The following is a 121,896-nucleotide window of genomic DNA, read 5'->3' as shown; positions in this document are numbered from 1 at the left end:
GTGTGTAAGGTTAAGTGCAAGATGCTGCACCTTTGTCAGCTGGAGGACACATAGCCTTCATCTGCCTCAGCAAAACAATAAAACAGTACATGCCTAGTTTTCCAGCCTCCCTCCATATCCCTTTCTGCTTCCTATTCATGACTCTCTCCTCAAAAAGTATTTTAAAAGCCACACTTAACATAAGTAAGGCAGAAACAATGCCAACTTGCTGCTACAAACCAGAGATCAAGACTCAGGTGAACGCAGACTGTAGTTCATATGCCGCCCGGTACATCCAGATTTAGGCTCTACCACAAAAAGAGCACAATGCCCACCTCCCACACTGCATCAAATGGGAGTAACTGCAAGAGACATGCATGAAGAGACCACATAGGAAATTTCCAAAAGTGATGGATTATGCCTTATTTCTTACTGAGGATTTGAAATGACACTTTGCAAACAGCATCAGCTAAACAACAGCTTCAAATGATCATGGCTGAAGAAAGAAAACACGTAACAGGGTAGTAACATGAAACTGTTCCCTTTCATTTCAAAGGGAAACAAACTGCAGTGATAAATAGTCCAAGTAACACGCTTAGACTGTAAAGAGCTGCCTTGAATACTTTTGTTAATTAAACAAAAGACGAAAGATCCTTTTGTACAAAGCTGTCAGGTTTCAGGGATCCAGTTGTACAGTGCAATTCATAGTCTCCTGAGAAGCTGGCGGATTGAACGCTCTGCCTGTTGTGACACACAGGTACAACGGTAAGCAAATTCCTCAAAAGCAATATTCCATGCAGTTGCTCACTTTTGGGACTAAGGGGAGCTAACCTAGAATTCCTAGATTCAGAACTATCTCTGGGGCAGTTTATGGAGGCTTATTTGTCTGTATGAGAAACCCTAGATCTCGACCTGTTTTGTTGATAACTTGGGATGTCTTGCATTTCTTCTGATTACTTGGCTACAGAAGGAATGTGCAAAACCAGGCTTTTAAGTTATCAAGATGATAGGAAAGTGTCAAGTACTGAAAACAATAACCTTCTATTTTAGAGAGGGGAAGAAGGCTCCTTCACAAGGGAGCCCTCTTCTAACATCCACAGGAGCTGACTGTCCTGCATGAAGAACCAGACAGAAAGTACTTAAAACTTTTAAAATACAAGCATAAAATAAGTAACATTTTATGAATAATTTTCCTTTCAGAAAGGCTTAACTTTTAAAAAACTGTATGAATAGTCTGTTTCCCTTTTCACATTCACTTTTCTTAGAAACGTCCTTAATGTCTCCTTCCAAAGGATGTTCCCACTTCTTCCCAGTTCCAGTGCTGATCCTCTTTCCATCAATTTCTATACTTATGGATTAAGTCAGGATATAAGAACTTTAAACCCTGAACTGAATCAGATTAGTGAGTTGCCAGATTATTTAAAGACATGAAGAATCAGACTGGCCAGATATAAACCATCACTCCCTGCTTGTGCATCTCATGCCACAGCCTGAAGAACGAAAGCGTAGACATCCATGCTCCAAGTCCAGCTTTGGCAGTACCTCCCTTGCACAGAGCTGGCAGGGTTATTTTCCTGGCAGATAACCAGGGAACAGGTAAAGGTCCTGGCAGAGCGTGCTGCAGTATTCTGACATTTCTTTGCAGCGGTGGAATTCTGTGCCTGGGGCATAACCTTCTCGTTGCTTGATGTGCCTGTTCACCTAGATGTGAGAACAAAACACCAGAAGGATTAAGACAAGGAAGAAAAACTTCATTGTTTTCTGTGCTGGTAGATTATTCTGTTTACCTTACTAAGTAGTCCCTTATGTATTGTCTTTCTAAATTATAAGGATAATGAACTTGGGTGCAGTTCCACAGCAGCTCAAGTTCCTCACACTGCTGTCTTCACTCCCTCTTATCCCCATTTTCTTATTCTTTACCTCATGTGATTGTGTGGTTATGTGGTGAGCCAGTTCAATGAATGAATCTACCAGAAAGAACAGCTATTTCTATAGAAGAAAAGTTAATCTTGGCAGATTAATTCTTCTCTTAAGTTCACATTGTGACTGCACAAGGAATGGACAGAGTCAAAGAAAAAGCATTTTTACTTTGGTTAAACTGCTGTGGAACTGCATATAAGTAAATAGGACAAAAAGCAATGATTTTGCTACAAATAAGGCAAGAACAATTGCTTTAATAGTAGATTAATCCTACCAATGTGAAGCACCGGAGGGCTCTTCAGATACAAGGTAAGTGTGGGAGAGGAAAGACACTCCTGCTCACCTTCACCAACATGTCAGCCACGTGAGTGTCTCGAGAGTCCTCTGCAAACACAGAGGTGAGAGCCTCAACATACCAGGATCCGCGCTTGGTGTTTCGCATGGCTGCAGTGCCTAAGAAGAAACTGTGTATGATGAAGTTTCTGGGGAACGCAGACACATAAAACCTCCTTCTGCCTTAACTATTAGGGTCTCTCTCCAGTACCTTTCAGACAAGCATATCCACAGATCATATCAGAGCATGTAGGCAGACGCAGCTTGAGATTTTCTTCCTTGTTTGCATCGCTCTCCTCACAGCCTGGGGAATCCGACCATTCTTTCCCATCTTGCTGATCCACTCCCCGGTCTGTCTCATCTGAGGGGGCAAATAAACAAAGAGGGAGTGGGACAGAAGGAAAAGAAAAGAAAAAGAAGGAATTATCCGTATTTACTGGAGGTAGTTTTCTTGTTTTTCCTTTGTTTGGAGCTCTGGTCATCAATGCCACAACTGCTGCCAAGCCAAAAGCTTTTACATGACTTTAAGTGGTTTTAGCTGTCCTCAAAATTCATCTGCAAGTTCTTCTGCACAAACTAATGTAGATACCATCAGCTGCTGAACCTAATGTGACTATTAGTCCACATGCTGATTATTTTTTTCTCCCCTCTCCTTTCCTATGCAGATCATGGGATAACTGGAAAGCAAAGCTCCTGACAGTTCTACTTCATGCATGGAAGAATTTGATACCTAGACTTAGAAGTTTCTATTTTCCACTTTTACCTACCTCAGAAATGTCCAAAAACATCTAGTCTAGTTTGCAATACTAATTACTTAGTGCAGAACTCAAGCAAGAGCTATGATTTTAGTTGCTAAGGTCTACCTTCAAGACATCAAGGAAACATGGACCAAACATCTCACCTAGTTCTAAATCCTGATTAAAATCAAGGCTTTCAAGATGTAACTTCTGCTTCAATCAAAAGCATAAATTGTGCAATAATAAAACGTGAAATAATTTCACCCCAAACTAGAGAGAGAACCCCAGTACATGGAGATTAGTTTAAAACCTGAAGAACATTTAATATCTTTTCCAGGATTCATTAGTATGTATTACGGCAAGTGTAGATATTCTCAATTGCTTGTTTACATGATGCAGTTCCCACTGTAATCTAGACTCACTGCTTAGTAGTAGTAGTAACTTTAATAGCCCAACTATGTTGTATGAAAAATAAAACTACATTTTACAGGTTTTTTATATAATTTTGCCTTTTGTTGTAAGATGAGAATCTATTATTCTACTTCCTAACAGTATGGGTCAGATTTTAGTTTTAGGACGCATAAGCGTTCACTTCCTCTCATGATGTCTCTAGGTTTTCGTTGCCAGATCGTGCCTAAGAAATGCATTTCGATTCCTAACCCGTTTACAGGCAGTGACATTGCTGGCATCTCATAACTATGGCACAGGAAATGGTCAGTTGGCAAGTCAGCAGTGTTGTTGTTTTCCTCCAAAATGAAAGCAGCAGTGGGAAGGGTCAATGATGGCAGACTGGGATTGTGGGACACACAGATACAGCCTATAACTAAGGCCCCACAGCTCAACATTTCATGATTGCTTCCATCAAGTTCCTTCATCTCTTTAAGGAAGTAATGCAAGTTTTTCCATTTTGAACTACACTTTTTAAATGTATTTTATCACACATCTCCAAATGCTTTTCGTTCTTCCTAAAAATCCCATATACTGTTCACAGTGCATGTTATTTCAAATAAGACTCAATTTTACAATCAAGCTGTATTATTATCACTGTCATAATCCCATAATATAGTCAAAACCTTTTTGATTAAAGCTTCTGAATTAGATGTCTTCCTCATGCATTTGTCTTCAAATACCATTCCAGTCAACTTACTAATGTAATTAAAAAGTATAAAGCATTGGGTTAGATATTCTTCTGCATACTCAACCTCCAGTACGTATCAATGGTAACTGTCACCCAGATTGAACCAGCCTGTTTAAATTTTACTCAAGGTCCCAGATAGCTGTTTTCCCAATTGATCTAAATACAGACGAACCATCTTTTTGTCACTATTTAGAATCACAGAATAGTTAGGGTTGGAAAGGACCTTAAGATCATCCAGTTCCAACCCCCCTGCCATGGGCAGGGACACCTCCCACTAAACCATGTCACCCAGAGCTCTGTCCAACCTGGCCTTGAACACTGCCAGAAAAAGTGGCCCGTACAGGGATCAAACCCGCGACCTTGGCGTTATTAGCACCACGCTCTAACCAACTGAGCTAACCGGCCTGCTGACACTTCTTGCTTTTCTGGATCAGCTCCTACATTAAACACAGATGTTAAGCATATACAGTGTCTCATTTGATGTCATAGTGAAATGTGACAATTTGTCCTTTCCCATTCCTTTCTGTCACTGCTGGGTTTTGATCCATGACTGTAGGTGAACTATTCAATTCTTTATGAGATTTCTGCCAAAGGCCTTTTGGAAATTACGTAGGCTGTAACAACTCTTCTTCATCTACAGTTTTTAATGTGTCATTAATAGAAGATAGGTAAGGCCTATTACACAAACTTAGGGGAAAAAGAATAACCTATGCATTTTGCATTCAGTTTCAACTGGTTCCAGCTAACTTGCATGGCACACAGGGACAAAGTGCTAATCTAAAGTTGCCCACACTATATATCTGAATTCTGCTATTGAAAAAAAAATTCTTTTGGTAGTCTAACCTTTGAATGCTAACATTCAAAGGATAACAAAAGGACACACATTCCTGTTTTGTTACTTTGTAATTAGCTTTCCCCTGCAGCTATTAATCAAGATTTAAGAGAGGTTTTTTAATTGAAGAAAGGTTTTCCCTTTCAGTCGCTCAAGTCTCAACCCTTTGCCTATGGCAGTATCCCAGTTCTACAGCATTTTGCATAAAGAGCTCCAACTACAACTGAAAACCTTCTGGGTATAGGAAGGCCAAGTCTGATTTGCCAACGTTGACAGACCCATTATTATAAGATTATGGTCAAATAAACCTGATCAACTTATTAGGTCAGCTACAAATTCTGGCTTAGTACACCTATCTCCACAACGTTATGAGTCTGCATATTCAAAAAATCTATATTCAATTCATACTGTAAATGTGCACATTATAATATTCCCAAATGCTCAGCTGAATTGATTATTTTTGATTGTAAAAATACTTCATGTAGACTTCAGGTTTTTCTCTGCATGGGGAGTAAACGCAAGTAAATAACAGGCAAAAGAAACATCCATCTGGCAAGAGAAGAAACTACAGAGCAACTCTGCTAAGAGTGAAAAAGAAGGGAGACAATTCCAAGGAACAAGGAAAAATAAAAGGGAAAAGCATACACGCTAGCAAGAACTTCTCTCTTACAAGATAAAAAGCAAAGCTTTCTAAGACAGAACTCCTCTTCAGAGTATCTGCAGTTTCAGAGTGACCTCAAAAAATCCAAACAGTTTAAGGACAAATTGGGTCATCAGCAAATCTGAAAACTAGTTCATTACAGACGTGTTCAGATACAAAAGGAGGGAAAACAAATAGCAGAACTGAAGAAAATGCAAACTGAAAGAGTGGAAAAAGAACAAGTCTGTGAGAATCAAGAACTATCATGCACAATAGTTTGGTAAGAATTCTACAGCAGTATGTGGAAAAGGGTCCAAAGCATCTGGAGGTTGAAAACAGGACAGGATAAAGGAAAAGAAAAAACCCACACATTTGGAGCCAACTGATAGCTCAATAGATGACAAAACAAGAGACACAACGCATCCAGGATCAAGAGACAGGACCTCAGACAACACTCCAGTGTTAGTGTACCACTCCATGCTGTGCTGCAATTTGATGTACCATATGCCCCACTCCCCCTACTGCAGGCATAGCAAGAGAAAGCCTCAATATATGAGTTGGGATATAATAGAGCTTTGTATCACTAAAGTGCTCTGGGGTCTGCAAGTCAATGCACACACCTCATGCAGAGCAAAAGACACTTACAGAGCAACAGATGCAGTGGCAGCAGCAGGGCAGAGGGAGGTGAATATGGGTCCCACTTACACCTGAGAGAAGCAAAGAGGAAAGTTGACAGCAAGTTGAATGTGAGGGTGTGTACGTGTGTAAAATGAGCCTTAATGGCATGCCAAATACATGGCTTTTAGTATTTAGGAACTCACCTCCCCGGCACGCCTGAATAAAGAACATTTTGGGCTTATTCTGGAGATTTGGACAGTTTGCATTATCAAAAAGCCGGAAGGCCTCCTGCAACTGAAAGAAGAGATGATAAATATTACTCACTGCAGCCTTTTGTGAGCCAAACCCAGTCTCATTCTGCTTCCATGTATTTATAGAATCATAGAATAGTTAGGGTTGGAAAGGACCTTAAGATCATCCACTTCCAACCCCCTGCCATGGGCAGGGACACCTCACACTAAACCATGTTACCCCAGGCTCTGTCCAACCTGGCCTTGAACACTGCCAGGGATGGAGCATTCACAACCTCCCTGGGCAACCCATTCCAGCACCTCACCACCCTCACAGTAAAGAACTTCTTCCATATATTCAATCTAAATTTCCCCTGCTTAAGTTTTAACCCCTTACCCCTTGTCCTACCACTACAGTCCCTAATGAAGAGTTCCTCCCCAGCATCCTTATAGGCCCCCTTCAGACACCGATCATTTCTGTTATTACCTCTTGATATTTTCTCCTTTATCTCCAAACTCATCACATAACAACTTTCCACCCTTCCCCCAAGCTCTACTAGTTTGAGTTCATGCACTCTATGTAATACTTGTACAAAGAGAGAATAGAGTAACTTCCCTTCTATGCCACTCTTTATCTTACAGACCTCTCATAGACAGCCCCTTGTACTTTTTCTCCTGCAAGCCCTCCTTTCTAAAACAGAGAATCCTCAGTCTCTCATCGTTTCCATTTTGGTTTTCTTATCTCTTTCCATTGTTACTTTCCAAGAGATAACCTGCAACAACATAGCAGGACACAGCAATATACCTGCAGTAGTTTGCCATCACTGCCATAAACCCCACCCTCCACACCGTGGGAAAGCAAAGCTACAATGCAGGAATCCACATCCCGATGATCTGGCATCTTAGAGAATCTCTCCAATGCATTCTGCATCTCCTGGAAGTGAAAGAAAACAAAAACGTTTGATGCTTTCCAGACTTGCACAGGGAAGTGGGACAATATACAGGGAGAAACACAAGCAGTAACAGAATCACAGACTGGTTTGTGTTGGAAGGGGCCTTAAAGCTCATCCAGTTCGACCCCCTGTCATGGGCAGGGACACCTTCCACTACACAAGGTTGCTCCAAGCCCTGTCCAACCTGGCCTTGCAGACACAGCTTCTCTGTGCCACCGCCTCACCACCCTATCTAAAATCTAAATCTACCTTCTGTCAGGTTAAAACATTCCCCTTGTCCTATTTCTACTTTATAAGTAGTCCCTCTCCAGGTTTAGGTACTGGAAGCTGCTCTAAGGTCTCCCCAGAGCCTTCTCCTTTCCAGACTGAACAACCCCAGCTCTCTCAGCCTGTCTTCATAGGAGAGATGTTCCAGCCCTCTGATCATCTTTGTGGCTCTCCTCTGGACCCACTTCAACAGATCCAGTCCTGTCCCCCTCTTAGGAAATAAACCCTATGTACATCAAATTTAAAGGGCGAAAGATGTGTTCCATAAAGCAGCAAAATGTTCTTCTGTGTAATATTCAGTCCTAAGGATAACACTGTGAAGTTGGAATCACTCAGGCCAATAGGGGGATGCAGTAAGTATCCAAGTTGGTATATATGCATTCAACATAAGAGAAACCAACTTATATTTTCATACAGGTTTTACACCGAGTCTGGCTAGGATACTGGAGCAACTTAGCAGATACATATTCCAGTATTTCAGGCATTCAAACACTAGTGATCAGAACACAACAACAACTAAAAGTGGAAAGCTTTAGGAACTCTGACAACATGGCAGGCGCAATGTAATACTGCGAAAGATGCCTTCGTGAATAAAAGCACACTTTAACAGGTTCTGTAACACTTGGTTTCATAGGGACTTAAAAGGACTAAGAATGAATGAGGTTGAAGAAGGCAGCAATTGCATTCCTAGGGAAAGAGAGTGGTTTGATTCAGTCAGTCACGGAATATTACCAATTTTCCTAACCAAAGCACAGCCACTTCTCTAACAAAATGAAGACTGAGTGGAACTTAACCGCATAGATACTGGAAGACTGGTAAATGGGATGGCAGTTGACTCCATCAGTGAAAGGACATGAAAACACCACTTACACTTTCAAACACTAGGTGAAATCTCTGCAAAGCTTAACCTTTAGGATAGCAGAACACTGGAGAAGTCTACCTAGAGTAAACTGGAGACTTTATTCATTTGTGGCTTTAATAGACATGTCAGATGCAGTAGAGAAATTTTTGCCCTTTGCATCAGACTGGAGTAGTACATCCTTTCTGGTCATACTTTCCATCCTAAGTCCTCTGCCTTCCAAACTTCTTCATATTTGTCAGCATGCAAAAGCAGACATCATCCCATTTAGTCTTATTTTGTATTCGTAAGTGACCATTCACATCTTCCTGTTCGAGCTTTATTATACCAAAGGGAACCTCTTAGGAAGTTTACATAATAGCTACAAACTCTTATCCATACTGGTTGCAAAGTACTGGGATCCACCCACTTTACCTGTGCAGTCTGATCATGGAAGACAGTCACTTGGTACCCAAGATGCTTGAAAAGCATCTCCAGTGAAGTACAGTCCACATCTCCCCCTGCACGATACTCCAAGTCCTTCTCACTGCTGAAATGGACATTGCTGAGAATAAGTGCTAAGCCTCGGGGCTCTGATATCAGTTTATACGCCTGCAAAGAAGATGTAAGATTTGTAAATTCTGACTACATAAGGAAAGTGTTAGAGCAGAACAGCAATCCCTACATACCAACTTGATCCGTAGGATTTCTGGATTGTGGAAGCACAAAAGTAGCAGAGGTCAAATTTCTGAGGTTTCTGTTTAGGCTGGGTTTTTTTCTCTGCATGTGGGGGGGTTTTTTGGTGTTTCTTTTGTTTGCCTGTGGTTTTTTGTTGTTTTATAAAAAACCAAAACCACAACAACTGTTTGTATTGCAAAGGGTCCCAAAGACAACTGTAGTTGCAAGTCTCCACAACTGCTGATCCCACAACACCACTATGAAGATGTGATACTAGCTTGCCTTATTTCTCAAAGAAGCACACAGCATTTCACACTGTGAACTGAGCCTTGCTAACTCTTTTCCCTTTTCCCACCCTCACTCCTGCACAGCCCTGTGTATTTCTGACATCCTCATGTTGCCTTAGAACAACACAATGTAAAATTTAATGAACATTTGCTAACTGCTGCTGAGAGCAGACACAGATGTAAAATAGTACATGAGTGCAATTCTAACAGCAAGGAACTGTCAATCACTGATAAGTTATATAGCAGGTTAAAAGGGAAAGAACTAACTTAAGTTAGTTAAAAGGGAAAGAACTAACTTAAGTTCTTCTTAAGTTCTAAGTCTGTTCAAATTAAGTTCCCTCTCTGCCCCCTCCCACTCTAACAAGAAGTCTGTTACTAACACTTGTGCAAATTGAAAGTGAAATTTAATACCAAAGGGGCATATCAAATTAGGTGCATCCAGGCACAGCTGTAAAAGGACCCAAGTCAATAGTAAAAAACCCAAAACCAATCTGCTTTGCTGCAGATAGAGCCTGTGAGAGAAGTGTTAAGTGTCAGCACATTGTGTAACCTAGCGAAGGGTCTGCCCCATTACACAAAATGATTGCTTTTTCCCTTAATCTTTAATTATCTTTTTTTTCCCTTAATCCCACCACAATTTATGCTTAACAAATAGAATAAATAAAAACTCATTAGGCTTCCTACATAACTTCTAAGACTGCAGATTAGAAATTCAGGCTGTTCTAGTCAGCACCTAATCCTAATCTCATTCTTGAGACTAAAGACAGACTCTTCACGGTACAGCTGGCAACTAAACTAGCCAAAACTGCGACTACTAGTTGAAGCACAGTTCTAGTATCTTATAGTCATTTGCAAGGTGTGTCATCACACAGGAGATGAGGATGCAAGCAAATATATATGAGACAATAAGACTGACAGCTTACACAGAGCAACAGAATAGAAGGCATTTCACAAAGTTCTTCAAGAACAAAAACCAGAGGCAGAGATCTGTACAGAGTTACAGAACTTCTTGACACTTGTAAATTAGAACTACACCAAGTCAAACAGAACCGATTCACACCTTTCAGTGGCACAAACAGCACAACACTGGTCTGCAACCCAATGAAGCAAGCATTTAGACTCAGTTTTAAGTCACAAACATTCAGCCGATACATCCACACACCTCACGTCTTTCATATCTCAAGATCTTCTCTCTCAACTACTTACCAAGTGCTGATGATCATGATAAAATTTGGGAGTGCAGTACTTCACCTGAGGAATCGGGGGACCATCTCCATTATCCAAGGAATGTTCCATTGGTTCTGTGCAAAACAAACATATCAATAACAATAACAAACTCCAACTACAAAGCCTCTGCAGCAACTTGCAAATTCTCATCTATGTGGTCTTAGACATATTCCTGTATTTATAATACTCATACATCTAAAAATTCTGTTTGAGCAGGGACTTCAGATACACAATGAAACACAGCAGGGAGAAAAGACCCCAAATGTCCTGGAATAGTATACTTATTTTTTATAGTTTTAACTGGCAACTCTTTTTTGTCTGGTATGTGGGTTAGCCTCATCTAAGGCCTAGCAAATTTGGTTCCAGAGTATGAAAACATAATTCTCATCTAAAAATAGAGCTTTGAGCTTTCTGTTACTTTGCACAGTATGTTATTTCTCTGACAGACAAACCACTACTAGAAAGAATCAACTAGAATAGTGATTTTCCTTTCATAAAAGACCTCCCTTACTGGATACAATGACTTCTTTTTTGATGAAAGCATGTATAAGTGATCTAACTGCCATAAAGTGCAATGCCTTTTCCTGTTTACCCGCCTCTGAACAACCCTTTCCTCTGGATAACAGCAGATAGTGGGAATGATAATCAACTACCTGCCACTTGCAGACAAAACACTCACTCCCCTGTCCAGAAGAAACAGATGACATTCACAATCTTCTCTGAAATCCTTTTACAACCTTTTACATAGCTTTCCTAGTTAGTGGACCTATGCTCTAAAAAACAAAAACAATCCAACTTTTGCACCTAAATAAAATAGAAAATAATTAGAAAAAAAATAATTAAAGCAAGGCCTTCAAAATTTGGAGACTTGTTCTTTAACATCAGAGAGAGCTCCTAGTAATGAGCATATAGTTAAAGCTGTGGCTAGGGAACATGAATACTCCAGGCATTACAAGGGGCAACATAAAAACTAGCAAAGAGATTCATTCCAACAACTAGTTCCCTAATCCAAGTCACAGATTCTTGCTAAAGAAAAGCTGATTTGCTACACTCAACAAAAGCTACAGAAATCTATATTGGGCCCATGTAACATATGCAAGGCCTTGTACTGAAACTTATTTGTCAAGAAGGAGTCTAAGTTAAGGAGTACTGCCCAAAACTGGGATCTTTTCACAGTTCTATTTCAATTAAACTTTATTATAAACGTTAAACAAAAAATCTTCCAAAATCTAAAATTTTACTCACATGTACTATTTGAGCAACAAAATTTCCTGTAAGAATAAGGGGAGCTGATTAGAAACTGCTTCGGTTCTCTCTTCCAATATGCCATTTCATTTTTTACCCTAATTCTGCCTCCTGCATCTGATCACAATATAGCCAGTTCACTGCCAAGTTTGCATTCCTGGGCTGAACAAAGTGGTGGGAAGCTTATTTCTAGAGCTAAATTAACAGAGTATTATGAAACCAAGCAGATAGCAAGTCAAGCACAACTCACCTATCCAGCGCACTCTCTTTGAATTACATGACTCATTGATAGGGATTGGAAGATTTGATCCATAATGGTGTTCAAGCTACGAAACATTCAATAAATCCATGAAAAGAGTTGCATGAAACAGCTGTATCTGCAATACAAGACTGCAGGTATCATGAACACAGACACGCATTTACGTACACATATACATCACTTAAAAAATATGATGGCTCACACCAAATGAAACATCACAAGAAGACAGCAACAGCATTTTATGTCAATTCAAAGTTTCTTCCCTTCTTTGCTCATCTCTACTCCTACCCAAGTTCCCAGTTTGAAAACCTTAACACTGTCATTATATCCTCCTCATTTCTGCCAAAAATGTATTTGTCCAGTGATTTCTATCTTTCTGTTTGCTTTCAAGGTTTCATTTTCATAGCAAACAACTGCGAGAAGTTTCACGATCACTTGCCCTTGTTCTCGTGGGGGACTTCAGCCTACCAGATGTCTGCTGGAAGTACACCAAAGCAGAGAAGAAACAGTCCAGGAGGTTCCTAGAGCTTCCTAACCTAGCTGGTGAGTGAGCCAACTAGGGGAGATGCCTGCCTAGATTTGCTGTTGGCAAACAGAGAAGGACAGTGGATGATGTGATGGTTGAGGCCCTCTTGGGCAAAGCCATCACAAAATGAGTGAATTTTCCTTGGAGAAGTCAGGAAGAAGGTCAGCAAAGTGTCCACCTTAAGCTTCTGGAGGGCTGACTTTGGCCTTTTCGGGATGCTGGCTGGCAGAATTCCTCAGGAAACATTACTGAAGGACAAAGGGGTCCAGGAAGGCTGGATGCTCTTCAAGAATGAAATCCTTAAGGTGCAGGAACAGGTGGTCCCTTTGTCCTGAAAAATCAGCCCAGCAGGAAGAGACCAGCCTGGCTGAACAGGCAGATAGTGCTGGAACTCCGGAAAAACAAGGGAATCTATCACCTGTGGAAGAAGGGACTGTCACCTCATGAGCAGTACAAGGATGTTGTTAGGTTATGGAAAGAGAAAGTCAGAAACACAGAGACAGAACTAAATCTGGCCACTGCCATCAAAGATAATAAAAAGTACTTTTACAAATATATTAGCAATAAAAGGAGGACCAAGGAGAACTGCCATCCTTTGCTGGACACAAGGGGTAACCTAGTGGTACTTAACGCTGACTTTGCCTCAGTCTTTAATGGCCACACCAGCCATTCAAGGGTACCCGGTACCCTAAGCTGGATGGCAGAGATCGGGAGTTGACTGAAGTTCCCATAATTCAGGAAGAAATGGTTAGAGACCTCCTGCTCCACTTAGACATATACAAGTCTATGGGACCTGATGGGTTCCACCAAAGAGTGCTGAAGATGATGGCAGAGGGGCTCACTAAACCACTCTCCATCATCTATCAGCGGTCCTAGTGCAGTGGGCAGGTCCCAAGGGAATGGAGGTTGGCCAACGTGACATCTCTATACAAAAAGAACAGGAAGAAAGACCCTGGAAACTACAGGCCTGTCAGCCTGAGCTCAGTGCCAGGAAAAGTCACGGAGCAGATGATCCCAAGATCATAAAGCATGTGCAGGAAAACAGAGGGATCAGTCAGGTGGGAGTGATGATCTGCCGAAGGACAAAAAAGCTCTGCAGTGGGATCTGGACAGGCTGGATCAATGGGTTGTGGAGAATGGTATGTGGTTCAACAGGCAAAGTGCTGGGTCCAGCACCTGGGCCACAACAACCCCACGGAATGCTCCAGGCTTGGAAAAGAGTGGCTGGAAACTGCTCATGGAAAAGGACCTGGGGGTGCTGCCTGACAGAGCTGAATGTGAACAGCTTGTGCTCAGGCAGCCAACAGCATCCTGGACTAGATCAGAAATAGTGTGTCCAGCAGGGGCAAGGAAGTGATCATCCCCCTGTACTCAGCTCTGGTTAGGCTTCCCCTCGAATCCTGTGTTCAGCTCTGGACCCCTCACTACAAGAGGGACACTGAGGTGCTGCAAGCAGGTCCAGAGAAGTGCAGTGGAACTAGTAAAAGGCCTGGAGCACAAGTGTGATGAGGAACAACTGAGAGACCTGTGGGGTTTAGTCTGCAGAATAGAAGGCTCAAGATGTCCTTATCAATGTGTATGAATACCTCGAAGGGGGGTATACAAAAGACAGAGCCAGATGTTTTTCAGCGGTGCCCAGGGACAGGACAAGAGACAATGGGCACAAGCTGGAACACAGGTTTCCTCTGAACATCAGGAAACAGGTTTTTTTACTATGAGGGTGATGAACACTGGAGCAGGTTGCACAGAGAGGTTGTGGAGTTTCCAACCTCGGAGATACTCAAAAGCCACGTGGGCATAGCCCTGGGGAACCTGTTCAAGGTGATGCTACCTGAGCAGGAGACTTGGACCAGGTGATTTCCAAAGATCCCTTCCAATCTCTGCCATCTTGTGACACTGCATGAAACTCTCTTCTTCCCAAATTCCCTCCCCTCTGCTTTCACTATGTACTATAAGCTTCAGTTTGCAACAAAACCCCATCCTGACCTTTGTAAACAACCTTTTTTTTTCCCCATTTGAAAAAATTATCACTTTGCACCGAAACCCAATCTGAAATGCAGTCCGCCCGTCTCATTTTTTAAGAACTGCTGTACCCTTGCAATCCCTTGGCTCAGACTGGATGTTGTCTTCAAGATTATCGCCTCCAGATGCTGCTGTTTGGTTTCTCGTAGAGCTTCACAGAATGCTGAGAATGCATTAGGACCTCTCTTGGGCAGCAAGTTGAGGAATTCCACATTTTGGCTGAAACTCCCAGGCTTGGCCTAGATCCAGAGAAAAAAAATGCACACTCTACTACGTTAATTTATGACTAGTAGCATTTGGTTTTGTATCAACTATATCCCTTAACTTCAGTATTCTCCTGTCCTTTCCGTTATTAATCAAACTTCTTTCTATAAATCAGTCTCCATTTGCTACAGTAAACAAACCACTTTCTTTCAGCCTTCTCATAAATGGCCTCTTCCCCTTGACAACACAACTACCTTTTCATATTCTAATGGGAACCTCAACTTTCAGAGCACTGTTGACTAGGAGTATGTACAGTAATAACTCACCTGTGCCTTTGCAGAAGTATGAAAATACTTGGCCCTTTCTCCTGGTAACACTTCTTCATTAGTCCACAGAAGATAACCAGCTCCATATATTGTATCTTGCTGTAAGCCCACTGAATTTTATTTTACCTAATGAAGTAAATTAACAGCTGATATTCTAAAGTACCTATTAATTACTTCTTCCTTTCTAGCAGGCCTGCAGCTCTTTATATTGCACTTAGGAACATTAATCATCTTACTTTTTATGTCTTCACAGTCTATGACTTTAAGCCATAAATCATAATTAAGAACACAAGTTGACCTCAAGAACTGGATCTTAAGTTTTACTGAAAAGTTAAGAAATTTCCATGATGTTTAGATTCTGCACTTTGTAGGTACAGTAGTCAGCTTTTGGCAGACTTATTCCTGACTCACAGGATCACAGAAATATAGAATGGCTTGGGTTAGAAGGGACCTTAAAGCTCATCCAGTTCCAACCCCCTGCCACGGGCAGGGACAGCTTCCACTCACCCAGGTTGCACTAAGCCTTGGCCTTGAACCCTGCCAGGGATGGGGCATGTTTACTTAAATATCAAAATAATGAAATACAGCACCTTTTGTATTTAAGGAAGCAGTAAGGTATCTCCTTATGAAACTTCCACATCCACTTCAGGTTATACTAAACAATAGTCAGCAAACATTCAGAAGTGAAACATATTTCTTTATTCTTTCTTCAAAGTGTATATAATTGAAAAGAAAATCAGATTTTTAGTATCTTTCTGAATAACCTAATTTAAATTCATGCCTCTAAGTTCCTACCCTCTCTCCCCATTTTGGACATCAAAGGAACCTACTCCTATTTATTAGCTCTTCTTCAGTATACACGTACGAACTCTTTACCTTTTATATTCCTTGTGAGCTCTTCATCCTGCAAAACTACCTTTGTCTTCAGTGACTCTTTCTGCACTATCCTCCCCTCTCACCTTTTTCTTACACGTGGTAAAATTTCAGTACTGGTTTAGCACCTCACACTTGAAGAAATTTCATCCTTCCTTCATCTCCCTGAGCTCCTTGGTTTATTTCACTTTCCTTAGATTACAAAAGTTTATTTAAGTGAATCTGCCTTATTTCCAGAATCATTCTGTTTATTCTTCTGCTAAGTTTAAATCAAACCAAAAGGACCAGTATAACTGTTTTTAAGACAAGATGATTTAAAACATATTTATCCAGATCTTAATGATTTCCTAAGTTCTTGGGGAAGCAGCAGGCTATACAGAACCAGTCAGCTAGAATATCCAGGAAAATCTATATCAGCCAATGTGGCATTGTCTCCTCCTATTTCCAGTAAGGTACCTGATGATTAGCATCACAATACATTTTCAAGAACAGGTTACCAAAAGGCACTCCCAAGACTTTTGCTCACATTTCAGCCAGGGTGGAGGACTACTACAGATTCACAGACCTACTACAGAAAAATGAAAAGCAACACAAAGTGGTTTTGACCCAAGTAATCTTTTTTTTCAAATGCACACTCCTTTTTATCTGTAGCACTGTTATTAGCACGTTCCCTTCATTTCTATCCTTATTTCACAGTACTACTGTTCCAGTTGTCAGTGCTTTCCTTCTTCCCCACTGCATTTCTGTTCTCATTGCAATGTCCAGATTCATACACTGCAACAGTAGTTCAAGTCACTTTGTTCTCTTGCTCAATCTGCTACTGCTATTTATATATATTTAAGCTCTTAGTTATGTGTGTAGGTTATATTAGGCATATTTTTTTCCACTAAGCTATTGCTATTTACCTGACTTATCCACGGTAATACCTTTCTCCTTATTGATAATCCATTACTAAGTATTGTTGCATCTCCTTTTATGTAATTACACCTGAAGGGGAAGATTCCTCTAGTCTGCTTCCCCTGTGTCAGCAGCATTTTGCCGAAAAGACTCTTTTCTCTGGCATTATCCCACCTGTGAGAGGGCTCTTTTTTTTCTTTTCCTTTTTCTCCTTTTCTTTTCCTCCCCTTTGTCCCCCTTCAGTAACTAACTGCAGGCCAGCGACTGAACATCCTTACTAACCACCCATACTTCAGCATAACTTGTGTTATAAGCACAAATCCAAAACATAACCCCATACTAGCTATTAGGAAGAAATTAACTCTACCCCAGCCAAAACCAGTACAAACAGTTGATTCATTCTCTGGCTTTTCACTGTCTTGCTGCACCTTTGTCCTCCTTCATTAGGGATCTGACCTATTTCAGGTGAGACTGCCTGCATCTCCCAGTTACTTGGCACAGGTGCCCCTAACAGGTCCCATGAGTAATTTCACATTATGTGACACATGTGAGTCAGAAGTCATCACAAAGTTATTTCTTCATTACTTTTAAAAACCTTATCAGCCTAAGGTTCACACAGTCTGCAGCAGTGCTCAGAAATAGCTCAGAATTCTGGTTTTCAGCATGTTTTTATGACAGGACCATCAATCCTACTAAGGGACTAAAAAGTGCCTCAATTACTTATTTGAGTCCTGAGATGCACCTGACATACACTTTCAGTCACTTCCTTTCCAGGCTGCTTTCTCTTTGAAGAATTTTACCTTCATCCTGCACACTCTTCAGTGCATTACCAAGCCTCTGGGAGCAATCCCAAGATAATTCCAGTGACTTCATAGTACCAACTACACAGGATAAGTTAATAAAAGTGTATGGACAGCATTCACTATGTGAGAGTGAGGGTGCTGGATCACGTAAAGTTCTTCATGCAGTTAAGGAAAACACAGATAAAATACAAATCCTTTAAGTGGCAGGTGACACAATAAGCTTACAATATATTAATTTACTTATTTTCACAGTATTCTTGGGGAAACAGGTGTTATTTCTACTTCTACATACAGAGGCACAAAATGACAACAAAGGACTGGAAGATAACCACGGAACTCACAAAGCACAGTCTGCTGCAACTGCAGCATGCAAGCCAACGATTTAGTAAGCCCCAGTCAAAATCAGTATCGCAAAGAGCGGCTTACAGTTCTCCCGTGCGTTGCAAGCAAAACCCACATGCTTTGCACGTTCCACACATGTAATCACATTAAAATATGCAGTTTATCACGCTGCCACTGCCAGGAAGGGCACTGAGCTTAACTAGAACTTAGGGTTAAGACTCGGGAGTAATCGAGTACAACCTGCATACCTGTATCATTTCCACCATCTCTGCGGTGATGATGTCTTTCTCTATCATATGCTCCATCAACTCACTTAAAAGCAGCTGCTTTGCCAGCATCACCCGGTTCTTCTTTAGCGCTTCCTGGTGACACCGCTGCATGCCGCACGCTTCCCTAGCAGGAGAGGTGACACCTAAGCGCAACTCAACTGTACGAGCCTCCCTTTCTTTCCGCTCAGGAGGAAGCGGACGGACCCCGCGGCCAGCCGCCGCCTGACAACGGCCGGAAGCGGCCTGCACCACCCGCGCCGTCCCCGGCTCCCAAACCCGCACGGACGGAAGCAGGAGCAGGGCTCTGCGCGCCCCCCGGGCCCGGCTCCCCCCGAGCGGTTCGCATCCATCGCCCCCCGGCACTCACCCCTCCCCGACGGCCACGGCGACTCGGACCGCGCTGCCTCCGCTCAGTCACGTGGCCGAGGCAAGGGCTCCCCGCCACAGGACGAGCGTCAGGCGTCACCGGCGGATGTGCGCATGCGCGGCGCGCCTTGCCCCGATGGGGTTCGTGTCTGTTCGTGCCTGGGCTCGGGCGTGGTGGGTGCGGTGTGTGATGGTGGAGGTCGTCTGATTCTTAAAGGGGCTACGGGAAAGCTGGAGAGGGGCTTTGGATAGGGCTGCAGGGAAAGGGCAAGGGGAATGGCTTTAACCTGCTAGAGGGGAGATTGAGCTGAGCTCTTAGGCAGAAGCTCTTCCCTGTGAGGGTGCTGAGGTGCTGGCACAGGGTGCCCAGAGAAGCTGTGGCTGCCCCATCCCTGGCAGTGTTCAAGGCCAGGTTGGACACAGGGGCTTGGAGCAACCTGCTCTAGTGGAAGGTGTCCTTGCCTGTGGCAGAGGTTGGAACTGGATGAGCTTTAAGGTCCCTTCAACCCAAACCAGTCTGGGATTCTACGACCTGGAGGCCAGAGTCATAGCAGAGGGGATTAGTCTTGCACATCAGAGTAATGGGAGGGGTTCTGTGTGTGGGTAGAATAATAGGTATGCAGCTTTCCTTGCAAACAGACCAGTTCTGTGGTTGGCTTTTTGTTGGGATTTTTTGTTGGACTTCTGTTCCAGATTTTCCGTTATGTCTCTTGTTAACACGCATTTCAGGTGAAATCAGATGAAATTGATGCAATCACAGAATAGTTAGGTTTGGAAAGGACCTTAAGATCATCAAGTTCCAACGCCCTTGCCATGGGCAGGGACACCTCACACTAAACCATGTCACCCAAGGTTCTGTCCAACCTGGCCTTGAACACTGCCAGGGATGGAGCATTCACAACTTCCCTGGGCAACCCATTCCAGTGCTTCACCACCCTAACAGGAAAGAATTTCCTCCTTATATCCAATCTAAACTTCCCTTGTTTAAGTTTTAACCCATTACCCCTTGTCCTATCACTACAGTCCCTAATGAAGAGTCCATCCCCAGCATCCCTATAGGCCCCCTTCAGATACTGGAAGGCTGCCATGAGGTCTCCACGCAGCCTTCTCTTCTCCAGGCTGAACAGCCCCAACTTTCTCAGCCTGTCTTCATATGGGAGGTGCTCCAGCCCTTGATCATCCTCGTGGCCTTTCTCTGGACTTGTTCCAACAGTTCCATGTCCTTTTTATGTTGAGGACACCAGAACTGTACACAATACTCCAAGTGAGGTCTCACGAGAGCAGAGTAGAGGAGCAGGATCACCTCCTTCGACCTGCTGGTCACGCTCCTTGATAAAGGGCTCAAGTAATGTCCCATAGTTAAGTGGGAGAAGGGAGCACATGCGTTGTGCAGAGTACACTTGAAATATTAAGGGAAAAGCAAATGAAAATCCTTTTAGCAGAAGCAAATTTACAGCTCTTGTCATGTAAAGCTTCAGATAGTTGTTCCTTGGTGCACAGGAGTTTCACATGCTAGAACTTAACACAAGTCCAAAGGCTTGAATAACTTAAAAAGGTAAAAATCCCAGTGATCAAAACCAGTGACATTTTGGCCTTTGTTTTGATCAGTTTTTTTCTGTGCTGGCTGCCTGAATTTATTCCTGATTCCTGGCAATTTGGTGCACTCAGAAAGGTCCTGGGTGGCCCAGTTTACACTCAGTTTCTGTTACTGCGTGCTATACCTGTATTGGTTTTGACTGTGGTTTGTTCTTTTGTGTTTGCAGATACAGGAGGGAAATGCACCAAGTGGCTGGCTTTAAAGAAATCCCACTGCCTCTATCAGGAGATTTAGATCTTATTCTATGATAATGGTATCATCATAGCTGCATCATTAATGATATTAAAGTGATTCAGTTGTAGATTTAGAAATTAAACTCCACTTTCTAAGCCAAGATTATCAGATAAGCTGAATGCAGGCAAAAGCATGGCTTTCTGGGGTGTTTCTTTTGGGAGGAAAAACTAATGATGCCACCAGGTATCTTTAATGTGGTTTATTTATAAACAACATAAAAAGGTTTGGGTTTTTTTTTCTTTTTTTTTTTTTTATCCTAAAAGAATCAAACGATAAGAAATAATTTATTTGCTTCTAGCCGGTGTTCTGATGGTTTCTCATATGAATTAAAGGTGATGCAGTCATATGAGACACAGCTTTGATCATTGCTGCTCTCCTTCATAAAGAGATTCGGACCACCTTATTTCATTGCTTATATTTGGACACTCACCAGACATGAATGTCTCTTTGCATGCTGCAGACCACTTTAATGCTGCATGGCCTCTCAGATTAGCTCTACCATTGTAAACGACCGCACAGCATCACTGATCAGTGAGAGCTGGAACCTGGCTCCAGCCTAGAGCCACGAGAGCACCACATGTGCCTCAGAGCTGTCATTCTCCAAGGTGCTCTGCTGCAGCTGTGGCCTTGGCAGATGGACTGGCCCTTTGCAGAGTCCAGAGAGAAGCCTCCATGCATGGCTGCATTGTGGAGAGGTGGAGGTGCAAATTCTTGCCATGATAGCAATGAAGTATCTCGAGTCATCTGTTTGGGCCTGTAGTAAAGTTGAAAAAGACACCCTCCTGTAGAGCTGCAAAGAGTAGTGGTTCAGGCAGAGGACATGTATGAGTGTACACATCCCATTGCCAGCTCCTCTTACAGGAAAAAAGCTGCTATTATCTCCCTCTTGTCCACCACTGCAGGCTGTGTGGGGTGAGAACCTTGTGAAGGACTGAAGTAATTTCATGGTGCCGTGCTTGCCATCAGCTTTTCAATCCCAAGAGACAAGTATGAGGTGGTGCCAGCTTCTAGATGAAGACAGCCATTCTTCCCTCAGTCAGACTGCAGTGGAGCACAGCAGAGGATGCCCAGCAAGTGCAGCAGAGGGGTAACAACAAACAGTGTAGGCTATAAATTTGTATTGCTGCAAAGCAGCAACTCGGGGGAACTACAGCCTCAGTCTCTCAGTAGGGGTTTTAGGATGACTGATGATTGCAAAGTCATTTGTAATGCACAGGCAGAATCTACTTAGCGCTGTTTCTATTTCTCCACTTTCCCAGGCAACTTCTTCTGGTTGCATCCTACAGTCCTTCTTCAGGGGTCCTTTGGAAACCTTTTCTCAGGATTCACATTCCTCCCCCATAAAGGTGTCTCTCCAGTTTAAGAATTGTTGCCAGGTATAATGCGGCTTTCCTCCCAGTGGTTTTACCTATCTGCCAAGACGAGCCATTGTGGTATTGCATTGGTTTGTATTTTGTGCAAAAGATTCTAGTGACATCAGAAGCTGTGTCTGTAGCTCAGCTCTGGTTCAAGAATGGTGAGGCAAATTTCTACAGTTTCTGGTGTGAAAAATCTCAGCTCTTTCACCTTCCCTCTAGGAGCATTCTATATTGGGCAGAGGATTTCATTCTGCATTCCTGGAAGGTGAAATGAATCATAATATGGAGGGCTGGAAAGCATCTTCAAAGACATCATCGTTGACAGCACTCTCATAAGCAGGTGGTGGAGTGAGTGGTTCCAGTGGTTCAAACCTGTCTTCAACACCTTTCACTTCATGGATATCCGAAACAAACCGCTGCAGTCTTGGGGGTAGCACCAGCTGCAACTGCATCCTGGGTCCTGTGTCTGTCTCAGAGGTGCGCCTTGTATCTGACGCTGCTGAAACCCTGAGAGCCTCCACCATCATCTCTTCTTGGGTGGATGATTCAATAACTACATTGTAAGGAGGAGGCTCATTCAGTGGCGAGGGTACTAAGCCTGGATTGGATGCAATTGTCCATATTGCTGGAACTGACATGGTCATCACTTCCTCATAGGTGGGTGCTTCATAGGCAGCGTTCACCCTGTGCACAAAAAGAGGAATGGCAGTTACAGTGATTAGTTTATGCAGAAGCAGGTAGTCCAGATAATGTACTATTGGGACCAATCAATAGATGGGGCTGAGACAGTATATCTCACACGGGATTACTGTATGTGATATTCTGCCACTGGATCAGCTCACTTGTACAGCTAACTTAGTATCTTGCTTCATGGTCTAGAGAATGGCTCATCCATTCTCATCCACACTCTCCAGAATAAGTGAGGAAACCCACACTGTTCATCAGTGTCCTAGGTTTGGCTTGATGTCTCTCATTTTAAATCTCCTACCAGTTAAAATTTACTATTAGGAATTACTACTAAGTATTTCTTGGAATAAAACAGGACCTTACTTTTTTATTACATTAGCTCAATGTTTGTCTATTTTTAAAAGGAAAGTATTTTCAGTTAGCTTAAAAAAGGACTAATTATTTTTGTTAAAAGAGTATCTGCAGAGAAAACTGCTATTTTAGAAACATTTTCCTTTTTAGGTTGTATTTTTAAATAAACATACTAATTTTCTTCTAGGAAGTTTCCAAGCTAGCAAAACTCAATAGAGACTCTTTTTTACTTACTCTTTCTAAAAGGAAACACACAATAATATTTTGCCCTCTTACAAACCCTGTATTTAAGAATGTCAAGTCATTTAAGGATGTGATAGTGATTATGTGGAGTATACAGACAAAGAAGCAAAGATACAAGTAAACTCTTCAACTATGGTCTGTAAATAGGGGTTAAAATTAGATGATGCTGAGAACCTGCAAATGTGCATGAAGCCAAAAAGATGTGGAAGAATTCAGAGCCTCTCAAAATCAGGGTTTATTAGTGCACAATTGGGTGTTTAAGAATAGAAACACACCCAGTTACAGGTTCCTTTTTAAAAGTTTGCCGAGGAACAGTTGCTTTACAGATAAGGTTTACAGAGCTAAACCCAGCTAAGATTCAGTATTGCCTCAGCAGTTTTTCTTTTTCCTTGTCTGACTCATTGTTTGGCAAGACTTAATTACTCAAAGAAACATAAAACTGGGCCTGGATCTGTTTAACCTTGGAAATTGTTAGTGGATCAGTTCCCGGGGGGAAGAAGATATATATCGGACAGGATACAGGACATGCGTGGCAGAGACATTTGCAACCTCCACCTGAAGAATGAAGGAAAACTACGGAAAAAGAACCTTAGACTTCTGGAATAGAGTCTGTGTTTTGTGCCCTAGGAGAAAGACAGCAAAACAATATGTAAAATGGCCATGACTCACGAGAGAGGGTTAAAGTAAGAGGAATAACCAGGTTGCTGCTTACCCTGCTTGGTTTTGCCTGTTTGGAGGTATCTCATTCGCGTCACGTCGCTGTCGATTCCTCAGGTAACACTCAACAAACACACTCAGCAAATAGCCGATCAGGCACACTCCCCCTACCCCTAGGAAGAAATAGCCTACTGGATTGATGTTGGATGAAATGGCCAGCATGGTGACCCCAATGAGAAGAGCAGCAGTGAAAAGAAGCAACAAGGCTTGGCGGATGTTCTTCCACTGTGTCTCTAACCACATGGCAGTACAGATGCTGGTAGCAGACACTTGAAAACAGATGAGCAGTTAAGGGGACAGACATCTGTGGAAGATGGAATAGTTTTTTCAACATAAAACAGAAGTTGTAAGTATCATGACCAAAATAAGAACATACATACTTGAGTACATGCCATCATGAGAACATGCAGCTATGCACATACATAATATCCTAGGGAAACATGTTCGTAAATGCATGCCAGTGTCAATGTACTAGAATTTCCTGTGTGAATGCATACTGAATATGGGAGCATTTGAACACACAGACCTAAAATGCATAAATAGACCATGAGCACTTATTGCCAGGCTTATCTAAAAAGGGCTTTTTAACAGAATTTAGAGCAGGTACAGATTTGTGGTTATTATTAAACACAGAATAACTTCAAAGGTTAATTCTAGGACATTTGTACATTGCATAGCAAACATTCAGATACTAGGTCAGATCCTGGAAGAAAAGTAGCCTTATTAATGGGGCTGTCAGCTCTAGTAAATAGAACACCTAGCTTCAGTGTAGCATTATAGCAATAACATTACTTTAGGTTCTAGATGTAGCTGGGATATGTCTGTTTTTGCAAAATCTAGGCATGTGTTTGAATGTTTGCCTATATCGTCAGTTCTTTTTCTGTTGATGTGATTTTTTTGCACCATCCTCAGGCATGAGAGCCCCTTCTGTCCCCCATTCCAAACCGCCTCTCTGGGAAGGAGACAGCAGTTACACCATGTGCAGGCAATATGGAACACATACCAGGGATCTGTATTCAACTTTTTTTGCATGTCACTTTGCATGTATTATACTAACCTGCACATATCCCACTGTTTTGGTGAAGACACTGTCAAAAAGCATGACAAAAGCATGACACAATGGGCATTTTTATGAGAATGCATCTCCTAACAAATATATACATATATGTTACATTGTGTGCTTTTGCACACGAAGTAGGTTCCCCTGTTAGAGCATAAATAGATACACACATATATATATACACAAATGCCAGAAAAAGAACTACATTGTTTTTCAGAATATACTTACCAGAGACAGGTTTCTGTAGGTAGAAATAGTCATGTTTTACCTTCTCTCTTCATCACAAGGAAAAATGTTCAAGTGCTTTTGTCCTTGCTCCTTTTCCTTCTGACCTGAGGATGGGACACTGGTAAAAACTCTCCCTCCTTTTGAGTTTTCTTCTAGGGAGGCAATGAAGATTTCTTTTGAAACTAAAAGCCAGCCACTACTGAACGACGGGAAGATGCCGTTGTACGAGTTTTGAGTGGGAAACCTTGTTTTTCCAGATTCTTAATCCAGGGCAATTTCTAGACGATCACATGCCTTCTACTCTTTTGCAGCTCTTCTTGGTCTATCCCACAAAAGCAGGAAACTCCTGAGGAAAGAGGGCGGAGTGAGCAGTGGGGGAGTGCTTACCTGTGTCGGATCTGTTTGGTCTGCTTTACTTTAGTGAGATAAACCGCCCTGAAAACTATGTTCTTCCACCACCACCGCCCCACGAACCAGAGGAATCTTGATCTCTGTCTCACAAAGCAGGAACGGCTGCTGGCCCAGCCCATGTCACATGGCCCACTCATAACTCTTATGAGTTCTGTAAAATGCAAATCTGTACATTTTTCTATCCTGATTGCGTGCTGTTTGTCACATGTTGTTTTATCCCGTTTGATTTTACAAAGGAGGCAATGGTTTATTATTTCACAGAGGGATGAGTTAAATTCCTTTTTATGCCCTGATGTTCTGGGAATTAGGGGTACTGATAAACAACAGAACAGGTACGAATTACTTTGTGAGGTCTGTTACCATCTGAACCTTTAGCGCGTGTCTGAAAAAGAATGAACAGAACAGAACAGAGTAGAACAGAGTAACAGAACAGAACAGAATGGAACATTTCGGTTGGATGGAATCTACAGCAATCATTTAGTCCAACTGCCTGACCAATTCAGGGCTGATCAAAACTTAAAGCATATTGTTCAGGGCATTGTCTAAATGCTTCTTGAACACTGACAGGCCTGGGGCATCAACACCTCTCTAAGAAGCCTGTTTCAGGGTTTCACCACCCTCTCAGTGAAGAATTGCTTTCTAACATCCAGTCTAAACTTCCCCCGGCATAGCTCTGAACCATTCCCATGCATCCAGGATGCCAGGCAGAAGAGATCAGCGCCTCCCACTCCACTCCCCCTCCTCAGGAAGCTGTAGAAAGCAGTGAAGTTCTGCTCAGCCACCTTTTTTTGAAACCAGGCAGACCCAAAGTCCTTAGCCATTCCTTATAGGATGTTCCTTCCAGCCCTTTCACCAGCTTTGTTGCCCTCCTCTGGACACATTCAGCCACAGCTGGGCAACTTGTCCAGAAGGATGCTGCCATAGTAATAGCCTTACTAAAATCCAGAAATTTCTACATCCACTGCCTTCCCTTCATCCACTGGGTGTGTGACCTTATAGTAGAAAGATATCAAATTAGCTAGGCAGGATTTTCCCTTTGTGAACCCATACTGACTGTGCCTGATTACTGCATTATTCTTTAAACGCCTTTCAGTAGTACCCAGTATAATCTTCTCCATAGTTTTTTCCAGGAACTGAGGTTAGACTCACAGGTCTGTAGTTCCCTGGTTCTTCCCTCATACCCTTTTTGAAGATTGGAATAACTAGTGAGTAGAGACCTTCCAAGACCTTTGGTAGATGATCGAGAGGGGTCTTGCCATAACATCCTCTAGCTCCTTCAGTACTCTGGGTTAATCCTGTCTGGCCCCATGGTCTTAAGTACATTTACTAGTACAGCTGGTCCCTTACGATTTCAGTGTTCACGAATGGAAAGTTACTGTTCCAACACTCATGGTCCTCCAACTTAGGGGACCAGGGAGCTCAAGGTCTATCTGAATTATTAAAGACTGTACAGAAAATGCATTGAATGCCTCCATTTTTCTTTATCCCAATCTGTTTTCTGTTGTTCAATCATGCTGTGGGGATGAGACTCCATTTAACAGCAGATTTCTTTACTTAAGAGCACAGATTTCCTTTTTTTATCCTTTCTTCCTGTTGTTGATCATCATTCTTCTTTCAGTCTCTGGGAATCATTTCACCTTTCTCCTGCTTCATCTCATTATCTACTCTACCTTCTGCCCAGACTCCTACTGATTAACTTAGTACTTACAGTAAGCTAACTTATCAGCTCAGTCTGCAGAGAAGCTTCCTTTGTTCCCCAGGGTTTGTGACGTACATGCCACGACACAATTAATCTCTCTGCAATAACTAAGTCTAGTCTTGCCTATAACCTTGTCCTGAAGCAATTTCTAAGAGCCTGAGCTAATACTGGGGACAAAGTGCTACTGAACAACCTTTCCCTGTGTTGTCTGCATCTCATTTTGTCTCCTAGGTTCTGCTTAGTCACTTTTGTGAAATATGATGTGGATTTTTCTGTTCAGGAGTACCATTACGTTGTATCACTACCCAGGTCATGGGACAGCCATGAACTATGGTTGATATGTTTCTGGTCAAGTCTAATGTCTTGAAAAGGGGAAATCAAGGGAACCCAAGGGAAGTTTTACCTATGCTCAGATGTTCAAAAAACCAGTGTGTAACTTTGACAGACGCAGCTGTACTTGACCTGCCTTAGTTGAATGTTCATACCATTGCCTGGTAGCTGTCAATCTCTTTGTCTTCCAGCTTATTCCAATTCTTACAGGACAAGAGTTGAAAGTTAGCATACATGTAGTCACTGTATGGTGCGATTTATTTGGGATGGCTGGCTTCTACCTGCAGTGGCTTTTCTCTGTACATCAAGGTTGAGATGTGGTCACAGAAGCACTGATACTGCAAAGAGAGCTTCTACTGCTGTGACTAGTTCCTCAACTAGTTGTACAGAGCCTTGAGTGGCATGGCTTAGTGGGAGGTGTCCCTGTCCATGGAAGGGGGGTTGGAATTTGATGATCTTAATGTTCTTTCCAACCCTAACTATTCTATGATTCTATGATTCTAACTGTCCCAGGGATAGCTAAAAAACGTAAATCTACAGAGACTGAGTCAGAGACACTTGTTATGTTGTGCACAACTCATAGACTTTTCTTTCCTGAAAGTGGGGAGTCATGTTTAAGGTGACAAGTGTTTCCAGAGCTGTCTGCACACCTAAAGTTCCTAAGTATTTAAAATTAATAAAGCAGAGCCTCTGTTTCTGTCATGAGAAGGATGGCTAAGTACCAAGCGTTTACCAACAATGTGATATATGAGGGTTTTTATCTCCTCTCACAGTGTTCTAAATTCATTTATATCATGTTTTGCTTTATCTTTTTATTGTGAGTTCTCCTTAGGGCCAGGACTTTAAAACCGTGAAGTTTCATTAGCATCAGTAAATCTTTCTGCAGCTGGTTTAGTTTAATGACAGAGCTCAGTCTGGTCTATATTATTTACTTTTTGTTGGAGGACCTTCTGTACTTGTGTGGAAACTCTGCACATTGCAGTACTTCTACTGAAGAAAAATCAGATGTTACTGTACATAGGATTAAAATTGGCAGCACGCACTCTTGCGAAAGAATTCACCCAGGTGATTAGAATGCTGTTAAATGGAATACTACAGTGACTTCTCTTTTTTTTTTTTGCCAATTCAGAGCTCCTAATATGGATGAGAGAGAGGAGTAGATGACTGTGGCTAAAGGTGAAGAAGGAGAGCAGTTAAGATCTTACTGCTAGATGGTGAAAGGGTCGAGCGGCATACCTATAGCAGAAAGAACAAGTGAGCGGAAAGAAACAGTCGCAAGATGAAATTAAGGAATCAATTGAGGATAGTTGAAAGAACACAGCAAGATCATTTGCTGTCATTCTAGACTGTACAAGGTGTTTCTGGAAATAAGAGAAAGTAAGACCTGTATATGCTGAGCTGCTTTACTGTGGAACAATATTTGCATTCCTTTTCTCCAGATGTAATTTCACCATTCCAAAATGGGAAAGTTTTCAGCCAAAGGACATGAGATGCAGTCAGAAAAGTTAACGTGTAATTGCCACAGAATTTCCATTCCCTATCTTCCTCCTTGGTCCTAGTGACCTATTCTTGCTGCTTATATTGCCAAACCTATTACGCACTGGACCGCTCCCTGACATGTTCTGATTGTTAACAGGGCATAAAACTAACCAGGAAAAAGGAAAATGAATTCTATCTTCTGTTGGGTTAATAAACTAACAGTCACAAAAACATGCAGGAAGCACCAGTATGGCCACAAGTATGGAAGGCCCGAGAGAGAGAACTTGGTGAGAAAAGAAACAGGAAAGAAAAAAGTTAGTAAAATCTATTTTAATAAAGACAATTTTTCCTTGAAAACTACATCTATAACAGTGATCCTTTTTTTTTCTTCATTATATATTCTCCATTCAAACACAGCACTCTTTCAGCACTAGCACTACTTAGCAGTAGTTTTCACTGTGCTTTGCTCCAGCCATGTGCCACAAAGGCAGCGTACATCAGAAAGGGGAAGCTCAATCTGGTTCCTTTTTCTACCTCAGGGAAAACGAGTGTTACATTTCAGTTACATCCATGCAAATGAGGTGTTCACAGTAGTCAGTGAAAGAGTGTTTTCTTCCTCATTTTATGAAAGCAAACAGACACATAAGCTGAAAAGTATGTAACTTCTACCCTGGCATGGTTCCACGTGCGAGCTGTCAGTATGTGTTTAGTGATCCATACAGGTTTTATCCAGTCCTGGCATGGATTTGCAGTTCTAATGAGCCTTGGCAAATTAGCAAGAGCACATCATAACCTATTTCTGGTATGTGCCATGATCATCTCTTTGCAGTATTGCAGTTTGTATGGCATCTGGAGTGTTATCCTGGGCTACTGTAGCATGGCATTGTGAAGATGGTTCGGATGGCTTTTTTGCTGTGTGGTGAATGACTGTTTCCAAGGGCAGCCATCAGCTGCAGGGACAGTGCCTGCATCAACACCATGCCACATCACTGGCAGACCAGGCTGCTATTTGTAAGTTGTGCTGTGAAAGCAGGACATCATTTTTGCTTTCTCCTGAGGCAGCAGTAGTGGTGATACTGCAGCTCCTGTTGTTCGTGAAGGGAAACTCTGTTTTATGAAGGCTTCTGTTCTGAAGAGATAGCTTTCTTGTTCAACAAATGACCAGAACACTCAATGTGTGTATATATGGTTGAACTGATGGCTTTGAGAGAATTTATTAATGGTGATAACTGCAAGCCTGCTTGTTCCATATCGTATCTGTATTCACAAGAAAAGTGATGACTGGTTGCAAAGGGTCTTTCTATGAGTATTGGAGAATTTCAGGATAGAGTGGTCATAATTCAGGACATCTGTGTTGTTCTGAATGTTCTGAATCATATTTGATGCCAAAGATGATCTGTGTGATGGCGACACTGTTTCTTGAGAAGAGTTGTCACATCTACTGGCTACTGGCAACCTCTGATTCATAAGCCTGTTCTGTGAAACCCCTTGCAGATGAAAGATGTCAGAGTGTTTCAGGAGAAAGTGTTAACTGTGAGAAGCTGTCACTGACACTGGGCTGAAGAGACTTCTTTGAATACATTGGAACTACTGATGAGGTATCTGCTCTTGCCCATTGCCTCCTCTGTTCCTCCCTGCTTCTTCCAAATTTCCTCTCACTTGTTAAAATAGAAAAGCTCTTGTTTGAATCACCATTATGTGACCCTTTACTTCTCACACTTCAAACTGTGGCACTGCGACACACCAGACCTCTCACAAGTTTCCAGTCTCCACCTTGCTGTAAATCCATCAATACCGACAAGTCTCCGTTGATACTGGTGAAGCTTCTGTCTTTGACGGTGCTCTTGTTTCCAAGCTTTTGATGGTGCTATTGTTTCCAAGTCTTTGGTGTTGCTATATATACCCTGATTCCCCTGTTCATCAAGCTACTTGGCAACAACTCTGACTGTCATCAAGACTTCCTAAATTTCTGTTTCAGCCACTGCGATGGGATGTATATTTGGCCATGTGAAGAGAAGATAAAGGGCCTTCATGATAAGAGCTGACTGGGGGATAGGGCATGTGGAAGTGAAGTTGATTTGTCCAATTTCCTATGAGCACTCTAAAGGACAAATGATGCACTGACCTTTATTTAAGCAAAATCCCTGACAAGTGTTTGCTCATACTGAGTACTGCGGCTTCCTGCATCTCTTGCTTCTGCTTTCCTGTTGAAACTCGATCCTGAAGTGTTCTTGCATGGCAGCCCAGCTACGGTGAACTTTGTTAAGCCTGTCTCACAGTTTCTACAATCCCAAACCTGAATTACATGAAAACAGCAGCATGAGTTTCTACCAGATCAACACATTTCATCATGAGGCTGGAGAAGGCAGAAATACGTTAATTTCCATGCAAACTATGTATGACTTGTTTAATATAATTAAGACCAAAATACAAACCATTAAAAGACTTGTAGAGATCTTTTCAGAGATTATTTTTTATGCTCTTATTTTACATTTTGTTGATTTGCAGGCTGGTTTTCTTAGAGGTAGTGTTGTAACTGGAAGGTCAAACAAGAGTAAAGTTTGACTGCACAGGTTTCCAAACAAAACAAAACCAAAAGCAAGGCTTCTTGTGAATTGTAGCCCTCTAAATGGAGATGTTTTGGCTAGAAATTGCCATAGTAAAAGGACTGGGGGACACCAGGACAGGGAGTGAGTGAGTGGCTGTGTGGTGCTTAATTGCTGGCTGGGGTTAAATGCCAGCACATGACAGTCTCAATGCACTCTACTAGGATGTTTTTGATGTAGCAGTTCAGCTCCCTGCACTCTAGGAATTCTACTGGATTCTTACTACAAACTGTGCTCTATGCAGGCTGATTTTCCAGTGGTGCTCAGTTGTTTGTCCTCTTAGTGCTACCAGGCCAGTGAGGTGCTGGACAAATTGGTCCACAGGATCATTTTTCATTAGTTGTTCTGCCATTGAAGTTTGATGTGGAAACACTGTTTTGTGAGACGTTGTCTGACAATACTCCAAAAAGTTTAGGGAGCACATGTCTGTAATAAGTGAACTTTAAGCCACTGAATCAGTTTTTACTGCAGGGCTGACAGACAGGGTATATTATGTATTTTATGAATATTAGTATTCAGCCCATGCCAATTGGAACTGTGTTCTATTGTGATATGTACTGTACAAACACAGTAGGATGTATATTTAGTCATTCACACAATCCCCCACATTTCCCCGTGAACAGATTTCCTACGATTCCATTTCTAGGTATTTAGTGTATGGTTCCTAAATGGTAGACATTTTCTTACTGAATACCGTGATTATTTTTAAGACATTATATATGCATTTGTCTAAGTCAGTATTGGCTGTTTCCTGCTGCTGTATGCTGCTAGACCCTCCTTACTCTTCCGTGTGCCATTTATTGGTTAGCAAAGAAATAATCCATTATTTTGCCTCTGCATAACCCATCTTTGCCCTTTTCCCGGTGGCCCATCCTCGTTGAGTTATCAGTAGGTGCTTTTTCAGGCAATTCTCTTGAGGAAATTCATTGTGAACAGCCTGCACATTGTTTGTTTATGGCCCTGATTCCAGGAAGTTACAATATCCTCCCCTTCCCGAAACTAAGGGCACTGTGCGCTTTTCTTCTATTGAGCAGTAATAGCAAGGAAAGGGGAAGCAAGGAGACTGTTCTCCCAGCTGAGAAGCTGAGCTCTGATTCAGGTAGTCTCAGTGCAGTTTCCAGTTGCTACAGACCTTTACACTGTGACTTTAAGCAAATCTGTTTGCAGGTTTCTTGGTGAAAAAATGCTTTTAGAATGGGGCCTCACTCTTACTTTCTGCCTTGCGCATAGGGCAGAGATTTTACTGAGCTGTCTCGCAGGCTCCTTCAGTGGGAAAAAAAGGAATAGAAACGTTTCACAGAAATCACATTTCAGGTGTCGATCAAGTCTAAATCATCAGCAGCTCCCCCATGTGCTCACAAGTGATCTTTCGTGCCCCGGGGTGTAAGTCCTATCGGGCTTCCCTAACGCGTTTAGAGCACGGTAGTTTGCGGACGCTCCCTACCCCGCGCCCGCACCGCAGTGGATCGTGCCGTCCACACTAATAAGCAGCTGCTCCGGCTCTTAAAGAGACCGCGGCAGCCTCCTAACTTCCCGGGATCCTGTCCAAGGAGGGATGTCCTGCCGGAGGAGGGTGGTCTGGGTGTCCTGGCGCCAGGGATTCCCCAGCTTGATGGGGTCTGACAACAGCCGTTCCCTGCTAACTCTCCTACTGGAGGCTGCTTTAACCCCTTCTGTTTCCATCAGTTTCAGGCTGACAGGAGGTGTTTGTGGGGAATAATCCCATCTGATTCAGATTATTCAGATTATGTTTGGTGTCCGCAGTATAGAAAGGACATGGAACTGTTGGAACAAGTCCAGAGCAGGGCCACGAGGATGATCAGGGGACTGGAGCACCTCCCATATGAAGATTGGCTGAGAAAGTTGGGGCTGTTCAGCCTGGAGAAGAGAAGGCTGCGTGGAGATCTCATAGCAGCTTCCAGTATCTGAAGGGGGCCTATAGGGATGCTGGGGAGGGACTCTTCATTAGGGACTGTAGTGATAGGACAAGGGGTAACAGGTTAAAACTTGAACAGGGGAAGTTTAGATTGGATATAAGGAATAAGTTCTTTACTTTAGGGGTGCTGAGGCACTATAATGGGTTGGCCAGGGAAGCTGTGAATGCTCCATCCCCAGTGGTGTTAAAGACCAAGTTGGACAGAGCCTTGGGTGACATGGTTTAGTGTGAGGTGTCCCTGCCCATGGCAAGGGGGTTGGAATTGGATGATCTTAAGGTCCTTTCCAACCCTAACTGTTCTATGATTCTAAATTGTAGTATCTGCACAGAGAGCAGCTTTATCCCTAACTCTGCAAAAGAAACTTGTCCGATTGCCTTTCCATCCTGGCATTCCCTTGTCCTCACCTGCACTGATCCTCCAGATCTGACTTCCCTTCTTCTCCATCCCGTATATCTTCCTAGCAGTAACAGTGACAGTTTGGAAACTTGTGGATACATACACAGCACAAAAACTTTGCATGTGTGCCCTATCCTTTTTGGATTAGACTGGTATTATTCCCCTAGCTTGAATAGCATTTCATTGCTGCACACTGCTAAACTTGTTGACCCAACCTAGGCAAGGCCCCTATCTTCACCTATGTGCTCTTGAGCCTTCCCTCACTCCAAGGGTTTGTCTCTCTGCTGCCAAAAACATCTGTCCATCCATTTTAACATGATCCTGGCAATCCTTTCACATCTCTGCCTTGATTTCACATGTAATTCACAGACATGAACTGGCTTCGTATGTCCGTTTATTACTCCTTTTGAGGGACTGGGCTGATGAAGAGTATGAAGAAGGTGTTTCTTTGTTAAAATTTTTGGTTAAAGACAATCATTAAATTGATTGTGCAATAAAGCCTACAAACTAAGTCTTTTCTCTTAGGCATGATTATAATACAGGTAATGCACTGGTGCTTGCAAAATATGAGCTTCTTGAGGCTGCCTTCCTCTGCGAGAGCTGGCCTCACATGTCTTGTCTCAGGTTAGCCTGAGCTATCCTCTTGTTGAGCACCTGTGATCCACTTCTAGGGCACGACCTGCTGGATGCTACAAACTTTCTCTGCCATTCAGTGCTCTTACATATGCCAAGAAGATCCTTACCCACTGAATGATTAGAAAACCTGATTACTTTAGGGTGGAAATGAGGGAAGAATTTGAACTCGGTTATGATCTGATACACTGCAGAACTTGAAGCCCTTCATTTTGTACTGAAATGATGAACTTTGAGCTTTTGAACATTCTTTGCCACAGGTGTTCTGCCCTTCATTTTGTACTGAAATGATGAACTTTGAGCTTTTGAACATTCTTTGTCACAGGTGTTCTAACACCACAGCATAATTAGGATGGAAGGGTCTCATTTAGGTCAACTGCCCTACACAAGATGGACAACTGCAAAGCTAGAACATGCTGCTCAGCACCTCATCCATACTTCTGAAGGTCTCCAAGAACGGAGATTACTCAGTCTCTCTTGGCACTTCTTCCCAATACTGAACAACCCTCACGGGAGGAACCAGTTTTTCCTTATGGCTAGCTGAAATTTTCCATGGTGCAACCTGAATGTTACCTCTTGTCCTTGTGCTGTGTACATACATACTGTCAAAATCTCTCCCAATTCATATGCTACTGACAGTCAGATAACTTAGTACATATTTCTCATATCATTAAGTTCTACTAGCAGAAAACATTGCTTAAAGCTTGAAAATCAACTGAATTGTTGCCTAAGGGCTCTGAGAGGAGGTTGGTGATGCAGTTTCAAGGGGTCAGTTCATCATTCTATTACTTGCAAAAAAAGGGAGTCCTGCCATAGCCCATTTCCACCCCTGGCCACTTATTGCAGTCCTCTTCATTGCACCAACACTAGCACTAGTTCACTGAACACCAGTTCAATGAACACTAGTTCATTGCACCTGACTATCAGGATGTCACCTGGATCAGCAGGCTGATCCGAGTGGAATTGTTTTGGTGTCAGTGTAGTCTGCAGGTGTCTCAAGCTGTTTATGCTACTGTTTTGACAGACCCTGAGCTGTTTTCTCTTTCTGGCCCTGGGTAACAGTGACGGCCTGTCTGTGCCAGTTTATCCATATGTAGAATAGTGGTAATATCAATAATGTATTGTGACATCTGCAAATGAAGGTGTTAAGGAAACATGGAAACAATTTCTTCTAGATTCTTTATAGACAAAACATGAAGCCCCAGTCAGTTTATAATCTAAGTGTGATTTAAAGGCTTGTAGAAATGGCAGGATGTTATAATTTTATTAATCAGGTTATGATAACACCGATTTAAAATTGTAAAATGCCAGAACAGTCACATGAGGAGTCAAGTATGTATCTAATATTATCCAGAATGAAATGCATACATTTATGCTTCTGTATCTGCAGGTAGATATACAGGTACTGATAATCTGTTGTTTACTGAAAAGCCAAACAAAAACTGCTTTTCTAATATTTACAATACCAATTTTCTTACATTATTGAGTTTTACCATACTTTGTTCTTAGCCTGCTTTTCTGGAGACAAAACTTATCTTAGACAGTCTGTGTACGTGCATCTGTACACCATTATTCCTCAGTAACCTTTGGAATAATTATCTTCTACTAAAATTAGGGGATCAAAGTCTTCATTTGTTCATTTGAGCAATTTCTCCAAGTTGTATTTTGATAATGATTGCTTTGATAATGACCTCAAAGATAAATTGTTCTCTTATCTCAGAGAAAAGGTTCCTGAAAACTTAATAAAAATGGTCCAGTGGGAAATAAAATACCTGTAAATGTCTCAAAAGAGGGAAAGGTTGCAAAGTGAACCTCATCAAAAAGTCAGTGCAACAGAAGGGTCTTGTGAGTGCTCCAGGAGACTCAGAGCTCTTAGAGCTCTTATACAAAGCAAATCCAGGGAAATTCACTTTTGGTTTCAATGCCAAAGTGCTTACCTTTTCTTTATTAAAATAAAGCATTTCCAGCCTGCATAACTGTGGCGAAAGGGCTGACAAATCTTGAGCCATGAAGTTTTTGAAGAGAACACAATTAAAACAATTGCAGATACAATTACAGTGCCCTCTTTTTAAGAGTTGTCTGACTCACAACTGAGGTTACAATACCAACGTTTTTTATTAGGTACTTCATTTTTTAATGTAATTTCAGGAAAATTCATGACTTCTGGTAAAATTAATGCAGATATTTTTTTCAAAGGATGGGAGAAGTTAAATAGGGCAGAAAAGCCAATGATGACCTATTGTCTGAGTACGCTGATATGGGTTCTTGTGTGTGTGTATCTCAGTGGTGCCTCTGCAATGGCTATGGTCATTGGAAGAATTAACAGAAGGAATCAGTGTTGGTTGACATGACCTACTCAGAGATCCCCCCAGCAGGCTGATGGGACCAGAATGAGTTACTCCAGTGCAAAATAGAGTGGTTTGGCCTAAGAATGAAAACTAATTTTGCTCTGAGACAGATCTGAAGCATTCACACAGTTGTAGGTAGCAGCCCTCGACAAAGGCAAAATGCTTTAAATGCCTTCAGCTACGTCTGCCAGAACTCATTTTACCATTGCCTAAGACTTGTACCGCATAGGATCTTTAATTACCTACAAAAATTGTGACTAACAGTCATTCCAATCCACAGGTCAGTCTCATGACACAGGATTACCAAAAGCGTTGCAGAAAGTAATGTAATAACCTGCCCGCTCAGATTATCCTCTTTGAGTGCCTCTGCTATGGTAGTAAGTCAGTACTAAGGAAGCATTTCTCATGTATTTTCAGTCTGCTGCTTTCCCTTCATACTCTGATCCACACACGTGAATCTCCATGACCCAGCTCACTGCCACCAAATAACTCTCATTATATACTTGAGAGGACTGAAAAATTGCTCTTTGCTATGGAGAAAAACAAAACAACAATGAAATAAAATAACCAAAACCAAACCAACCAGCCAAAGCCACCAAAACACCTCTCCTTTATAAAGGTCATCCCTGCAGTTCTGGGACTAACAGTGCAGGGAGCAGGATATAGATGCACAGGGCTGCCCATGCTCCACCTATGGAGCTGCCGGTCTGGCCCCTTCTGCCAGGGCCAATCTTCTCTGCATAGAAGCAGAGCTGCTCCACAGGCTGCTCTTCATCGACAATGATCTCTAGTTTCAAGTATGACAGCACCGACCTCCATTCATCTGCAGGTGGGGGCAGCGGAAGAGAAAGGGAGGGAGGGAGAGGGAGGACACTGCAACCTACGTGAATAATTGATAGTGCAAGGAAAGGAGAGCAGCTGGGTTCCCCGTCTCCATCTGCTCACCAGCTGGGGATGAGAGAGCCTTGCTCAGGTAGGGGATGAACAGCTTAGCTGGTTTTATTCTCATCTTGCCTGCAATGCCAATTAAATATGTTTTGCATCTAGAGGGAACGGGAGCAAAGATAGCAGGGGGGCGGGGGGGAAAGAAGGCTGATTCAGATCTCTTCTGCTCGTGTGACATTGTGTAATGGATTGACTTTGGGGCAGTTTCAGCCTGAGCAGGAAAGTGGCTGTATGGTTTTTAAAAGACATTGTGCTATACTGCGTTATGTAGACAAGCAGTTGCAGAGAGTGGAGGTGGGGAGAGCAGATGTCAGTGTAGGAAATGAGACAAACTGGAGAAAGGGGGGGGGGGAGAGGACATGAATGAAGGTCTGTTCAAAGAAATCCCACCCTGATTCTGTCAACCCTTGACATAAAATGATGGGTGCAAATGAGCAGTGGGAGGTGCTGTCTCTGCATGCTCGGTACTATATTTAGAAGCTGTGTGCGTATATCTGTGGAAGCAGCTGATGTGAAAACACGTATGTTTGTGTGTGTGCATCTATGAGTTTGTGGTGACAGAGTGTAATATTACAGTAAAGCACACAAAAATACACTTTCTGCCCTGAAGCGCTTACCCTTGAAGGATATGCTGCTGTGTTTCTGTGGTATTGCACAGTTTCTGTGGACCTTCTGATGTTCTCATAATGACTTCATGAAATTGCAGAGATCAGTTTTTGTGTTGCAGTTGATACAAACTTTTCCTATGTGAGCAAGAGAAAATGCTACTGCATTTGTGAGAATGGTAAAACTCTGTTTAAAAAACCCACAAAAACAGCAAAAGGTATAGATACCAATTACTGTAATCCATATATTAACATACCTACAAAGATAACCCGAAAGAACAGAAACTTGTGTGACAGTCCCTAAACCACACAGTAACTATAAAATGCATAATGATCTATGCAAATACAGACAAATATATGGATTACAACACAGGACTGCAAGTACGCTGAATGAGTCATATAAGAATGCAAGTATCAACAGGAACTGAATCTGCTTAGTGCAATTAAAGTCTTTTTAAGGTGATATTGTTGCATCAGCTATGTGAGTAGTGACAATCGTTAGCTTTATTATAAGTAAGCAAAAAGGGGGCCTATGATTTGCTTACAGGCGGCAGTGATTTATTCATATGTTTATTTCTAAAGGAGACTGATCAGAGCAGTAATTAGGGTATTTAATAACTGTGCTGGTTTGCTTGTGAGTCTTCAGTGCTTTGTACCCAACGGGAATCGCACAGGAGGTTAGGTAAAGCTGTGAGACGGTTAAATGAAAGCTGAGCCCAGTGTTGTTTAGTACGGAAACAAAGTTGGCTCTTGTCTATAGTGGCAAGCTGCCGAAGAATGGCAGAACAACCTCTGTATAGTTTGCTTTCTCCACGGCCAGGCTTGCTATTGCTGCTGATAATGACCCTGGGATGGGGGAGGGCAGTAGTTACTGCTGGCAGCCCTCCCTAACAGCAGAAAATAATGTCTCTTCCTCTTTGCTGGATGCAGCAGAAGTGGCAAGCTTGGCTCTTTGCCTTGGTCCACTCACATCTCCGCTCAGAGATCCAGGTGAATGAGTAGGAACTGCCTGTGCAGAAAGCAGCTGTTGTATTCAGTGCTCTGGACCCATCTGGGAGGTATCTGGGTTGGAGCAAGGCGATGGGCTGTATTAGTTAGCCCCTACTCCATCATTGGAGTTGCTGGGGCTGGGGGAATGTAGACAAGAGGAAATGGAAAGACCTGGTTCCTCTGTCAAATCCTGTCTCCCATTTCCTACTGCCCCCTTCAAGAGTTAGAACAAACCCAGTGTGAGGCGGACACTTGGCAAAAGGTTGTAGCTGCTGCCTTTAGAGGTCCTGATGTGAAGAGGAGACATTACATCATCCTGTAGAATGAAATTTGGAGTTACAGGGGGAAAAAGTGTGTCTAGAGGAGCTGTTTTCTTGTTTGAACGCAAGCGTATGTATTGTTGCAATGGAAAATCGTGATCTTACTCTCAGTTTTTGATGTGTGAACAAAAATACATGCTTCTGACCCCTCAAAATTTGAGCTGCCCTAGAGAACAGCTTACATGTTAGATCAGAGAGCTATTTGAATGGAAAGCTAAATCTCTAGTACCTGATATGCATCAGCTCCACATACCAAGGGCTAGTGGGTTTGGTATCCTGTTAGTCTTCCCTTGAAAGGAATCGGAAGTTGTGGAGGATTGCCTTGCTGCTCACTTTTCCCACTCTGGGGAAGAGATCTTACTCTACATGAGAGTTGAATGGGGGAACCCTCTGCTGTCCTTGTCCAACACTGCTTGTGTTACCATCACTGACTCCCCGGAAGACAGCTTCTTCGGCTCGGCTGTCCCAGCAGTGCGCTCCTGCAGGTTGTGACCATTCATGGGTAGCCCATAAAGGATGTAGGGGAACTGCTCTTCCGCAGCGGGGAGGGGGGGGAAGTCATCACCCCATCCTCCGCTGCCTCATCTTCTTCCCCCTCCTCTCGCCGTTCCCCCGTGCCGCTGGCGTGGCTGGGGCCCGGTCCCGGCTTTAGGTGCTTTTTGCTTCCTCTCCTTTGAAGCGCGGCTTGAGAGGAAGAGGAGGGGTGCGGAGCCGGGGCTGTGCCGGGAGCCGGGAGGGAGCCTGTGCCCTTCTCCATGGCGAGGCAGGAGGAGAGGAGGCTCCCGAGGAGGGAACCGGGGAGCTGACTCAGCGGAGCAGCCCGGCATGTCTTCCCGGGAGCACGGCTTCCCTGCCGGAGCCTGCGGAGGGTAGGTACTGGTGCGGCTGGAAGTGAGGTTCCTAACGGGAGGTCAGAGGCTGTAGGCAGAAATGGAATGGAATTGATTCTTTTGAGTTTTAGGGGTTTGTGTGCGAGCATTGAGTAATTAAAAACACGTATTAGTGTCTTATTGCAAGAATCACTTCTCAGGCTGGGACACCAGTTATTGTACTGACTGTTGTTAGCTGAAATCATCATCATAATTAGCTGAAAATCGTGCTGTATTGTTTTTCCTGCTGGAAAGCTTCCAGATTGGCAAAGGTTTTTACAATAGCTGTACACCTGTTTCCTTGTGATCTGTGAGGAAAACAGTTACCTGATGATTTGGGAACTGGTCTGTTCAGAGTGCAGCACATCCCCTTTACACCTGGGAAACTTAAGAAAGATGGATGAAGGGATGCGTGAAGTCTGTCAAGGCCGATTTGTATTTCTCACAGAATAAATAATAGCATTGACTTGGTTATTGAACTGGCTCAGCTGTAGCAGATGGGGATTATTTTGAGGGAGCTGTATAGAAAGATCCCAGGATTGAAATAGCAGAGGATGCTGCAATACAGGAATACAGGGCATGAGCAGAGTTGCGTGTGTGGAGGCAGTGGCTTCAAAGTCTGCAAAAGGGATTCTTGCACGTCAGAATTGAGAGTGGGGTCTTTAGCAGTGGATCAGCGGTGCCTGTTTTTAGTTTGGCTACCTGCTTGAAATTAATGGACCGCTACCTGCCTCTAGTAAAATCCTGGTCTTCTGCTCCCCTTTGTTGCCATTTCCTAAAAATTAAGCTTCAGCAAGTGTAGATTCACATGTACATGTTCCTGTCTCGGCCTGCAATTTGCTTTCCTTTTCCAGAAGGATGACATTCTGTTCTTTCTATAAAAAAAAGCTTAGTGCTTTTCATTCCAAAAGTTCCAAATTCACAAAATGGGCTTTGAAGCAATAGTTACAATGACAGCAAATAATTGTAGTATTTTGAAATAAGGTAACATAAAATCTAAGTAATTTTCCTGGACTTTTAAAGTCCCTCAGCACATTTCTAATCTGGGATCATTACAGAATTGAGAGCATCTCTACATGTATGGTAAGACCAGTGATTTTGGCATCTGTTGGCATCTCTTTGGTATCTGTTTGACAATAGAACTGTACCAGGATTGACTGGTCAGGAGCAGTTGCTGCATTGAGAGCTCAGGTCAGTCCAAAGTGTGGGGATGAATTTATGATGAGAGAACAAGGGCAGGACTGACCACAGTGACCTCATGTAGGAGCTGCCAAATTTCCACGATGCACATGTGCATTCCTCTCTTTACTGAATGATTCGGGATTGAAACCAATGCCATGCCAAAGAAAAGCACTATAGCATGGAACAAGGCCCAGGGGTATCCAGTTGCACTGAAGTTCTACTATTATACTTCTTTGGAGTTGGCTAGTTTCTGAAAATTAGAGCTTATCAAATTAAGCTCTTACCCTTTCCAGGGCTGACAGAACAGAAACTTCATGTTTCTAAAAGAAACAGTAAAATATTTCATGTACTGCCTTGGGCATCAATTTTATCAGTCCCAAACATACTTCAAGTAAACGACTAGGGTGATAAATAAAGTATGTGTTGGTATAATTTTAATTTAGAATAAACTTGCCATCTAACTGTTCCAATATTTATTTGAGGATATCAAGACTCACTCCTACATCTTCCTTCCTATATACATTATGGCTTTAATGTCTAAATGCATTGCTTCTGTCTAAATGACAGATCTCTGTCATTTGAATTTCAGGAGAAAATAATGGGATGGAAGCATTGTGTTATTTAGTGTCTATCAGCCTATATGCAAGTTACAGATGCCTTTGGGCTACTAGAATAAGTTGTGAATTGTCAGAAAATTAGTGGGCATAGAAAATGTAGATGGAACTTGTAATAGAGTGTAGCTTCCTGATTGCAGAAATGTGTTATATTTCCATACAACAGGGAATGTAGCCACTGGTTTCAAAGCAAGAGTCTGCATGACTTATAAATACCAATTCCTTAGTGCGGAAGAAACTGCAGTAGGATGCAGTAGGAGTCATGCATCTAACAGCTAGAGGATAGCAGTTCATCACTGCATTATATGATCACATAACAACCGTATTCATGCTTGCATTACAAAGTGGAGTCTTGTCTCTTATATTAGGAACTTGCTTTTTTATTCCAAGCTCCACCTGTGTGATCTTCATGATGACTTAAACCCCAGTTGTGACTGCTGGTAAAAACTATGAATAGTGTGGAACATTTATTAACTAACAGTAATAGAGCTGCAGCAGTGAGACTGTCCATGGTGCAATGGGCAATGCAATATATGTCTTTTAAACCACTGTTTGAGTTACATTTTTGTTTTCTCTTCTATGAAATCAAACACATGCTGCTGCTATTTGTGTATGCTGCTGCTCCCGCAGGGGCCAAAATAAGTCTTCAATAGAAGATGTGCAGACAAAAGCCTGGGCATGCTGGCGTTACCAGCACTGGAAACACAGAACTGTGTCTGCATCTCTCCTGCAGGATGTATCGGTTCTGTTCTAGCACCATCCCTGTTATGCTTCTGCCTTGGAGACTAATACCCAGGTGGTGACAACTGGGGCTGTTCTTCATCTGCTCATATTCAGATGTTTCAGAACTTTCAGCTCTTTATTAGGGTTCAGTTTTGAGATCTGATTCCAAAGCTTTATGTGAGACCTAACTTTAATTCTGCTGCAAATCTATAGTAGAGGAGGAACTTGGCGAAAAAAGATCATTCATCACTTACATGGCAGTTGTGAGGAAAATAGCACATGTGAACAGAGACAGAACTGTCAGGGTGGGAAGATTGTTGCTGTTATATCCACGGTGTTTGCAGGTGGCAAGTGGTAAATTAAGACAGCTTTGGGAATCTCTCAGGGAATGACAGCTTCCTCATAGACAAGCAATGGTCTGGGTAGAGGAAGAGTAAGCAGAAGGCAAAGGAGGCAATGCAGGCAAGCACCGGCATCTTGAGTTCTCCAAGAGTTGGAAGTTCTTTCTTGTTCCCCTCTACCCGTTCTGCCTCTCTCTTGCAGGAGGCCTGAGAAGGGGGTGCGCTGCTTCACTGATGTTATAGACTCTCTCACCCAAGGCTTTCCATGTGCTCTCACTCCTGCTGACCCCAACAAGGTAAAGGCAGCCCATGTTCCTGTGGCTCAGGGTTGGGATGTGCCTTGATCCACTGAGCAGAAGAAGTGACTAAAGCAAGCTCATGTACATACACATAGTCAGGCACTGGAACAGGCTGCCAGGGCAGTGGTGGAGTCACCATCCCTGGAAGTGTTCACACACCCTCAGTGCCATGGGTTAGTGGTGGGCTTGGTGGTTCTGGGGTAGAGGTTGGACTGGATGAGCTTAAAGGTCTTCTCCAACCTCGCTGATTCTGTGATTCTCTGTGTTATAGCTACAGTTGCCCACTTCTGTAAGAATCCTAAACTTGTTCATTTAATCACTTCTTATGCTATGCTGTATCAAGTTGGTAGGCTGACCCATTGAAAGAGAGAAATTCCTGATATGTGTCCAGTCAGGTTCCAGGTCAAACTTTTGCAATCAAGCTGAAGACTATTTGGCCACTTCTATTGTCCATGCTATCTGTTAAGGAAGAATGATTTAATCTTGTCTTCAGTGAGCAGGTACTTTCTGTGCCAAAACATGGAAAGAGCTGTTGGATCCTTCACTAACCTTCTAGTGGGTTACCACAGAAGCTGATGCTAGCTTCTACAACTGTTCAAATTGTTTTCCCTGTTGTCTTTTCCTTTTCACAGACTGTGGACTTGTTTGAGATGATTGAAAAAATGCAGGTAAGGAGAAGTTATTCCGTCAGACTTTGGGATCTCTTGATTTTGTTTTCATAGCCAACTGAATAATCAGCTCCTATTTGTCTTGCCGCTTCAGACCCAATACCCTTTAATTTGGGCTTGCAGAATATTTAGCTCTTCTAGGCCCAGGCTTCTGTACCTACTCTTGAATGGGGTTTCAGAAGCTTTTTCATGTGCTCATTTCTCCAGCCATCACGGTGGAAGCAATAGACACAAATTGTTATAGTTGTGTCCTTTGCAGAAGTGTGATTCGGAGAGAAAATCAAAGCTGCATTAAGGTATCTCTGGCATCTTTGCCTTGAAACTATATATCTGCTGGGTGTCAGCTGCTAAAGACAGGTGATTAAGGGGATGTTAACATAACTGTATTTAGTAAGGTCAACCAGTTTAATAAATAACTACTGCAGACCCTATCTTTAACTTGCAGAAGACAGGAGGACTCTGGCTTAATTCTCTCATAGAAATATATGCGTTTAGTTGCATATATTACATTACAAAATTAAAATAGAGTAAAAGGGGAAAAAACCCCAACTCTGCCTACCAAATAAAAAGATTGTGATGTAATAATGTGTTATATATGTAAATAAAGATGATTTGTTCACAGAGCATGCTTGGAGACTACCAAGATTTTCTCTGGATGGTACAACATTCTTTAAAATGCTGTGGTTAATTTTGACCTAACATAACATGCAACATGGCACATAACTCCTGCTTTTTATTATGTGCAGGAATTACACTTATAAGAAAAAATTAACTTATTTTCTGGAATTTGGGTGATCAAAATTTGGGCATGAGGACAATGCAAGACTTTGGTGGGACTGCAAAGGTGAGGAGGTGGAAGGTAGCAGCAAAATGCTGGGCATTTTATAACTCAGTATAGGGTCATGGGGCTGATGTATAGAGTTATTTGACAGACTAGAAAAGGAGGGAGGGAGGGTCTGAAGGTGTATCTTCTGTATATTCATGTGTATACAGATACAGACCTTGAATCCACTCTACTGACACTGAAACTATGGGATATGTTCTCAGTACTTTAGAATAACAAGCATGGCTAGCTCATTTAACTCTGCTAGAAAGTGACCTGCAGCATACAGAGCTTCTTGTTCAGTTCAAGAGCATGTTGAAAGGTGTGACAATCCTTTCCAGGCCTTTTGGAATCTGTATAAGGAAGAATCACTAGCAGATTTCCCTTACTGGAAGACTGCTGCTTAAGATTCTCAGTGTTTATCAGTTCCCAGCTTACCAGGGCCATGAGGATGATCAGGGGACTGGAGCACCTCCCGTATGAAGACAGGCTGAGAAAGTTGGGGCTGTTCAGCCTGGAGAAGAGAAGGCTGCGTGGAGACCTCATAGCAGCCTTCCAGTATCTGAAGGGGGCTCATAAGGATGCTGGACAATTCTTCACTAGGGACTGTAGTGGTAGGACAAGGGGTAATGGGTTAAAACTGAAAAAGGGGAAGTTTAGACTGGATATAAGGAAGAAGGTCTTTTCTGTAAGGGTGGTGAGGCACTGGAAGTTGTGAATGCTCCATCGCTGGCAGTGTTCAAGACCAGGTTGGACAGAGGCTTGGGTAACGTGGTTTAGTGTGAGGTGTCCCTGCCCATGGCAGGGGGGTTGGAATTGGATGATCTTAAGGTCCTTTCCAACCCTAACTAGTCAAGGATTCTATGATTCTATATGAAAGCTGTCTCACTGGGTTTGGACTTCTTTAGTTAGGGATGTAACTGAAGGAACTGATGTAAATTTCCAGCAAATGCAGACCACCTAATTTTGCATCTAGATTGATTTCTTAGCTGCCTATTGTTAAGAGATAAGGGGTTTTTATTTAGCTTGTTTTGTCACCTGGCTTGCACTAGAAGAATTAATAACTGCTCCTGAAGTATGACAGCACTTTCTTGAAAGAAAAGCTTTCTGCTTTTAAAGAGGTGTAAACTGAGGGGAGCTTTCCAGTTTTGATGCCAAACTAAGGGACTGGCCAAGTTCTAGCTTTACTCCTCATATTTATTCCAAACTTGTGTAAAATAGAAGTTCATGGACAGAGACAATTACTTATATTGGAGATATGGAGAAGGACACCGAGGGTAAGTGAAGCAGACATGCTAAAACATAGGGTTCACTGTCTGTGACTTTTATGTTTCCAGGGAAGTCGTCTGGATGAGCAAAGATGTTCCCTTCCAGCTCCTCTCAAGGTCAGGCCAAGTTGTTGTCGCCTCCTAAACTGCTGAGAATGACAAATAATTACTGACCTGGCTTGCAGTGTATTTTCACCTTGAGGTGAACAGGGAGCCTACAAACAGCCCAAGAATGCATATGTGCTTGCCTTCTTTTCTGCTTCTTCCGTGAAGCTGTTGCACAAGAGGGTGAAACTATATAGCTGACATAGAATCAACACTTCCTTTACAAATTTAAGTGGTTCCAAGAGGTGTTTCCTATTATTAACAATCTTAGCTTTGAATAAGTAATTTCTTAAAATTTATTCAGTTGAAAAGCTATAATAATAGTTTTAAAACCACATTGTGTTTATTTCAGTAGTCTGCTTGAGGACTCCTATAAATGCTACTAGAAAACTGTTGCATTTCCCTCAATATTAGGCCAGTAAGAACAGATTCCCAACTTCAAAGTCTGAAATCTCCATTTCCTCAGTCTCCACTCAGGCACAGTAACCTTAAAATCAACCTTGACATAGAATTTAATCTTGGAATGACTTTAAAAAGAAGCCACATAAAGAATTGATACAGCTGAATTCTGACAGAGATAGTCAGTGATCTTTGTGGTGAGGGAATGGGCATCAAACTGGCATAAAGTGGCTCAGATACTGCTCCTGTTCTTACTGTGATGCCTCAGGACCGCTCAGTTGTATACCTCAGGTCTAGCTATGGAGATGACACAACCTTGATCCTATTGTCAATAATAGTACTATTTCTACCATCCCTACTGTCATCTCTGTCTGCAGAAGAGCAGCAGCTGTCTAGCACTGTGTGGAAAGAAAGGAGAATGGCTCTCACTCCTAACCTCATCCAATTTCCCTATAGTTTGGCTACCTCCTCATTTTGTACACCTGTATTCTGTGTAGTTTCAAAGAGGAAGGTGGGTGAAATCCAATTCCTAAATTTATTGTTCTCAAAAGTTCTATATTGCTGAGACCTGGAAAATGGAGTCTAGCCTTAAATCCTAAAGTAAAACTCTGAAGATGAGCTAGGGCACAGTGGAAGCTGAGGGCACAGTTTGCACCATCATGAAGTCATAACACTTTAAAAGATGACCTGCATTTTTACTAATGGTCTCTTCTGGTTTCAGACAGAAGAGGAGTATATTCCTTACCCCAGCATCCACGAGGTGAGTTAGTACTGCTCTCCTCTGTTTTTCCTTGGACTTATTGGCCTGTCAGCATTCATGTTCTCTGTCCTTCTGAATAGGTATTACAGAAAGGGTGGCCATATCCTCTCATTATCTTACCCCAGTTTGGGGGCTACTGGATTGAAGGGACCAGCCACAACCTCTCCAGCTCGAGCCCAACTCTGTCTGATGCACCCTTTCCCTGGAGTGGTAAAGTGAAACTGGAAAGTGACCCGACAGCCAAGCTGTACCGCAAACATTTCCTGGGGAAGGTAAGGGTGTCCTTCAGAGCCTTCTCTCCCACCCAGCCTCAGGGCTGAGATGCATCTCAGGCTTTTTCTGATGGACTTAGAAATAACTGCACAGCTGCTGCATTTCACTTCCTCGTGATGCCATAAACTAATGTAAATGAAGTACAAACTACCATATGGCCCATAGTGTTTTAAGTTGGTCCTGTTGCTCTGTGATACGTGCATCATCCTGTGTGCTAACAGAAGAGAAAGATTTGTACAGGAAATGCTTATATTTGGTTAAGAGGCTCTTCTGAGGCTCCAGGACACATAAAAACTTTGGGATGATAAAAAAGGGAAAAGTGTAATAGCATTGGGAATTCAGATGGTACTGTTTTTAGAAGGGACTTCAGAACTGAGAGTGCAAGCCCCTCAGTAGTAAGCAAAATGGTTCATGTTTCTCAGTAGCAAGTATAGTCACCACAGAATGTGCATCAAGAAACTGGACAATGTGTTTTATAGTTGTTTGATTTAAGTTAGTTTGGTGCTAAGTGTTCCTTGACTTCCAGTCTGACAGAGGGAAACAGAGCTTGGCCTCACAAAATGGGTATTTACTGGCTCGCCATTAAGGTCTTTTAGCCTGTTCAGGAAATTGATTGATTCCCAGACTGGATCTCAGGATGATAATAGCCATCAAGAAAAGTGAGAACAAACTCATGATCTCGTCTGAGACTCGTTCACAGCATGAGGAGATAAGAAGCCTGACAGGTATACTTGCAAGGCATTCAGTGGTCTCTCTGCAACTGCTTAACAAGTTCAAAACTAGGGAAGAGGTGAACCTTTGAGCAATGCTGGGGACCTCTTCTGTGATAGTTGGGTTTGTCTGAATGATCTTGTGTAGTATTCAACACTAGAAACCAGTATTAATATGATGTTTGTAAAGTGTCCTTTGTGGAGGCTTCCCTTCTAGGCTGATAGATAAGAAGAAGGTTGTAAAACTTTGTCTTACACTGTGGGAATTATTCAATGTCTGTGTTGTTTTCAAGACTATAATAAAGAGAAGTAGCTTTAAGCCAGGAAGGATTTAATAAAGGTATACCTTGGGAATACCAGACAGAGAACCTTAGAATGCGGTTTCACAAGCACTTGAAGCTGACGGTGTTGATGAGAGAAACTTTCTTGCCATACATTCATATGTGGTCATGTATTTCTCCATTATGCTGTCCTTTCCTTGTGCTGGTTTAAGTGTTGTTGCTGCAGTGCTCTGAATATGGAGTATTCTCAGTAGAAGGAGCTATGTCTTAAGTTATTCGTGTGAAATTCTAGCTTAACCCAGGATAAAGAGGTGGAAACTACTTGAAGTAGTCAAAGGACATTTTTATTATTAGGTGTAACTGTGATGATCTCTTTTGTTACTTTAAAGTGTCTCTAATTTTGCTTCACTACAAGTCTGTGCTTTTAGTAAACATGTTCTCCAACTTGCTGAGACTGCAAGTCTTCTCATATTCATAATCATTTTCCTCTGGTATGCAAGTACATGTGTTTTGGAGCTTGTTACTGTTTTCCTGTCATGACAAGCCCAAGACAGAGCAGAGATGCAGAAAGGGCCTGCAAGAAGATAACCTTATCAGGTGTTATTTCAGTACCAGCTCAGCCTTAGTGACTCTGCAGTTGACAACAGTTGCAGTAGAGTCTTGGTCCTTGTTGTCATCTAACTCACAACACCTTGAACTTTTCCAACAAGAAGGCTTCAAGTATATCAACAACTGGAATAACAATGCTGCCTGCTCAGTATTGTGAGATTTTAGTTATCTATCACTGTTGATAGTTTTAGATGGTCAAGTATCATAATATTCCTGTAGGTCATCACGTAATCATTCAGCCACCAAGGCTGCTTTTCTTCCTTCTTCAGGGATGAAATTATCCCAGTATTTTACCAGGTGATGAGGAGTTGCCAAGCTTTTTCAAAGTTAATTGTTTTTCATTATTTTCAGTTTTTTGATGGAAGAGAATGGGCTAATGACTTTTGAATCCTGGAAAGATCTTTTTGTGTTCTCTGGCTTCCTATTGCTAAAAGAACTGATGAAACATACCAGGCTCAGAAGCCTGTGTCCCATTTTTTGGTCTTTGTAGTTCAGTGTTAAATTTGGCTGCAGCTAATTTCAGGCTTTGGCTCCTATTCCTTTGTTCTGACTTCTAGTCTTGGCTTTTGGTGGCATTGTGCCATCTTTTTCCTTAAAACCTCTATTGGGCATCCACCCGAGCTATGACTTCTTTGATTCATGTATCTCTTTGATTCTAAATTTCAACTGCCCATTGAAGATACTCTTTTGCTCCTGGAGTCTGCCTGTTCTTCAGCTGCTCTGTCTTTCTGCCCTTGGACACAATGACTACTGCACCTGATTCTTGCTCCCATCCCAAAAATGTGTTAGTATCCTGAAAGTCATGGTCATGGAGAAATAAAATGTCCTGTCAGCCTTGGGATTCCATGGATTTCATCTTTTCTTCCCAAGTAATGTAAGTTCAGTCACGACCAATGATTTGTGTGACAGATCAGTCTCGACTCCTGTGATTTGAACACTGCAGCTAGCAGCCACGTTATTCTGTTTGCTGCTCTTTACTTTATAACTTATCTTTTCCAGGACCCACTGTTTGGACGATGCTAGCACCAGAAGTCATGAAATTTCTTCCCCATAGGTCAGTAGCAGGGCAGTTCTGGGTGTTCTTGTGTGGTTTTGTTTGTTTTACTTTCTGTCTCAGAGCGGGAGTGAAGACAATGACATAAGGACTCTAATACTTAAAGTAAGGTCAGTAGCATCATCTTCACATGCAGGTTCAGGGTAGACTGTGGTCTTAGTTATTCTTTTTCCTTCTCCGCAGAGAGAGGACTGGTTTCTCTCTGTGTCCACCCACATAATCAGAGGATTTCACTAGATGTACCTTTACTTCACAGTGAGTCAGAACTATGACTAATACAAAAAAAGAGTTCAGAGTTTTCCCACAGCAAAAGCCAGTCTCACCAGTGTGTTGAGAGAGGTTGTGATCCACCAGAGAAAGAGTAGACCTGTGTTTTCTAGGCAAAAAGCTGAGGAAAGAACCATCAGATGAGCAACTCCTTGATCAAATGGCACACTTTGCTCCTATGGAGTTCTTATTATTTTTTTGTGTGTGTCTGGAGGGTTCCTTTCACTTTCAAACTTGCAAGTGCTGACTGTACAACCGGACACTTACCTTACTGTCCCAGTGCACAACACCCTTGTGTCATGCACAAGAACGCATTTATACAGTGCTTCCTTGTGATGCTTCCTTCCCCTGAGTCTTGCAATCCTAGTTACTTACTTCATGCTCCCTGGCTGTGTTCTCAGGTTGCAAGTGTCTCTGTCCTTGATTTGAGGTGACTGCTATTCTGGTGGTGGAACAGCCCGTTCATTAATTGCGGGGCTGTGCAAATCTCTCTCCCCCCATTTGATTTGACCATGACAAACACTTCTACAACCAAACAGCATAAAACCTTTGGTGTACATCAGAAAAGAATCTGTACACACTAAAATATATGCAGAGTACTTTGAATGTATCTTTCAAGTAAGTTGGTGATGGACAGCGCTATGATTAGAAAGTGTATCAACAAGCCAGATAGCAAATGGTGCGTGGCTCTTCTCTGTGCAGCAATTGACCAGTGGAACTGAGGAATCAAGTTCCCCATTAATGTATGTGCATTTTATCTCCTGAAGGCATCTGACTTTTCAGTGAGTGGACAGAACCACGAGTGGGTGATCCAGCTGGGTATCTTGACGTACATGATCTGTCTGCAGGAGATTCCAAAAGAAAACCTTGGGTTTTATTACTTTGTTTTCTGTTGCCTAAACTGATTCTGCACTGATGATCTCTGTGGACACATTCCTGATTCCACTATCAGCAGATTGCTGTATGACATTCTCCTTATTTGCATGGTGCTGAGGCATAAGGAGGCACTGATAATTCTGCCTGCTATAAGGTAGCTTAGACTGTTTTGGTTTGGAAATTCTTTATTTTGTTTTATTTATTATTACTTTTCCTTGCTGAGAAGGGGTCCTACCCTAGCTTCCATCGGTGCTAGCTCAAAAGTGTGATACAGATCTCACTATATTCTCTTGGGTTGGAGGCTGAATACTGGAATGTCCTACTGCCCCTTTCAGTAGGAGTTCTTATTAGCAGGGAGATTCAGATATTAATCTAATCAAATCTAATGCAAAGAGAATTGGATCCCCTGCATGACATTCGCTAGTCTCTATGTCCTGCTTATACCCCAAATCCAATAATTTGGACTATTTGCTGAAAGCATGAGTTCAGGCTCAGTTCTTTGGTCAGAGTTTATACAGCAGCCAGCTCCAAAAACTAGCCATAAAGTGGTTTTCCACTAGGAAGATAGGAGTGATCTAAGCATTTCTGGATGATTCCACCTACGTAGTGTTCTTATTGTGCTAGAGGTTTCCATTCACATCCCTTGTCGAAAGGCCTCTAACCACTTGAGGTTAAAGGTCATATATATTGATATATATGTTGTATCTATCTGTCTCAGTATATAAAATATATATTGTTATACCCAGGCCTTTGGCTGTATACCCAGGAGTAATGTATGACTGCAGCCACTTGCATATAGAGCCTGTGGAAGTGTTTGCATTGCAGTTCATTGTTTGACTGAATGACGCTCTCTGTTTGAGGCATGCTTACGCTTTAGTGTAAGTAGTGTTAGTGTCCCTGCTGAGAACAGTCTTCATCTGCAAAGAAGTTACCTGAACCTCTGATGCATCCTCACTGAGATGCGAGTGCTCTTACAGATCAGCCACTTGGTATAATGATCCTGCCATTACTCGTTCATATAGAAAATTCCCATGACCATATCCAGTTGAATGTGCTGGAGACCACTACTTAGTCGTGAAGGGCATGAATGGATACAGGGAAAGTCTGTGAAAGATACACATTTATTCACAGGAAAACTGTGTTGCTGAATGTTCTCATCCTATTCCTGCTCAGGAGCCCTTATGATGATGGACTGCTGAGGAGAAACTGAGCTGAGAGTAGATGAGCTTTGATTGATATGCTCATGCACTGATCATCAAGGGGGCTGGGAGACAGCATATGCCTGTCTTCAATCATGCCATTGCTAGTCAAAGAAAAAATCAGCTCTTCTTGGGTGACAAGTTGTATGCAAAAAATCTGGTAAACTTCCCTGGGGAGCGTGTTGGGAATAAAGCATTTTGGCTTTCTGTTTTCAGGAGCACCAGAACTTTTACTCCAGTGACATGTCCTTGGGCTACCTGGTACTTTCTGTGAAGTATGAACAGATTGAGAAACAGGAAAATCTACGCCTGTTGCTCAGGTAATAGTGCCTGTTGTTGAAGTGTGCGTCACTGTGCAGTGTCTATCACCTTACCTTGAGCCTCCTCAATATGGGTGGCAATCTCACGTCTTTCTCTAGTACTGGACTGCAAAGAAACCTTTGAGCCTTCTTTTCTTGCCTTCCCCTCTAAGGGAACTTAGTTTCTTTTAGGAAGCTGAAGTCATGCTTGCAGGTGCATTTTTATAGCTCCTGGGTGAACATCTGTTCTTCTCTCAAAAAGGAGGTTTTTCTGTTTATTCTGCTTACTTAGAGACACACGAGTACTCTCTAGGAGAATATGGATTTCCTGATAGAAGGCAGCCTAGCCCAGGCCTTTGGACTTCGTACTTGAGACTAAGGCTCCCTTAAAGGTGAGCTAGACTGCTCTTTAGCTTACAGGACAGCTTACAATGTGCCATAACCTTTAGGGCTTCCACGCAGAGTCATTACCCAGAGAGAGCTGATGAATGAACTAGAGGCCGCACAGAGGTGGATCTTGCATAGGTGAGAGGCACGCTGCAGGAAAGCTTTTTACCACACTGTGGTGCTCTTCCAGTAGGCAATATGCTCCTGGAACTAACTGATGTGCAGCTGCTGCTTACAGGGACTCAACAACGACTGAGGGGAAAATACTGGTTGCATAGGAGTTGGCTACAAGAGAAGCACTGGTAGGTTTCCTCCATTGTATGTGGAGTGCCACGCAGAGCAATAATCTGGGGAGAGAGAGAGAATCTGTTTGTGAGCTGTGCCAGGAAATACTTCTTACATGGAAGAGACCGGTGAAGAAAAAAAGGGGTAGTAATTCCTTTATAAAGATACTGTATTATATGCAGTACCTTTTGCTCAAGAGCTTTTTATAATGGTTTGAAGAGGTCTCTGACAGCCCAATATTTCTTCTTCCCTAGAAAGACGTATCTCTTTTAATACACATATATAGGATCATAGAATAGTTCGGGTTGGAAGGGACCTTCAAAGCTCATCTAGTCCAACCCACCTGCAATGAGCAGGGACATCCTTAACTAGGTCAGGTTGACCAGAACCACATCCATTGTCCACTGATGTAGTTACTCCTCCACAGAAGGCCACTAGCTTTGTAAGGCAGGACTTGCCCTTGGTGAAGCTGTGCTGTCTTGAATCACTTCCTTGTCCTCCATGTGCTGTAGCATGGCTTCTAGAAGGACCTGTTCCACGATCTTACGAGGTGCAGAGGTGAGGTTGACAGGTCAGTCGTTCCTGGGTTCCTGGATGTGATATTACACTTTATCCAGTCACCAAGGGCCTCACCTGACTGCCACGACTTCTCAAATACCATGGAGGTGGCTTAGCAACTACATAAGACAATTCCCTCAGGACTCTGGGATGGATCTCATCAGGTCCCATAGATTGTGTACGTTTGCGTTCCTCAAATGATCACGAACGTGATCCTCGCACTGGGAGAGACTTTGCGCCCCCATTTCCCACCTTGCAGTTCATCCACTCGAGATGTGTGGGGAGAGAGCTGCCAGTAAAGACTGAGGCAAAAAAGTTGTTGTGTACCTCAGACTTCTCCTTGTCCTTTGTTCCCAGTTCACCAGTCTTGCTCACTGACGGGTGGCACACTTTCTTTGACCTTCCTCTTCTGGTTGACGTACCTGTTATTCTTTGCATCTCTTGCCAAGTTCAGCTCCAGCTGCACCTTGGCCTTCCTAACCTCATCTCTGCACAACCAGACAGCATCCCTATACTCTTCCCAGGATGTTCCTGCTTCCATGGCCTGTGCATCTCCTTCTTGCCTTTTAGTTTGGCCAGTAGGTCTCAACTCAGCCATGCCGTCTTCTTGCCTTCCTTACTCGATTTTTACATGGGGGATCACAATCTCTTGTGCTCTATGGAAGATGTCCTTAAAGATCTGACAGCTCTGTTCCGCTCCCTTATCCCTGAAGGCAGGGGGTCCTGTTGACTAACTCCATGAAGAGCTGGAAGTTGGCTTTCCTAAAATTCCAGGTCCTGACTGTACTTTCTGCCTGTCTCACCTCCCTCAGGACTGTGAACTCCACCAGTGCATGATCGTTGCAGTCCAGGCTGCCTCCAATCTTGACATCACCTATTAGCTCACTTACATTGGTGACCACTGGGTCCAGTATCGTATCCTCCCTGGTAGGGCTGTCTATTTCCTAGTTGAAGAAGTTATCCCCAGTGTACTCCAGGAGTCTCTTGGATTGCCTACAGCTCACTGTGCTACTTTTCCAGCACATGTCAGGGTAGTTGAAGTCTCCTGGCAGTGTAAGAGCCTGCAAGTGTGATGCCTCCTGCAGCTGGAGTAAGAAGGCTTTATCAATAGTCTTGACTTGATTGGGTGGCCTGTAGTAGAACCAATCACAAGGTTTCCTTTGTTGTCTTGGTCCCTGATTCTTACCCATAAGCTTTCAATCTGCTTGTGGCTATTCTTGAGAGACAAGCTTTGCACTCTATCCCTCTCTTGATGTAGAAGGCAGCCCCTCTACCCTTCCTTCCTTGCCCATCTCTTCTAAACAGCCTTTAGCCATCAAGAGCTGCACTGCAGTCATGGGATCCATACCACCAAGTTTCAGTAATGGCCACCAGGTCATAGCTTTCTAGCTTCACGGTGGCTTTCAGCTCCTGTTTGTTGCCCATGCTGTGTATTGGCATAGTGGCACTTCAGCTGGGCTGTTGGCCTCATCACCTTCTTAGAGGAACACCTCTTAATTCCTTTGGAGTGTTCTATTTGTGTTTCCCTGTTGGATCCTATTTCCTCAGGTGCCCCTTCCTCATCTTTGTGAGACTTCATGTGTGTTCCTCTGTGATCAATGCACTTAAGGGCCATCAGCTGAGGATCCTCCATCAGCATTCTGGAGCAATGCTACACCAGTTTCTACCTCTTATACTTGACATAGCTCTGCTTTCTGAGGCTGTCTCTCACAAACCTTTTAACAGCCTTTTAAACATTCATGGTATAATCTTATGAATCCATTATAATTCTGTGTCCATGAATTGTATTTTAGCATTTAGATTTCTGTGAAAGAAAATGGTAGTAGTGGGAAAGCAAAATACTTCTTCAAGCAGGAAAAGAATGCAAAGGAGGAAGAGACTAAGCATCCCTGTTTTGTCTTCCTCTGCTCCCCACAACAACTGATGAGCAATAAGAAGTGTAAATAACCTCCCTTTTCCAGTGATTTTGTGCACCAGCCTTCAAATTAATCCTCTGGAATTAACTGCTTTAAGGATAACTTGAAGGAATGGCTACTCTTTCTTTAAAGAGCCAGTGTTGCTTCTGTCTCCCTGCAGCCTTTTCTCTAATTACTTTTTTTGTTTTGTGTCAGGACTCGAACTGGCACCAAACATGACCTGATCCCCATTTCCTGTCTGAATGAGTTTCCTAATGCTGTCCAGATGGCGAAGGTGAGATTCGTGCTTGCCTGATTGTTCTTAATGCCTCATTCTTCAAGTTGTTTTTACCTCTGTCCTCCCACTTCCCTATTTTCTACCATTCTTCAATAGTACTGTCATGTACTTCCGTTTTACACTTGCCTTTTATCTTCCCTTCCTTTTCTTCTAAATTAACCTCAGAATTTTTGCCTGACTGCTATCAGGTAACTGGAAGCAGTGCCCATGCTCTCATGCCCACAGCGAACCAGGACACATGATAATCTCACTTCTGTTTCCCTCTTGCTCTCTCTCACTCGACAGCTAGTGTGTGAGGATGTGAATGTTGAACGCTTCTTTCCTGTCCTCTACCCCAAGGTACAATGTTCTGATATGTCCGTACGTCCCTTTTCCGTTAAGATGTGGCTAATGACATCCAACTGATAACTTGTTTTTTCATTACCTCAGGCTTCGCAGCTTATTGTTGCGTTTGATGAACATGTCATAAGTAATAACTTCAAATTTGGGGTCATCTACCAGAAACCTGGACAGGTAAGCTCCCTTAGATCCCATGATAATTGAGGCAAAACAGAAAGAGTCAGTTCTCTTAGCTTAAGTGTAATAAGAAGGTCTGTGTTACGCTGTGAAAAATACACATGCTGTAAAGAGAGAGGATGGAAGCTTCATCCATCAAGTTGATTGATTTGTTTGTACAGGTCCTCAAAGCTCGTTGAACCGTGTATAGAAATTGCTGTTTTTTTTGTATTGCTTGTGATCCTTACGACTTCTCCATTGTCTTTTGAAGACGACAGAAGAAGAAGTCTTCAGTAACACAGAAGAGAGTTTGGGTTTCCTGGAGTTCTTGGATTTCCTTGGAGACAAGATTCAGCTGCAGGATTTCCGTGGGTGCGTACCCAGCGCAGTTAGAAAGCCAGACTGAGTTAAGGAATACCATGTGTTCAGAGGCTGTGACTATGTTAAGTGAGGCAGCCTCTGAATCCCAGTGCAGGTAGAGAAACCCAGAATGCTTTTGTCAGCAATCCTGTCTGGGAACAAGTTGGAGCTTAGGTCTGTGCTGGTGTTTTCATTTAAAGGTCTCACTGTATCTTAATCTGACCCACAATATCAGCAAAGAATAATTTTACTGGGCTATGCAAAGGTAAGTTTGTTTCACAACGGTATGGGTCAGTATCGATTTAGTCTCTCTGTGGGGTGGCTCATCCTTCCTGTATTTCTAAAATAAGGATTGTATTTCTCAGAAGACTGTAAAAGAAAGTAGCTCCTTTGAGGATCCCTGGTTTAACTTCATGACTTTTAGCAAGCACGTATGCTCATCAGCTGAAATGCTGGGCAGCTTCAATCAGTGCATTTGTTTTGGGAAGATTTATTGCCTTCACTATCACTGATTTCTTCATATATACCTTTGATAATATTGATGCACCAGCTACTGTTATTGATACTGTCTTTCTTCTCTCCACTTTCTAATCTCTGTCCTAATGCCTGACCGATGGCACGGTATGGATTTGCTCAGGTTCCGAGGAGGCCTGGATGTTACCAGAGGTCAGACAGGCACCGAGTCAGTCTATACAAACTTCCGGGGCAAGGAGATTATGTTTCATGTATCTACGAAGCTGCCCTTCACAGAGGGAGATTCCCAGCAGGTACTCAAGGGAGAACTAAGGAACACAACAGTGGGGCTAAGAGAGGAGGGGTATTTGGTGAGAGACTGCATAGAGGGGAGAATGTCCAACTGCATAATACTGGGAATTACTGCTGGGGTAATGGTAAAAGTAGTGATGAGGGATTTGGTTGAACACATGGGTTAGAGATGCTACACAACTCATGTTTGAGGCTCTGTTATGCTGTTTTGCTCATTTTCACTTGCCTTCTTGCTTTATTATTTTTTCCTCTCCAGCTTCAGCGGAAGCGTCACATTGGGAATGACATTGTAGCCATCATCTTCCAGGATGAAAGCACACCTTTTGTCCCTGATATGATTGCTTCTAATTTCCTACATGCTTATGTGGTAGTTCAGCTCACTCATGACACCACTGGGGACACTCTCTACAAGGTAAACAGAACCAATAGGTTCCTCTGTACTGATTTACTGATACCGATGCTTGAAGTGAAAAGCTGTTCTTGGGCCTTTGGGAGAGGTATAGGTTCAGCCAGCTGTCATCCTAATTTGTTAAGTATCTATGCATGAAACCTTTAATGTAGTTATTCATTTTTCAAAGTAGCTGATGAATTTCTGAAGCTTAAAGCTTGGGAACTGAAGCAGGATGAGCTAAAATTAAAAGTTCTGCTTATATCAAAGAGCATGGGGTACAGTTGATCCTATTTTGGGAGATGTCTTGCTTGTACTACATAAGTCACATCACAAAACTCATTCACCTGACTGACAGCCATGTCTGAATTGCTCAGGTGCAACAACACAGTGCTTGAGATCATGCCCTGTCTGAGACTGTACATCAGGTACAGCTGGTTGGCCTAATCTGAGCCAGCTACATCTGCTTTGGGGGATCCCAAAACTGATGCCCATCTGACAGGAAGGTGCTACCTGTTAGGGCCCTCCAGTTGGAAGAAGCCCTGCCAGAACATGAATTCCCTATCTGCAGCTTTTGGGCACAACTCTTTCTGTCACATGACCCTGTATGAATGCCTTAATGTTCAACTTTGTCACGCTGAGACAGCAGAAAAATACATGGAAGCCTTCATTCTGTGATGGATTTTCCATTGTAGAACCATTTTAATCAAAGTGGTATGTCTCATGTTATGTAGGAATTCTCATGTGGTGATGATGAGTCCTTATACCATGGAGGTCTACAAGAACACCAAGAATATCAAAATTAAGACAGGTTCTCCATCTCCACTCCCACCAAATAGGGTGCTGGGGATGGAACAGTCACTTTCCATTGTTTCCTATGCTATGGGCAGCCAGGTCTGTAGTTAAAAGATAGCCTCATGTTGATCAGAGGCATGGTGTTCCAGTTCCCCTCTTGCCCTCTATTTTGTAGGGCACAGAAATTTACTGGATTTTTTTTAATGACAAGGGAAAGAGATGGGGAAGCTTGATATTTGTCATCTTTCTACTACTCCTGTTTTCATCTTTGCCTGTCTGCAATGGCACTGGTTTTGTTAGTGTAGTAGGGTTGCTTGTACCTTTTAATGGAAAACAAGTAGAACCATAGAATCATACATTAGTTTGGGCTGGAAAGGACCATAAAGATCATCTAGTTTCAACCCCCCTGCCATGGGCAGGGAAAATAGTCCCAGTCTGGACACTGGAGCCAGTGTAGTGTGTTCTGTAAGGTTTTTCCAAAGGGGTGTTAACTTACCCTGCCTGGAGAGTGTTCAAGTGCCTAAGAGCCTGCAGTTTGGGAATGTCTTTTCCTATCCATTTTGCCTTAACTTAAGCTTTAGTGCCTAGAGGTTAAATTGGAGTATTAATGGCATTTATTTCTTTGAATCAACTTTTGCAGTCAGAAAATGAAAAATGCACAGCAGGATTTTAACTATTAAATAGCTATTGGGCTGCCTTATAGGTACTGGGGGGTAGATAGCTAGGGAGAGGGGGGCCTTGTAAGTAGGGGAGCTGGCCTGCAATGTGAGAAATCTGAATTAAATCGGGAGTCCCTTTCCTTCTTTCTCTTATTAAACTCATACCTCTCATGGGCTCTGTGACATTTACACTGAGGCAGTTGCTGTTGTTACGATATTGTTCCCTGTTGTATGAAATGGCAAATAATGGTATTGTTCCATTACATGTGTTTCTAAGGGGTTGTGTCACAGATACTCCCCTCTGTGTCCAGTGTATCTCCACTGAGGATTCTCTGTCAAACAAACCCCATACGTATTGGTACATACAATCCGGTACAACCATATTGGCAAAGGGTCTTCTAGAGGTAAATATTGCAGGAATCTTGCTGTTGTTGTTCTAAATACACTGGTTATTATTTACTGAAAAAAATATTTACTGAAAATGCTGTTTAAAAACCCATTACTATTTCAGTTGATTTTTGTTGCTCTTAATGTGTTTACATCCAGCTGGCTGAATTTCTGGGAGATAAGTCAGCACATCCATTCACTGAGTTCAGAAATAGATGGGTGTACAGGGTAGCACGTTAGATCTCTTTCAACTATGTAAATGTTCAGGAGGGATTGGATGTACCATAGTAGTTTGAAGGCTTTGGTAGTCTCACTTGTGTTACAGTACTTATTTTTTGCCCCTTATATTGTTTCAGGTTTCAGTCACAGCCCGCGATGATGTCCCATTCTTTGGACCCCCTCTGCCAAACCCAGCCGTATTTAGAAAGGTTTGTTTCTCTGGTCCAGTGTTGATGGCAGGGGGATGTGGTACACACTCCTGTGTTCTGACTCAGTATTGTCAGTCTGGCTAAGGGTCTTGGAGGTCTAAAGAGTAGTAAGGTAGAGTGTGCTATTTTTACTACTGTTTTCATCTCCAGTCTAGTCTTTGTCTTGACTTGCAGAGTGCAGAATTCCGTGAATTTCTCCTGGTCAAGCTCATCAATGCTGAGTACAGCTGCTATCGAGCTGAGAAATTTGCTAAATTAGAGGTGGGTCTGTTGCCTGGTTGCTCCCATTAGAAGTTATAAAACTGCATTTCTGACAGATCAAGAAAATACAGTGCAGTTTTTTTACTTCCTTCTAATAGGTTGCCCAAAGAGGCTGTGAATGCTCCATCCCTGGCAGTGTTCAGGGCCAGGTTGGACAAGGCCTTGGGTGATATAGTTTAGAGCGAGGTGTCCCTGCCCATGGCAGGGGGTTGGAACTTGATGATCTTAAGGTCCTTTCCAACCCTTAACTATTCTATGTTTCTAATATTGTGTTGCTTGAAAAAGGAAGATGAAATGGGATTATAATCGGCTGTGTGATGCTTCCTCTATATTTCACAGCAGGTGTGGTAGAATATGCACAGGTGCATTCTGATGTAAAGATCTAATCCTCAAGTCAGAATGCGAATATGATGCATTTCCTTCATTTTGCTGGAGGAAATCCTGTATTAGCTGAAATTGAATATTGTGCTTCGGGATCTGTATTGATATCACTGCTTTTTGGTTCAAGGTACCAAACTTCTATTCCAAACTCTGCTGCTTGCCTGATCAAGAAAATACATGCCTCTTTTACATCACCTGTAAAAAAATACTGATGTTTTTTATGACTTGCTTTAGAAAGACCTTAAGAGGACTGGGTGTTACTGTAATATATTGCATGCTGATACAGCTAAAGCCACTTCATACCGTTCAAAGTAATTTTTGTGATGATTGATTGATTTATTTATGTAGCAAGGTGTATGTGAGACATTGCCAAAACAGAGAGGAAAAAAAAAATCCCTCTGCTCCAAATAATAACTGTGTTTTCATTCCTGATATTGATGCAGGAAAGAACCCGGAGTGCCCTCTTGGAGAGCCTTTTTGAGGAGCTACAGCTTCGCAGCCGTAGTATGATGGGACTACCCGTAGGGGAGGATGACAAGATAGAGAATGGCAGTGGGGGCTTCCTTGAGAATTTCAAGGTGAGCTGTAGTGGGTTGATTCATTACCCAGTTGCTCACACTTTTCTCTAGTTCATTGGGTATCCCTCCAAGGAATATTGACCCTGCTGAGCAGCTGTGCTTAAGGCTTTCCATACTTTCTTGAGAGCATCTTCAGCTGGGCTTTACCATGTCTCTCAAGAAGAGACATTTTTCCCCTTTCTGTGTTCCTTCCTACAGAGCTGCAGTGAGGTCCAGGGTGGAATTCCATGCTGTCTCTCAGAAGTCTTTGTACTTCATGCTGGTGTCAGATGGGGTTTCACTCTATGACTACAGAAAAAGGAGTGTTTGCAAGAGGAGCTGTAATAACTACTGGCAAGCAGCTTTCAGTTCCTCCAGCAGATCTCTTCCAATTCATTCTCACTATATCTGAAAGAGTTGCAAGAGCCACTGCAAGAGAGGTTCTAACGTATCTGTTCATGCACTATGTACAAACACAGTGATGCTTTACTTGCCCTGTAAAAGCCAGAGTTAATTTACCTTTGTTCAGTGTAGATGATGCTTTTTTTGTGATGTCAGTATCAAGTGACAGAACTCACTTTTAAAAGTGATCAAGATGATACAAGGAAGCAAAATTTACATGTGAATAGGCAAACCTGAGTTTTAAACCAACTATCTTGAGGGAATCTTATATCACTGTTCTATCTACTTCCCCTTTCTACTTCTGTGGGTAACGCCTCAACACTTCTTTTGTATAGTAGGTTATCTGTCTGGATAGAGAGAAGTGTTATAAATACCATTTCTTCAGATGACCTCCTCCTGCTTCATATAGGGGGCTGGTTAGAATTGTTAAGGGCTGTGAAACTAATCCATTCAGGTATAGGTTTGGTAGCTATAAGCATAGCTTTGGTCAGAGCTGGGATGCTTTACTGAGGTGTATTCTTACATAGTCTTTGCTGCTAAGCAGGAATTTCCATACCCATCCATGTCTTACACTAATTATCCCAAAATGTCCTTTTTCTGACTTGTAGCAGATGTTGCGACTTGCGTGTCACGTAGACATTTGGAAAAGGTTGTAAAAGGCTGAGTAAACTTAGAAAATGGCTTTTTCAAATGCTGCCAATTTCAATATGGCTGCTTTCCCCTTGGAACCCGCACTCAGGTTCGTGCAAGACAACCTTACAGTCTTGAACAGTATGATTTTGTAGCCTGTACTGGGTGGGACTTGTACAGATTATGCTGGTGTATCCAGTATGCTGGGGTAGTAGCAGGGAATCTATTGCAACAGGACAAGGGAAGTAAAAGTAGAGAAATACTTGAGGAAGAGTTCTTCCCTGGCAGTGAATTGCCTAGGGCCAAAAAAGGGTAATATCTAAGATGCTTCCTTCTAGGAATTAGGATTTCTGTGGTTCTGATGTTGGTCTGTGACAACTTTCCACCCGATGTGTTGTGCTTTATTTTCATAGTACCCTACCGTGTGCATGTCTATATGTGTATCTGTGTTTGTCTGTTTCCCTGCCTCCCTCCTGTTCAGCGGGTGATCAGAGGCCGCAGCCAGAGCCTGGATACCATGGGAATATCCATGAGAAAGCAGCAGCCAGCTACCCTGCCCAGCCGCCCAACGCCAGCTGGCCTTGCCCTCAGCCAGAGTGTCGCCGAGGGCCCTAAGGCTGTTGCTGCGGTAAGGTATTTGGGTGGGCTGTCAGGAGAAACCTGGTGTACCTTTGTGACCCATCCATAGGTTTTGTTTCTCTTTTCCTATTAGTTTGTCCTCTTGTCCTTCTGTGAATCTCTTACCATTGTATCGTCCCATTTCACAAGTGGTGACAGCACATGTTACAGTCTGTTTTATCTGTGCTATCTCTAGCCACAGTTCATCTGTAAACTAGAGCTGATGTTGCAGACTGGGGGGAAAAAAGCCAAACATGATTCTACATCGGACATCTATCTCTGTTATTCCGGATTATATCCTGTACATTGCCATACCTTAAAAGGATGCATACAGAGTGGTTTGGCCACAGTGGCATTGTATTGTCATGTGGCAAGAGCTCAGAACATAAGGACACTAGATCTGTTCCATTTGCTTCAGTTTCACCAGTCAGATAGTTTTCTGTAGGACAAAGCAGGTGCACAATGTTTATTCAAGGTGCTGTTTTGCTGTAAATAGAACTTGCATGTTGGGAGCAAGCAGCAAATTAATAAAAACTTGGGGTGATAAAGAGTGAATATTTCCAGTCATTATCAAAAGCTTTTTTATTTGATGAGGATACTAAACATAAACATCCTCTATCAGTGTAAATCCATGACAAACATTTCGAGGAAAGGATACGTGTTTCTGATATTGGAAATATGGTTACTTTGGTCAAAATCCATCCAATTGACTGTGGTCTCTGCACAGAGATGTCAATACAGGCAAACAACAAGAAAACATCTCTGTGTAAGCCAGGAAGATGTCTTTCAATGTGGGAATTCCTTGGTGAGAGTTTGTTCGGTTGCATGAATTCTGTATGTCAGCACAACAAAGTCACAGAATAGCAACAACTTGGGTTTGCTGCCACCTCCTCTCCTTTTAACTTGTAGTTTTCTTACCTTCTCCTTCTCTCATCATATGGGATATCTTTCTTGCTGAGTCTATATAGTGGCTGTGTATCTTGTTCTGCCTCTGTTCCTATACCTCTGTCTCCTTTTCATACTACCTTTATAAGCCTAGCTTCTCTTTCTCACTGACAGAGTGCTCCTTGCACTGGTGGAGCTGGGCCATGCTACTGTATTTCAGAGTAAAGGAGAGAATCTGAATCCATGTTGCAAACTCCTTATCCCATGCTTCGAGTTCTCCACAGTTCTTCCTGTCTTGTTCCCCTCCTTTCTGTCACACTTTCCTTTTTTGTAGTCTTTTGCCTTGCCTGGTAGGAGCCCATCACGTACTCGAGCCAGCCGCTTCCATGGGCGACGGAGTAGTGCTATTGGCATTGAGAACATACAGGAGGAAAAGAGGTATGAGCTGTGGGAAGATAAGACAGGGAAAAGAAAGCAGGAGGAGATGAGAAGAGGAAGATAGAAAGGCACATGTAAGGACAGAAGGGAACCGACAGGAGTGAGAACTGAAATGGCAATGGTTGGAACGGGAAGAAAAGCCTGATTGCTTACTAATGGAGAAATAGACAAATGACAGAAACAGACAAAGTAAAAAAGGAGGTGTGGAAGTGGAGAGTATCAATATTTGAGGAAGAAGGGAGGAAATGGGTGGAGGAACATAGTAAGACTGCTCTTGAATATTGTGTAGTATAATCCAGGACTCCTGGTTCTCCTGTTCTGTATTTGCCACCTTAGCTAAGAGTCAGGTGAAAAGCTTTTACTTTGGAAGGGGAAAATGGGGGGGTCGGGGAGGGTGTTTGTTTTCATGTTAAAAAGTTAAAGTAGGCAAAACTGCCAATATCTTAAAGGGATTCAATTAAAAACGCTGTAAGTCAAAATGACTAGTGTTTAAGTTAGGTGTGCTTAGAAATAATTATAATGAAGAGGTAACATATGGATTCAAGTCATGACATGGCATATTTGACAGATTACAACCATTCGGAAGTTGTCTGTTGGTGATAAGAGATTATTTAGGTAAATGGATAAATTCGCCTCAGCTCTAGGTGAGACACCTTTTTAAGATTATGAAGTCTTAAAAGTCACAGGGGTGTTCTGCATCTATTATACAGTTTTCCCAGTTGCAGGAATTCCAGGGAACAGTTTAATGACTCAGTGTAAAAGGGGAAAAGCCATCTATCTGGAAACCAGTGATTTCACAATAGGGATAATTACTACATTTTTCCCTCTTTCCAGTTATTCTCTTGGACCTCTCCTTAATGAGGTACCTATGACCTAATCCAAATAAAAATACTATTGAACTTTCCTAGAGAAAAATAAAATCTGAGCCAAATTCCCTGTAACAGTCTCACCAACACAGTAACTACAGCTCCTGACTACATTAAATAGTTTTGTACCTTATGCAGCTGTGCCCCTCAATCCGTTACTTTGTGTGCAACATCCTTCACTGTCCCCTTTAAAGATCTGTAAAAGATTTTCTACAACAAGGAAAAATCCTGGATTTTTCCCTTTTTTTTTTTTTCCCCTCCTTGCTCTTTGGTAGGAGGGAGTTTGGTTTCTTTAGCTTTCAGTTTGCTTATTTGTAATCTTAGGTATGAGGCACAGTGAGCCTTATCTTGTGTTTTGTGGAAGCCTTTTTGGGTAATTCCTGAAGGTGCAGTTTCACTAGCAACTGGTCTAAGTTCATTGCTACTGAAAAGCAGATACCATATTTTCCCTTTCCTGGTTTCTCTTTCAGCTACCCCAGGCTGTCCTGTTCCTTGTGATGGCTCAGATGCTTAGTGGACCCTTCATGGAACTGATTCAGCCCATTAATCTAACAGAAAAAGTACCAACTTTCTTTTATTGGATTAATTGGCTGCCAGGTTCTGCCATGAGCTGGCTCACGGAGAAGCCTGATGGGTACCAGGGCAGATGAAAAGTACACTCAGCAAGAGTGAAGGAAGCTGGAGCGGTCTCGCTCTCTAAGAGCAGTGTCCTCAGCATGTCCTGTGGGTCTTCACCCTGAAGCTTTATGATGTGCAGGCTCTGATGACAGAGCTGACCCACTGCATCCCACTCGTTCCTGTGTCATACAAGTTTCAGGGTTGTTTCAGTTTCAGGATTCTTTTTTGTCAGGATAATTTCCAGCCCCACAAACATTTGCATTAACACAACTGAGGGCCTGAGGAGCTGTGATGTGAAGGGGTACAGGTAGGATTAACTGGCCAAGAGAGCAGAAGAGGAACTTTGTAAACTCTACCACTGAAGCCACAAAAAAGCACCCAATGAAATTCTGAGTTTTCCTATCCTTTATTAAACATACCCCACTTGTCAGTTACTCACACAGCCTTCTGCAGAAGTGTCTTTACCAGTACTAGTAGCAATCAAACTAATGGAACCAGCCTGAAACAAGGAAATTTGCTGAATCCTCTTTTATGCAATAAATACATAAATATATTTCTAGTCTATATTATGCATTATAAATTTATACATTATAGAAATATATATTATGAATATATTCTATAATAAATAATCTCTACTAAATCATAAAGCCTAAAATCAATGAAATGAGAAAATGGGGAGGGGTAGAAGAAAATGTTGAAGAATTTAAGGAGAATACTGAAATTATTTTATGCTTTTATATAAATTCATAAGGAGTTTACAGTTGGTAACTTCTAATACATTGCCCTCAACAGGTGACATCTAAGGAGTCTGTCCTTTTCAACACAACTGCATTTGCTTCCCTTTCTTGTGTATGCAAGAGATCTAGCTTTGTATTCTTGTAAGGAAGTGACTTGTAAGGAAGTGTTACAATAGACAGTGGTTAACTCTATCCCTGGGCTATAGCTGGTTTCGCTTTTTGTCCCAGCAGAGACACTGCAGAGAGGATACAGAAGATGCTGGACAGTCCAGGGACGTTCTTTGACCTGAAGTCTGATGGATCATCCAGTCCCAGCTCCCCAGAGTTCCCCAACAGGAAGAGCAAGTGAGTTGAAAATGATGTTAGTATGTGGAAGTTGCTCACTGTGTTTGGTACTGGCTGGAGTGTGGTGGTGCATGTCTTGCTCTGTTGGAGGTTTTCCTGACATTGTCTACATCAGGCATTTCAGCATCTTAAAAGTTAGATGTCTTCTGTCCATGGCACAGAAATTCAGAGCATGTAAGTAAGGAACTGAGCTTTCTTAAACAGCCAGTGAAGAATGACTGGACCACTTAAAGGTGATTTTGGCTATATCTTTACTATAATATTAGCTTGCATCCAACAGAATACACAAATCCCTAGCTGTCCAGTTATCCATGCTTACTCATGTATATGTTTCCTCTATAGTTTGCTCTGGAGTGATTTTGGAGCTTTATGGAGAAGCTTGGACAAGAGTATGTTGGGTTGTACCCAAGTTCTGCCCCTCTAAGCAATATGTATGCTGCTACTCCCAACCAGTGTGAACTAGGTGTCTTCAGTCGTCCCAGAGTGTTACAGCAGGGTCTCATGTGCATGTTTCAGTGATAAAGCCACCCCACAGCCGGTGTTCTGCAAAACACTACATGCAGTAGTCTGCAAAAGAGTTCTCCAGCTTCTGGTGGTCAAAACCTGGAAAAATGCACTTTCTTGACAGTGCAGCTTCGCTGTTGTTAAGCTGTATTATGCTGGGCTGTGATCCTATCCAGGATCCTTCAGAACTTCATGGAAACTACACATTTCTATTTCCAAGACTCCGAAGCAGTCTGCCTTTTAAACCCAGAACTGCAGCTGACTTTCTGGAACAGCGTGCCCACACCTGATTTTTGTCATGAGAATTTGGATGAGACCTGTGGCAAAAAGGGCACCGAGTACTTTGTAGTGGGGCATGTCCCCTTCTCAGGACTGGGGCTGCTCTAAGAAGCTTTCAGAAGGTGCCCTACAACAAGGCCTGGATTGTGGTAGTTGCTTCAGGTGCCAAGTCTGGCAAGGAAGGGCCTTCCTTCCAACTAGACCTAATGTTCCCTAAGAATTAGGGCCCGGTCACTGTTTGCAGTAGTTCAGCTACCCAATTGTATGCTGTAGGACTGCCCAGAATTTTATCACAGCCCAGAGGCAGAGCTCTGGTTTCTGGTAAGTATGTTTTTGTGATACTAGTTTCTAGGTTGTGTGGGTGTGCAGAATTTTGGTGTGGAGGAAGATGAGAGCACAGCTAGGAGATAACAGACCATTTAAGATGCTGGCTCTGACAGCCAAGGTCAAGAGAGAATGTGGGATGTGGAACTGCTGGCTGGTCAGCAACCCCCATCTTCCAGCATTACCTGCACCTTGTTAGTGAACTAGAAGTTCCTGGCTAGGTGTGTGTGAGGGACTCTTGCTCTAAGTAGCAAGAATTCTGCCTAATAAGAAAACATCTCAGCTTGGCTGGTGCTGGTTACCCTCCAGTAGAACGTGTCCTGGAAAAAAAGGATGAAGCTTTCTTGACATCAGTCCCTGATTTCTGCACTCAATTATGGGCTTCCCCCCCTTCCCAAAGCCCCATTCTCCATTTGTCACTGTGGAGGTGAGCCTGCTGCAGTGGCTGTTTCAGATTGGTATCACATGCTTTCAGAAAGCAAACATAGCATGGGATTTCACTAACAATACTTGCATAAATATTGTTCACGCACACAAAGCATGGCCTGTATGACTTAGCACTCTGCCTGCTTCTGTCTCCAGGATTCTCTCTATGCATCTTTTCCCAATAGTGGACTTGTACAATCACCAGAGAAAGTCCTTTCACAATTGTGGTAGTTCGGCCCATTCCTGGACAGTTTGTTCATGAGGTTGGATATAGCATGGAGTTCTGCACAACTGGTGATTAGCCAGAGTTAGAGTTGTGATTTCAGAGTTAGGGACAAGCCCTTCTGTGTCGTATCTGGAATAAGGAATCAAGAACATGTAATACCACCATGTAAAGCACACCATTTTCACCAAGAGGGCATTAGCACAGTATTGCAGGAGCAAGCATGGAGTGTTAATTCTAACAGTCTGTCTTAAGAGACTGAAGTTCTACCGAAGTTTTACTGGATTAGTCTATTTATTGGTCATTAGTTGTGGAACTGCAAATCAGGATCATGATATAAGCATATTTCTAATGCAGAAAGTGTTCTGGCTAGTTCTGTGGTAGTTTATGCAGCTCATATTAAACATATTATCTCTGGTAGCATGTCATTAACCCATTCTGGGTTCTCTCCAGGGAGCGGCATCACTGGAGATTTCTCTATCACAAAAAATGCCCAGCATCTCGCTGCTAAACTTAAGTAACAAATTCCAGACTTGAATGATCAAACTCTTCGTCTGTGTTCTAAAAACAAATTGGAAATAAATGCGAGGGGAATGCATAAATAATAGATTTATCCCTTTATAGTAGAGACAAACCAGCATTTACTTTTCCTATTCTTGCATGCTGGTTTTCAACACACCCTTCTGCAGCGATCAGCCCAAAATCCATGAAACCTCATCATTCACTTGGGCTAACAGTGTCTTCTCTCCTACATGCAGGGACAATTGTCCTTAGGTTTTCTGCTCTCCTGTTCACATAGCTTTCCAAATAATCTTTTTTCCCATGGACAGACTCAAAAGAATGAACCCAGCCTGTGTAACCAGGTAGCAAAACTCCTCAGGAGCAGATGGCTTTTAGGGTTGCATCTCAAAAACTCAAGCACTGTACTGTGTGTGTTCATGTCCTAGGAAAAGTACATGGGTTTTTTTGTGTGTGTGTTTTCCCTCCTCAGACACATCTGAGTGGGGACATCAAGCCAATCAGGAGTGGACCGGATGCTACTCAGTCATTGATTGCCTCACTGAAGATACTGGCAAGACTTTTGGGGTGAAATGAGAGTCCGGGCTAAGAGGAGCATGAACTTACTTAGAGGACCTCAAGGACTGTGGAGAGACCAAGTGGCATCAAGTAACGCTCCACTGGCAGTTCCTGGAGCAGGAATCCTGGGAAAGGGAGATGGACAGATAGCTCCTATTGGAGCATTATGGCTCTGTGCCCTTCCTATTGCCCAGTCAGCAGCCACTGAACCAGCCTCTACTAATGATGGGGAAAGGAGGCCACCTTGAGTGCCTCCCCTTCTGTTCCCCTCCCCTCACATGAGTGAGAACAGAACATCTTGGCCCACAGAAGGCAAGAGGAGATGAACGTGTTTCCATCTGTTTCTAGTGCTTTTTGATGACATAGGTCAGGAAGTGCAGTGCAGAGAACGAGGCTGGAGAAACCTGCTGAGGAAGGATGCTGATAAGGAGATACTTTGTGGAAATCTAAGTCCCAGTTCATTTAAATTCATGTTATTGATTTGTTCTGCCAAGGGAGAAGCATGTTGATCTTCATTTCCTCCAAAATATGTTTCCTAATCTCCTGAGGAAATATCTTGGCCTGTATTGGCCCAGTCTTCACTGTTCTCCCTGTTGCATGCTGGCATGTAATATGCCTGGGACTTTAGGTTTCATTACTGCTTGTAGGTCAGACTGGCCATATTTTGCAGTGTTTCTGAAGGAATAAATATATTTAGTATGTTAAAGGTGTCTTATCTTTCTTGCCTCTTTTAGCTTTTTGGGGTTTCTTAACATTTTTGAGCACTTCATCTCTCTTATTAGCTGGTTTCTTGTGCAGGCAGTGAATATTCTGTCATAAATGCCAGGCTTACATGCACAGTGCACCTTCCACCATGTAAGCGTATCAGCCTCATGAACTGCTCATTCTCCAAGATGACTACAAGCAGTGGATCCCAAATTCTGAGCTGTGAGAAGCTGACCTTAAGGGTCTTTCTTGGCAGATATGGAACATGCACCAGACTACCTCAGTGTCCAGAAACACGGTGGTGACAGTTTATAAGCTCCATGATATGAAAAATATGCCCTTACAGTCCCTTTGTACTGTCTGGAATTTCACTTAAGACCAGATATGATGGGCTGAGAGTGGCTGTGGGAATGGGTGGCCTTAGGCTGAGTAGCACCTTCCCTTTATACGCAGTTTAACACCTCATCATGTTTTATTTAGGCTCCTAAAATCTCTGCTCTCCAAAATGAAGGCATGTGTTGGCTTCAGTGAATGTCTACAGGTAAACAGTGCTTAAATTCAGGTGGTTCAACTCTGCATGAAGACTTTTAGGTCATACAGTTATCCAGAATGGAAGTAAGAAGTGGTGTTTCTACTAAATGAAGTAGCCACTGGAAATGAAGGAATGCAAGCCAGTTGATCTGAATTCTCTTTCTAGGTGGAAAAACTAGCTGTGGATGGAGAGTTTCTTCTGTTTCTGACTGCTGTATAATAAAATATGTCACAAGAAGTGCAAGCCTGTGTGTAACAATAAACATGACGATGTTGAATGCTTGCATTTCACAGAATGCTCAGGAGTCAGACTTCAGGATACTGTGTGATGCAGCCGTTGTCACGTTCTTCATCCAGTGTAAGCAGTTGTTGTAGTGGTTTGAGAGAAAATGAAACATCTGAGGAAGAGGAGAATGACAGGGTGGGTGTATGATCTCTAACAAACAGAGGCTACCCTCCCTGATTTTACCAAGTGCATTATCAAAATACATCTTCTTTGCCCTCTCCAGGAGCTGATGTGCTCTCTTGAGGGCCCTCCAAAACAGGATTCAGTGGTTCACAGCGTATGGCTGGATGACAGTGACTGCACACCCAGTACTTCCAGCTCACCAGGTAAAAAAGAAAGAAAAAAGGAAAAATCCTCTACTTGAGCTTCTGGAGGCACAGCAGAGGTTGAGCCATGTCTTTTGTATGCTATACTTAAGACCTGAGAAGCATAGGTAGATGATAGGCACTAGTAATGAGGAGAGAAGACAGCATGTAAACTTTAATGGAGAGAGAATAGGAGGGGAAGTGTGTTTCAGTAGCATGAATAAATATTGCTGTATACACTGTAGAAGTTAAATTGCAAATAATTAATGTGTTTGTGTTGCTTTGGAGAGCATGTATTTCGGTGGTTGCTTTTTTGAATGCAGTGCCCATGTCTCTTTATAAACCAGATCGTTTAGATATGGGAATTACAGAAAGAGTACTTCCTGAGCAAAGCACTGTGCTTCTGAGAAGGTGGGTAATCGGGTAGCTAACCTACTCTGAGCTATTTGACTGATGAAGCTGGGCTCTTAATGTAGTACTTGATTAAATTTTGTAGTTGATTAAAGTCAGCTTGGATTCATTCAGAATGCAGAGATGATTGTAGCCATTACAAGTTCTCTTTAGTCCTATGGCAGGCAGAACTACTGCAGCATCTGTTGTTGGGGTTGTATCAGCTGCCCTGATCTCAGCCCCTGTTTACAGTTGTTTCACTTTGTTAAAATGAACTGGTTTGGATTGAAGCATTTCTTGTTGAGCATCAGCCTAAAGCTAAAACGATGGAAAATTTACATCGGTTTCGGTCTGTTTCTGAGAATTAGACTGAAGGGACTGTGCAAGATTCTGGGAAAGTATCATTGAAATGACTAAGCTTTTTTGAGATTGTGGAAGGCACAACTCCATGTTTCTTGGTGAAGGATTCTGGAATAAGAACAGGTTGAGATGGCAAGGGATTATGTAGATGGTAAGAAATACTAGGGATTATGTAGGTGGTAAGAGATACTAGGGATTATGTAGATGGTAAAAGATACTAGGGATTATGTAGATAGTAAGAGATACTAGGGGTTATGTAGAGGGCAAGGAAGAGACTTGGTTGGAAGGAACAGTGAAATCTTTATAGGAATTATGTGAAAACAGATTGTTGAAAAAGATTACAAGGGTCAGAAAGCAGAGCCAGGCTACTTTGAAGGCAGAGTTAGGTCTCTCCATTTCTGCAGTAGCCCTGTATGAGACATCAAGAGCAGACATCAGGTCACTGCTTAAAATTGCCTATATCTTAGCGAAGGCAATGGAACTGTGCTACTGCGAGATGTCCTGCAGAGACCTGTGCTCTGTGAGATGTTCTGTAACATTTTTCCACTCCTGCAGAACAACTCACAGCATGATTGTTTAGATGCACAAGAGAACCCAAAAAGATGATAATTGAAACTGGAAGGAAAGGATAAACAAATGGAGCTACTGATCATGGAGAGGAAGAAGAGAGCCATGCGTTATGCTAGAATTAGGAAGTAGTGTGCTGCATGCAGGGCCTGCCTGTCCTGAGGGAAAGACATAATGGTGTTAAATGTGGTGATATGGAAAAGGAGCATGTAGGGAACCTTCACAGCAGGAGAGAGCGAATGAGCTGCTATTAAGAGCCAGAAGCTGGGAATGAGCTTCTGTAGATCCTTGTGTTCAAGGCTTTCAAGTTTAGTGTCATCAGCTCAGAGTGATAAATAAACACTATAAAGCCAGGAGGTCCAACATGATGAAACTGTGCCTCTTTGAAAGGGTCTGAAAATGACACCATAAAGGCAGTATCTCCTTTGTGCCTGGTGGCATGAGGATTTTCACCGTATCACCGTGGCACTGTGCAGCCTGCCATTTCCACAGGTCTGGGACTGTCTTGAGGAGGCCACAGCCCCCCTCACAAACGTTTGAGCTACATTCATGCCTGTAGTCTTAGTGGCAGGTGTGATAGTTCCCCATCAAAAGTGAACTACTAGGTTGTGCTTACTTGTCATGAGAAATACTAACAGGAGCAGAAAATAAGTGTAAAAGCAAACTGATTTGTTCTGCTTGAGGTTATTGTCAACAAGTAAAAGATTTCACATTCCTTTTGACCTTTTGGGTAACTGCAATTCCCCTTGCCCTCCATTTTTTCCAAGAGCACTCCCAATCAGACATAATGCAGTGCTATGTTTAAGAGTGCTGTATGCCTGGCCCATAGTTTAATCCATGTGTGATCTTTTCACAAATCCATTTACTACTCCCATCTACCGGTGTCATGTAAGGCCAGGTGGAACTGATCCACTATAAACTTTTATTATAGTGGCTGCTGTTCTCTCTCCTTTTGCCCCTCTACACACTTGTTCAACAGTTTTCTTCCTGCATTCTTTGTTAAACAGAAAATCCCACTGGATGCTTGAGCTGTAGCTGAGCTATGAAAGTTCAGATTGAGATCCAAGTGTAAGATTGATAGGACAGGTCCCAGCCTGCTCTGCGCTCCCAGCTTGCCACCTAGGGAAAAAGCTGCTGGCTCAATGTACTCTCCAGTAGAAAAGTGCTAGATAAAGACATAGAGAACTGCTGCTGCCAAAACTGCTGTTTTCTGAGTTGCTTTAAAGCACCAACATGTCTCATGTGCCACCGTGTATCACGTGAGGCAGAGGTGGCCTATCCCTTGGCCTCAAGGCCAGAGTATAAATTCAGCTATAACCCACCTTAACACTTTCTTTAAGACACTTCTGGATTAGTTAATATGCACAGTTGTTTTAAATGTGTTTGTAAGTTACTTTGACTATTAGTCACTACCTACAAACATATATCATAATTAAATCTCAAAGTACTGGAGCTGGGTTATACACAAAATGGAGAAGAACCCTGGTATTACAAATTCCTGTTGTTTAAAGCCACTGCTTAGCAACAAATGACAGTGATGTACCAGTTTTGGTTTTAAATGACAGAGTTTTAAATTACATCACGAAACTGGGAAAGGGAATAGTCCATCTTTGAGAAACTGCTGTAACACAGTTGCATCTCATCCATTCCCTAGCAAATACTGATACGATCATGTACAGGTCAAAAAGAACAAATGTTCCTGTGAAGAACATCTTGGCTTGCCATCTTATTGCAGAAATCCCTCATTAGCTGAATTTTACAGCTTTCTTAACCCACCTGATGGAGCAGTGTATGGGTATGCAGCAAAGTAACTCATCTGCTCCTTCTGCCACACTGACACCAACTCCTTAGTTTGAACTCTCCGTCTTCCTCTGATTCAAAGCAAATAGTTACAACACATTTACAGTTGCAATACAGCTATGCATTAAATGCCAGAAACTCTACTGTTTATGAAATGATTATATTTAATAATTGTAAACCATCCTTAGTGCATAGGATGGAGGGTTACCTACCGATAAATTAGGCTGGTGTAAGAAAGAGGGCTGTTACATTAAAAGACACCATACTCATTTCTTGTGAAATGTGTATGGTGAATAGATGAAAGCAGAACTATGGTTTACGTGTGTGAATTTTGCAAAGCATTTCATCCCTGGTTTTGCCATGATGTTAATACGTGGTGATAGGCAAATTCCTTAAACCCTGAGATCAAACGTGGGAAGGAAGGAGGGGAAACACAGAATGATTAGACACTGCTTCCTGAAGTGTATTTGTAAGGGTAAGGACACAGATGTATTCACTGGCATTTCTTAGCCTGACTGCATGACACTGTAAACTGCTGGAACCTGCTGTATTAGTTTAAACTGATTTTTGTGTTGCACAAACTGAAAATGGGGTCTGGTGGAAACATTTGGGAGGTGGATAATGCCTTCATTACTCATTAGATATAGCTTATTTAGGTAAGAAGCTAGAGCCAGAACAGCTACGGCACTGAAACACGGACTTCAACGGCCAGTGGTTTCTATTTCTCTTTTTAATAATATGAAAGCCAAGTAGTAATTTTCCTTGTGCTGCAAACTGAAATGATGAGTAGGTCAAGGTAACATCAGTCAAGTTAGATGTAGATACATTCCTTTCACTCCTACATGTGCATAATCCACAGATCTGTGGAAATTTTGGGTAAAACTAACTATGTGTGCACCTCCTGGATCCTCTCTTGATTATTTATTGTTCTGTGCTTGGTTCCCTTCTAGGAAGCAGGCTGCTTCCTTCCAGCAGTGTTGCTGGCTCCACTGGAAAAGGAAGAGACAGTAAAGCAGATGCTCATCACCATAATCCAGTAAGTGCTTTAATAAAACATTTCCTTCTCACTTGCACAGAGGTAAGGATGGGAGAAAGGAGAGAAACCTGATTTAGGAGGCTTTGCTTTGCTGAGGGTTGAAAGGACAAGAAGATGATTGCAGAGGAAGGTTAAAGAACTGCCTTGTTCTGCAGGCTTCCATTTTGTGCTGCGTGTGAGGTCAGCGCTGGAGGACGGTGTTGGTGCACACTGGGTGAGGAGCACAGGTAATGGACATGGAGAAGTGCTGCAAGCCCATGGTTCAGGATGGAGGCAGGCCCTTGGGCTGCCTCTGACCTCACAGAAAGAGCAGAGCAAATACTGTGCAGCCACACAGAAAACCTTCCCCAAAGTCTCTTCCATGGCCAGCCAACTCTGGCCTGTTTAATCCACCTAAGCTCTGCCCTTCTTGGTTGCCTGCTCCCTGTTAGAGACAGCATTTTGCATTGAGACACCTCTCTGCCTTAATCTCTTTTCCTTTTCTTCTTTCATTGTCCGTTTTCCTTTGCTCAGATGCAGTCTAGCTTTCTTTGCACATATCTTCTGCTTCCTGTGGTTTCATTATACACAGAACCACTTTCTTTTGCTCATTTTGTGACTTTCTGCCTACTCTACGTTTGCTTGTTTGCTTTCAGCCTAGCGTTAGTGGGACAGGCAATAAACAATGTAAGGAAAAGCCCGAGTTTGAATCTTCCTTACCTCACTATTGTTTAAGTACTATTTTAGTACCTATGGTATTGAGCAGTTCCTTTCCACTGATTTCAGGTAGGTCTAAGGGCCTTTAAAATCATTCTGGGAAATCACAGAATCACAGAATAGTTAGGGTTGGAAAGGACCTTAAGATCATCAAGTTCCAACCCCCTGCCATGGGCAGGGACACCTCACACTAAACCACGTCACCCAAGGCTCTGTCCAACCTGGCCTTGAACACCACCAGGGATGGAGCATTCACAGCTTTCCTGGGCAACCCATTCCAGTGCCTCACCACCCTTACAGTAAAGAACTTCCTCCTTATATCCAACCTAAACTTCCCCTGTTTAAGTTTGAACCCGTTACCCCTTGCCCTATCACTACAGTTCCTAATGCAGAGTCCCTCCCCAGCATCCTTACAGGCCCTCTTCAGATACTGGAAGACCGCTATGAGGTTTAAATATATAGTAGTCTGTAAGATCCATTTCATTTGGTCCATCTGCCAATCAACAATGTTCTGTCACAAAGGCTGGGTTTTTTTTCAGTCAAGCTGGTTGAAAGGACAAAGTTTCATGAAACCCTGGCTTTCACCATGAAATGACTTCAAGATGTTCCTTGCATTCCTCCCACCTTCCTACCAGAGCTTGTTACCTCCACAAAAAATACATTTCACCCACTTCCGAGACAGAATTTCTTCTGGCAGTGGCCCTGGGCCAATGGGGTGACTTTGCCTAAAGTAATGTTTCAGTCCTTCCATTTTTATCACAACCTCAGAATCAGTTTGGTAGCACAGGTTGGAGACCAGCAAATTTCAAAGGGGGAAATGGTAAATTTCTTCAATGTGGCTTCAAGGGACTGAAAGAAACCTGTGACATCCACCTACATAACTTCTTTATCATTCTGACTCCTAAAGGAATGTAGCCTTTTATATCTCACAAAGATCTCCTTAAATTCCAGGCAGGATTTGCCCAAAGACTAGTGGGTGCACTGGTGGAAAGGAGGAAGAAGTTCTCAACTGACAGGATATTTCCTGAAGAGCTGAAAGAGGTGCAAGAAGGAAAAATTGTGGGGGAACACGATACTACCACAACACTTACAGGTGTAAGAACATGAAGGATACAGGTTTCTTTTTCCTGATGCTTTGCTCCAGGCTTTGCTGTTTACGTGAACAAATGTGAACGCGCTTTACTTAAATTTCAGAAAGCAACAAAAAACGGAATTCCAGCTGCTTCTAGTTCTTCTGCTTCCTTCAGTGGTGTGTCTGAGACAGCCAGGAATCACTGAGAAATCAATATTCAAATGTGTCATTCCAATGCAGCCAATATAGGGCCAGGTTCAAACTATTTCAGTGTGAAATTTCTTAAATGTTATTCGTTGCCTGTCTTTATCTCTGCAGAATATATGATGGGAAGTCATACGTAGCCATATCCAAACCACCTTTGCATGGTCAGCAATTAGAGCACCCTTGAGGAAGCAAAACACAGTCTGGTTCAGTTACCAGTTAAATTCACAGGGTATGTACCACTGTCCTCCAAAGACATTACTGTAAGAACAGCATTAATTTAAGACCCCTGCAGGGTCTGGGGTTAGTTCCCAAGAAAGCATTTGTATGATGGTCTTCTCAAATGTCAGTCACCACAGAGCAAGGTATATAAAATACTGTCCAGGAGGGGCACAGTTCCTTCTGAGATACTTGACTGGTTCCCTAGATTTTTCACTGGGCTTGAATTGTCCCTGTGTCTTCCTTCCACTCTTCTCTCTTGTGTCCCCTTAACTGCCACGCTGCAGAGTAAAAGGCAAGTGTGAATACCTCGTCCTGTGCTTCTAGTGTCTATGTAGTACCTTGGACTTAAAATAAAAGGAGAATGTGGCCAACTTCTCTTAAGCTGTGTGTATGTGTGTTTATAAAGGACAAGCAGGAAGGTATGTGAAATCCAGAGATCACAGTCCCATAACAATTTAATCCCTGTGCTTTTTGGGTAGGAGAAAGATTAGGAAAGAAAAAACGTTTAATCACCAGTAAGTTAAATGTTTAATCTTTAATGTTAATCATTAAGCTATTGAAAGAAAATAAGCACATTTTCATTAGCAAAGACCTCACCATACTGGCAAACCTTGAAATTCATCATAATTAGAGAACAGAATGAGCTATAAAGTTAGCTGTGAAGGATGAGAAAGCCATCTCTCCATAAAATTGGATACGTTCACATAATCACTGAGGACTGACCATGTACAGATACATTTTAATTCTTATATGTTTCCCCAGGACTTTTCACATCTTTGGGCTTGGAACTGGTCCCAGCCATTTTTCACCTGCAAGACAAACCAGCATGAAAAAAGAAAGTTAAATGCATGTTATGTGATCGGTCAGTCACATTTCTGCACTAGGATGACTGTTCCTGCTTCTCTTCTGAAGGGTATCTACTGCTGATGAAATGCAGATTTGTATCCTGTCTGGCACGCTTCAGCCAGCTCCATACATCTGTCACTGTCTAGTCACAACTGAAGCTGTACAGGAGAACTATTATCCTCTGTCACACAGATTTTTGCATGTCTGGGGCACTCTGCATGAGGGACTCCCGTTTATGAGGGGCTGGGGGTAAAGAAGAGAATAAGGGTGGAAGGCTGGGGAGTCAGAGAAACAAAAGGAAAATCTGTTGAAATCCTCAGAGTTGAGGCCAGATACCAGGCCACAACATTCCAATTAGGGTTAGTGACTACTGTAGAGGGTGTTGGGTATTCATCTTCCTCTCTCTCCTTTACAACAAGAGTATTTTTATAGGATTATAGAAAAACTTCCCTTCTGTTTAAGCCTATGACTTGAACCAAACGCATCACAGCTAATTTATATGCATAACTCTTTCTGGTGACAAACCCTTTCAAGTGAAAAGTTTTGAGATCAAAATCCAAATGTGTTCTAACTCATGTAAAAGCAGGTGACTGAGTTTTATTAATCACAACCTATGCCAGTTACCTTTAAAAACCCGAAGTTTGCATAGAAAAAAAGAAAAGAAAGATGGTCAGTATAGGAATATCTGTTTGAAAGTTGTGTAGTTATGGGATTATAAATTATGGACCAGGAAGCTGTGGTAACGTTCTTCTATTAAGAAGGAACATTAAGTGTCAGCCATAGTCTTAATCTTAGCCCAGTACTGAAAGGTTAGATATGAACATCTGAAAATTAAAGAGGTTTGGTAGTAATTTGAGAATGGCATGTGGAGCAGAAAGCCTTGAAACATACAGAGAGAGGATGGAGGATTCGAATAACTTCTTATTTGGAAAAGGATTACATCTTTGTTCACTCTTAACTGTACTGAGATACATTCCAGTCAGCAGTTTCATCCCATGAGAAGGACACCCAACATTATTTAATATTTGAAAGACCTTAAGAGTGCTTTGTTTAGCTGTATTACTTCACTAAAAGAGGGTGAAAACATTAAACTGATGTTATAAGGTACACTCACCTATAACACTGCCTAGCAGCTCTAAACGATCAGAGCCAAAAAAGAGATGAGGTTCCCCATTAAAATGTGCCACAACAGCAGGCATCCCAAATGCCTATTCACACCATGGAGATGAAACAGAGAATGTTACAATGACAGAAAGTTTTGCAGACACATCATCAAGCCTCTGGAATAAAAAGCAATGACTGACTTATTTTGCTTCCCCTTCTTTTCACCTTCTTCATTCTTAAAGATGAGCCTAATTGGAGCCATCACAAAGAAGATGACTCTCCAGAGCCTGTGTGCCCCTTTTGAAGGAGCAAAAGAAAACCACCACCAAAAAACCTCAGCCTGACAAATCCACAGTTTTATGTCAAGTAGCAATAAATGGTATCTCCTAGTGCTGGTCCTATAGCTCCCCATCCTTGCTGTCCAGCTGGAATGAGCTGGATGGCTCAACCTTGGTTTTGCAGATGACAATGAGAAAAATTACCAATGACAGTGAGTTAGCTTTCACATGGTCAAAAAAAAAAAGCAAAGACCACTTAAGGGCAATGGTCTATATACTGCTTTCTAATCATCACCTTCACTGTTCCTTGCTTCCCAGTATTCTTAATAGGAAAGGAATGCACAGCTGTGATGCCAGCTGGCATTGGAAGCATCTCACCCCGTATCTTACTGCTTCCTCTGTTGTCTCTTTCAGTCGGTTCTTCACTGCAGGGGATGAAATCATTTCAAGTGTTTTCTGGGCAAGCTCTGAAGATAGCCCAGCCTGTTTGGCAGCCTGAGAAAACATGACAGAATTAAGAGTATTCTCATACTAAATGTTCCAACTCCTACTATGGTCTGGTTAGTTTAATCTTCAGTATTGTCACCCAAGGTCTATTACCAGAAACATTACAAAATACCCTTGAAGTACTTCCTGTGCAACTGTCTTGCTCTGTTCCCAACTCATTCTTCACTGATGAACTCTTAGATAGAAAGCAGTAGGGCTATTCTAAACTTCCAAGCCCAAAGCTGCACCTTCTTTCAGGAATTACCAAACAGGGACAAAAAGTTTAACCTCTGATCTGATGACTTATCAGATAATAAAAAACAAGTGTTCTTCTGAAAATCTTACTGTACAAGCCTGCCAAGACAAAATGTACGGCTATATAGGATCTGCATGTGATACTGCATGAAATACAACCGTAACTCACAGAGGTTAAAGAGTTGCTAGCATTCTTGCTGTATCTTTTTAACCTCCCCTGTGCCTCTGCCACACAGGAATGAGATAAAGCGGCCAAAGGCAAAGGTTCAGTGTTTACTGGGTAACTTTGAAGTTACAAGTACCTATTTTAATCAAGTATTCCACAAATGAATGTTAACTTCCTGCTGTCTACCTGAGTGACATAAATGCTAACAGTATTGCACATGCAGGTGTTAATGGCTTTGAATTTCTTTCTCTTCATCACTTTTCTGTTTAGCATCCACATTTTCTTCTCCCTTCTCCTACTTCCCCATGGAGATTAGCAGCTCTTTTTCACTCTGCTTGAATAGGAAATAGACAAGTATAGCACTGGAATAGAACAAATTCCAGCCCCGGTGTTTAGACTGTAACATTTACAAAGAGATGTAGTATTTGGTCCTCACCATTTTAGGGCTGAAGGGGTATTTAAGTGGATTGGGGCAGGATTCAAAGACTGTACATTCTAATTTATGTGAAGTTACTGCTGAGTAAAGAAAGAAGTGAAAAACACTGAGGAAACACACAAATATGGTTTATAAATATACCATTTATAAATATACCGTCTATAAACACACCATCTATAAATATGGTAAAAATAAACAACATTTCATTTTTCTAATTGATGTGTAAAATAAATTCACCTATACAGACTTGGATGAAAGGGTTGGGATGCTTCACCCACCTCTGAATGCTGTATTTCCAGAACCAAAGTCTAGTACTTGCTGCAAGGGTGATTGGAGACTGACATGAGCAAACAAGATGCTTACCTTGTTCATGCGTTGCTGAACATAGAGGGATGCTCACAGACCACCAAGCAGTGGTTCTGTGTGTCATTCAAAGCCTGACCCTCCACCCAATCGTTCCAAACAGAGCTGCTAGGAAATGAAATCCACTTTTTTCTAGCTGAAGTTTCTCAAGTGATCATTTGACTAAGCTGTCTTCATGTCTATTACTGATCCAAGCACCAGTAAGAATCTGTACCTGAGACGCAGAAGCACCAACAAAAAGGAGACACTTACAGCCAATATACTTGCTGGCTGACTGATATCTTCACGCTGGTAAAAGAATAAAACACGTAATTCAGTACTTAAGAACAAAAGTTTAGCTCTGGACTTCAAGTTTCCTGACTGCATTAAAAGACATTTCCTTTCTCTTACTCAAATTCCACATTTGAACAAAGTGGGATGGGAAGGGTGACAGAGAATGGATCAGGAAGTTGGCTTCATAAAACACTGACCTGTGACCAAAAACGTAGCCAGAACTCCCTAGATAAGGATTCCACATATTGTGGTTGTGTCATATCAATGGCTGTGATAAAGCGCATGGCTCCAAGAGTGCCTGGGATTAGTGGGGAGACAAAGAAACATACTGAAGGCACAAGATCAGCAATAGATAACGGCCTGCAGAAGTACTACCCAAGAGCAGTTATGATTTTCTCTGTAACAGTCCCCACCCAGTAAAGGTTATGTTGTTTCACAGTATATTCCATGCTAATATTATTCATAACCATATTTATCCATAAACTTATGGTTACAAATCACTGCTCACAGATACAGGAAGAGGCTGTGGACAAGGAATTCATCTTTACTGTTAGGAAGAGCCTGAACCAGAAGTGCTGACAGTTGAAAGATGCCAACTAAGCTAAGACTCTAACTTACCTGTACCAAGTATACGTTTGAAGTCATCTCCTGAAATGTGTACAGGCACTTGGTAGTATTTTGCCATCCTTTTCACATCCTGCAGCAGGTATTCTGCACGCTTTGGCAACATTGCTGGGGGCTTGTTACCTTCAAAAGGAAAATAGTTCTGTTGAGATTTTTCTGGACAAAACCAAAACTGGACAAATCAGACCTCATGCATAAGGAAGAGCATAATTTCGTATTGACTTACTGAAACACACACAGCTTTTCCAAAGAGAATGCTAAGATTTAAACATGATTTAGACTGGTTTTGCACAAACAGACCCTTTAAGTTAGCAAAATCAGTTTTAAACCATGGTAAAAATGCCCTGGCAGGGATGTATACTGATTCAGACAGATGACTTTTAAGCTAAACAACTATTAATGCATGGGTAAATGCAGAGACTTGTTAATTTCATGATTTGTCTCAGTGATTAATTTCTAACAGGGCCATTAATTACTAATAAGGCCATTAGTACCATACTTGGATCCTTTATGTATATTACAAACTGCAAGTGTTCCACAAACTAATTCTGGTGTGAAGCCAACAGAAAACCTTTAGGAAAACATTCCGTATCAAATCATTATTATCCTGTTTCAGAACTGATGCACTTTGTCATACACTGTATGTGCCACAAACAGTGGCTGTGTAGTTGCAACAGCGTGGAATTCCTTGCGGCTGATTTCTCAGTCACTACTGAGCTCTGCAACTCTGTTATTGGTGCCAAAATTCAGTTTAAAGCTGTCTCCGTAGAATCTGCCCTCACTAAGAGCTTACCCAACTAGCATTGTACTAGTGAAGAAGGTATTTCCCTACAGAGCTAATCTCCCTGTATCGCCTACCAGTTGCTTGCATTATGCCCCCAAGGAAAGCTGGACGAAAGCGCAGATCAATGTTCCAGATGTGTTGGTACCGGCAGAGCACCTGCAACATAAAAAAGCAGTGATGGATTAAGTCAGAATAGATGCACAGCTAGGAAATAAGCTAGGACATCAAATAGATCCTGCAAATAAGTCCTTTTCTATTGTATCAGTAATAGTCTTTAAAGCCTTTTGTAGATGCCGCTAGAGAGTTCTGATCTCAGAGAAACTAAGACTGCGTTTGTGTTACAACGATACAAGTCTAAGCAACGCTAAATAAGGGAAAGATCTAACCCATGAGTGGATCCTTCCGCTTGTTAAACATCAAAACTCCAAAATGCACACAGGCTGTGCTGCCATTCGGCTGAGACACGAGGGGAAGAAACCCAAATGCCCCTCACGAGTGAGACTAAACCAAAACCTAAACATAAGGTGGGAAGAGCGCTGCAGCCGGCCGGGCAAGCTGCCCTTCAGCCGCCTCCCAAAGGGGAATCAGCAGCAGCCCCAGCTCGCAGGGCCGGGCCGGGCCGCGGGAGAACGGCGAAGCTCTCGGGAACGGCCCCCCTCCGTCTCCACCATGCCCTCACCTCAAACCCCAGCCAGGAGTAAGGGGAGACCACATCGTAAAACAGCTCCACCAGCGTCCGCCCCATCACTGCCCCTTCCCGTCCCGTCCCGTCCGGGCGCCACTACCCAGGGCGCCCCAGCGGCAGCGGCACCTCCTCCGGGGCGGGCGAGCGACGGTGGAGGCGGAGCGCCCTTCGGCTCCCGTTGGTAGCAGCCTCCGTTCGTCAGCTCAGCTCCGCCTCTCTCCCTTACCCCGTGCCGCTGGCGTGGCTGGAGCCAGGTCCCGGGTTTAGGTGCCATTTGCTGCCTCTCCTTTGAAGCGCGGCGTGAGAGGAAGAGGAGGGATGCGGAGCCGCGGCTGACGGCTGTGCCCTTCTCCATGGCGAGGCAGGAGGAGAGGAGGCTCCCGAGGATGGAGCGGGGGAGCTGACTGAGCGGAGCAGCCCGGCATGTCTGCCCGGGAGCACGGCTTCCCTGCCGGAGCCTGCGGAGGGCGTGTAAAATCAAAGCGAGAAGGGAAATCTTGCCGTTTGGGGTAACAAAGGTAAAGTCCTTGGTGGCTGGAAAAACCCTGCCATTAAGAACCATTCTTTCTAAACACTGGCAGTTTTTGTAAGCGTTTTCGTATGGATATTAAGGGGTGTTAAAAGACAACCGACATAGGCATCCTCTGGGGTCTGGGAGCTCCTCCTGCGAGGCCACTGGAGCCTGCAGATGTGGTTGCTGCTGTATGAGGTGCAGGTTCAGCCAGCAGTGAACAGCCAGCCTGTGTCCCTCACACACATACGCTGAGGATGCTAACGTGGCTGCACAGACTGAAACAGAGTGCTGCCTGTAACAGCATTCACATACAACATATCAGAACTACAAGTACATATAGATGCCTAGTCCTGTCCTGGTGCTCTATAGCTGATTGGGGTTAAGTTCACTAGTGAAAACATACCCTTCACCCTCTAGATGAACATTTACAGACCGCTTGAATGGGCATGGTCCCCTAGCTGCTCTCATGTTCATGCCTTGATCCTGAGCCATCTTACCCACTATATGGGTCTTATGCTTGCCAGCTGGTCTGGATCAACTTACACGTTTCTCCCACAGTCATTGTTACACGCATGAGTCCCTCGATTATCCGCAGAGGCTTGGTCTATGTAGGGTGCTCTAAGCTCCCTTAGGAGCCTCCCACTCAGACATGAGTCTTTCCAGGTTTTAGTTCTATGAACCAGGTAATACAGCTTGAAATTGTAGGTTATCAGGTAAAAACAATACTCTGCACATCCAGAGCACAGAAAGACAATGGTGGGTGGGGGAGTCCCGTGCCCTGCCTACTTCCAAACCTATCACAGGAGCATGCCACAGGTACATCTCGGCAAGTGCACCTCAAGGGCATGTGAGAACCCAAACTGGGTCTCTCTGGAGGTGGAACGCACTGTCCTGCCCTACCAAGGGCTGTCCCAGGACAGACATGAGCCCCATGGTCTAGGGACCCATCAGCAGGAGCAGGACTGTTGGAGGGAAGGGATACTGCAAAAGGGTCTGACTCCCAGGGGAAGATCAGTTTGGTTTTACAGTAGGGGTGTTTCTGGGAGGAAACAAAGACAGGGAAAGGTGTGAATCTGAGTGGTTTGGGGAGGAATAACTGTGTGAAATTACAGGTATAAGGGGATAAAAAGGGTTGGTCATATGCAAACATGACTTGGCTGCCACAGGGACCAGCGGTGTCCCAGTAAGCTCTGCATGTCTGTCTCAAAGGGCAAGCACACAGAAGGACTTGGCTCCCAGAGGGGACTGGGGGAGTCCCAGCCAACTGCTGGGAAATTATGAGTGCATGTGTGTGTGTGTCAGTGTTGGAGGTCTGTAACAGCAGCTGGAGTTAGGCTGTGGCCTCAGGGGCTTCTATGACCAAGTGCCAGCAACTGAAGAGACTGGGATCCAGTAGCTAGCTGCTTGGGAGCTGGAGTGTCTTAGCCCAGCTGTGGGGTGAATCCACGTTGTACCTAGTGGATCTTTGTTCAGATCAGGTGGAGCAGGAACAGGATGAGGGTGTTGGTTCTTGCCTGGATTTAGGTGTCAAGGTGGTTGCATTCCCTTAGGATCTCTGAATGAAGTGCCTTATCTTTGCCAGACTTGTCTGTCCTTTTGAATTTCCTTCTCACTACTTCCACGCCAGCTTGGAAAGGAGAAAGTTACACAGATAGAGAAACATCCTATGCATCACAAAATCATAGCAGTACGGAGCACTCCGGTGCTCTCACAATATTCCACAGGAAACTCCACTCGGTGCTGAAAGGAAGGCAGACAGGGAAGTGTAGATTTAATGCCAGGATACTCACTGAATACAAAGAAGTATTCAGTCCATCTCAGTCCAGTCTCTTCTGCCTCAGTCCTTGGCACAGGGTTGTAAGGTGTCCTGATGCTGAGCTAATGAGGTTAGTGAGATTATTTGGGAAAGGATTTGCTTGTCTGTATGTCTTCCCAGCTGTCTGGGACATATTCACATTTCTTTATGTATCATGATGGCTAGAACCACTGTTGTTTTCATGTACAAGTGAGAGTCTCATCTAGATTATGGTGACTCTTACAGGTATTACTTCTACTATAATTAGTTGATCTGAATAAGGTTCATTAAAACATTCTCTCACATTCAAGACCTGAAAGAAACTTCATTAGGGGCCAAGACAGCAATACCTCACCTTCTATTCCATCAACATGCTGCCTTTTTCAATCTGGCTTCATATGATTAGAAGAAATGACCTAACAGGCACCTGTAGGTATGACCACCACTTGCCATTTGTGGAAAGAAATTGAACTCACTCTATAATTGGTATGAGCTTGGGAGGAAGTAAGTCATGGTATAGAGGGAGGAAAGAGAAGCTTTTCCTTCAAATCAAATGTGTGATTCATTTGTACATAACTCAGATGACAGACCTATACCTAAAGTGAGGATGAGAATTAACCCCTTGTTGAGTTTCTCATCTCTCAAAGCACTATCTCAACAATCAGTTCTAGTCCTCACATTCTGTGTGACAAGCAAGAGTATCTGAAAGATGAACTGGAACTTTGATGATTTTCTTACAGGCCAGTTTCCGTTCCTAATAAACTCCAACAAGCTGTCTCATGGATCTGGGAGGAGAAGCATACGTTTGAGAAGACATCTTTAAATGATTTCTGATAAAATATTGGAAGTTGAAAAACTAATTCAGTAGAAAAAAAAATACAGTGAAAAATATTGTAGAATAAAAAGCAAAAACTGTCCAGGTAGTCTCGACAACAGGAAATTACAAGGGAAATTAGAGAGATGTTCTTAACAGTCATGCTTGTATGTCTTCTAAATATGCAAGCACTTCTCTGTAAATAAACCAAACTTAGGTAAACTAATCCTAAATGCAAGTTGTTTTGGTTCTACTGGTACCCGATTAGCATTCTATTAACAGAGGTGTATTTACAAAGGTGGTTGGTACAACTCAGTGGTCTCTATCAGTGTCACAGCTCTTCAATGTCATCATAACCTGTATCTTCAAGAGCAGGGGATGAATGTCTGTCAGCTGCAGAGGTCCTGTTTCCTGACACATTAGGACTCCAGCCTGAAAACAGGAAGGGAAGAACACTGAGATAAATGCACATCCTGAGCATATTACATGGTCCTGCAGCTGTCAGCATGGGCTATCAGTTGTCTCCTCCAGAAATCAGAGCCTTACATACGCATGGCTGTGAGAAATGTTTGCTTTATTCTGCCTCCTGCTACACATACACATGGTCATTGTAGTAAGAAGTAACAATTCTAATTTGCAGCAGTCAAGACTTGGGTTAGGCCATAGGCAATAATTTTATAGCTGTAAGGGAAGCATAAAACACAGCATAGATCACCAGCAGAGGTTGTGGAAACACTGCTACTGAATGGCTGCAAGAACAGAATAATAAACATCTAACTTACGCTCCTTGTGTAGGTAGGTAGTGTTCCTTCCTGGCAGTGGTTAGGTAAAACCTAGGTGATACCTTGAGGTACCCTCCACCTTGATTTTCCCTGAGTTCAGTACAGTAACTATAGATTATGAAAACCAACAGCCTGCTCTTCCTCACCTGTCCGTGAATCCTTGTTTCTGTCACTTCCTTCAGGGATCCCAATGATTTCCTGATCATTTTGCTCTGAAAAAGGAGCATCTTTAGGTCCAGGAGCTTCTGTCGCATCATCATAACTATCTTCCAGGGCATTTTCGGGCAGTGGAGAGACCTCTGGAAAAGTACAGGTATTAATTATAACAGGGAGAGATCTTCCTCTAGAGAAAGCAGTAGCTGATGATCCAGCCATAATACTGACATTGTCATCATGATAATGAGCAATCATAAACTAAGAATCCTCCTGAGGACTCTAAGGTATTCCAGACAACAATAATATAGCTCCAGTAGTTGCTGAGGGTGCACTCAATACAACTACCTATATCATTAAGAAGGGTATTGAACAGTACCAGTCCTAGTATGGACCCCTGAGGGACACCACTTGGTGACCTCCATTTGGACATTGAGCCATTGACAGCCACACTATGGATGCAGCCATCCAACTAAATCTTTTTTCACTGAATAGTCCCTCCATCAGCCTCAGTTCTGTGAGTAGCCAGCTGTCTGATTCCTCAGGGGCAGCTATCTCTGTGATCTGTACTTAACTGGAATCCATCCCTTGTTTCACTGTTTTATCGTATATACATACAAACACAGACATACAAATAATGCATATATAAAATTAAAAGTCAATCAAAGCATTCCTATTTCACTTTTACCTTATACTCAATATTCAATCTGAATAAGAAAAAGATCTTATTTGGTATAATTACCTTATTGATAAGCATTTTAAAGCAAGTAAGGGAAAGTTTTTAGTTTAATTTTAAATAACAAAAAACCTTAATATAAGAAAAGCAGTAAAAAATATAATTAAAGACGTGGTAGCACCGAGAGTCTGGGATAGGGGCAGATGAGGTCCAAAACTGCTTGTGCCTGTGGCAGCTGGTCTCTCAGAGACCAGGCAATAGCTAAGAGAGCTTTTTCATCAGCTCTAGGAAAATGCAGTTCTTCTCCAAACACTTGTTCTCCCTCAGCTTTTCCAAACGAAGAAACCCCACAAACCCCTCATGTCTGGCAAATTGCCTTCTCTTCAGATCACTTGGATTAAAATTCCCAAATCAATTCCAATCGTATGTCAATATTCTCATTTGAAGCATGCTTTTTTATTGTCTGTCTTCTCCCCATTTATTTCAGAAGAGAAGCTGCTATAGTTGCAGTTGTCGAATTGTTGGGTTCATGTGACTGGGTCCTGTGAAGACTGCAATACTACCAGCAAACATTTCTTTTCAATTTCATATATAGAAGAGAACATTAGCACTTGGGTGCCAGGTTGTGTGACATTCTTCCACCATAAGCATAATCAGAATCTTTTGGTTCACATCAAAGCATCATTAGTAGACGTGAAGTGCAGCAAAAACTAAAAAATTAATCACCAATAATGCTTTGGAAGTTAAAAGCTACCCTGATTTGGGGTCTTTTCTTTTGTAGGTCCCTGTTATCCATTACCTTGAGTTGCTCCAGGGCCATTTTCTTCATCACTGTCCCCACTATAAAACTGTGCCTTTGTTTTTGAACTCTCTGAATAAGAATCTAGGCAAATGAGAAAGAATGTGAGGTCAGATTAAACTCTCCTTAGCTGCTAAGACTTCATGAGGGAAAGAAGTCTCGTGTATATACCGTCTGAGTCCAACAGGTTCTCAGGCAGTCAGTATTATTCCTACAAAGTAAAGGGTTTACAGAGGTATAGCCAAGAATCCATCAAGGGCCCCATAACACCTCTGTGTCTCATGGAGGAGGTAAGGCATGAAGGGAGAAAAGTGATCAAAAGGAGAAAGCTTACAGGGACACAGAGTTGCTGGGAGGGAGATAAAAATTATTCCTTTATATGTTCCTGCTTTAAATAGTTGCAGCAAGAGTTGTTTGTGTTTTGGTTGGTTGTTTGACCTATACTGATCTGCGTTGTATGGCTTCGGACAAGGATGAATTGTTCCTAGGAGAGGAATTGGCTTAATCTGGTGTGGAGGAAACACCTCTCCTCAGATCCAGGAATTTTCAGTTTCCCAGGAGGTTTGGGAGCTGCAAAGTACCGCACTGGGATCTGGGCCACCAGGATGAATTTTCCCTTGACAAGAGCAAGACATACAGACCTGAGAGGCCAGTTATACCCTGCTTTTCCTTCGTCGTGTTATAATCGATCTCTTCATAGACAGCTTCTGAGAAGGGATCATAGGATAGTCTGGAGCCTGAAATTAAAAGGCACTAATCACTGACACAGTTTCTGCTCATACTCAGGATAGGGTCATGAAAAGGACAAGTGACCTAAGGGGGTCTAACATGGCCTGTTTGGTACACAGAAAGTCACTGAGAGGTGCTGACTGAGGATGAGCACTGCTAGATGGTAAGTGAAACTCTTAGTGTTGCAGCAGATGCCATTCATCTCAGTCACCCGTCCCCAGCCAATTAAGGAGGCATTTCATACAAGTCAAGGGACTTGTCAAGGAGGCATTTCATACCAACCATGTCAAGGAGGCATTTCATACAAGTACCGAGGGACTCACCTTTCTGCTGTGCTCTGGCACGTTGGATCTGTCCAGCAAGAATGGCAAGGACCAGGCAGAGAAGGGCCCCCAGGACGATGCAGAGGATGATAGGTACTGAAAGTCTGGTGCTCCCTGTTGCAGGGCGGCGGGGAGGATCTGAATGGAAATGGAGAAGCGACAGGTAGAGAATCAGGCAATCAAAAGGGCTGCTCCTCTGTAGCCTCCTGTTGTGCCTACACCAGCAGGTCACCTGTTGCCCAGTTGTGGGTCCTGCTCAAGCAGCTAGAATTCAGCAGCTGGGGATAGTGCCATTTGGCTCTCCTTTACAAAAGGCTGCAGGAGTTGCTTTCTGATGACCTGGAATATACTGCTGATTTACCTGCTATGCAGTATCAGGGACATTAAATCCTCATTTGATGGGAGAAAGAAAGGGGGAAGGAAGAATGTTTTACCTGCTCTAGTGGGTGATGCTGTTGTTTCTGTTACACCTGCAAAAAGAAGGCAAGTACAGATAAGAAAGAGGCAAGCATGAAAAATAGGGAGAACACATCATTTGTGAGGTTCCTGCAGTCAAATTATGAAGGAGCTAGTCACTGGGATGTACAGCTGGCATAATGTTCCCCCTCCTTCAGAGGTGTGTCATGAAGCAAAGGACCAGTCACTCACCAGAGCACTCCACAGCAGCATCTTCCTTATGATCACAGTTTTTGCCAAACAAAGGTTTGGCAGGACAGTCCCAAAGAGATAGTTCTGTTCCTTTGCAGTGCACCTTCTCCAACCAGATGGGACCAGTCCCTTCCCCAAAGGCAGCTTCACTCAGAGCAGACAGAGCAGATCCACAGCCCAGCTGCCTGCATACAACATTAGCATCTGCCAAATCCCAGGAATCATCACAGACTGTTCCCCAGGAACCTTGCTGCCAAATCTCCACTCTGCCTGAACATCCATACTCTCCTCCTATGAGTCGTAACTTCTCCCTATCTGGAAAACACAGAAACTTTCTATGTTACTGAAACAGCAGGAAGGTCCACAGGGACCAATAAGGAGCAATGAAGAGGTGAATGTACCTGAACAGCTTGTAGAGTTTGGACACTCAGCAAATGTGGCTGGAGATGTTGCCTCTTTTCTTCCTGCAGAATTTAAATACTGAAGTAAATAGATTATTCTCTGAAAAGAGAGAGGGAGTATAAAATGCCTGAAAATTAATCATAAAGGTGGGGTTTTTTTCCTATAATAGATCCACGGCCTATCTAGTACTTGGTGGATCGCTCTTTGGCTATTGCTATGAGTAAGATAACCTTCCTGATGACTGAGGATCCCTTCTTGTATGAGGCAGCTGCAATCCCTTTCAGGAGACCTGAATGTCATATAGAATTCATTTATATTATATTGGGAACCCACAGGTATGAAATACTGTCATAAGAGCAGGCATTAGAATTGGACCTTTAGAACTGAACTAATACATACATTTGGTCATGGCTACATGCATGCATATGAGTACATGTACCTATGCACCTATATGCCTCCTTACATGTAGAAATACATACATGCCTCTAGACTTCTTGAGATGTCTGATCCTAACACAGATCTCACAGACTGATTGTCTATCATAGGTTTTTGATTTAAAAATATGCAATGGTACTATCCTATGAGGATTTCTCCCAAGTAACTGTACTCGATGACACTCATATAGTTTTAATTTACTCATTTATGTCAAGGATATAGATGAAGAAAAAACATTTTCTCATGCCATTTGCAGGAGACTAGAAATAATATATATAAGATAACGAATGAACATGATGTATTTACTGCAATGTCCATAAATGCATGCATAGGTTTATGTATATATCTAGGCAGTCCTGTACACATGCATTTCTAATTACCAGTGCAAGTAATATGGGTCTCTTCTGCTCGATTATCACATGACTGAGCATTCCAGGGGTCTGACTGACATTGCCAGAGAGAGCTTTGTTGCTCAGTGCACACAATGTGGTCCAGCCACGTGGGTCCAGAGCCTCTGCCGTATTCAAAGTCTCTTGCGATTTCCCCACCATCTCCACAGTTCAGGTGTTTGCACACAGTTGCTGCAGTGAGTTGAGACATCTGATTGGAACAAATGCTCCCCCATGTCCCATTGTAGAAAACTTCTAGCCTCCCAGCACAGTCATTGCCATTCACCAGCCTCAGAGCCAGGAACTCTAGAAGTTAAGACATAAAAATTGAATTAGAGGGGCCTGATTCTGCTAGGAACTTGGCTGTGATGACTGAAACCCACAATCTGCAAACAATCCTATTCATCATTCCGAATGAGAAAGTGCCAGAGGAAACCACTCTAAAAGTGACAGCCACTTAAACCCGAAAGTTGTACAGCGACCCTCTATGGTTAGGCAGCATTCATCAGTTTGTACACCAACAAACAGTGATGGTTGCCCCCTCAGTTACAGGCATATTTCTTCAGCATGTTGAAGCATAGGTGCTGAGGAGTCACATGGAAAAGATGAGAGGTAATAGGCACAAGTCACTCCTGGGGACATTCTGACTGGACACAAGAGGAAAGTTTTTCACAATGAGAACCATCAGCCATTGGAATCATCTCCCCAGGGGAAGAGTGGATTCCCCAGCACTGGGCACTTTTAAGGTTTGGCTGGACAGTGTGCTGGGACATCTAGGCTAGGTCATGCTTTGCCTAGAAACACTGGACCAGATGGTCCTTGAGGTCCTTTCCAACCTGATACTCTATAATTCTACTATTTTCTGCTCAGATTTGTTGAAGTTTGGGTGTGCAATGACTTGTTCACAATGTTTTCAGAGCCAGTTGGAATGGCTCCCCTGCAGAAGCACAAGCAGCCCTGCACCCTCCAGTGACTGAAACCCTGCCACTTGTAGCCAGTGTATTTCACCACTCACCTCTGTGAAGCACCTATTTAAGAAGCATTTGAATATGCATCCACTATAAACTCTACCATCATCATAATCATAAAATACATACATTATAAAATCTACCATTAGTTCCAGATAATAGGTATTGGCATTGTAACAATGTGCACAGGTACTCAATAAAACTATGCCTCTCATTCTGGGAACCACATTATAGGAGTTAACATCATACCAGTCTCAGCATCTATTTATTACTAGATTCAGACCTTGTACCTGCAAAACACATAAACAAGAAGGTAGTATATGAGGTAAAGTATGATTACTTTCTTCTACTTATTTTATGTAAAGGCACATATTTCATTGGTCCAAAGACCAATCAGTAAGTAAACCCTGCTCTTCAACAGTAGAGACTTATTTTCTGAGGGATTTCAGTGGTTGCAGGCTTCCCAATCCAGGGGAAGGGCTGTTCGGTACTTTATCACTTAAATGAGCTCAGGTTTTCTTTTGGGCTGCATGAATAAACCATTGTACAGCTCTACTTTTCCAGATGCCTGGCCATGTACTCACTCTGCTCATTATTGTATGGTTGTAACTGGAGAATCATAGAATAGTTTGGGTTGGAAGGGACCTTCAAACCTCCTCTAGTCCAAACCTCCCTGCAAGAAGCAGGGACATCCTTAACCAGAGCAGGTTTCCCAGAACCACATCCAGCCTGGCCTTGAATGTGCCCAGGGATGATGCATCCATCACCTCTGAGCAGCCTGTGCCCGTCTTTTATCACCATCATTGTAAAGAATTCTTTCCTTACATCCAGCCTGAATCTTCCCTCTTTTATTGAAACCATCACCCTTAGTCCTATCATCAGGATAAAAGGCCCTCCTAAAATGTCCCTCCCCATCTTTCTCATAGGTCCCTTTTAAGTACTGAAAGGCAGCAATAAGGTCTCCCCATGGTCTTCTCTTCTGCAGCCTTTCCTCACAGGAGAGGTGTTCGATTGCTTGGATAATTTTTGTGGCCCTTCTCTGGACCCACTCCACAGGTCCCTGTCTTTCCTGTGCTGGGGGCTCCAGAGCTGGATGCAGTATTCCAGGTGGGTTGTCATCAGAGCAAAGCAGAGGGGCAGGATCACCTCCCTTGACCTGCTGGTCACGCTCCTCTGGCTGCAGCCCAGGATACGATTGGCCTCCAGGCTGTAAGTGCACATTGCCCGCTCATGTCCAATCTCTCACCCGCCAGTATTCCCAAGCCTTCTCCTCAGGGGAACATTCAATCCCTCCATTCCCCAGCCTGTATGGTAATTACTTAGGTTGTATGATTCCTGTCTAAGCAGCATTTCATGGTGCCAACAGATAGCGTCTGTTTAATCCTTCTAGGGTGCTACCTGTGTTTGCTATCTGAGTGGGCAAAGCTTCTAACCACCCTTGTGGTGCTCTACCACTATGAGAACATAGCATCTGACAATGTTGCTGGGGAGGAAAGGGTTGGTCTATATAATCCACTTGTTAGGCAACTCCATACTTTCGTTTCTCTCACCGTGCATAGTTTCATTGTCCACAGTGTATGTTGTATTATTCCACATACATCACACTAATGGCTTTCATTATGTCTTCCCAAGACAAAACTAAGCACCTTTCTCTGTCCTCAATCCCCCACACCATGCTTAGCCATTTTGGTGGGGCCAAGGGGATATGCTGACCAGCTGCACTTGTAGTCAAGAAAGCAAAAAGCTGTCCAAGGAAGTCTCTGGCAATCGCTTCTTCCCTTTTATGCAACCCTCCCCTTTCAATCCACAGGCTCAGAAAAGGATTTTCTGAACACACCTGAGCATAGGACTCCAGCATCCTCTTTGTGTTGGCAGTTGTGATGGCCCAATGCCCTAGCAGGACATGCCCAGAGATCAGATTCAGCCCCAGTGCAGTTTACATCATCCAGCCAGATCTGTCCTGAGCCTTCCCCATAATGAGCAGAGTCAAATGCCTTGATGGCATGTCCACATCCCAGCTGCTTGCAAACAACATTAGCATCCGATAGGTCCCAGTTATCATCACAGATGGTGCCCCAGGTGCCATCATGATAAAGCTCTACTCTCCCAGCACAGCGCTCTGTTGCATTCACCAGCCTGATCTGTCTGCTACCTGCAGGAAGAAAACCCATGTGTCAACCTGAAATAGAACAATAATACAGAGGTGCATGTTATGGTTGTATGTTTAAAGCACTTTTAAGGCATCATGTTGTTATATTCCAGCTCTTCTGTTATGGCTTCTTGGACAGAACTCCTGAGGAGCTAAAACCACATAAAGGGAAAGGCCTGCTCCTGAATCTGGTAAATATTTGAATGATTACTGTGAAAAAAATTGCAAACAAGGAGTGTCTGGTCATACTAAGTATATTCAGAGATCAACTTACCTTAGAAAGCTGGAGAAGCTGTCTTCTATCTAAACTCAGACAGAAACAATTACTGTTACAGATGGGTTACAAAATAAGAGCAGAAACAGTTCCAATTTACTTTACAAAGGCTGCAGGTACCTATAAATATGGAAATGTCACAAAACAAAACCTATTTAATTCCTAAGTGGCAGTCAGAATGTGTGGCAATATTGGCCAAATCAGTATCCTCATGGCTCCTATATTCCATTATTTCTCTTTTGATTTTGTGAGATAAATTCTATAAGAAATCCAGATGAAGAAAGCATTATATCAGTTACATTTGCTTCCTTAACTATCATTTATCCCTTAGAATATACAAACAGGTAGAAATTAGAAGCTCAGACCCAAGCCTGTTTAATATTCGGTGAGACCACAAAGTGGGCTAGATTTAACCCTGGGAAGCATTCTGTACCTTTTGCACAGTAACTCACCTGAGCAAACCACACCAACATCTTCAGCAACTCCTGATGGCACTGTGTGAGAATGGGAAGTCTTACAGAGCATCAGCTGAGTCTCATTTCCAGCACACTGGACACTTCTTAAGCCAACAACACCGATGCCTCGCTTAGACCTTGGAAGGTAATAGGCTTTCTTGGCAATTCCACACTCTAGTTGTCTGCATACCACATGAGCATCCTTAATGTCCCAGTCATCATCCAGGACCCTACTCCATGTGCCATGGAGTAAGATTTCAACTCGCCCGTCACAGCGGCTCTCACCACCTGAGAGTCTGAGTGATTCAGCAAGACCTGGACTCAAGAGAGTTGGAAAATGTATTGAATAACATCTACTGCTCTTATTGCAGTAGAAATAACATGCAGGACAGAGATAGAAGACAAATTTCTATGTTAGTAAAACAATAATTTTCAGTACTGCTTAAAGGAGACAGACTCTGTTAAAGCTTTGTTTGCTTTCATGCACATAAGGGTCTGCAATGGGAAGTGAGAAAGTCTTCCCCAGCTTAAAGACTAAATCCCATGAAGAGTCAGGCACAGTGAGTCCTTCTACTAAATGAAGTTTCTATGCTGAAACAAAGACTGGAGGGGTGGGGCAAATAGGGTTGGGAAGGACAAAGGGATGGAACAGGAGGGAAAGGAAGAGAAAGGAAAAGGGAAGGAACTTGAGGAGAGGAGAAGAAAAGGGATAAGATAGAGAGAGGAAGAGGGACATACCAGACTTGCTTGGCAGAGTAACATCACAAATGCTGCTTTGGTCTAAAGTTGCACTACCAGTAAAAGCCCACTCCTGCCTTACCTGAGCAAATAACAGTGGCTGCTTCTCTGGCTGAGCAGCTTGGATTTCCCAAAGTCGCTTGAGCACAGTCCCACAGGCAGGACTCTGTCCCATCACAGTGAAAAGCATCTCTCCATACATGCCCATCCCCGTCCACAAAATCATCTCCTGTCTGGATTGACTTTGCATAGCCACAGTTCAGCTGATGACAGAGAACGTTGGCAGCTTTCAAGTTCCAGTGGGATCGGCATAGACTTCCCCATGTGTCTCCATGGCGGATCTCCACTCTGCCAGAGCAGGTGGTGCCGTTCACCAACCTGCCCCCTGGGCACCCTGAATATAAGAAGTGAGTACTGAGATGTCGTGTATGTACTCATGAACCTGAAAGTGACTGGGACGTGGGAATTATTTCTCCTTAGTATTCAGTAGTAAAATACTCCACCGGGCCACTGGAACTCCCATACTCACAAGTAGACTTCAATCAACCCTATTTTACTGAGAAGGATGACTAGAAACCAGGAGCTGTTCCCCTTTGCAATTTTTAAACGTGGGGCACTAGGTTTCAGGGCTATGGGCGCACCAATAGACCTTAGTTATTCTGACCAGCCTCACCTAGGGCCTCCAGCTACACACCCTGGGGCCTCACCCAAACGTGAACCAGGTCTTCAGTCCTTGCCTCAGCTATGTGACTGGTGTAACTGTCTCTAGTCTTGTCTCCTACTACTCATAGACTCATAGGATAGTTAGGGTTGGAAAGGACCTTAAGATCATCTAGTTACTCCTGTCTGTTCTCTCCAGTTGGACCCTACATCTGATAGTTTACTTTGCCTTTTCTGGGACTGTCCAGAGACCAGACATGATAGCTTGGCTTCACATAGACCCTCTGGAGTTTAGGTCCATATTTTTCCTCAAAAAAGGAGTTCTGTTCTGCTCTTAGACTTTTCCCATGCTCACCTGAACACACTACACGAGCATCCTTTCCAGCAGGGCATTCATCACGACCTAGCACACTCACAGAACAGTCTCTCAGATGTGAGGCGTTCTTCTTGCAGCTGAATGTCCCATTCCAGACAGATCCATTTCCTTTCCCGAAGGACTCTCCCTCTGGTATCTGTAGGGCAACCCCACAGTCCAGCTGCTGGCAAAGGTCATTGGCAGCTGGTAAATCCCACAGGTAGTCACACAGGGTTCCCCAAGTGCCGCCATGAAGAAGCTCTACTCTCCCTGAACACGTGGTACTGCCATTTGCCAACCTGTACCCACCATAGCCTGCAGGAAGAAAAAAGGAACTCAGCAGGGTTGGAGTTTTGGGTTTGATGGAGTTATTGTGCTTTTGCATTGAAAATTGTAAGAGAGGTCTAGCTGCAATGAACTAGCTACAATGAACTAGCACTCACTATGCCTCTGGTTACTGGGAAGAGTGTTAGACCAGAATGTTCCTAAGACAGCTCTGAAAAATAAGCCCAAACCCTTATTGTCCGTGTTGTAGCCTGAACTACATGACTACAAGTTTTTGACTTTGAGTTCAGTCTCTCCTCCTCTGCTCTGCTCTCTCCTCCTACAACGATAACGTTGCTACCCTGCAACACCTTTTCTTGCAGAGGCAGATCCAGCATTGCCTCGCATTTAGAGCATGTGAGAAATGTTAAGTAGCAGCTACCAGTAGCACTCCCTCTCCCAGTAGCTGGTCATCCCAGTAAGCAGCAACCGCAGTGTGCAGTTTTCAGCTTTCATCTATGCTGCAGCGTAAGACTGAACACAGCAGTAGTCCATGCCCATCAGCATAGTCACAATAATTTAAGCGTGTCACAGGCAGGACTATGGTGTCCTGTGCCAGCCCCATGCAGTCTGTCTATCATCTCACACTACTACTTCTTACCCTTGCCTGGTCCTTGTATTGTACTCCCCTAATGAGACCTGGATTTCTGCTCCGATGTGCAAGATGGTAACCTGTTGGTTACTGATAACCTCAGCTGGTCCATTTAGCTGCCACAGCTCCCCAGCCAAAGCTGAGGAGTCACAAATATAGTCATCCAGACCCCTGACAACTCTTTAACATAAATTGGTAACTTATGCCTCCTTTGAGCTTTAGGAGGCATGGCACCTCTTCCAGTTTTATCCTTAACTGAAGTACACGATTAACATACACAGTGGCAGCAGGGAAAATGTTCCTGTGTGTCTGCTCTGGCCATCTTTCCTGTAACGTACGTAACAAAGGCACAGAAGGAATTCCCAGCACTAATGAGCGCATACCTCCAATATCATGAAGGAAAATACAGCCCTTTTGAGTTTTGCATCCCTGGTGCAGAAGTGAAGTGGTTAGAAAAGCAGGCTCTCAATAGAATGAGTGAGATCATGGGGCTGCTCTATTACTTCCTGGCCTTCCTTGGACGGCTCAGGATGTAGCAGGAGAAATACCTAAGAATACTGAGGACCACAGAACTATGCAAAGGCTCCGAACTCTGGGTTGACAGGAAGAAGACACATGTAAATTATGTCCATGAGTCCAGAATCTCACCTGAACATATAACAGTGGCATCATGAGAACATGTCTTACTATGGAGCAGCGTTCTGGAACAGTGTGCAAGGTGAGTCTCATTCCCTAGACAGTGAAACTTTTCTTGCCAGATCAGTTCAGGTTTGTCACCAAAGTGAGCTCCTCTCAAGATATCCACAGCCTCTCCACACTCTAACTCATTACATATAACAGAGGCAGCTTCGAAATCGATGTGTGAAAAACAGACTGGAACCCATGTTTCTTGCTTGACTTTCAGATGTCCTGAGCAGGCAGTGTCCCTTCCAGTCAAACGCAGCCCAGTGAAACCTGGAGAAAACACAAACCAAAACAAAACAAGAAATCCAGCATCAAGAGTTGCTTGTACTGACCTAGTTTAATAAATCCCATACCTTCATAAGCAAGACACACGTCACTTCTCTGAGGACCACTGACACGTGGGAGTAATCATTGTGGCAATTCCTGTATGCTGCTTGAAGTACCTAAGAGCACTGAGAACCACAGAAATATGCAACTGTGGGTTGACAGGAAGAAGACATGTAGGACACGTGTAAATTATGTCCATGAGTCCAGAATCTCACCTGAACATACAACAGTGGCATCACGAGAATGATGATTTCCACTGACACGTGGAAATAATCATTGTGGCAATTCCTGTATGCTGCTGACAAGAGAGAAAATGTATGGGAATGCTTTTTTCTTCTTATTTGAAAATACTTAATCATTGGGAAGCTACAGAAGGAGGGGAGTTCTGACTGTTTGCCTAATACTGAGAAGTAGTAAGCTCTAAACAGAAAGTCATTTAGTAGTGTGTGTCCTTGAGACTCCATTATTGAAATGAATAGGGAGTTGGAAGTCCCCAGAAAGAAGAAACAGGAAACGTTGCATTCATCCTCAGAAAAGGCTAAAAAGACAGTCTGGAGATCTAAAGGCTAGTCAGCCTCACCTTGGTGCCTGGGAAAAGCATGGAGTGAGTCCTCTTGTAACACAATGCTGGGCACAAGGTGAATAGGAAGAGTGAACACGGATTTACCAAGGTTAAATCATGCCTGTGTGGTATTTTTACTTTCTCTGATAAAAGTCACTGGATTTGTGGATGAGGGGAAACCAGCACATGTCATTTACCTCAAATTCAGCAAGGCCTTTGACAGTGTCTTGCATGATAATCTTGTGTTCAGACCAGGATGTTACAGTCTGGGTGGGTGGACAACTACATGGGAAAGAAGGTAATTGGATGGTCAAACTCAAATACTAGTGATTACTGGGTTTCAGTTTACCTGACAGCTGGCAAGAAGGGAATACCACTTGTTCGGTCTTTCCTGGGACCTGCTCTGTTTAGCATTGTTATCAACAACCTGAAGGAGGTCATGGCAGGCACTCTTATCAATCTGAGGGGGTTGGGAGGAGATAACCCTGAGGGCAGAGCTGCAGTTCAGAGGGAACTGGACATGCTGGATTAATGGGCTGACAGCAACCTTACAAAAATCAAAAAAGGACAAATATGAAGTCCTGAAGCTGGCAAGGAAAAAACTCTTGCAATGATTCTTTATCCAAAGAGCAAAACCAAACACATAGAAACATAGAATAGTTAGGGTTGGAAAGGACCTTAGATCATTTAGTTCTGGTCCCCCTGCCATGGGCAGGGACACCTCCCACTAGACCAGGTTATTCTAAGTCTTGTCCAACCTGGCCTTGAACACCACCAGAGATGAAGCATTCACAACTTCACAGGGCAGCCTGTGCCAGAGCCTCACCGCTCTTGCAGAGGAAGGCATGAAAGCATACATACAGACATTGGATATGTTTGCCATTGCAGACTGTCCCGTCTTAGCTACATGAAGATCTGAAGAAGGGCAGATCTGTGGCATAACACAGCACTTTCTTGCTTCTCCATCTACACCTCGATCTAGCCCCCACCCACTACTGTCAAAGACAAGTTTACTACTGTTCTCCTGTTGCCTGGGTGAGCTGTGGTTGAACTAAATAGTGTTTCTGTTATATGTTATTTACTATGTCTTCTTCCATTCTGTGTCAGTGCTGTGCCCAGGAAAAGGAGACATACACTTGTAGTCAGCAGAAGACTTAATGCTGATGCAACTTATTTTGGCTGAGTGGAGGCCATGGAGAAATTGCTACCTCTGTGCAGTACTTAGCTTTATCCAGCTAGGACAAAGTTTGATCTCACCTCATAGCATTTTTCTGTTATGGAAGGTTAGATGACTTCTTACCTGAGCAGATCACTCCAGTATCAAGAGTATGTGGGCAGGAAAAAACACCCCATCCGGCATGTGAGCAGTTCCAGAGAGTGGGTTCATCCCCACGGCAAAGAACTCGATACAACCATGTTGGTCCAGATCCTTGTCCGAACTTAGCGTCTTTAAGAGCCTGAACAGCATATCCACATTGTAGTTGCTTACAAACAACCTCAGCATCTTTTATGGTCCAGTCACCGTCACACACAGTTCCCCACTGCTCCTCATGTTTTATCTCCACTCTCCCAGAGCAGGGGCCAGTTCCATTTGTCAGCCTCAATTCATCAACACCTTCATACACAGAGACAGAGCAAGGTTACGGGAAGAACAGTGCCTAATCATAATTACCTATTGCAGATGGTTAATGAGGTTGTTATTACTCTTAAACCAGACTTATTTGGTTCACCTTTCTAAATAGTCTTATTTAAAGTGATTTTTCTTTTTTTGCAGGGGGTTGTCTGTATTTACAATTTTGAACTAACTGCACTGCTGAAATGTAAGTTATTTCTAATGACAGGTGATCTTTCTCTTCTTCTGACCTATCAGTGCTGGGAAATGCTGAGTGATGTCCCTACTGTGTGATTCACAGAGGCTTCTTTCTTTGCTGTTCTGCCATGATGCTATCCAGCTGAAAATGTTCACTGGGGAATGTGAAATGTCCTCATTCCTGTGTTCTTTAGTGCATGAAGAAGCAATTTTCCTTGTCCACCTTAACTTCTTCTTCTCAGAGAAGCTATTACTTGCAATTCAATATCCTAATAGTCTTTATCCTTTCCCTTCTCTCTTGCCCTAACCACAGGGTCCCCTTGTCAGAGGTATCTGATGAGAGAAAAGAAATACTCCTGAGGAGTGGCAAGCTATCTCAGGAGGTGCAGCAGCATAAGAAGAAGACAGACATAGAGGTCTTCATGTCGTTCCTCATGCCCCACCATCTCTTGGGGTGGTGCTCATGCCCAAAGAACCCTCTTTTCCTCCTCTGCTCTGAAGTCTGCCTCTTTCCTTTGATACAGATACACATTTCCGAGTCCTTTTACCTGTGGACTCACAAAATAACATTACAGTCATCACAGAACACTTGATAAAGAGCCTGACAGAAGACGAAAGATGCATATGTTGGATTCTTGCTTTACAGTATTGAAATGCTACTGTAGATGCTTTAAATATTATATGGTAGCTTAGCACAGTGACTTAAAGTCTAGAAAACATGGGGATAATTTTGTCACATTCAAAGGCAGGAATAATGGTGGAACACAGAAGCTGTTCTTAGGAAGCCAAGCTACACAGAGACCTTCTAGGACCCAAGAAACACAGGGGAACAGGGCTGAGTTTGCGTCTTACACAGTAAACACTGGAAAACAGACACAGTAAACATTGGTGAAAAACTGAAGCCCGTAGCCTAAGATGTAATGACATGTAAAGAAAAAACCTTTTGTAAAAAAAAACCCAAACTAAATCTGCCAGATTTCATCAAAACCAGTCGTTGTAATTAAAGAACAATATGGATGTCATCTGTTTGTTAGTTTATGTGATACAAGCTTGTCTCTGTGTGCAGAGGTGAACAGAGGAACAGTGATAGATGGGGGAACCCCAGTAATGCAGTCAGGACCCTACCCTGACCCTTTCTGGGACTCTTTCAGCAGAGTGATCAATCCCACTAAATACCACTACCTATGCCATTAAGAAGGATATTGAACAGTGCTGGTCCCAGTATGGACCTGTGAGGGACACTACTTGTTACTGATCTCCATTTTGACATTGAGCCATCGACTGCAACTCTTCGGATGCAGCCATCCAGCCAATTCCTTATCCATTTAATAGCCCATCCATTAAAATCATATATCTTCAATTAATCATAAGAATTTGTGTTGGGAGCATGTAAAAGGCCTTACAGAAGTTAAGCTAGATTATATCCATTGGTCATAATTAGGCAATTGGTGTGTATTTGTGTCACTGCTACATCTTTCTGTATGTGTGATCAGACATGTACAGATGTATATGTGTATATGTGCACATATCTGTATACAAGTATATGTGTGTTACATATGTGCATGACTACTGGGCACTACAAGTTAGCCTCACTACCAGTTGGACCTCAGGAAACAGAGCTGTAGCTGCCTTATCTCTTATCATGCTACCAGTTTCAGCAACCCCTGCACAAGATGGGTTTTTAAGAAGGATTTTATCAAGCAGTAAGCAGACATTGAAGCAGTGATAATGTGAAAAGAGATGTGTCTTAAACGTTGGGAGACAGGACAACCTGAAACAAAGATGGGTATGTAATTATTTGCTGGATATAAATGCTCAATCAAATTATTGGAGAGGTATTTTATGTTTCAGAGGAAAGGAAGCTCTGCAGCTTTTGTGATGGCATTAAGAAGCCTGGGGCACTTTTTAGAGATTGAAGTCTGCCCCTTAACAACTAAATAGTTCTGTACTGACCATGTTCATCTGTTACCCATTGCTGTTGCTCATACACCCCTTGTAGCCAAGTTGTTGGATATGAGCTTTGTGCTTCTCAATGAAAAAACTCACAGGAAAGCAGTGTTGGCATTGCTGAAGCATGGGAATTGGAAGCCATTGGTGTTTAAAGCGTGAAAGAGGACACAACAAAATGGGTGGAAAATCAAACGGTGGAAAACCACGTGCAGGATCTTGGTATTTCCATGTTAAGGACAAACTACAAGCTAAGTGCACACAAGAGTCAGGAAGTGGTTGATGGCCACATCTGAGACTTGTCTTCACTTTGATCAAATTCAAATTTCAGCATCTAATGGAGCAGGAGAGAACTGGCAGCTTCTTTTGGGGTTTGGAGAGTCATTCAGGTTGACCATGTAGCTATAGAAGGTTTACAGGGCAGACATGTAAGAAGCCTGGTAATTTTGGTCCCAAATTAGTGCTGTTACTGCTTGAGTTCACTGTCTTTATGTGTTCAGTTCAGGCACAGCCATGCCTGGTCGTGGGCCCTGTTGGTCTATACTCTGGGGCACAGACTGACTTCTCAGTTTGACCTTGGTCTTGCCTCATCACCATGAACTTGCCTGATGAACTGAGGTAAGTGGGGCACTAGAGTTGAACCCAGCTCTCACCCCTGGGTCTGCCCTGCTTGCCTCTCTTGGGTACTGGTGGGGCTGGACCCTGACTGGACTCTGGAGCAGCTGACCCTTTCTGTACCCTCATGCCAACTCTACAGATTGCACTGGAAGCAAGAAAGGTATCAGAATCTGGCCAGGTACCAAGATAAACCTGCAGTACTCGTTATGACCCAGCACTGGGCAGTAATGTAAACAGAAAACAGTACAGTTTGCAAATAGCCCAGAAAGACACTTCTCAGAGACCACCTCCTGTCAATGATAGTATTTGATAAGCCACAAAAGATGATTAATTTGCGTTAAGAGCTTTGGGTTTTCGGGTAAGGTTTTCAAACCAGTATGGTGTCAAAAGCATCACCTTCCCTTTCTTCCTCCAGAGGGAAGTGTTTCTACATATCACACTGCTTGCTGTCATTTGAGATTGTGAATAACTACAAAATCCCTTTGTACTTGCAACATGCTGTCTCTCATGTCTTGAGATTAAATTCAGTGGTACTAGTCACAGAGTGAGGTTCTGCTTGGATAAGAAGGCATCAGATTTTTGGCTTTCTCCAGGTCAAGACCTAGTTTCCCTCATCCCATCCACTCCGCAGGGATGAAAATGAGCCGTGCATTTCTCACCAAGACCCTAAGTGGAGGTTTTCAGCAGATGGGAGAGCTTGATGCATCCCTCCGTGGGGATCAGCAGAGGGCTGCAATAGCGTGAGAGTGTGAGCACGGTCAGAGCAGAAGCATGGATCCTAGGTGCAGAGCATAGTGTCAAGGTAAACCTACTGTCGCTTGCATCTGCCAGTTGGTCCCTCTGTTACTATTCCCTGTTATTAAAAAGAAGTTGGAAGAAAACTCTCATTTCTGCATTACTGCTCAGATGACACTCAAACATTGCTACAAAGATGCCTAAATACAAATGCTTGATAATGTTTTTCACACACCTTTGCCCAGAATGGCCTGTGCCTGTTCTTGCCATCTGCTTGAATTGTGACTACGTCCACACAATTGGTGATAACCTTTAAGACTAGGGCCATGCTACATCAAAGTATCAACTATAAGTCTTTTTCTCATCACAGGGGTATGAGCTTCAAACATGTACACATAGCTCCAGAAGAGCAGAGAGACAAATAGTTATAAGCTTTCAGTATACATGAACAGCTGAGGGGATGGTATGTTCCCCAGCCAAACTCCACTGGACACACAGAGCACAGCAGCATAATTTTAACTGGAATAAAAACCTGAAATTATTCATTCTGTACACAAAGGCCTTAGGAGGAGAGGCAAGGCAGTAGGAAGAATATCCCACTGTTTTCTGCTATAAAACTTGAACACACATTCCTGTGAGAATGGCCAGCTACTGTTGTCTGAGTAAAATACAAAACTACTACAAATGGCTTAAGCTTCTTTCTCTCAGAATCACCAAGGAATCTGAATCAAAGACAGAAATATATTTAAACACCTTCTTGTCACTTAGCCTTACAGGTTGATGGAACAACAACCTGTTTATATTGAATTTACATTCTTTTCCCGTCTCACCGCCTTATGTGAAATAAAGTATGTACTTACCCAGGGAGACCTGAATGCAGAGGACAAGCCACAACACTGGCAGAGAAATATGTCCTTTTGTTGCCATCCTGGTAGCAGACAGATGAAACTTCGCTCTTTTTTAGGCACTGCGTAGACCGAACTCTGCTTGGACTTCTGTGTCTCTCACAAATGACTACAAAGGAGGAAATATATAGATTCACATGCTAGCATGAACTATGCGAAGGAACCAATAGAAATATTGTTCACCTTTTTAGACATTATCAACAGATGAATCTCAAACCTTGAGAGAACCAAAGCCTCCAATAAAATTTGAAAATAGTGCCTGTGACCTTATATGAAGGGTGGTTGCGCTTCTGAAGCCATCATTGGTATTGTCGTGATTTACTACAGGATCAGCACTGGTGGTACAGGCAGAGCAGTCCACAAAATAGTTATTTCTCATCTGACAAAGCAATGTGAAAGTACAGAATGTTGGTCATTTCATTGATTATCTTGGAAGAGAAAAAGGCAAAGAAAATCCCTATATGCGTAGCTCAATCACCTCCTTGGGAGAAATTGTACATCACTATAAAATCAACAGAAGTGGTGTTTATCACTTGCGGTACTTGTCTGAGTCAAAAATGACACCCGCTGAGCTCTTGAGGCAAGCACTTCTCAAGGCTCCCTTATTCGGTCAAAAGTTGCAAACTGTATGGACAAAAGCTCTTGAAAGACCACCTTCCATAGGATGTGAATGACAGGAGCTCCTGTTTCCTATATTAGGCTTCTCTTTGTTTCAGGTTACGTATGGCCATTGCTGGTAGTTCTTCCCACTCTCCCATTCACTCTAGAATGGTGAATTAAGGGAAGCAAAAGCTGCTGTTAATCACTGTGGTTACTTGACTCATCCTTGGTAACTGGAACAAGTTGCAGGGTGCTATCTGTTTACACCAGTCTAACACACAATCCTCTTTATGACACTGACACATACTCTTTTTGTCTGATGGCATCTACCTGTTGTGTATCCATAATCCCAAGTTCAGTGATGTGCAAGCTGTTAGGTCTTTGCCACACCAACAACCTCTTTACCTTCCCAGTGGGCTTTGTCTGCCTTTTCAAGGTCTGTATGACCTTGCAGTGGAATCTTGGATCAGACTGCTGTGGAGCTGCATGAGAAAGAACAGAGAGAATTTTGGTCAGAGACTACCCATTCTTTGTTCAGGAGTTGCTCAAGAGCTCAGACACTTGCCTGTGGTCTCTGCTAGAGTTATATGGCAACCAAAACTGGGTCTGGCCTTGAACTTTGTTGATTCTGACCCTGATCTGCTGACTTGACTTTATGCCTTGACCTTGGACCCACCACCTTACTATATTGTCTGGTCTGGATTGCCTGGGCTGCTGACTTAACCTGGCTGCAGTCCCCGGACCTAATCCATTTATGTTCAGGAACTATGGGATTATGCCTGTTGGTGAGGAAGCCTCATGCCTGGCTTGCTGTCAACTTCAGTTCCTGGCTAACCTGCCCTTGCAGAGCAGCCTGCTTCTGCTCCCTGATACAGACCTTCTGAAAAACAGGAAGTCACTGGGACTCCATTGGAAATCAGTTCAGAGTAAATAAAAAACACTACAGATGTGTTAATGACAAGGTATCCATTATAATGTCTGGTCATGTACCAAGGTTCAGGGGTTTCACTTAGCACTCTTTCACTCTGACGATGATAAGCAGCCATCAACAGAATTCTCACTGACATTTTAAACCCACTCCAGGAAATCTGAGAGCAAGATCTGTTTCTTGGTATGCAGACCCTTAATGACTAGAATCTCCTTCATGGGCACAATGACCAAGCGAACGGGTACAGTGCCCAGAGATGTTAGAACTCCAAAATTCTCAGCTAGGGAGAAGCTGGTGGTCCCTTTTTCTTCTCATTCCCATTGCAGACAGTGATGTCATCAGAGTCAGTATTCACTTGGGTTGAGATTGTCGGCATGAATTCTCTGTGCCCAGTGACAGTGGCCATGATGAGTATGCCTGATAATCATCCTGAATATGTCTGATGACATCAGGATGTGCTTCCAGTTGAATGACCAGGAGGAGACATCTATTCAAGGACAAGTTCAATGGCAACATGACACCACATCTGTCATCCAGACTTATCTACCTAGCAATGTTTTGTGAAAGACCTTAAGGTTATCTTCCCACTAGATTTGGACACAGAATATTCCTGTGTAGAAAAGAATGAAGAAAACTTATCAGTTACTATTGCACAGTCCATCATTACTGTTGGTATCCTTTGGCTAGAGAGGCATTCTGGTAAGCCATCAATGCTCAGATAGCAGAAGAAAAGCCAGCACCATCTCCACTAAGCACAAACAGCTTGGTCTACATACCCATAGGTTCTGCTCCTTCCTCAGATGGATGAAACCCTTCTCTGAGGGACTCACCATCTGCCCATCAATCAAACTCTCTCCCCCTTATTCATTTCTTTCCCTGGCCACTTACAAGCCAGTCACAGCCTGAGGATTCTGTCTGTCCTGGAAATACAGATGCTGACAGCAATCTTGCAGTTTTCTTTAAAGTTCACCTGTCATAGACTGGATACCTGTTTGGAAAAACTTCTCTGCCATCATCTTCATCACTCTGGAGGTCCATGAACGAGAGGTCAGAGTGTTTTGAGGCAGAGCTTTCTCCACAATGGCCTTCAGGAGACACAGAAAAGCTGTCCAGGACCATTAGCAATGACAATGGTTTTGTAGACTTGTTGGCCTATCCTGAGGTTTGTGGTAGTGGAAGGAGGCATCTGGGAGCCATGTTGACAAGTGTTCTCTGGAATTTTCCAACATTTTGGGGTATGTTGTGCTACAACCTGGCACTTTTGGGTACTGCTAGCTCCTCCACCATAACCAAGTAGCTCAGGAAGATTGTCTGGCACAGTTAGCTACCTCACACATTCAGCTGGCCCAGGGCCAGTATCTTTGTTCTTTCAGAAGGAAGCTTGCATCCACGAGGTGCCACCCCTTCCTTGGCACTTTCAGGCACAGCAGATTCCACTGCATCTCCACAATGTCCACGGTAGTGTTTTGGTTTCAGTAGCTGGCTGGCAAAAATATTTGTGGTTTTGCTGATTTTCTTACATTTAGAGTGTTTTCTAACCTAATGTAGCATTTTTAGTGTGGAACCACACAGATGCAGATGGAGATGCTCATGGTTTCTTTCTCCCTTTAAGCTTCCCTGCCCCTTTATGAAGGGTCACAAGTAAAATCAGCTCTATTGAAGGAGTGGTTGTTTCTTTCAAGCATTTGGTGATATGTTTCCTAAGAATAACACTCTAGAAGTACAAGAATGCATGCTCAGTCAGTTTCCATATTGTAAATAGTAAATCTCAGAATGATTTTTTTAACCTTTTAAGGCTTAATATTTCTGAGACACATGTAAGTTCATAGGATACATATCACAGTATGGTAGAGATTGGAAGGGACCTCAAAAGATCATCTAGTCCATATATACTTCAGATTAATAAGTGTTTGTTAAGGGTAGCTAGCTAGACTATACAGATACACAGAAAGCAACCAGACCAACAGTGATGAATCAAGAACTCAGAGCTAGATCAACCTAATCCCTCTGAATCAGTCACTCCCAAAATCAGTAAAGATGGCTAATTTAGTAATTGCCCCTGTTAATTGAATCACTCAGTGGTGATTCAATTCTCTTTGGAATGCAGTGCAAATGAAGGCAGACTACTGCATAGAGGAGTACAAAAATTAAAGTTAAGAGCTTGAGGGAAGAGGATAATTTTGTGGTTAAAGAATGAGCATGATTTTTAATATTATAATGAAGGCAGTTCATTTCAGGGTACCTTAGAAGTTGGTTCTTTTTGCCAAGTTAGGGAATCGAACGATCACTTCCCCAAATTGTCAAAAAATTCATCCTTTTGGTGCCACCAATCCTAGATGTTCTCTGATGCTTCAAACACAACCAAGATCTGCTTGTGCCCATGAGTTGCTTGTTCTAAGTAGGTCACTTCCTCCCAGGCCCCAGATACAATAGCTATGTAACAACGGCTACCAATTGCAGATGCGTTATACAGCAAACATCTCATATCAGAATAATGTTGGTTTTGACAGCTGACATCCTGGAATTTAATTGAAAACTAGAGGTGACCTCATCATTCTCTGAAACAAACTCATACCTTAATGCACCATCGTTAATGCAGCTTTTCAGAAGCCGTTGTATCAGTTGTTTTGTCATTCGTTGATTGCACATTCACGATGAAATCCTGGACAGTTACCTCAATTGATGAAAATAATAGTGATTTCATGGCTACTTGGAATGAATAAAAGCTGGAACGAAAAACAGTAGCAGAGATTCACACTTTTTAAATTACTATTATTTATTTTAAGGAAAAATAAATAAGAAAGAAATAATAGTTACAAAAAGAAACCACCAAAGTTTCCATGTATAAATTAAGGTATCTCAGAGAAAGTGCACTGAAAAAATATGTCTTTGACCAAAATTCAAAGAAGTCACTGAAACATCGATTTCCATTTGCTTAACTCTTGGTGACAAAGATATTCAAGGGATCGTAACATCAAGGTACAGTTTATTCTGAACCCGAATGACACCTCAACTTTTCTTATAATATGAATCATATTGGCTTGCACTTGACACCCTTGTCCAAGAAAACAAATTTTTCTCAAATAAGTATTTTATATACATATATATGTATTTTAAACTATGCTTTCATCAAATCATACCTCTGTTGGAAACTATCTAACTGCCACTTCTCCCAAAGCATTTCTACCCACAAGAAGGTAACAAAATGAATGACTAATTCTTAGAACTTTTTGAGATACTTTTGTGAAGATTCACAAAAGTAAATACCTCTTGAGATGACTTCATTTCAGATGTTCCTTTAAACCATTGTCAGTTTGAGATACAGAGATTAATCTTTCTCAAGCTCAGGTTTAACTTAACCACAGGATACCACTCATTTCTTTGAAAATCAAAATCCCTCCAGCACAGCTCGAGTAAGGAAGCAGTTTCCTTCCTAACTGCTCGTTTTCCTTTAGATACCCCCATCTTTACCATTAAGCGTATTAGTTCCATTTCCTACCTCTTTCTATGTTTTGTTTCAAGATAACAGCAGTTGAAAGACACATATGTAGCTCTAAAATAAGTGTTTAAGCAGCATAGAATCATAGAATAGTTAGGGTTGGAAAGGACCTTAAGATCATCTAGTTCCAATGCCCCTGTCATGGGCAGGGACACCTCACACTAAACCATCTCACCCAAGGCTTCATCCAGCCTGGCCTTGAACACTGCCAGGGATAGAGCACTCACAACATCCCTGGGCAACTCATTCCAGTGCCTCACCACCCTTACAGTAAAGAATTTCCTCCTTATATCCAATCTAAACTTCCCCTGTTCAAGTTTTAACCCATTACCCCTTGTCCTATCACTACAGTCCCTGATGAAGAGTCCCTCCCCAGCATTCCTATAGGCCCCCTTCAGATACTGGAAGGCTGCTATGAGATCTCCATGCAGCCTTCTCTTCTGCAGGCTGAACAGCCCCAATTTTCTCAGCCTGTCTTCATACAGGAGGTGCTCCAGCCCTTGATCATCCTCGTGGCCCTTCTCTGTATGTATTAACAAGATGTGTTTGAGTTTTATCTTCATTCACTTTCATAAATATATGGGACAGAAGGTCTTAAGACTCAGAGGAGGCTTTTAGAAATCCATTTAATAACACTGTAGGAAAACTGTTTAGGAACTTCATTTTACCTGAAAGCCTAGTTGAATCATAGAAAAATAGAATGGTTTGGGTTGGAAAGGACTTCAATGTCATTCAGTTCCAACCCCTTGCCATGGTCAGGGACACATCCTACTAGACCATGCCACCCAAGGCTCTGTCCAGCCTGGCTTTGAAGACTGCTAGGGATGGAACATATATCTCATCTCTGGGCAGCCTGTGCCAGCGCCTCACCACCCTCACAGTAAAGAATTTCTTTCTAATACTATTTATAGAGGCTACTATTAGTACATTGATTTCAAAAGCTACTCAACATGTCATAAACACCAAACGGAGACCAAAGGGAGAATCATTAATGAAGCATAAGTTACAATACCATGTATATCAAGGAGCAGCAGGAGGAGCTGTTCCATAAGGGAAGGTGAGCAAAGAAGTTCTCATCACCACAGGGCAGGCAGGTCTGCTGTCAAGCATGCAGTCCCAAAGCATGTGAGCAAGGATAGCAGACAAGCTCTGTGATAGTAACTAGGGTCAGCCAGTAACCCAGTGGTTGCCAGACAAGTCCATAGTGATAAGGCATGTCCATCAAGCCAGGAATTAAAGTTTGCAGGTCAGGATCAGCTAAGCACATGTAAAGGCACAGTCCTAGCTGCAGCATAGCTCAGGTACAGACCAGAGGTTTCTAGTGTTAAAACTTAAGAGATAGAAAATGGGACATATATTCTCATTGCAAACTTCTTAGAAGAGAAATAGAAGCTGCAGGAATGTCACAAAGAAAGCTGATCCTGCCTTTGAGAGGTGGATGGAAACACAGTTTATTCATTTGAAATCTACTAAAAGTGTATTTATTTCCAGTCTGGAAGATAATCTTTCCCAGCTAATTATGCTGTTCAGTTTGACTTTGTGTACTACAGTAATACCTCATAATCACAGAGGAAATTATTTAGTTAAATTCCCAAATATGCCACATTGCTGGGCAGATACAAGCAACTCCATTTTACAGATGCACGGGTAAGTTAGCAGATGACTCGAAACCACATGTTACATCAAGATCAAAGATAGGAGTGTAACCTGCAATCTTCAGAGTCCTGATCATAGGCGTTACCTACTGAAAGACAGTGCAGTAGCTCTACCAAACAGGATGAAAAGGGTAAGAAGATAAGACATAAAATGAAAGCGTAGCGGAAGTACAAGTGAGAAAATTGAGAGTCTGCTTGGGAAAGGCAAGGTCATTTTTTTCTTGCTTTTTAGTTTTTAATTAAATTATGTCAGGTCTCTGCATTTCACAAGCATTTTTTGTGATATGGCAAAGCGTATGAAAAGCTTTAGTATCAAGCATGATCTGAAACACAAATGGGGACAGCAGATTTGGGGACTGAACAGAAGAGAAGACTTTTTGTCACTGGCACTTCAATACCTGGACCACAGCTCTACCTAATGGTGAAAAATATGGACTGAAAAACAGTATTCTTGCTGATACCTTCTAAAGCATTGCCAATGGCATGGAGTTCCTATAGTTTCTAATTTAACTGTAAACTTCTTGCTTCTGCATAATTTCTTGTGTGGCATTCCAGGCAAAATATACATGTTGAGACACAAGTATCTGAGTTTTGGTCAAATAATTATTGCATTTTAACAGACATATCAAGTGATATTGCATCACAACTTTATCTACATGTGAAATATAATTGATTCTGCTTGTTAGCCTCACAATCGCTGAAATACAAAGCCCTTTTCACCTCACATTAGCACTCATTCTTTAGGTTACAAGGTTATTTAGGCTATTAGGTTATATAGGCTATTTCACTGTCACCAAGCACAGAACCTAGCCTGAGTTTGCCATAAGTAGATATTAGTGAACAACTCTGCATTTTACACAAAGTTGTCTTTCATCTCAATTGGATCTCTAGGGCTAATGAAGTAAAACACAGGACATCACCACTTTTTGATTGTGTTGAATGTGAAAGGGGATTTTTTGTTCTACTGACTTTTCAGAAACAAAACTGAATTTTAGAACAAATATCATTTTAAATCAGCCTGTAAGCAATTTTAAAGGACAAAGTAGGTAGCCAGTAACTTAAAGAACTATGGAAAATGGTTTTGTAGGATGTATTTTGGAAGGTTGTGCACTGTGAAGAAACAAGAAAAGCATTGGTACACACTCAATTTTAACAGCCCCTCCAACAGTCTGTTGGACTCAGCAATTTCATTTACTTCAGCATGCATCCTTAATAGCAGGCTGTGTGGCTGCTTATTCAAGGGATTATGCTTGGAGTTTTTTTTCTTGCCTTCCTTCATTTGAAATTAACTTTTCAGAGGCTAGGGCTTGCTTTGCAGAATGGAAACCAACACCTCAGGTGTGTTTTGGGGTGGTTTCACAATTAATGCCTGGATGTGTAAAAAGATACACACCTACAAGAAACCTTATTTAATATAATTCTGTTGCATAGAAAAAAATTCAAGTGCTCACTAGTACAGTAACTGCAACTAACCTCAAAATCATTAACAATAGCCTGGAGCGATATAATTAAGCATATTTATTCTTAGAGACTGTAGCCAGTGGAGCAATAAAATGAGATATTAAGTAACATGGAAAATAATACAAGACATTCATGTGGGGCAGGATGATGCCCAGGGAAAGTCAAGAAAATAAGGTGGGTGCTGAGTAGTTTCAGCTTCAGTGTCTTCTCCCATTCTTACTTTCAATGCTTTCTTCTTCTCCTTTCTTTCTTGTCTAATCTTCTCCATTCTCCTGTCTTTTCTCAGACTTCCCTTCTCTAGTACCTGAAACCAACCCCTTTTCTGTCATCAAGGCTACCCTTCATGTCTGTTTACTGATTCACATACCTTGCATCCATTCTATCTGCTTGGCTTCCTAATCTGAGTATATTCTTCCTTTTGAATGGGTTAATGAAGCTTTAGTTTGGACGACCCACTCAGGCCAGGCTATCCCACCTTTTTTTCTCATAATCTTTAACAGATTCAACCAAGTAACCACACTACCACTCACTGAGCTAGCCTGTGGTTACAAGCTTTGGTCTTTCTCCTTCCTCCTGCCTCCTGTGAACCTAAAATCTTTTGACTGGTGTTAGTGGTTAGAAGTAACAGTGACTTTTCTGCCCCTTTTCCTAAATAAAGGTGTTGAACAAGAAGCCCAAAGAAGCTGGAAGAACTGCCCAGGGAAGCTGTGGGTGCCTCATCAAGTGGAAGTGTTTGAGGTCAGGTTGAGTGGGACTTTAAGCCACCTGATCCAGCGAAAAGATGCCCCTGACCATGGCAGGGAGGCCAGATGAGATGATCTCTAACAGGTCCCTTCCAGCCCAAACCACTCTGTGTCTCTATGATTCTGTGCACTGATGGACTGAAGATACATGGAGAGATCTTCGTATTTGATGGGAAAAAAGGGTGGTGAAAAGTTTCCATCTGCGAAAGTGACTGACAGTGTCTGAGAGCATTTCTGCCACAGAAAGGATATCTCTATGCCACCTACTGGGCAGTTAGAACACTCTGCTAGATCCCTGACTCTCAGCTCCAATTCTGGGCTGTTTAAACTGAACTTACCCTGTCACCAGTCCTCCCACCCACAATGGACAACGTAATGGCTTTCAGGTTATCCTGCCTCGGGTTCCTTGAACTTTGCTAGTAAAGCAACAAGCTCTCGCAGTGTTACAGTGTTCTGATTTTTTCAGAACAAATTTGTTCTTTTGATGGTTACTAAAACTATTGCTGACCTTTGGCAGAGAGTTTTTCGTATAAATGAGAATTTATTTCATGTTGCTTTAATCCACAGATCACACTGGTCACTGGTGGTACCGTCAGTGACCATTGGAGGTAGAAAAGCTTAAGTTAGACAAGTCTATTTTCAAAATGAAGTGTAGTCTCTTTGCAAGGGATAACCCTCCATATGAGTTTTCAAGGTGGCCAGTGACATTAACGTTGCTGCATCATGGTTTTCCAATGCTCCTTTTTTCCATTTAATTACATAAAGCTGGCAATTTTTTGTACAGCTTATGATACATACATATTTTTTGAAAGTTGAAGCTGGAATATCAATATGTGAAGCAACACTTCACCCTAATGAACTGTTGCAGGGGGATTTACTATTTACACAATGTCAAAGATCAAAGTCCCAATTAAACTTCACTTCAGGACAGATATTAAGGAAACATGTTTTAGAAATCTGCATCCTGAAAGCATAAGAAATGCTTGCAACAGTATCTGTCAAACACACATCAATACACTTAATTCCACGTTCTTTGGATTGTACAACTATTTAAAAGGTAATTGCTTTTTATGTGTGATAGCTGGAAGACATGTCAAGCACTGTGTTCTTCTCAATGTGCTGATCAGTATTGCGTTTGGAAAAGCTAGTGAACTATATAGAGAAGAGAAAGTGTCTGCCACACAGGAAAAAGCTAGAGGTCCTTCCACTAGTCTGTGGGCTCAAGAGAGAGCGAGCTGTCATCTGTGCCTCAAAGATAAGAAAAGAATCTGTCGATAAGGATTACTTGTGACGTCTCCCCTACAAACACCCTCTTCCTGCTTCTGTAGTTAGAAAAGGTTTACAGGGAAGCTTTTTGTCTTCACTTTCTGTAGTTGATAAAGGAGTCTTCAAAGAAACTTCTGTGCTAGTGGGGAAAAAAAAATCCAGTTGAACATATACAGCACCGTATTCTTATATATATGAATACTTCACATACTTCACAAGATCTCCAAAGCTCTACAAGCTCTATACTCAAAAAGATGTCGGATCACACATTGTCATAATGCAATCCCCTCCAAGGCAGACCGTTTTCAAGGCTTAAAGACATATACAGGCATTACACTGTCCTGCGGCACCTCACCTAAAGAAAACTTCCAATTCCAACTGATAGTTTGGAAAACGCAGTATATGCTTCCGTGGCTTATCGGTACCAGATGCAAACATGCTGTGTCCTTACTCTGATAGATAGAAGAAACTCTGCTTGAAACGGTACATAACTACAGCCTCTGAATTACTCACTTCAGCTAATGACATCAGTCAAACAGATTTTTCTGAAGTGTGGGGTATATGATTTTGGATAAAAGATGTCTTATGCCTGCATCTCTCAATCTCCATATCCTTTCAGAAAAGAATTATGAATTTTGGAATAAAAAAGTTTTAGCAACTTGATTCTTTCCGTAACAGTTCAACTTTCCTATTGAATTGTTTAACAAACTCTGTTGCAGCAGAATGATACTCAGTAGCATATTCTTCCAAAGGAAACTAACAGTAGAGTCTGATAGAGCCAGTATATAATGTTATTATGGTCTGTGATGTCTTAGGAGAGGGACCATCACATCCATGCCAGAACTTTCAAGAAAGCTGCCTCAGTATCACAACCCCACTGAAATATGTACTAATTCAAAGACCCATGCTTTTCACTCAGAAAGTGATGGGCATTTCATTTCTTGAAACATACTATGTGCTTATAATGAGGATGTGATCCAACTGCTTTTCAAGATGCGTTCTGATTAGCTTACAAGGTCTTGAACAAATAGACCATATATACAAATTCACAGTAATTGTAGATAGTGTGTGTGACAATCCATATGGAGTGTCAAATTATGTGGCAAAGTTACATTTAATCCAGAGGAGATAGAAGACTTGCTTGAAACATACTGGCTCAGGAAACCACGTTGTCTCCAATCATATCCCATTGTTATTTTGACCAAAAGGCTTTTTTGGTCTTCTCAAGTTTTACTTTAAAACTGAATACCTCAGCCAATGTTTTATTACTTGCTTCAATTTAAATTGTATTCAAAATGCTCATACCTATTTTATAAACAAAAAGACAATGAATTCCTTAGCCAGATAAATTTTAAAGCCTACATAGTACTTATTAGAAAACCAGAAATTAATCCAGCTTCATTACTTTAAGCTTGGGAGCTGTAGGATGCTGTAATTACAAAGATGGAAGAGCCTGATAAGATGGATAAGTAAAGTGAATATTGTCATGAACAAATTTGTCTAGTGCCTATCTTCACTGTAAGATTGCTCATAGTTAAACTTCGTCAGGTCGCTACACACATTTGCGTACCATTTCCTTGTCTGCATTACCAGTGCAATTACTGAAAAGCATTTGTGAAAGAGTATTAGAACTGTAGCTACTGTGAGAAAAGATATAAAGCAGGGAAGAGTGGAAAAGGCTCAAAGGTAAATGTGGCAGAAGTATACGGAAGACTTAAAGCTATGTTAAAACAAAGGATTATAAGGGATGAATTTTGTTACATATTCCCATCTTGCATTTTGCACAAAGATTTGAGATTTGACTAGCTGTAAATACATTTAAGCCACAATGACCTGTTAGACATTATGGATCACAGTAATGCTCCTCCCAGTGATGTGAGAGTTACGACTACCAAGAATGCCTTGTTACTTCCACCAAGTGGAATCTGAACCATTTATGCAAGAAGTACCTGCAAATTGGACTCTGATGTTAAACTGAAGAGAAGTGACCTATTGCAAGGAAAGCAAGGGCCTTTTTCTCAGTGTGCAAGGACCTTTTTTTGCAATACTCAGTGCTGCTTGATAAAGGTAGAAATACATAGCTACCAATGACCTGAGAAGTCGAAAGAATTGAGTGTAAGTTGTTGCAGCTATATAAGAATTCTGTTGTCACAGTATAATCAATGTGTTAAGAAATTACGCAGTCATTACAGGAATAAGAAAAAAAATCTGATGAAGGTGAGAAGATCTGGACTTTAGGAGATAGCAAAAATTTGGGAAGCTCTGGACAACTAAACAGATATCTAATTCAGTCTAGTGAACCAAGACGTCGTATTCCTCTGATACAGTAGCAAGGTTGAGAGGTAAATAGTTCTGTCCCTGTATTCTTGTTTCGGTCATTTTGGAAGCTGACACCAATACTGTAAGAGGAGCTGAGGCGCTGGCACAGGGTGCCCACAGGAAGCTGTGGCTGCCCCATCCCTGGCAGTGTTCAAGGCCAGGTTGGACACAGGGGCTTGGAGCAACCTCCTCTAGTGGAAGGTGTCCCTGCCTGGGGCAGGGGGTTGGAACTGGATGAGCTTTAGGGTCTCTTCCAATGCAAACCATTTTATGTTTCTGTGATCTCTTTCAGCTCCCAACTGCCACTTGAGAAGGTCTCAGCTCCCAGTGTTCACTGTTCAGTTTTAATACCTCAGGGAAGTGATCCTGGTTCCCAGTCTTCAAAGCAGAGAAACTTCTTTCCCAAATCTTTCCAGTATGCATCTCTACAAACAACTGTGAATAGAATCAGTAACGAATTATTTCTTTTATGCCACTTGATGCAAAAGAAAACGAATCAAAAGTGCATACGTGTTCACCATTTGAATGGACTTTGGATGCAGATGAGTGAAAGCAAAAAGAAAGTCAGCATATTGGCCTTATTTTGCCTGAGGAGGAGCACTTGGATTCATAACCTATACTATCTTGCAATAGGCAGAGGCCCCCAGGCCCCAGAGCAGCAGGCTGAAACAGGCTACTAGCAGTGAGAATATCAGCCCAAAACAGGCTTCTTGGGTGGGCAGGATGGTAAGGCAGTTGCAGAGTAAAGCAGCAGCAAATAGTTGAGGCTGGGGGAGATAGAGAATCACATACTTCTGTTCAAAAAGATTTCAGTGCAGCTCCAAGAGACAGAAAGACTCTGGGAGAGGAAAGGGAACAAAAAAAAATACAGTTCATTGAGAAATAGAGGTGTTAAGAAGAGAAGGTGGGTGGAGAGTTGAAGAAATGTATCCCTTTCCCTCCCTCACATTTTCTTTAAGGGCGTTTTTCTTAAGGCTTTTCCTCTTTTCTCCTCCCCACAGCAATCAGCCAAGCTGGGAAGAAAAGATTGTCTGTGGCCTTACTAGTGTGTCTTGGCACAGAAGACTGATAGTAAACAAGTAAACAGAGTTGACAACTGTGGTAACCACGGGAGCAAAACCTGCTCCGTGACAAGGATGAGGACTGTTTCAGAGGTAAGGAAATGGGTCTGTCTTGTAATCTGCTGTGGTACCTTTGCTGCACCCCTCTCTTCTTCTTCTGCTGTCACAGCTACACTGCTTGTTGCCTGTGGGAGCCAGAGCAGTTGAGTTTTTGATAGGTTGGATTCAGAACGGGCTTGTCCCAGTTTCAGAATTAATGATATGAAATAGGATGGGAGGATTTAGGAGGTTTTTGCCCTTCCTGTTAGTCATCCAAATGGTCATTCTGAGGGTCTATTCAGATCTGTTTGAAGCACTGATGAATAAATAACAACAACATCATCAACAATAATAACAATGATAATAATAATAATTTTCATCTTTCAACAAATGACTTAAGAAATTACTGATGCAGA

The 121,896-nt window shown here is 42.6% G+C and overlaps 5 protein-coding genes and 1 non-coding gene across 21 annotated transcripts; 1 reads left to right on the top strand and 5 right to left on the bottom strand.

Moving 5' to 3' along the window:
• Nucleotides 1-504: 504 nt before the first annotated feature.
• On the bottom strand, nt 505-18,671 carry CASP2 (caspase 2). Of its 5 annotated transcripts, none has more exons than XM_061365479.1 (10): nt 18,423-18,666; nt 14,801-14,968; nt 12,173-12,248; nt 10,657-10,751; nt 8,921-9,097; nt 7,233-7,361; nt 6,401-6,491; nt 2,444-2,593; nt 2,243-2,352; nt 505-1,680 (listed from the first exon to the last, which is right to left on the bottom strand). In XM_061365479.1, exons 1-10 carry the CDS (start codon nt 18,552-18,554, stop codon nt 1,546-1,548), a joined length of 1,263 nt encoding a protein of 420 aa, XP_061221463.1. In that variant the 5' UTR covers nt 18,555-18,666; the 3' UTR covers nt 505-1,545. The 5 variants fall into 5 exon arrangements, 4 of the variants coding, with proteins under 4 accessions (XP_061221463.1, XP_061221462.1, XP_061221465.1 ...); XM_061365481.1 differs by lacking the exon at nt 2,243-2,352 and adding an exon at nt 6,225-6,286 and having other exon boundaries at nt 1,554-1,680; nt 18,423-18,671; XR_009727253.1 differs by adding an exon at nt 6,225-6,286 and having other exon boundaries at nt 1,642-1,680; nt 2,243-2,593; nt 18,423-18,670.
• TRNAI-AAU (transfer RNA isoleucine (anticodon AAU)) lies at nt 4,439-4,512 on the bottom strand. Its single transcript has one exon. It is a non-coding gene; the product is annotated as a tRNA-Ile (tRNA).
• A 2,226-nt stretch (nt 18,672-20,897) lies between the features above and the next one.
• On the bottom strand, nt 20,898-25,802 carry TMEM139 (transmembrane protein 139). 2 transcript variants are annotated; one of them, XM_061365493.1, is made up of 4 exons: nt 25,759-25,802; nt 25,285-25,630; nt 23,992-24,300; nt 20,898-22,682 (listed from the first exon to the last, which is right to left on the bottom strand). In XM_061365493.1, the coding sequence occupies exons 3-4, from the start codon at nt 24,237-24,239 to the stop codon at nt 22,274-22,276; spliced, it is 657 nt and encodes a 218-aa protein (XP_061221477.1). In that variant the 5' UTR covers nt 24,240-24,300; nt 25,285-25,630; nt 25,759-25,802; the 3' UTR covers nt 20,898-22,273. The 2 variants fall into 2 exon arrangements, with proteins under 2 accessions (XP_061221477.1, XP_061221478.1); XM_061365494.1 differs by having other exon boundaries at nt 25,285-25,388; nt 25,672-25,800.
• Nucleotides 25,803-37,784: 11,982 nt separating this feature from the next.
• On the top strand, nt 37,785-79,428 carry LOC133218729 (rap1 GTPase-activating protein 1-like). 11 transcript variants are annotated; one of them, XM_061365457.1, is made up of 24 exons: nt 37,785-37,952; nt 43,915-44,008; nt 44,644-44,679; nt 46,840-46,887; nt 47,996-48,034; nt 48,115-48,306; nt 53,520-53,623; nt 56,944-57,022; nt 57,311-57,364; nt 57,455-57,538; nt 57,792-57,892; nt 58,518-58,647; nt 58,902-59,057; nt 61,231-61,302; nt 61,477-61,563; nt 62,388-62,522; nt 64,015-64,161; nt 65,371-65,474; nt 67,924-68,040; nt 72,404-72,530; nt 72,619-72,721; nt 76,768-76,853; nt 77,009-77,080; nt 78,501-79,428. In XM_061365457.1, the coding sequence occupies exons 3-23, from the start codon at nt 44,662-44,664 to the stop codon at nt 77,030-77,032; spliced, it is 2,007 nt and encodes a 668-aa protein (XP_061221441.1). In that variant the 5' UTR covers nt 37,785-37,952; nt 43,915-44,008; nt 44,644-44,661; the 3' UTR covers nt 77,033-77,080; nt 78,501-79,428. The 11 variants fall into 11 exon arrangements, with proteins under 11 accessions (XP_061221441.1, XP_061221440.1, XP_061221438.1 ...); XM_061365456.1 differs by lacking the exon at nt 37,785-37,952 and adding an exon at nt 37,969-38,096; XM_061365451.1 differs by lacking the exon at nt 37,785-37,952 and adding an exon at nt 40,626-40,852 and having other exon boundaries at nt 67,927-68,040.
• Nucleotides 79,429-79,563: 135 nt separating this feature from the next.
• Nucleotides 79,564-85,461, bottom strand: GSTK1 (glutathione S-transferase kappa 1). The gene is made up of 8 exons (XM_061365492.1): nt 85,342-85,461; nt 84,737-84,818; nt 83,873-84,001; nt 83,452-83,552; nt 83,234-83,269; nt 81,654-81,770; nt 81,008-81,101; nt 79,564-79,856 (listed from the first exon to the last, which is right to left on the bottom strand). Exons 1-8 carry the CDS (start codon nt 85,405-85,407, stop codon nt 79,816-79,818), a joined length of 666 nt encoding a protein of 221 aa, XP_061221476.1. The 5' UTR covers nt 85,408-85,461; the 3' UTR covers nt 79,564-79,815.
• A 1,265-nt stretch (nt 85,462-86,726) lies between these two features.
• On the bottom strand, nt 86,727-108,146 carry LOC133218720 (antigen WC1.1-like). Its single transcript, XM_061365430.1, has 16 exons — nt 107,865-108,146; nt 103,195-103,509; nt 100,970-101,275; nt 99,406-99,720; nt 98,473-98,784; nt 97,650-97,967; nt 96,612-96,926; nt 93,798-94,112; nt 92,982-93,044; nt 92,581-92,895; nt 92,367-92,402; nt 91,933-92,070; nt 91,522-91,617; nt 90,881-90,964; nt 89,399-89,551; nt 86,727-88,902 (listed from the first exon to the last, which is right to left on the bottom strand). Exons 1-16 carry the CDS (start codon nt 107,929-107,931, stop codon nt 88,802-88,804), a joined length of 3,249 nt encoding a protein of 1,082 aa, XP_061221414.1. The 5' UTR covers nt 107,932-108,146; the 3' UTR covers nt 86,727-88,801.
• Between the last annotated feature and the right edge of the window lie 13,750 nt (nt 108,147-121,896).

Source organism: Neopsephotus bourkii, unplaced genomic scaffold, assembly GCF_033783945.1.
Source record: "Neopsephotus bourkii isolate Nb327-2 ecotype Australia unplaced genomic scaffold, CSIRO-AGI_Nbou_v1 NB_1287, whole genome shotgun sequence".
NCBI classification, from domain to species: Eukaryota; Metazoa; Chordata; class Aves; order Psittaciformes; family Psittacidae; genus Neopsephotus; species Neopsephotus bourkii.
Note: the sequence above shows the minus strand (reverse complement) of the source record. Positions and strands in the feature narration are given on the sequence as shown.

What these genes read in the sequence shown, in the direction of transcription:
- CASP2 (XM_061365478.1), bottom strand. Translation starts at nt 18,554, where the DNA reads ATGCAGCGGTGTCACCAGGAAGCGCTAAAGAAGAACCGGGTGATGCTG. An exon ending in TGAGCCAAGGGATTGCAAGG is followed by an intron (nt 12,249 to 14,800) that starts GTACAGCAGTTC and finishes AATGTTTCGTAG; the next exon opens with CTTGAACACCATTATGGATC. An exon ending in ATCATGATCATCAGCACTTG is followed by an intron (nt 9,098 to 10,656) that starts GTAAGTAGTTGA and finishes TCTTCTTTGCAG; the next exon opens with GCGTATAAACTGATATCAGA.
- TMEM139 (XM_061365493.1), bottom strand. Translation starts at nt 24,239, where the DNA reads ATGTGGTTAGAGACACAGTGGAAGAACATCCGCCAAGCCTTGTTGCTT. An exon ending in AACAGGCAAAACCAAGCAGG is followed by an intron (nt 22,683 to 23,991) that starts GTAAGCAGCAAC and finishes TTTTGTGCACAG; the next exon opens with GGTGAACGCTGCCTATGAAG.
- LOC133218729 (XM_061365450.1), top strand. Translation starts at nt 40,809, where the DNA reads ATGTCTTCCCGGGAGCACGGCTTCCCTGCCGGAGCCTGCGGAGG. An exon ending in CAGCTGCAGGATTTCCGTGG is followed by an intron (nt 57,893 to 58,517) that starts GTGCGTACCCAG and finishes GGATTTGCTCAG; the next exon opens with GTTCCGAGGAGGCCTGGATG. An exon ending in ACCCAGCCGTATTTAGAAAG is followed by an intron (nt 61,303 to 61,476) that starts GTTTGTTTCTCT and finishes CTTGACTTGCAG; the next exon opens with AGTGCAGAATTCCGTGAATT.
- GSTK1 (XM_061365492.1), bottom strand. Translation starts at nt 85,407, where the DNA reads ATGGGGCGGACGCTGGTGGAGCTGTTTTACGATGTGGTCTCCCCTTAC. An exon ending in GGGCATAATGCAAGCAACTG is followed by an intron (nt 84,002 to 84,736) that starts GTAGGCGATACA and finishes TTCCTTTTGAAG; the next exon opens with GTAACAAGCCCCCAGCAATG. An exon ending in GCTGCTAGGCAGTGTTATAG is followed by an intron (nt 79,857 to 81,007) that starts GTGAGTGTACCT and finishes TTTGTCTTGCAG; the next exon opens with GTGAAAAATGGCTGGGACCA.
- LOC133218720 (XM_061365430.1), bottom strand. Translation starts at nt 107,931, where the DNA reads ATGGCAACAAAAGGACATATTTCTCTGCCAGTGTTGTGGCTTGTCCTC. An exon ending in GACCCATATTACTTGCACTG is followed by an intron (nt 93,045 to 93,797) that starts GTAATTAGAAAT and finishes TAAATTCTGCAG; the next exon opens with GAAGAAAAGAGGCAACATCT. An exon ending in AGCATCACCCACTAGAGCAG is followed by an intron (nt 92,071 to 92,366) that starts GTAAAACATTCT and finishes ATTTCCATTCAG; the next exon opens with ATCCTCCCCGCCGCCCTGCA.